General features: G+C 35.4%; 2 protein-coding genes across 3 annotated transcripts; one reads left to right on the top strand and one right to left on the bottom strand.

Moving 5' to 3' along the window:
- The first annotated feature begins 12,252 nt into the window (after window positions 1-12,252).
- On the top strand, window positions 12,253-97,175 carry LOC131146006 (tripeptidyl-peptidase 2). Of its 2 annotated transcripts, none has more exons than XM_058095250.1 (34): window positions 12,253-12,619; window positions 13,037-13,115; window positions 13,217-13,290; window positions 16,697-16,806; window positions 16,928-17,008; window positions 17,521-17,607; window positions 17,684-17,826; window positions 21,951-22,104; window positions 22,203-22,325; window positions 34,810-34,893; window positions 35,037-35,224; window positions 35,376-35,550; window positions 35,678-35,799; window positions 35,885-35,964; window positions 44,174-44,232; window positions 44,970-45,124; window positions 46,200-46,378; window positions 50,773-50,885; window positions 50,954-51,124; window positions 57,340-57,468; window positions 57,595-57,695; window positions 57,785-57,902; window positions 59,566-59,645; window positions 60,048-60,117; window positions 61,634-61,719; window positions 61,823-61,874; window positions 66,316-66,450; window positions 66,577-66,648; window positions 79,957-80,049; window positions 80,561-80,656; window positions 88,729-88,827; window positions 89,189-89,281; window positions 89,858-90,067; window positions 96,798-97,175. In XM_058095250.1, exons 1-34 carry the CDS (start codon window positions 12,268-12,270, stop codon window positions 96,954-96,956), a joined length of 4,122 nt encoding a protein of 1,373 aa, XP_057951233.1. In that variant the 5' UTR covers window positions 12,253-12,267; the 3' UTR covers window positions 96,957-97,175. The 2 variants fall into 2 exon arrangements, with proteins under 2 accessions (XP_057951233.1, XP_057951236.1); XM_058095253.1 differs by having other exon boundaries at window positions 66,580-66,648.
- Window positions 97,176-101,625: 4,450 nt separating this feature from the next.
- LOC131146384 (cytokinin hydroxylase) lies at window positions 101,626-105,627 on the bottom strand. The gene is made up of 4 exons (XM_058095969.1): window positions 105,122-105,627; window positions 104,775-105,004; window positions 103,657-104,256; window positions 101,626-102,220 (listed from the first exon to the last, which is right to left on the bottom strand). Exons 1-4 carry the CDS (start codon window positions 105,489-105,491, stop codon window positions 101,789-101,791), a joined length of 1,632 nt encoding a protein of 543 aa, XP_057951952.1. The 5' UTR covers window positions 105,492-105,627; the 3' UTR covers window positions 101,626-101,788.
- Window positions 105,628-144,179: the final 38,552 nt, after the last annotated feature.

Raw genomic sequence — 144,179 nt, forward strand, 5'->3', positions numbered from 1 at the left:
GAAAGCAAAACAGATTTTTGAACTGGAAAGTAAATATGCAAAAATTGGGAACATCAGATGATTGAACTTTAAGTTCGGTTGACTAAAGAATTTCTCCATACGTCTGAAGAATAAGCTCAGTCGTCTGAAGATTTTTGGGTAAAAAACAAAAACTGGCAAAAGCACCTCAGATGACTGAACCTTGACCTCGGTCATCTAAACTTGACACTTCGGTCGTCTGACCCTTGACCTCGGTCGTCTGACCCTGTGTCCATGTAATTTTTTCGAATGATAAAAACAACTTTAGTCATCTAGGCCCTTGACCTTAGTCGTCTGAACTTGCGGGAAAGATTAAAAATGTAATTTTTATTGATCAAATGCGCAAGCTATCTTATGATCCAACGGTTGAAATCAATTCTAAGGGTAACACACTATTTAAACTTCATATCTAAATCCAAGTACGTGGAGAGGAAAAGAGAAACGTGAAAAGCTAACACACACAAGAAGAGAAGAACACATCTTGTTGAGAAACTTGAGCTGATTGTGTTACGATTACCTGCACTTCAACCGATATTCTTCTTCTTTGTGCTAATCAAATCAAAAAACCAAAAGGGATCTCACTCATACATCTTTCGTTCATCTTGGTATTGAGGTTTGGTTGATTCATTTAGTTATTTCCAAGAGATTCTCATATTAACATCTGCTATTGAATACTTTTATAGAAGTTTGATATTGAGTCTTTTCATATTCATATAAAGATTGTTTTTGACAAGAGAAAGTTTTTATTTGGCCATTGTTTAAAGAGTAATCATTCAAGTGTGTTGAAAGTTAAAACGTGATAGTTTGGTTACTTCTAAACTAGTTGATTAGATATCCTAAGAAGAGCATAACTATATTTATACATATTGAAGGATATTTTCTGAAAATCATATATTAAGTATTTGATGCATGGTATTCTCATCATATACACACACACACACACACACATTAGGGCAAATACTACCAAGATCATATTGAGATTGACATCTTGAGAGAAATATTGTTTTCGACAAAATGTGTGTCAAATCTTTGCAATCTTCAAAGCTATTTTTGTACTCAAAGATTTAACCTAAATTTCTCCAAAGTATTGATTCATACAAACATTTTGGGAGATTTGATAAAAAGAGAATTGTGTGTTGAAGCATATCATACATAAACGATTATATCGTTTCATACATTTTGAACTTCAAGTTATATCATATGTTAATGTGTTAGAAATTTGAATTGTACTCACAAGTTTTTGTTTGGAAGTATTTTTGAGTGTTTTTACATATTCTATTGTAAGTAGCGAAGTAGGAGGGATCTGTACCTTTTGTAAGCAGCGGATTGTAAGGGAAGTCCGTCCCAATTTAAGGAGCAGGGATTTTAGTTAAATCCTTAAATGGTTGCTCAAGGCAAGGACGTAGGCCTAGTTAGCCGAACCTCGTAAAAACTGTGTTTGTCTTCTCTCTTCCCTTTACTCTTTACTTTCAGCACTACATTTAAATTGTTCGTATTGAATGTGTAGGTTGAATAACATTGCACACAAGCAATTGGGTAATAAGAACTCATTGGTAGATTGAATATGTAGGGATTAAATATACAAGTAGAGATTAAGTGGTAAATAGATTTAAAGATTTTTAAAATACCCAATTCACCTCCCCTCTAGGGATTACACCTAATTCAACAATAAAGTTACACAATGGTACTTTATTACAAATTGCTAAAGCTTTATATTCTAGCATATTTAGAAAAAATCTGTGAAATTTTAAAGATTTAAGACTCAATGGATATCACATTGAAACTACAAATGAATGCAATAAAGAATTCCTTTATATTACTTTTATTGTAACTAGCAACTTTATCTTCTAGATTGCACTATGCAGAGATTAAAACAGTTGAATCATATTGTAACAACCCAAAAAATTTTAACTATTTAAAATAATAAGAAGGATAATAAGGAAAAAGGGAAAATAGAAGGAAGAGGGGAAAATAAATTTTAAGGGGTAATTGGCAAGCGCTTGTTGATGAGCTTGATTTTCTCAACGACGAGGAAATTATAGAGTCTCGTCATCGAGTATGCTTGTCTCGTCAATGAAGGTTTACCGAGAGAGGATTTTCGAATACCTGAATTTCGTTGACGAGCTCACGGTCTCGTCCACAAGTGGTGTTCTTGGACTCGTCGACGAGGCCACATGACAAGTTGCTTATAAATAAGGAGAAATCAGTTTTCAGCAGAGGAAATTAACTTTTCTTCACTTTCTCTCCTTAAACCACAGTTTCTCTACCTTCTCTCCTTGATTACGGGTCGGATTTAGCTCGGTTCGACGATCAGAAGCTACCATGAGACTCCTGAGAAGATTCTCTACAATATAGGCAGAGCGGATTTTCGATTCGAGAAGTTTGAGAAACATCCCAAAATCAGGGTAAGTGAAATAATTTAAGGTTTTATTATTATTTTGAGGTATTTGAAGCCTAAGAAGTATTATAAGGGTATTTTTCTGAGATTTGAGAAGTTGGGATTTTTGGAATATAGGGTCTCGTTTTGTTTGGATTTTGAGTAGGAATCATAAGGAGCAGGTAAGGGAAAATATTTTATAATATCTTTTTAATAATTTTAAAATGACTAATTTGGGGTATAATTTCTATATATTCAGGTAAAATTTTTCTGAACCATGCTAGTATTGAAAATATTGTTTTTTTCAAATATAGATATATTATATTGGGAAAAATCGTGTGGTTGAAACCATCTTTGTTAATTAAATGATTGTGAGCATTGTGGATTGAAGAATCATTGAGACTACTAATATTGTTTGGTTGTAATCTCTGTCTGGTTGAATATACTGGTTGATTGCGGATACTGATATTGTATATACTGTGGTGGAACTGTGGATGTGTTGAATGATTGGTGTATTGTTGACTTGTGTTGTGGTTCATGTAAATTGCGATATAACGATGGTAGTGGTATGAGGAGGTCATTATATTGTACCTGGTATAATCGTCATATAACGTTGGCAGTGGTATGAGGAGGTCGTTATGTGGGTGTTTATATTGGGAGGTAAACATTGGCAGTGATATGAGGAAGTTGTTTACCTATTTACCATGAACGGGGTGTTTGTTTTGTAACCTGTGTGGTTTGATTAGTCACATGTGGACCAGTCCTGTATGGATCATGTAATCTGTGTGATTGATTAGTCCTGTGTGGACCATGTAATCTACGTGATTGGTTAGTCCTGTGTGGACATGTATGCTGTAATTGACAGTCTTGTGTGGACATATATGATGTGTGTGTTAGAGTCCTGTGTGGATGAATATATATATTTTGTGTGAATGTAGACCCTGTGTGGGTATGATTGAAGACTGTATGATTATCTTGTGTAGATTGATTGTGATATGCATATATGTGTGGAGTTTTGTGAAACGAATATGGTTGGCTGCATGTGACTTTAATTAATTAAGTATTTATGGTAAAGTAGATTAGTCCACCCGAGGGCTTGTTGAGAAAGGCGAGTACTCTGGTAATTATTTGTGGATACCAAAGTAGAGGGAAGCCACTTGTATGGGCAGGTGACCTTCCCTATTCTTGGTGACTTTACCTAAATACATAATCCGAGGGCTTAATGAGAAAGGTGAGTGTCTTGATGTTAGCACTAGAGTAGAGGGAATCTACTTGTATAGGCGGGTAGACTTCCCTATTCCCAGGAAAATATCAATAAAATATTTATGTTTGTGGGCATGTGACTGGATGACAAAGATGTTGACCATGCTGTGATTATAAGCGTGTTATTTTAGCTACCAGTGGATTATGAACATGTTTGCATGGATATTTTAATTATATATTAAACACTTCAGCCACACGCTGTTATAAATTATTTCTTCCTTACTAAGAGGTGTCTCACCCCGTCATTGATTAAATCTTTTCAGGTTATTCAGGTAATTGAGCTTAGATAACTCTAGGGCTGGATAGTTTTGTGAGTGATACCAAAATGGTTATGTTTTAGTTTTTATGTTTAATATATTTTGTTCAGGTTATGTAATATGAAGAATGAGGTTGTAATTATTATGGATCTGCATGTTTAAATTTTAGAACTCTCGTATATTTTGTTGAGGTTATTTTGTTATTTCCGCTGCGTGAATGGTATTAGAGACGCGTGTTGGTCTCATAACACTTTGGGCCCCACGTTGCGGGTCCGGGGTGTTACACATATAATGTCTTGCACCAAAAGAGCAATGACCCAAAGTTATTTATATTTTGGCATGATCATTTTGGACATCCTGGAGATGTAATTATGAGAAAAATCATCGAGAATTCACATAGTCATCTACTAAAGAACTAGAAGATTCTTTTATCAAATGATTTCATATGTATTGATTGTTCACGAGGAAAATTAATTGTCAAACCATCTATTTCAAAAGTAAGTATTAAATCTCTCAATCATGGTGATATATGCAGACCAATACATCCACCATCTAGACCATTTACATATTTTATGGTCTTAATTGATGTATCTACTATATGGGTCGCATGTTTCTCTACTTTCTACTCGTAATATTGCATTTGCTAGACTTCTTTCTCAACTGATTAGATTATGAGCTCATTTTCCTAATTATCTAATTAAATTAATTCGTTTGGATAATGCTGGTGAATTTATATCCCAAACTTTTGATAACTATTGCATGTCACTTGGAATAGATGTTGAACATCTCGTTGCTCATACCCATATACAAAATGGTTTAGCTGAATCTTTTATTAAGAGACTTCAACTGATGGCTAGACCTATGATTAGGAGAACCAAATTACATTTATCTATTTGAGGACATGCTATTCTTCATATTGCATGTTTAGTTCTTATAAGGGCAATTGCTTACAATAATCTTTCACATATGCAATTAGTTTTTGAGCAACAACCTGATATTTCTAATTTAAGAACTTTTGATTGTGCAGTATGTGTTCTTATTACCCCTCCTGAAAGAACTAAAATGGATCCACAACGTAAGCTTGGTATCTATGTTGATTTTGATTCCCCTTCTAGTATTATATATCTTGAACCTTTAATAGGTGATTTGTTTAAAACTTGATTTCAAGATTGTCATTTTGATGAAACAGTATTCCCTACATCAAGGGGAGCAAAATCAGTGCTTGAAGCATAATATGAAATCACATGGAATGCTATAAGTTTATCTCATTTAGATTCTCGCACAAATCAAAGTGAACTTGAAGTTCAAAAGATTATATATTTATAAGGGATTGGAAATCAATTATTAGATTCTTTTGCAAATGCCAAGGCCATATTAAAATCTCATATACCTAATGCAAATATTTCAGCACGTATTGATGTCCCTAAAGGACAACAGCCGACTAATGAACCTAAACTGCAAGTTAAGTGTTAGCTTTACCGTAATCCCAAGAGGGGGGGTGAATTGGTATTTTTAAAATTTATCTCCTAGATATTCCTCCTAACAGCAGTATGTTCACAAGCCTATGGTCAATCTAGTGCAAATAATGTAAATATACCAGAATTAAATAAAGCAGTTTAAACAATCACACAAGTACCAGAAAGCAGTAAAGAAAGGATGACAAGCAGATATGTTATCGAGGTTCGGCCAACTGCCTACATCCCCGCCTTGGCTAGCCAGTATAAGGATTATCACAATAACTTGCTCACTTAAACGGGTGGAACGGCACCTATACAGACCAGGTTAAATTACCACAGGGCTGACCTCAACCTTTACCAATCCTTACCAGGCTGGATTACCGCCCTCTCAGGCCACGCCTGGAATCTCTCAGATATACAATCACAAGGTACAATACAGGAGTGCTTTAACGTAAAGCAGATTTGTACCACAAATGCGCACAAACACATACACCACAGATGATTTAATAATGTAAGCTCAGTGTGGTCTTAGTAGTTCAACTCTCAAACAATTTTTCTATCAGTGTAGTACGCACGTGAGAGTGTTAATAATAATCTGTGTATTTCAGAGTATTCAATCAAACGTGTTCACACAGAGTATCAAACAAGCCTTAATAATATCAACCAATAGAATGTGTCAATCTCGTGAATATATATATATATATATATGCTTGGACTGCAAGATATAAGTAATCTTTGTGTTTCAACAAATGAAATAGATTTGAATGGATATTGCTACAAAGATTAATATAACATACACAAATATCTTTTCACAAGAATATCAATATGAATACTACAAGATATTTGAATATGTTTGAAAATAGTTTTGCAAGCCAAATACAAACTTCCTAAGTTATTGCAATGAGAATGCAACACTTGGAAGTTTAACAAGTCTTCTTAGGATAGGCTTATTAGAAAAGCCTCCTAAGAATACTTAGGTTATGCTCTCGTTACAAAAATCGATTCAAGGCACTTCAAACAATGAGAGCAAACCTTTTAGAATATACACTCAAAGCACTTACAAATGATTTTGAACTTTTAGAAGGAAGGCTAGAGTGTTTGTAAGGAGGTATGAGCACTAGGAATCAAAAGAGTGTATTTTTGCTCTAGAGAGAAAATTCTTAATCCTTTTTGCTAATCAATGATTAATCCACCAAATGAAAGAGTATATATAGACATACTAAAAATTTTGACCGTTGGGGACCTATTAGGGATTATTGAAAAAGTTTAATGACATTTAAATCAGTTTAACCCTGTTTAAAATTATTAACCGCAGTAAAAAATAGGAGCAACCCGAGAGGTCCGGTCGACTAGAAATGGTTCGGTCGACTAGGACTTAAATGGCTCGGTCGACCCGGGGACTTTTGAACTGAAAGGCTCGGTCGACCGGAGAGGGAGATTTCCCAAACTTCCGAGGTTCGGTCGATTGAGCCTTTTTGAACTACATGGTTCGGTCGATCAGACCGCTGGGAATTCTCCCGAGAACCTTTCGGTTGACCAGGTAGTTGGAGAACAAATGTTCTCGGTCGACCAGATGGTCAACTGTTGACCTAGGAGGGTTTCGGTCGACCAGAGCGTTTTGAACTAACCTTGCTGGTCGACTGAGTGGTCAAATTTTGACCCCAGGGAGTTTCGGTCAACCAGGGCCTTTTGAATTACCTTCGCTGGTTGACCGGGTGGTCAAACTTTGACCCAGGATGTCTCAGTCGACCAGGCCAAAATGAACTGGCTTGGCTGGTCGACCGAAAGTGCATCGTGTGTGCATTTCGGTCCCATATTGAAGCAAAAAAACCCTATTCAAGTGCCTAACAAATATATGTGAAAGTGTGAGTGTCCTAGGGGCACTTGGGGTCCAATTTGAAGACACTGAAAAAGTCCGGTGTCGATCGACCAAAGGAAAACCCTAAGGTCTTTCTATGGTTATTTTTGGTTTGTATTTGGTTTGAGCTTACAAAATAAATCATGCATGTGATGTGTGTGCTTATTACAAACCAAATACCCTAATTACTATTATAGACAAATTTCACTAAAAAATATTACAATTTAGAGCATAAGTTTGTCTTCAAGTTTTGAGCTTTCACGTGCCCTTGATGATATGCTAATATGAATCTGCACATGAATTAGAAATTTATTAAATACAAGAGTATTTGTCATTATCAAAACCAGGGCGTGACCTATAAAGTCAACATTAAGCATGTAAGGCCCATTGGTGCAAAAGAGAAAACTCCAAGAATGATAAAATTGAAATCTGTAAACACTCCAAAAGAGGTTATAGAGGTGGATAATCTATTTGATATTCACAAACACGTTTCTCTTATGAAAGTGAAATCCCTATTATGAAACCTCTTGAAGAGGAACCTCCTAAAGAGGAATCTCGCGAACAGAAAACTCCTGAAGAGACATCCCTTAAAATGGGGCAGGTTTCTAAAAATAATAATGAGATTTCAATTCATTACTTAGGATAAATGTGGGATAGAAATAAAATTGTTGTCAACAACATATTTTCATATGTAGTAGCTACTGACATTACTAAAAGCAATAAGGATTTTGAACCTAAATTTGATAATGAATGTTAATTTAAAAGTGATTGACCAAAGTGGAAAGATGCTATCACATAAGAGTTAAACTCTTTATCAAAAATAGAAGTTTTTGGGGCTATAGTCCATACACCAGAAGATGTCCAACTCGTTGGATACAAATGGGTACTTGTGTGCAAACGGAATGAAAATAATGAAATTACTTGATATAAAGCAAGACTTGTGGCACAAGGTTTCTTGTAGAAACTCGAAATTGATTATAAGAAGACATATTCTCCCATAATAAAAGAAATCAATTTCAGATTCTTAATTGGGCTCGCAGTCACTGAATGAATAAGCATACGTCTTATGGACGTAGTAACATCATACTTATATGGATTGTTGGATTATGAAATTTATATGAAAATCCCCGAAAGATTTAAATTGCCAGAAGTAAAACCCATAAATTTATATTCAATTAAACTCCAACGTTCTTTATATGGATTAAAGCAATTTGGATGCATGTGATACAATCGATTAAGTGAGTAGTGAAAGAAGGATTCATAAATGATCAAATTTGTCAATGCGTTTTTATTAAAAGATGATAATTCAAATTTTTTATAATTGTTGTTTATGTTGATGATTTGAATTTAGTTGAGACTCATAAAGAGCTCACTAAAGCTGCTAATTATTTAATGGCAAAATTTGAGATGAAAACTTTATGAAAGGCAAGATATTGTCTTGGCCTACAGATTGAATATGTAAATGACGAAATTCTTGTTCATCAATCTAAATATACCAAAAAGATATTAAGACAATTCTACAATGACAAAGTTCATCCTTTGAGATCTTCAATGATGGTGCAATCACTTGATGTTAAGAAGGATCCATTTTGACCTCATGACGAGGGGAAGAAATTACTTGGTCATAAAATACCATATTTAAGTACTATCAACTCTTTGATGTATCTAACCAATTGTACAAAACCTGACATTGTATTTCCTATAAATCTACTAGCAAGATATAACTTTGCTTCTACTTGATAGTACTGGAATGGAATTAAACACATTCTACACTATTTGAGAGCTACGCCTGATTTAAGTCTATTCTTCACATTTGATTTCGAGTGTCAATTAGTAAGATATGCAGATGCTGGATATATATTTGATCTTAATTGTAATGACCCGAAGAATAATGGTATTTAAATAATAATTAAGAGAGTGGAAAAATGGAAACAGAAAAAGAAAAGGGGACAGCAGGTTTCGCGTTCGTCGACGACGTTGTATATTGGGCTCGTCAATGAAGGTGCACTTCGTTAACGAGAAGATACCGAGAGGGGATTTTAGGTAACTCTGAATTTTGTTGACGAAGGGGAGAGTTTGTCGACAAATTTCCTTTTGACCTCGTCGACGAGGTGACGTGGCTCGTCGACGAAGCCCCTAGTATAATAGCCTAAAACTCAATTTTTACACAAAAAAATCGGCAGAAACGCTCTCTCTCTCTCTTCTCCCTACAGTTTCTCTCTCCTCTCTCCTCGATTTTGGCTTCGTCCTTCACCGAATCGACGATCTGAGGCCACCACGACGCTCTTGGGGAAGTTCTCTCCAAGTCAGCAGGAGCGGATCATCGGTGGAACAGAGTTGAAATTCATCCCTGATTTAAGGTAAGACTTTTTATGTCAAATTTGGTCTTACCATAGTTATAGGAAATGTTATTTACATCAAAATACCGAAGTTCAATTATGGGAATTGTTGGATTCAGGGTGTTGAACGGGGAACCCTGCGAGTGCAGGACGACCGTATTTAGGGGGGTTTCTTTTTGGTATTAGGTGAAGGAATAAACTAAAGTAATTATTTTTCATATAAATTATTATTATTTATCAGAAAATTAATTTTCAGGAAAGCATGTATTATATTTGAGTATTGTTGAAAAAATGCATATTTGGAAAAATACTGCTATTATATAGGAAATATGATTTTAGAATAAAATATATGATTTTACCTAGCATTATTTGGCATGAATATGGTTTTACATGATAAGTATTATATTATGACAAATTTTATAAGTAAAACATGTTTTCAGGAATTATGAAATAATATAGTACATTATGATTTTGAAATACATGATAATTGATCTATTTATTCATAATGATATGTATGAGATATTCGGCGCAAGACCGTGATTGATAGCCGACATAAGGCCATGTTTTTCGTATGATTTCGGAGCAATACCGTATTTTATGAAATGTTCGGCGCAAGGCCGTATCTATGACTTTTAGTGTAGAGTTGATGTGACTTTCAGTGTAGAGTTGTAGACGTCCACCTGGTAGTTCGGACTAGGGTGTAGCGGACCCATCATACTTACAGACATTTTTGACTCGACAGTAGTTGACCAATCATTGCGGGGTCTCGCCTTCAGGCTGCACAACTCGTCATGGGGGATAATACATGACAACAACTAGTTATACATCCTGGGTGAATTTTCAGTATTATTAGTTATATCAGACATTTTATGAACTGTATGATTTATTAGAAAATACGAAAGTATATGAATATTCAGTATGATATGATGAATGTTTTCAGGTATACGAAATGTATTAAATATGCATAATTGTATCAAATATTCATGTTGCCACACGGTTATATTTAGTTTATTTTCCCTTATTGAGAAGTGTCTCACCCCGAACTTAAATAATTTTTAGGAAACCCAGAAAGACTGGCGGATCGAGGCCGCCGTTGAGATAGTGTGGTACTACCCTATTAGGAGGGTAAGTTTGATTTAGGATTAGGAAATTTTTCTATGGGATCTTAGAGATATTTTTGTATTTTTGGGAGATTGTATATGAACACCGTGTTTTTGGATTATAGTTGACTCTGATATTATATATTTTGTGGTTATGAGAATAATGATTTATATTTACTGCTGCCTAAGTTCTGCTGTGTATGATAGATGTTCCCGTTACCCAAGGATTTAGGTTGACTTTATTATTAAATATGTTTTATATTATGATAAATTAAGCAGGTTGTTACACTCACAATGCTAAATCTCAAATTGGATATGTATTTCTTTATGAAAAGACTACTATATTTTGAAAATTAGTAAAGTAGATGACTACAACAACATCCTCCAATCATTCTGAAATACCAACTATCCATGAAGTTAGTAGCAGAATGCGTGTGAATCAGATTAATGAGTTTTCATATCCAAACAAATTGTAGTCTTTAATCAATCAAAGATATTCCAACAGTTTTATATGAAAACAATACTGCATATATATGTCAACTAAGAGGGGGATATATAAAGGGTGATCGAATAAAGTATATCTCTTCAAAGTTATTCTATACACATAAACTTTAGAAGAATGATTATATAAATGTTCAACAGATCCGATCAGGTGATAATCTACCAGATTTGTTCACCATAATTTTGCCTATTACAACATTTAAGAAATTGGTTTATCTCATCAGAATAAGTCATCTTAAAGATTTTAGTAAAATAAGTTAATATATGAGTGACATCTAAGGGAAAATGTTATAAAAAATATGAATGTCGTCACCCCATCTTCCACCCCTTCATTTTTCACCAAAATAAATGTTTAACTATCCTTATTGCCCTATATAAGGGCACCCTCCCCTTCTCATTTGGAACACACATATTTGCATGCTTGTATACACCTTTGCACGTTTGTATATGCATTTACATGCTTGAAATAAGTAGACATATAGAAAGAAGAGAAGACATAAAAAGAAGAGAGATAGTGAAAGTGGACTCGTTCAATTACATTTGCATGTTTGTATAAGACTGATTTCGATATCTTGTATGAGATCGATTCCAAATTATCTTATAATTTCACCCCAAATTGTGAAGTTTTGGATCTAATTCGCCCGTAAAATAGGTATATCCGAACCACATAAAATTTATGTCTCATATTTATTTATTTATTTATTTATTTTATATCTTTTATAACAAAAAAGATATTGTAGAATGACAAATTAATAGTTTTGGGCGTCTCTCATGGATCCAAACCGAAAGGGATTTTGAATCGTGATTGGAGTACCTCACAACTATTTATTTGGCGAGGCAAAATGCCCTAACAAATACAAAACCAAAAGAGCAGGCCAGCTGGCCAGTTGCTATAATCCAAAGAGTTACAGGGCAATAGATTCCATATAGGGACAAATTCAGTCATTTGCCACTCCAACCAATCAAACAAGCTAAGTCCAATTCGCCGACGGCGAACCGAAAACCACTGCAATCAACAACTCTCGCTTGGAATTCCGGCGGGTGGCGGCGATAGCCCCCTGTCGAAATTACCAAAAACACCCTTGCAAAACTCCAAAATGTCAAACCCATTATTTAACTGCCCCTGCTTGGCCAAGTCACCGACCCCACCAGCAATATCGTCGTCGTTGTCTCCTCCATTTCTCTCCTTTAGAATCAACAAAAAGCTCAGCAGCTGCTGGAGCAGAGAGAGAGCGAGGAGACGTAGGGTTAGGGTTAGGGCAATGCCTTGCTCCTCTTTCGTTGCTACTGGCACTGCGTCTGGTGGAGACAATGGAGCTCTTATGAATTTCAAGCTGAACGAGTCCACCTTCTTAGCCTCTCTGATGCCGAAGAAGGAGATTGGGGCTGATCGGTTCATCGAGAATCATCCGCACTACGATGGTCGCGGCGTCGTGATCGCTATCTTTGGTATGTGACTGATCGATTTGGCCTCTTTTCGTTGTCCGAAAATAGTTTCATATCAACTGAGCTGGTTGCGATCAGTTCACTTCTTTTGTTTCTCGACTTCTCGGGTTTGTGTCATTTGTTTTATTTTCTCGGTGGTCAAAAGGAAGTATACGTGCTACTGTATTTTTGAGATTTAGCTTCTTGTTTTGTGCTCAAATGAGTGTGGCACTGTGGCTTCTGGGTTTTATATGATTTGTTTAATTTTAGTTCATCTTCTCTGTGGCTAATTCGAAGCACTGAACGTTACTGCACTCTAGCTTCATTTAATTTCATATTCCTTATTTTTTTTGTTATTTAAACGGAAATGTGCAGGCCTTATTTTGAACTTTATTTTCTTCATTTGGGCTCCTTAAAAGTGTTCCGTTTTATTGGGTGTAGATTCTGGTATAGACCCTGCTGCTGCTGGATTACAGGTTACCTCAGACGGGAAGCCGAAAGTTTTAGATGTCATTGATTGGTACCTATTACATTCTATGAGCTCAGAAAGTGTAGAAAAAATAATCGTATTTAATATTCATAATCCGTTTGTTGAAATGAGGCTATCATTTTATGTTCCAGCACTGGGAGTGGAGACATTGATATCTCAAAAGTGGTGAAGGCTGATGCAGATGGTTGTATTCGTGGTGCTTCAGGTTGGTGACTTGAAATAGTGACCAGCTATAGCTTTAAACTGGATTGTTGAATACATGGTTTTAGCTAGCAGTAGCGGGTAGGATAACATAACAGTAACAAGTATAGCGGGTAGCAGGGGTAGCAAATGTTACATAACATGAAGAGGGTCTAGCAGCTTCCATTTTTTTTTTTTCCTGGCTTCCTCTTTATAGGTCTAAATCATGGGCAAGATGTAAATTATGGATCTTAATTGCTTTTCTAAAAACTAATGGATGATCAAGACTGATTTAGTTGCATATATGAAGTACCCTAATTTTAATTTTGTTAGAGGCATGAACATGGGTGGGAAAATAATATATGAGATATACAAATTCTCATATATTTTAATTGTCATCGTACGGGGAGTTTAATTCTTGGCTGCTAAATGTAATCAAGGCACTCTCTGCTTCTCCTTTAATTTTTAATTCTGTTTGAAGATGCACTGATTGCATCTTTTTGCTTAAATCATGGCAGAAATTATAGAAGGTTTCCTGTACTTCATACCATGCTGCCAATTTATTTTTTTCCACATATCTCATTTAACGTGCGATTCTTTTAACTAGTTTTCAATATGTTGAAGGAGAAATGCTGTATTCTTTAATAATGTATGTGCAAATGTGGCCCAAACATGCTTACTTTGAGGTCCCAGTCAGTATGAAACTAATCTTGGCTGCTAATTGATCCTTTCTTTTGTCCTTTTTTATGCCCTCACACACAAACGTGTGCACGCACACAAGTAAATTTGTTAGTTGTGTTGCATGCAATTGCGAGCAAATGATATTGAGTAAATAAATTTGATTTCTATATTATTCAATTTTATACATATGGATATATATTTATTTGTATATCAAGTAGTAAGAGGTGAAAGTCATATTAAATAATTTCAAGTTGATTTATATGTTTTTTGTTGAAGAAACTGCTAACATGTTATCATGATAAGCTTATTAAAAAGCCCTCTGGTATCAACGTCAAAAATTATGAAAATGGAAACTAGAAACAAAAATTAAAATACAGAAACAAAAGCTAAAAACCAAAACCAGAAAACAAAAGAAAAAATTAAAAACTTGATTAAAATAATAAAATAAAGAATACAAATTTAAAAGTATTATGATAAGCATAGAAATTATTATATTTCAAAACTACTTTTAGTGGTACTAGAATAATCTTAATTGTACATTTGTACATGACAATAGAAAAATACAATATATATATATATATATATATATTCAAATTTCTTAAAATTTTATGAATATTTTGGTTTTAAATATATTTTTAATTCACAGTCATTTAATTATAATTTAATTAAAATTATGTCTAAAATGAATGATTTAATCTACAAAAGTTATTTTGGATATTAATACATGTGATAATTTCTTATCTTACTGTTATTAAGCACATGATAAGAAAACATAAGCATATGATGTTCAATGTGATCAATGGGCAGCAAAGCAAGTAATAGTGGGCAGGCATGAAGAGCTTGAGCCCATAGGTGCTTTGGAAGAGCATCTTATTATTTTTTGGAGAGAAAGATTAGATAAGGAGAAGCATATAACAGCGGGCATTGTCGTCGGAAGACTTCAAGTTACAATTTCCCATTGAAAACTTCAAAGGGACATAACTCTGGCTATTCATTGTTTGTTGGAACTTAAAATTTTATTTATTTATTTATTTTATAGAAGAAGATATTTCATTAAAGAATAAAAAATGTACAAAAGGGTGAATAAGGAATCCTGTAAGAAGGTAAAGAACAAAAAGGAAAGATTACACTTAGAATAACGCAGCCGAAAATTCTGCTGAAAATCCGCAAAGCACATCCCCATAAAACAATCTACTGCAAATTCCCATAGGAAGTCATATATTGATGCTGTCCCAGAGTGTATCTTCTTCCCCGTAAAAAAAGTGAGCATTCCTTTTGAACCACATACCCCGGAAAACAGCAAATAACTCACACTTTCTCAAGGCTGACCCATCTTTACTCTTACCAAATCCTGTAAAAGAAATAGCCAGTAGATCCTGCACTGAGTCTGGCAATCCTAGTTTTCTCCATAATTACCAAATGAGAGGCAGATTCAGAACTATCAAGCAAAGACTGCACACTTCTGGAGATAAAACTTTATAAGCCCTCTTATTCTGCAACAGATGGTGTTAAAACACAATCAACCAATTAAAAGCCTTAATTTTAGTGGAAACTTTAGCCTTCAAAATACGGTGATGAATTGGAAAGGTCATCTGACAAATCAAATACTAAAAAGAAATATTTATGGGAATAATCCCCTGAGGAATCTAGAACCCCTATATGCACCTCCTTCCTAGTGGATGTTCTCAAATTTTATTATATGTGGGGCTTTGATTTTTGATAAACCTGTGCACTCAGGGCCTGCTTGGTATCATTTCTATTTTCTGTTTCTCCATAGTGAAGAAACAAATTATAAAAATGTGTTTCCGGTTTTCAGCTGTTTGCCAAAAAATTTAATATCTGGAAATAGTTTTTTTAATTAAATTATTCATTTTACACACTTTTAAATTAAAAGCAAAATGAAATCACATGAATTTAAATACAATTAAAAGAAAAACATACATAAATTTAAAAAAATAATAATAAAGGCAATTACAAAATACGTTTACTATTTTTCAATTGTCATGTCCAATAATATTTTTATTGTAGAGTAAAATTTGAAAATAGAACAATTAAGTAAAATAATTAGAATAAATTTATTTTTATTGTAGTAGTTTTTTTAATATGTATTATTTGTAATTTTATTATTTTAATCATATTTTTATAATATTATTTGATTTAAAGATGAAAATGAGTATTCTTTAATTAAAATTTTAATTTGTATTAGTTTTGTAAATGTTAACTAAACAAATTGCTGGTTTCTAGTTTTTAGTTTCTGTTTCCGATTTTCGGTTTTCGTTTCTAGTTTCCATTTCTCTAGTTTTTGACAATGATACCAAATGGCCCCTAACATACATGTGTTTGTTCCTTTAATTTTAGAGACCCAAACGATTGGATGTGGTTCTACCTGTTATGAAGCTTTGCATAAGCACTCTGACAAAACAATAATAGTGCTTTAGGAAGGTCCATTATCCTAGATCACATAGGGTTATTTTTGAATAACCAAAAATTTAAATTTGGGGTATTTTAGTGATGAAAAAAAAATAGTACTCGAGGTTAGACGGTTTGTGTAAGACTATATGAGGATATTTTAGGGTAAACAATTTATAAAGCATGGGTATTTGATGAAACAGAATGTTTTGCACAGTTAAGACCTTTGTATTTTTATATATACATATATAGTGTGTGTGTGTGTGTGTATAGCGCGCGTATGTGTGTATTATTTGTTACTGCTAAATGTTATTTGGTTCTAATAAAAGATATTAATATAGGTGCAACTCTGGTTGTAAATTCTTCATGGAAGAACCCTTCTGGCAAATGGCATGTGGGTTATAAATTGGTGTATGAGCTTTTTACCGAGACTTTGACTTCTCGTTTGAAGGTAACCCTGTAACAATAATCATATGATTTGATGATTGGACTGCATTTCCTTTGGATCCTCATTAGTAATTGTCCTTAGATGAGTTCTCCATTTAATTTTCATCTTATGTGATACTGAACAGGAGGAAAGGAAGAAAAAATGGGATGAAAGAAACCAGGGAGCGATTGCTAAAGCTGTAAAGGATCTCGACGAATTTGACCAGGTTGTGAATGGTGAATGATGCCTTGATAGCATGTGTTTTGACCTTTCAAGCATAAATATTTGTTCATGCTAATGTTTACTTTTAATACGTTAGAAGCATTTTTTTGTTTTGTAAACTAGAACTTTGACTTTATATTTCATAAGAGCAATGATTTAAGTGAATCTTCCTATAAAATAATATATATTCACCCTCCTTTTTTTTAGCATCGTATTTTGTGATGTTTTGTCCATATATAACTGTTTCCATCTTTACATTGTGCCTCAAAATGCATTCAAGCTGGTTGGTGCACTATTTTCTAGCCAATTCAGACAATAGGAAGAGACCATAAATTTGAGTGACCCCGGTTGCTTTTATTTTGTTAATCACTTTGAAACAACATAGTATTGTTGGTGTTGCTGGTTTTCTGTTAGCTGATAATAGTTTGTAGTATGTGTGCGCATACGGTTTTATTCTGGTTGCATGTCACTTATTTTCTGTTAATATATAATTTGTTCTAATTTGTTTGTTTCCAGAAACACACTGAAGTGGAGGATAAAAATTTGAAAAGGGCTCGTGAAGACCTTCAAAACAGAATCGATTTTTTGCAGAAGCAAGCAGATGTGAGTGCAGAGAACTTATACTTTTCTCCAAAATTTCTATTGTTTCCTTGGGTGTGATCCTGTCTCTGTGTTTTAGGGCTACGATGACAAGGGGCCTGTTATAGATGCTGTGGTGTGGCATGATGGAGAACTATGGAGGGTTGCTTTTGACATGCAGGGTCTTGAGTATGACCCAGAATGTGGGAAACTTGCTGACTTTTCACCCCTAACTAATTATAGGTATGCATGATTTTTGCCACCTGTTGGAGCTTTTCTTTCAAAGTTCTACTTCTGTATGATGAAGTTTAACGACTAAATTATGTTTCTGTGATGTGATTTTTGTGTTGATGCTGTGGCTATTTGGTGTGTATGGTCATTGGTTGGAATGGCTGCTAGTAATTAGGTATGACTTCTGGATATATTTTTTCTGATTTGTCGGCAAATCTTTTAGTGTCAGGGTGTTAGTGACCCATTAGATTGAAAGCAAAGATGATTAAAGTGCATATAAATTAATTCCATAAACAGTGTCTTAATTTTAATAAATTTGAAATTAAAGCAACCTTTTTGTAAAATAGTTTATCTTGTCCTTTTGAAGGAGAAAATGTAATACGAGCAAGAAATTCATTTCAAAATACCAACCTACTGGTATGCTATTTAATTACTCCTTTGCCCAATAAGGATCAAGCTATTGGGGCTTGGGATTTTTGGCCCATTAATTTGGTGATGAGTCTCCAAACAATTTTGACAAAAAGTTGTAGCAAATAGATTGGCTGATGTGTTGGCTCTATTTCACAAACTTAGAATATCTTTTAGTTTTATTTGAGCTGTTAGATTTCAGATGCAGCTGTGGAAGATGCTAATAGAAGAGGGAGTAAAGGTACTGTTTTGAAATAAGAATTTTGAGGAGGCATATTGATATAGCATGGACGAGGGAATGCAGGAGAGAGAGGACAAACAGGAGGAGAAAGAAGAAGAGTGATGGGGGAAAAATCACACATTAACTTCCAAAATTTAAAATTCACCGTCGGGATTAATGTAGCATGGAGGAGGGAAGGTAGGAAAGGGTGAAGTGCAAGAAGAAGAAGATAAATGGGGGGGGGGGGGATCACACGTTAACTTCCAAAATTTTAAGCCTTTTAGGAGTTTTTGAGATGCGAGGTCTAGGGAGTGGGTGGTTTTTCCTTCTTTTGGGGCCTCAAGGGGTCAATTAGTGGCCTGGGACATTAGAGTGTTAAAGGACTATATACTTGGTTCTTTTCCCCTGTTTGTTTTGTTAGATATTAAAGGAGTTATGGTGTGATGGTTTACTTTTGTGTATGGCTCTATTATTTATTCTCAGTGGAGTAATTTTTATGAAGAGTTGGTTAGCTTGTTTGGCCTTTGTAACCGTGGTGGGTGGTGGGGGTGATATTAATGTTGTTCGTAGTATAAGGAGAGGTCAAGGGTAGGGTGAATAGTGGGATGCAAAGATTCGATAATTTTATTTGTGATTGTGGCCTTAGAGATGTTCCTTTAAATAATGGAAGTTTTACTTGGGTGGACTTGGGGAATAGAGCTTGCTCTCGCGTTCAGAGATTCCTCTTTACAATGTTTGGGAAGAATTGTTTCCGAACATTGTGCAAGAGGTGCTAGTAAGACCTAACTCTGATAATAGCCCTACTCTCCTAGATTGTATTGCCATTCAATGGGGACCCTTTCTCTTTTGATTTGAGAAAATGTGATTGGCTCATTCATGTTTTCAAGAAAGAATTCGGAATGGTGGAAGGAGTTCTAAGTTCACGGTTAGGCAGGTTTTAGGTTGATGAGGAAGTTGAATTTTGTTAAGGATAGGCTTAAGGTGTGGAACAAAGACGTGTTTGGGGATATTGGGGATCAGAAGGATAACATTTTGGATACTTTGATTAGAAGAGTGTGGTTTATTGGGAGAGGAAGAGAGGAAAAGGAGGGCTCATCTTGGTAATGAGTTGGTATTGCTTTTTTTTAAAGAATAAAGAATTTTGCTTAAGAAATCTAGGATTCGTTGGGTTAAGGATGGGGACTGTAGTACTAGATTGTCCCATAGGACTGCTAATTTGAGGAGAAGGAAGTGTTTGATTAAAGAATTGGAATTTTATTTGAGTATGATGGTGAGGGATCAGTTGCATATTGAGGAAGGGATTACTGATTTTTTTTGAATCCCTTTACTTTGAGGATTGTGAGAATAGGTTGGTGGTGGAGGGGCTTGATTGTAAACCCATTAGGGAGAAGTCGGCTAAGTAGCTTGTGGCTATTTGAAATGGAAGACATAAGGAAGGTAGTGATGGAGATGGATAGGGATAAAGCTTCAGTTCTGGGTGGTTTTACTTTGGCTTTTTTCGAGGATAGTTGGGATGTTTTGAAGGATGATGTAGTGAGTTTTTCAGGGAATTTAATAATAATGGTGTAGTGTGTAAGAGCATTAATCCTCTTTTATTGCCTTAATTCCAAAACAAGAGAGGTTGAGGAAGATGAGAGATTTCAAACCGATTAGCATAGCCACTAATGTCTATAAGATTCTTACTGAAGTCTTGACAAGGAGACTTAGGGAGGTGTTGGGAGATACCGTTTCATTAGCCCAGTTTGCTTTCCTTTTTTTTGGAATTTAGATAAATGACAATTATACTAAAGCTATAAACAAAGCACAAAATAGAGAACAAGGAGTCCTCCCTGGATAACAAAAGGTACATAAAAACTATAGGCTACTAAAGGAACCATGAACAACAATACAAGTATTAATTATGAGAATGCTGCCCTCCAATCTCTTGTGTGGTTGGATAGTTAATAATCCCCCAAAAAAACCAAGAGAGTGCACCCAAAGAGTTCAAGCAAAGTCGTTCTATCCCAAATTAACTGTGAACAGGTTGAATGACCTTTAAAAATCCTAGCTTTCCTCTCAATCCACAAGGTCCAAAGGTTGGTGGAAACAGCCGCAAACTAGAGATCTCTTCTGTTTCTATTCTTTCCAAATCCCATAAGTTGACCAATAACAAGAATATGGTTCCAAGGAAAAAGGTTGGGCGACTAAGGTTTTAAAAGGTGGGATAGAAAGGATTAGAAGTGAATGGACTTGAGGGGTCACCCTCCCACGCTCTTCTGTCCCCATCAATGGTGGGAACATGATGGTCCAATGAAAAAAGAAGGCTAGTGAGCTCTTCGACCTCTCATTCATTAAGATTCCTAAAGAAATGGAAATCCTAAGAAGAAGGAAAACCACCCCACACCCTCCCCCCCTCCCAAAAAAAAGAACTGAAGGAGCTGATGGGAGCATTATGAAGTAAATAAAACTTGAATAATGAGTAAATTTCAACTCCAGTGAAGACTCCCCCACCCACGCATCCTCCCCAAAGCAAACTTTTTTGCTATTACCCAGTTTATACTAAATAAAAGGAAAGTAAAGACATGTTACTTGGACACGAATTTCCATTGACACATGTAAGAGGTAATGCCACCGCCTCTCGTCTATCACCCATTTTGTTTAATCCCATACTTGCTCTTAACCACCTTCTGCCAGTGGGAGTCAACTTCCAGAGGGAACCTCTGAAGCCATTTTTCTATAGGGGAGATGTTTTTGGATACCACATTCTCGAATGTCGATGCAAAACCCCCCTTAGACTTAGGTTTGTTAACCACATCCTAGCTAATTAATTGGTCTTTCCTACCCTCCGCAAAATTTGACTAAAGGAAATCATGCATCAACGTCTCTAGCAATGTGGCAACTTTAGAGGTAATACTAAATAGGGAGAGATAATTAATAGGAATGTTAGACAGTGAGGCATTAATTAAAGTGGCTCAACCCCCAAAGAGAGAAATAAGCCGTCCTCCAATCCACCAATCTCTTAGCCACCTTATTTGCCACATGCTCCCAGAATTTAAGCTGGGGAAGCATGCATCTTTACTGTGAAATCCATATTGCCATGTAAAATTGAAAATTGGATTGTCCTAAAATATGTTTTGGCTAATGCCTATGAGAAAACAGTTTATTTCCAAATTACCTGAATGTAGGCAGTCCTAATGTGGTTTTGAGGCTATCTGCCATTGGTTGGTCAAAAATTTCAAATTATTTCTAGTGGAAACCCATAATATTCTTTTTTTAGGAGGAGGAGGGTGCGCACATTGCAGTTATTTCCAAAAAAATTCTTATTTTAGGATTTGGGAGCTGACTTATATGTTTGAGTTGCTATTTTATTTCAATTGACCAATTAATTTTGTTGTAATTGTATTGCTAGTTGTATTGCGATCCTTGTCTTGTGTTTTATTTTGCTTATATTTAGAAACTTATGTTTAGATTGTCTGAGCTTTTTATAAACTTGTAGATATAACTGAATTGATTGACTAATTTTATACAGGATTGAACGAAAGTTTGGTGTGTTCAACAAATTAGATGCTGCTTGTACATTTGTTGTTAACGTATATGATGAAGGGAATGTATTAAGTATAGTAACAGATAGCTCCCCGCATGGCACTCATGTTGCTGGTATTGCTTCTGCTTTCCACCCAAAGGTAATATATAGTATTTTGAGATACTAAAAGAAAGTTAAATTATGTCTATGTTCTTATCACTTGAAAAAAATACCTTTTGAAATTAATTTTGTTTATAGGAGCCACTGTTGAACGGAATAGCCCCGGGAGCACAGATAATCTCCTGTAAAATTGGTGACTCTCGCCTAGGATCAATGGAAACAGGAACAGGCTTGACTCGAGCATTGATAGCTGTTGTGGAGGTTGGTCTTATTCTATTTGTTCAGCTAATATGTTCATCTAAGCAAAGTAAAATTAGAAATTCTTCCATTTTGATATCACATTTTTATGATATTATGTTTGCCCAGTTCCCCTTTAATTGCCACATACATGCAAATAAAAATGGAAATGTTATGTTGATTAGAAATTTCCTTATTTTTTTGGCACTTATCTCTCTCCTTCTTATGGGATAAAAAATGCAGGTGATGCATATAAATTATGGCTTCTAGTTGGGATAAGTAAATTAAAATAAAGGCACAGTTGGTTTTAAATCAAATAAAAAATTAATCTTGATTTGTTAGAGAAAAATTCCATGAACCCAGTAATTGGCTGCATATTTTCTTTGGTGCTATGCCATTTCTTCCATGGGGCATTGTTGCAGCTCATAAAGGTCATGGAGTAATTATACATAATTGTTGAACATCTAATCCATGCTCTTTATAGCCCTTTGGTTTCTATTAATGGTTATATTGGTTATATTACTCTTTTAGTATTATTAATGTGGTAGTGTTATGTTAATAAGTGAGAGCTAGTAAGGTTATTATGGTCATTAGAATGTATTTGATATGTATTATAAATAGAGTGAGAGACCTATTGGTGTGTTAAATCATTCGTTTAATAAAAAATCTCAACATGGTATGAGAGCAAGATCCAACCTATGCCCTACCACCACCAAACCATACTCAGTTGTTGCCAGAAAACACCCCCCGTCGTTGCCCTTCTTAGAACCACTACAACCCTTCAATATTTCACAAAACCAACCACATAAAAACAAAACCAAAACCCTCTGAACTATAACCCTGCAAAAATTCCATAGCTGGATACCTCCTCATGTGCTCCCCATGAGCTGGCAAGCCTGGCTGACTGCCGGAAGTCCCAGCCCCACGCGCCAGTTTGTCAGGGAGTTTTTAGCCACTTTTTTTGATTTTTTCCTCCAGCATGTTCTGATTCCTTCCTAGGGCATAATATCAAGTTGTTGGGCATATGTTTTTCTCCAAGATCCAAATTTTTCGACCATGCACTTGTGGTAATCTGTTAGTTGTTGTTTGGTGTTAGTAAAGGTCATTGGTGAGTCTCTTTGTGCATTGGCAGACTGGCAGTGTCCATAAGTTGATGTTGTGAGGCTGTGGCAGTGTTATATCAGTTTGTTGGTGACTTGTCTGTGATTGTTTTGATGGTTCACCTTGTTTGTGGTTGTCCCAGTTAGTTTGATAACTTTTTGAGTGTTCCTTTCATTTGACAGTGGTCTGGTTTGTGAGTGTTGGGATGAGTCTATGAATCCCAAAAACATGTTTCCTTCATCCTTGCCACTGATAACAACTAAAAAGTTGGATGGGAAGAATTATGTTAACTGGTCCAAGGTTGTTAAGGTTTATTGAATAGGATTAGATAATCTGACCTCTTGTTTCAATGTGGTCCTTCTGATGAGAAGAGAAAATAAGTATGGATTTAGGAAGATGCCTTGATTGTTTCCCTCTTGCGGAGCTTGATGGAACCCTAGATTACACAGATGTGCATGCATCTAGACACATGCAAGGAAATTTGGGATTATGCCAAATTTCTGTACTTTAGTAACATTACACATATGTATGATTTATCCCAGGAGTACTTTGGAGTATTTTGAAGAGATGAAACAGATTCATGAGGAGCTTAACTTCGTGCAACCTATAATTGTCAATGTTCGTGAGATGCAAAAGCAGAGGGAGCAAATGAAAGTTTCTTCTGGTTCTAACGGGTTTGCAACTCGAGTTTGAGGTAGTCCGATTCTAAATACTTAATAGTGGAGAGTTGGCATCATTTGCCGATATTTGTTCTTGTGGCTTACATGTTTCTTTTAGCATATATTCTTTTGCTCTTGCATCTAGCTCTGAGAGGACAACCTTTGCCATGCATGGTGATTTTATTTTTCAACCAAGCATCCATAGAAGTTATCAAGGTGGTTTGAGCGGTCATGGTGGAAGATATGGATGAGGTAGAGGCACTCCTTGCTAGTGTGCTCATTGTGGGTGAGGTGGTCACACTGAGTAGTGTTGGGATCTTCATGGTAAACTAGCACGTGTTGCCAAATGTAGCCACCACTAACTTCGCACCTTTGGGCCAAGTGGAGAGCAACTTACTATATCTATATTAGAGGAAGAATATTCCAAGTTCTAGTAGGATCAAGCGTCATAGCTAGCTTGCACCCCTTGCCCAAACAGGTAACCCCATAGCTTGCCCATAATCAGTACTTCTCCTCCTAGTCCTTGGGTATAGACTCTGCTGCCACTGATCATATCACATGTATACCTAATTTCTTCTCTACTTTCCAGTATACTGAAAAATTATCTTGTGTTATTCTTGGTGATGGATTCATCACTGCCGTTAAGGGAATCGGTACTGTAAATCCCACTTCCTCTATTTCTCTTCCTTTGGTTTTGTATATTCCCAAGTTTCCTTTCAATCTTATGTCATTTAGCAAGATTACCAAATCCATGAATTGTTTAGTGACATTCTTCCTTGATTTTGTGGTCATTTAGGATTTGAAGATGAGGAAGACGATTGGCGGAGGGCGTGAAGTTGGTGGACTTTATCACTTTGAGCTGCTATCTCCTTTTACCGCCTGCATTGCTACTGCCACACCTCTACAAATTCGTTGCTCCTGATTTGAGTTCTGTGTCAAGTCTTGATTGTGAATCTTGTCAGTTTCATCATTGTGCCCCTTTTGCTTCTCGAATCAATAAACGGGTAGCAAGCCCTTGATGTTTATGATGTTTGGGGTCCTAGTTGAGTTGTGTCCAAGTTGGGATTCCGATACTTTTTAACTTTTGTGGATGAATATTCAAGGATGACTTGGCCATATTTAGTAAAAAGATAGTTCTGAGTTATTTCATATATTTTGTGCCTTTTGTTCTGAAATAAAGACTCAATTTGGTTTGCCAGTTTGAATCATGGTTTTAAATCGCGGTAGCGGGTAGCGTAACGTAACGGTAACGGATGTAACAGGAAGCAGGAGTAGCAGATGTTACATAACGGGAAGTGGGTGTAACAGCCGTGAATTTTTTTGAAGCACGCACAACCTTGTGCATATTAGCGTACTTGGATGTTTTAAACTTTTAGCCATTCTTAGAAAGGGTTTTAGTGTATTTTGGACCTTTTAGTTTGAGTAACTAAGTTATTTGGTAAGGGCAACAAATTTACATTTATTTTAAACCATCATTGATAGAAAATTATGTGTGTGTGCATATTTATACTTCTCATTGTTCTTATGTGTGATAAATTCTTATGTGTGCTAAATGAATTAATAAAATAAAATACATTACACACTTCATTAATCTATTAGACACATAAGACATACGAATAATATAAATATAAAATAGCTAGAAAAGAAAGAAGGTTGAAGTTGAAAAATAAAGAACATAAATATCACATTACTAATATTATTAAAAAAAAAAAAATTCCTAACAAGTTAGTATTTTGAAATTGTTAATTAATGCATCTATTGTGAGTATTTAAAGAAATAGTGAATTTTGCATCATTGTTATCCTCATTATAATCTTTTCCCCCTCTTGCGACTTGGTATATTGAGAATGATATAAGAAAGAGAGAGAAAAAGTGAGAAGAAAAAGTAAAAATGAAATATTTTTTTGGTGTAACAGTCCTGTAGCGGTTACGTAATGGCCGTAGCGGCCTTTACGTAATGGTCGCAGTCCGTAACGGCCTCTACGGCTGTGATTTTTCTTCCCACCGATTTCGCGGTGTGTAACGGTATCGGTAACCCAAAAAACCTTTACGTAACAGCGTTACGTAATGGTCGCGGCCTTTATTTAAAACCATGGTTTGAATACTTTGGAGTGATAAGGCTAAAGAGTATTTCAGTACTCAATTCACTACTTATATGACTCAATTTGTTATTATTCATCAATCATCCTATGCCCACACTCAACAAAATGGGGATGCAGAGAGGAGAGATTGTCTATCCTTGAAATCACTTGCACCTTACTTTATCAAATGCATGTACCTAAATTGTTCTAGGGTGATGCTGTACTTGTTGCTTGCTGTCTTATTAACAAGTGTCATCTTTTGTTCTTAGTGGTGAAATTCATACTCCGTTCTCTTTCCTAATTCACTTCTATTCTCTTTGCCTCGTTGTATAATCGAGTTTGTGTCCTTTGTTCATTAGTTAACTCTCAGGGTGGATAAGTTGGATCCTTGTGCTATTGAATGTGCCTTCCTGGGCTGCTCATGCACTCAAAAGGAATATCATTATTATAGTCCTACTCTGCATGGCTTTTTTGTTTTTGCTGATGCTACCTTCTTCGAGTCAACATCTGTTGGAAAGTTTCAAAATTTATCCAGTCAACTCTCCTTGATTATAGGAGAAATTTCTGTAATTATGTAAATCTACTCTCCTTGATTATAGGAGAAATTTCTGTAAATATGTAAATAATCTTAGGAGATATTCTAGGATACATTCTTAGGAGATATTCTAGGAGATTTGTTAGCAATTGCCATTCCTTCCTTTTTTTCTATTCTTTCCTTTATTTTTCTTTCCTTTTAGATTATCCTTGTAGTCTATAAGACATTCAGATTATACCTAATTTTACAATAATAAGAAATACTATTTCAATTCTTCTCCACTTCTAGATGGTTTCAGAGCCTGGTTTTCTTTTCCTTTCGGTAGTTATAGCCTCTAAAACCTAGGCCTCACTGCCTTAACTCTGTTCAGCCTCCATTATGTCTGAAATTTCTGAAACTTCCACCATGGCCAGACCTGAACCTGTGGTCAACACCAAAACTGAAACCAAGGTAGCCCATACCAAACCCCATTCAGTCCAAATCACAAATATCTGTCTCAATGAAGCCAACTTCTTGAGATGGTCTCAGTCAGTTCAAATGTATATTCGCGGGAGAGGTAAGATTGGGTACTTTACTAGTGAAACCAAGGCCCCTGACAGAGCAGACCCATCACATACTATATAGGATGCTGAAAATTCCATGATTATGGCTCGACTTATGAATGCAATGGATGAATATATTAGTGCTAATTACATGTGCTATCCTACTGCAAAAGAACTCTGGGATAATGTTAGTCAGATGTATTCTGAACTTGGAAATTATTCCCAGATTTATGAATTGCAGAAAATGGCAAGACCCAACAAGGGGGAGATAGTGTGACTAAGTATTTCAATGTCCTTAAGGAATTGTGGCAGGACATTCAATGATTATTAATGGAAGAGCCCTGATGATTGCAACTACAACAAGAAGATGGTGGAAAATGCAAGAATTTTTAAATTCTTGGCTGGACTCAATGATGAGTTTGATGAGGTCAAGGGGAGGATTCTTGGTAGACAGCCTCTGCCTCCAATCGGAGAGGTATTTTCTGAAGTGAGACGTGAAGATTGTCACCGGAATGTTATGCTAAAGAAAAAGGGGGCTGATGGAACAGTTGAGAACTCGGCTTCGCGCTGCTAATCCTACTGTTTTGGCTGCTGCTAATGCCCCTGTACAGCGGTCATATCCCAATCAAAAATCTCGAGTATGGTGTGACTATTGTAATAAGCCACGCCATACCCTAGAAACCTGCTGGAAACTGCATGGAAAACCAGCAAATTGGAAGAGCAGCAAACCTAGACCTGGAAACAACCAAGTGATTCATTGAGCAAATGAAGCCCAGACCTATGTTGTAAGTTCAGAGCAGATGGATCAGCTTCTTCAACTGCTGAAATCCAGTACTTCTATTGGTTCCTTGGCCCAAACAGGTAATATGTCAAGTGCCTATTCTAGCTCTTTAGCCTTTGGACCATGGATTATTGATTTAGGTGCATCCGACCATATGACTAGTATATCTCAATTGTTTCAATCTTCTTATCCTTGTCCAGGTAATAAAAAGGTTAGGATTGCAGATGGGAGTCTTTCATCCATTGCAAGAGCAGGTTCAATTAGAATTTCCGGGAAAATAGAACTAAAATCTGTCCTTCATGTTCCTAAACTTACTTGCAATCTTCTATCTATTAGTAGATTATCCCGTGATTCTAACTGTTGTATCATATTCTTTGATTCTCACTATGAATTTCAGGACCAGAACTCGGGGGCGATGATTGGCAGTGCTAGGATGATCGATGGCCTTTATTTTGATGATATCCTATTTAGCAATAAACAAGCTTAGGGCTTGAGTGGCTGTACTAGTTCAATCCCTGTGCGTGATCAAATAATGCTTTGGCATCTTAGATTAGGGCATCATAGTTTTTCTTATGTAAAATATTTGTTGCCTAATCTGTTTAAAAATTTGAATTGTACTTCTCTTCATTGTGGCGTGTGTCATTTGTAAAAAAATCATCGAGTTCCTTATATTTCAAAAGGCTACCGTGCATCAAAACCTTTTTATTTGATTCATAGTGATGTTTGGGGTCCCTCTAAGATTACTACCTTATCTGGGAAAAATGGTTTGTGACTTTTATAGATGATCATACTTGGATTTGTTGGGTATATGTGATGAATGGAAAATCTGAAGTTGAGATATTATTCAAGAATTTTTATAGAATGATCGAAAACCAATTTCACACAAAAATAAGCATACTTTGTAAGGATAATGGTACAAAATATTTCAACCAAGTTTTGGGAAATTTTTTGAAAGAAAGAGGGATTCAACATCAATCCACTTGTCTTGACATCCCACAACGAAATGGCATCGCTAAAAGAAAAAATCGTCATTTACTTGAGGTTGCACGGGCTATATTGTTTTCAATGCATATTCCAAAATATTTGTGGGGCGATGCTATTCTAACTGCTTGTTACCTTATAATAGAATGCCTACTCGTGTGCTGCAGTATATCACTCCTTTGGCATGCCTAAAAAAATCCTTTCTTGATAATAGGAAAATTTCTGATCTGCCTCTAAAAGTATTTGGATGCACTGTTTTTGTTCATATTCCAGTTCATCTTAGATCTAAACTTGATCCTCGGGCTGAAAAATGTGTGTTTCTTGGATATGCTCCCAATAAGAGAGGGTATAAATGTTTGAGTCCAAAAACAAAAAAAATTCACATCAGTATGGATGTCGTTTTTGTTGAAAATTAGTCTTACTTTAACCAAACTTATCTTCAGGGGGAGAAAGAGAGTAGTGAAGATCAGTTTTGGAAAACTTCTATATCAATGCCTAATGTTTTCCTTGACATTGACATTCCTATACAAAACATTCAAGGAACTGAAATTTTAAGTAGTGAAAAAAATGGAAATCCCAATCTGCCTGTACAAAGCATAAGGGAATCACAAATAGGGGGATAATTGCTACAGAATAATCCCTCTTCTGAGCTTCGTGTTTATACTAGACTCAGGTATCGTTCTAATACTAAGGATCATCCCACAATTTCAGAGCAGAATTAGTCATCACCTCCAAAAACTAGTCATTTGGAAATCCCAGGTAATCCTTCTACTACACTTCCAGTTGATCAATCTACTGACCTTGATGTACCTATAGCCATTAAGAAAGGATTTAGAACCTGTACCACACACCCCATTGCCAAATATTTATTATACCATATACTCTCTCATAATCATAAGGCCTTTACATCCAATATTTCTCACCTATTTGTTCCAAGGGCCATTCAGGAAGCTATGGATCATCCGGATTGGAAGTTAGTAGTTCTTGAAGAGATGAATGCACTACGGAACAACGGTACTTGGGAAATTGTTGATTTGCCTAAGGAAAAGAAAACTGTAGGTTGCAAGTGGGTGCTTACAATTAAATGCAAGGCTGACGGCAATATAGAGGGATATAAGGCAAGACTCGTTGCAAAAGGGTTTACACAAACATACGGAATTGACTATCAAGAAACTTTTGCTCCAATGGTCAAGATACACTCAATCCGAGTGTTACTCTCCTTAGATGTACATTCTAACTGGTCCTTACACCAGTTGGATGTAAAGAATGCCTTTTTAAATGGAGATTTAGAGGATGAAGTGTTTATGGAATTACCACCAAGTTTTGAAGGTAATCTTGGCAGAGATAAGGTTTGTAAATTGAAAAAATCATTGTATGGGCTCAAGTAATCTCCGAGAGCTTGGTTTGAACGCTTTGGGAAGGCTGTAAAGGGTCATGGTTACAGCCAAGGTCAAGTTGATCACATCATGTTCTATAAGCGCTCAAGTGAAGGGAAGGTTGCTATTCTAATTGTCTATGTTGACGATATTATTTTGACAGGTAATGATAGCAAGGAAGTTGAGAAATTAAAACAGATGCTTGCTAATGAATTTGAGATTGAAGACTTGGGTGACTTGAAGTATTTTCTCGGTATGGAATTTGCAAGGTCAAGAAAAGGTATTTTTGTTTCACAAAGAAAATATGTGCTTGACTTGCTTATAGAAATAGGTTTACTAGGGTGTAAAGCAGCTGAGACACCTATAGAGCCTAATCTTAAACTACAACCTGCCAAACCTGAGGAAGTAACCAATAAAGACCATACCAAAGATTGGTTGGAAGGCTACTTTATCTATCACATACATGTATTGACATAGCCTTTGTTGTCAGTATGGTAAGCCAATTCATGCACTCACCAGAGCCTGACTACTTTGATGCAGCTTATAGAATCTTGAGATATTTAAAGGGAACTCCAGAAAAAGGTCTATTGTTTGAAGACCCTAGACATCTACAAGTTGAGGTATACACTGATGCAAATTGGGCTGGGAGTATAACCGAACGAAGATCAACTTCTGGTTATTGTGTCTTTGTTGGTGGAAATTTGGTTACATGGTAAAGCAAAAAACAAAATGTGGTAGCTAGGAGTAGTGCAGAGGTAGAATTTAGAGCAGTTGCTCATGGAGTTTGAAGTGTTGTGGATTAAGAAATTATTGTAAGAATTGAAAGTCACCAATCTGCTACCTATGAGACTGTATTGCGATAACAAATCAGCCATAGCCATTGCTCACAATCCAGTGCTTCATGATAGAACAAAACATGTTGAGGTCGACAAGCATTTTATGAAGGAGAAGTTGGACAGTGGACTGATTTGTTTACCCTATATCTCTACTACTGAACAAGTAGCAAATATACTTACAAAAGGACTACCAAAGAAGCAATTTAAAAATTTGATCGGCAAGCTGGCTATGGAAGACATCTTCAAACCAGCTTGAGGGGGAGTGTTGGAAAATTTCAAAATTTTCCCAGTCAACTCTCCTTGATTATAGGAGAAATTTTTGTAATTATGTAAATCTACTCTCCTTGATTATAGTAGAAATTTCTGTAATTATGTAAATAATCTTAGGAGATGTTCTAGGATATATTCTTAGGAAATATTCTAGGAGATTTGTTAGCAATTGTCATTCCTTCCTTTTTTTTTTTCTATTCTTTCCTTTATTTTTATTTCCTTTTAGATTATCCTTGTAGTCTATAGGACATTCACATTGTACCTAATTTTACAATAATAAGAAATACTATTTCAATTCTTCTCCACTTCTAGAACATATACTGCACTCAGCCTCCAGAACACTTTTGATCTTAGCGAGTCTCTTCTTTTGCCTAAGCTTCCATGTTCTAGTTTTCTATACTTACCAAATCAACCACCTATGTCTCCATGTAGTTTGAGTCCTTCTCATAGTCTTGATCGTTCTAATTTGCAGGTGTATTCACGACAACAACTCTAAGGAAGAGAGCTTCTAATACCATACCTTTGGTTTCCTCATCTAATGATCATATTTCCCATGATGTTGATCGCAATTACTGTCTGGGAAGGTAAATGCATTTGTACAAAATATCCCATCTCCAAATTTGTTTGCCGTGACTTCTTATCATCCTCCTATTATTGTTTTGTTACTATTCTTTTCATTTGTTGTCCTTCCTAAATCTGTTTCTGAAGCCTTAGCCTACCTTGAGTGGAGGAATGCAATGGTTAAAGAGTTGATTGCTCTATAGGACAATAATACTTGTGATATCTCTTTCTCTTGACAAATTGTGGTTGGTTGTTGCTGGGTATATACTATGAAAGTCAACTTTGATGGTTTTGTAGCTCGTTTGTAGGCACACCTTGTTGCTAAGGGGTACACTCAGGTGTATGGTCGGATTATTTCGTTGCTTTTTCACTGGTTGCCAAACTTGCATTTGTACGCTTGTTCATCTCCTTGGCCACCACTTGTTATTGGCCTCTGCATTAGTTATATGTGAAGAATGCCTTCTAGCATGGTGATCTTGAGGAGGAGGTCTATATGGAGCAACCACCTGTTTGTTGCTCAGGCGAAGTTGTGCTTAGTTTGTCAGCTCAAGAAGGCAATATGCGGTTTAAAATAGTCTCCTAGAGCATGTTTTGGTCGATTTAGTGCTGTAGTCTTTGAGTTTGCTCTTCAACGATGTGCAATGGATCACTCTGTGTTTTATCGTTCATCCGGTAGGATCCTTTTTATTGTGTATTGTATGATATTATAAGTACATGTGGTGATGATCAAGGTATTCAAAGCCTAAAAAATTTTCTTCGGACAGAGTTTCAAACCAAAGATTTGGGACCATTTAAATACTTCTAGGTATAGAAGTGTCCAGATCTTGTATGGGATCTTTTAGATGAAACTGGGCTATTGGGATCTAAATCGGTCAATACGCTCATGGATCCTAATGGAAATTTAGTGTCAGATATTGGTGATTTGTTGCCTAATCCTGGATGATATTGGAGAATTTGTTGGAAACTTTAATTATCTTATAGTTACTCGGACAGGGATATGTTTCGCAATAAGTGTTGTGAGATAATTTTTGGATTCTTCAAGGACAATTCATTGAAACACAGTAATTCTCATCTTAAGATATCACAAAGGTGCATCTAGAGGAGTCTCTTATATTGAGTTCAGGGTCACACTTATATTTGGGGAAATACTGATGCAGATTGGGTTGGATCACCTTCAGATAGAAGATCCACAAAGAATTGGGTTTCCTACATTCTCAGCTTATGGAGTTGATGTGTAATAATCAAGCTGCTCTTCATATTGCCTCCAACTTCATCCCTTCATGAGCAAACATGAAAGTTGATTGACACTTTGTTTGGGAGAAACTTGTGTAGAAGCTCATTACCACCACTCATGTGTAGTCGATATGCAGCTCGCTGATTTGTTTACCAAAGCTTTGGGGGATGCTTGTGTTAAATTCATTTGTGACAAGCTAAGAGCATATGATATCCATGCTCCAACTTGAGGGGGAGTATTAATGGTTATTTTAGCTTTTAGTATTATTAGTGTGTTAATATTATTTTAACAAGTGAGAGTTAATGAGGTTATTATGGTCATTAGAATGTGTTTGATATCTATTATAAATAGAGGGAGAAACCTATCACTCTATTAGGTCATTCATTTAATCATAAATCTCAAGAGTTTCCCTCTTGTAGTGGAAAATAAATTTGTTTGTGATTTCAGTAGCTTGTCTATGCATTATACCTTGGAATGTCTTTTCGAAGATGAGCTTGCCATGTAGGACAGGAAGCTGGAAAAAAAGACCAGATTGATTTGACCTTCTTTGGAGGAAGAATAGGGTCAAGGATTTGATGATTTCTAAGCTAATAGAGTTAGTTTATTCATTAGTAAAAAATATTCTGATCTGGGGGTTCAATTTTAACTAGGGAATCCTAGGGTTTTTATATGATTAGCAAGGAATCTGGATGTAATTTTCTAATTTTTGTTTTCCTATAATTAGTTCGGTTGTTTTCATTGAATTATTTGGACTTGAATTGAGTTAATGTTGTGTTTTCCTCCATGTTTCCTCCTTTTTCTTGGTCCCACAATGTCCCTCTCTCTCTCTCTCTCTGTGCACATTGCATCTATGTGTTGATGCAAATCTCCATGCTTGCATTTAATCAATTATTTACGTTTTTAGGTGGCTAGTTTCTTGTGGATGTAAATTACGATGCTTTGAGAGACATTGTACATTTTGCTTGCATGCTCAAGCTTTAATCTACCATGCTTAGATGAATTACTTTAACACCATAAAGAAAAAAAGAAAGGGATTACTGAAGTAGAAATGGCTTATGATTTTACTGTAATTGTGGAGAGTGAGGGCACTCATGTTTCTTCCTATACATTGCATTTGGAAATTGTTCAGTTAGTCATGCTGATATAAACCACTTCTGTCAAAACAAGTTATGATTTTTCTATAATGGAGTGCTTGGACAGCGTGTTATTCTTTATATGTATACATGTTTGCTAACTGCTACGTTCAACTTGTTATTTCCCCTGCTTTCTTGTTGAGAGAATTTATTTTATCGCGTGTGGTACTTTGGCTGTGTGATGCACTTAAATTATTGATAGGCTAATCTTCACTTTCTACGTATAATCCTTGCATGTTTTCTATGTTTGCTTTTCTGCATTTCTCAAGATGATTTTAATGGTTTGGGGGTGAGCTAACCTTTGTTATGTAGCTCACTACCTTTGAACAAAATTTGAAAGAGAAAATGGAAGGATGTTCTGTTTCTGGTGTGCTAGAGGATGGTCTTTAATGATGGCTTTTGGACATGTAATTTTGCAGCACAAATGTGATCTTATCAACATGAGTTACGGTGAAGCCTCGTTGCTGCCAGACTATGGGCGTTTTGTTGATCTTGTTAATGAAGTATCCATTCAAACCTTGCAATTAGATTTCTAGTGTATTCACATGCGCATACACAAACACACACATACATATACAACACATACATACATGTATTTATCTAATGTTCTTGGATGACATTCATTCTTTATAAGTTATAACTTTAGGTGGTTGATAAACATCGTGTGATATTCGTCAGTAGTGCTGGCAACAGTGGTCCAGCACTGAGCACTGTGGGCGCACCTGGTGGAACAACTTCAAGCATAATAGGGGTTGGCGCATATGTTTCTCCTGCAATGGCTGCTGGAGCTCATTCTGTAGTTGAACCACCTATTGAAGGGCTTGAGTACACTTGGTATGCTTTCTTCTGCTATTTGAATCTTGAGTTATTGAGGAGCATTTAGTAAATTATTTTCTTATATATTTTGAAGCATGCTTCTTTTTTATGCCTCAGCATGATCTTGGTTTGCTTCTGAAATATATATGATTGGATGAAATGGATGCAGGTCTAGTCGAGGACCATCTGTTGATGGCGATCTTGGTGTCTCTATTAGTGCTCCTGGTGGGGCAGTGGCTCCTGTTCCTACATGGACTCTTCAACGACGCATGCTTATGAATGGAACGTCAATGGCGTCTCCCTCCGCCTGTGGGGGAGTCGCATTATTAATCAGTGCAATGAAGGTTCATGTGATTTACCATATCTATATATATATATATATATATATATATATATATTTTCCCTTTTCAACATGATATTACAATCTTTGTATGTGTGACTGAAATGCTTAAGCATATGGTTTCTCTGCAGGCTGAGGGTATTCCTGTGAGTCCATATATTGTACGGAGGGCTCTTGAAAATACGTGTGTTTCTGTGGGTGGATTACCAGAAGATAAGCTGTCAACTGGACAAGGGCTTATGCAAGTTGACAAGTGAGATGTGCATCATGTGCTGTAGTTCTTTCTTAAGTTCTTATCTGTAAGTGTGAACAATCTTCGATAATTAATTGCATGACAGGGCATATGAATATATTCAACAGTCCAGGAATTTTCCATGTGTTTGGTATCAAGTAAAGATCAATCAAGCTGGAAAATCAAGTAAGTCTAGTTTCTGTGTGCGTGTGCATGTGAACAACCTGGAAAATGATTGTTGTGTCTCGTTATTTTGATGAGTGCATAAGGTATTTTTGTCATGTATTAATATTTATTATTTTTGAGTAGCAAAAATTTTTGTTGAAGTATTATTCCATATTTTTATGTGTTTCTTAGAGTAATAACCTGAAATCAACTAGCATGCTCAACTTCTCTTTAAAAAATCTTAAAAAGGAATAGTCTGTAAAATTTTAAAATGATGAAAATCATGTTTATTCTAATTAACAGTCATTTGAAATTTCTCACATTGCAGTTTGATTATTCTAAAGAAAACAATAATGATATATTTTAAATTAACAGCCATGAAATTGCCATGGTCATGCAAAGAGGGCCCTAGGAGGTGGGAGCTGGGAGCTGGATGGGGTCTTAGCCTCACAACATATGTGGAATCTTGCTGCTTTTATTACTTTAAACTCATTCATTTGGGCTTGAAAGTCAAAAATTATTTTTTGAGCTTTCATTCTTTTTTATTTTTTCTTTCTATCTTCATTTTTATTTTATTTTATTTAATTTTGTATTTTTGGGATGGACTTCTTGTCCTCTTTCGTGGTAACTTCTCTTTATCTAATATACCTTCTTTTATTATACAAAAAAAAAAAAATTTTTTTTTTGAGAGTGTGGGGTTTACATAGGAGGGCAGCGGCGCAAACTAAACTAAAGCAATTTTTTAAGATAAAATGTCTAGAATATCCATTGAGGAAATTGTTAACAGTATTGTGTGAATTGGAAGACTTTGTCACAGCTGTAGGTCTAGGTCTTCTCCTCAATTTATTATATATGCCAAACACATCACAAGGACCATAATACTCTCACTAACTCTTAGTTACTGACAAACGTAATAATACTAACCAACAACCAATAACACTCCCCCTCAAGCTGGAGCATAGGTGTCATATGCTCCTAGCTCTTTACAAATTGATTTAACTTGAGCAACCCCTAAAGCTGTTGTGAATGGATGAGCAAGTTGGTATCGGACTTCACGAGTGGTTTCAATGAGCTCCAATACAAGTTTCTCCCGAACAAAATGACAGCAACTTTGATATGCATTGTTGTCTCTTGAAAGACCTGATTTTTTTGTTGGGGGGGTCAATGTGAAAATGGCAACATGGTTATCACACATCAACTCCATAGTATTAGATTATGGAAAATGAAGGGCCTGTTTAAGTTTTGGAAAGCAATTTTCATTTTCCATCTTAGTTTTCAGCAAGTTGCAAAAACGCTCGCTAAATTTTTGTTTTTGCAATGTTTTTGTGAAATAAATGAATAACAATAACAAGTTTTGGCACTATTTGCCTGTGAAAATAATTTTATTTTTCATTTCTAATTTTTTATATAATTACAAAAATGGCACCTTATTTTCTAATTTTTTCCAAATTTATATAGAAAAGTTGGAAAACATCTTTTCATTATTATTCTAGGTTTGCAACTCTTACTTTGCATATGAGAGCATGAGATTTGAATCTTAGACTTTAATTTGTGTAGATTGTGTATATATAGAATTTCTTCTAAATCCATACAAATCCAAATTCAAGCCCCAAAATCCATGATTGGAGATATTACCTTATATAAAATTTGGAAAAGGATTATTTTAAAATATGAAAATAAAAAATGAAAAATTATTTTGCACATTTAGACAAACTCTTCATTTTCTACTTTTTTAACACGAGTATTGGAAAATTAAAAAATAAGCTAAAATTTTTATAATTCTTTGAAAACTGAAAATTAAAAAATAAATTTTTTTTTTCAAAACTAAACAGGCTCTAAGTTCTTCCATCATGTTCTTAAGCCAACTAGTTCACATGTAATGTGTGCCTTGGGCCATGGTCCTATAGTCATACTCTGAACAACTTGCTTCTTACTCTTTGGATACTAGGTTACTGCCCATAAAGACATAGTTGTGGATCTCTTGTGAGAGGATGATAGCCAACCTGCATGATTTTGATCATGATACAAGAGTCTTTTTCCTGGTGCACCTTTGGGGTTGCAAGATTTGAATGACAACATCCTAGTGGCTCGTGGAGTCGAGGAAGTGGTTCTCAACACTTGTTGCGAAGGATATGTCCTGTCGTGTGATTGTGAGGTAGTTTAACTTTCCAACAAGTCAATGTAGTTGAGGATCATTAAGTAAATCACCAACATTTGTTAATAATTTACTATAAGGATGCATAGGTTTATGTGCTTGATTCGACCCCAACAATCTGGTCTCACCTAAAAGATTTAGAACATACTTCCTTTGTGAAAGATATTGTATGTTGTTCGCCAATGGCTGAACTAGTCGGGGTGGAATGTGTGATGATTGATAAAGGGAACATACTTTTTAGGTTTAGGTAGTCCATCAGATTTAACAACATCCACTAAGAAAACCAATCAATGAGCAATATAAACAATTGGAACAAATCCATGATCAACAATGTTATATCATGCTTTATAAAGGGATTTAGGACAAGTGAGAACCAAACAAATATGAAAACTAGGCCTCACAAAGCCTCGTGTGCCAGTGTGTGTAACTAGGAATGTCAGCCTCTTGCCAGCATGTGGTTGGGTGTGATGAGCCAAGTTGGTCATGGTAGTATGCTTGCTTGATCATTTGCCTTGTGTACATTGGATAGATAACCATGATGTAAGTACTAGTATAGTGTTTATTCATTGGGTACAGTAATGCCTTAGGGAAAATAGGGAGTATGACTCTTCGATCATTCCTTGTGCTAGAGTAGGAATTGTATGGAAAGCTCCTTTGGGGAGGGTGAGTGTTCATTAATCATTGTAAAACTCACTAACTATTGTAAATGTGTCTTGTGGTCTTGCCTGCTTCCTTCCCTCACTAAACACATGTTGCCTATGGAGGTTTGATAATATGAATTGCATTGCTTTACTATATATACTGCTTGACTCTTGCTTACTTCAATGATTGCTTTCTGCTTTTGCTTAATTTGTATTTGATGTTTGTGAATTAAGCTTGTGTGCTACAACTAGTTTTGCACAACCTTCACACATGTGGAGTGTTTAGCCTGTGATAGTTGGTATTGGGGATTGGTTAATTGCTTTGTGATTCTGTTGCTTTTAGATTGTGGGATTGTGTGCAGTATTGGTGGGAGAACCATCTTACACACTAATATAGAGGAAATTGATGCGCAAAGGTGTAGGTTGGGATCGTCAATCATGTCGCCATAGAGGTGGCCCAATTCATAGATCACGTTGATTTATTGGAGGGATCCTAAATACAATAACAAGGTTCTATTCATGAATTTTCGTAAGATTTCCTTAGTACGGTGGAAGCACTACAACACTAGTTGGGATGAATGAGCTTACTTGTGAATGTGATGCTTTGTGCTTTTGGGAATTCCTATTCTATATGGATAGAATATAGGAGAGCAAGGATATTGGGGAAGAGTAGTGGTGCCCATGATGCGAAGGAGTTGTAGTACTTCTTATTTGACATGGAATAGTACTTTCGTGAGGTGAGAGTGAGGAGGTGGAAGTATGCATGGCTACAATGTTCTTGAGATGGGATGCAAAGTGTGATGATGTACAAAATACGATAAGATTTAGAAGAATCAGTATATATTTGATGCTTGGGCACACTTGAAGAAATAGCTCAAAACCTAATTCTTTTTTGAGAATGTTGAGTAAAATGCTCAATGCAAATTGTGAGATCTAAAGTACACTAGCATAGTTTTATTTTTTTAATTTTATTTATTTATTTTTTATTTTTTTAATGTAACAAAAGAAATACATTGATAGAGCAGGGATGTACAAACGGGAGAATAAGACATCTCCTTTCAAAACTCTAGGTTACCCCAGGAAAAGTCAAAAGGGAAAATAAAGAAAAACACTAAACAACCCAAATTAATCAGCATGCCTTATTAATTTAACGAGGAAAGCCAATCATGCTGAATATTCGAAAAACACACCCCCCCCCCCCCTGAAGTTTCCATTATCCACACACCAAAGAGAAGCCAAATAGTGAATCTTTTCCCAAACCAACAAAAATGACAACTTCTTCCCTGAAAAAATACAGCAAATAGGGCCCAAATCCATAACTCCTCTCCTTCCTTTTTTCTGTCAAAATCGACAAAATGAATTGCCAAAAACTCCTCAATTGTCTTTAGACAAACCCAACATTTTCCAAAATAATTAAATAGCTTGTTCCAAATCCTTTAGCTGAAGTCACAATGTAAGAAAAGATGATGAGCAATTTCAGAGCAATTAAAACAAAGCACACGTACATTTGGAGAGAGAGACTAATGATCTTCTAATTTGTGACAAGTTATTGGTATTGAGCCTATTAAGTGCAGCCATCTAGAGAAAAGCTTTGATTTTAGGGGGACTTTGGCCTTCCAAATTGTTCTAAGATCCAAATTAGTATCCCACTCGTTCCCATCTAGTCCAAATTTGCTTTTTATAGCTTTTTACCACAGGGAAGAAACCTCTAAAACGAACCGCTTAGGCCATTTGGCCAAGAGAGCTGTGTTTTTAGACACCAAATTGCCTAGGACCAAGCCCTTTCATTTAGACCTAGAAACCACTTCCCACCTTGCCAAGTGATCCCGAACAACCCCCACTTGTAGGCCTTTCACTAAACCTCTAACCACAACTCTTTCAACCATCCTACTTTTAAGGAATTTGCCACTAAAACGAACAAATTAGGGGAAAGAGGGTCTCTTTATCTAATCCCGTTGTAGCCTTAAACCAAGATTTAGACTCCCGTTCACTGACACCGGGTAAAACACATTCCATATACAACCTTTCATCCAATTTCACCATCTCTCTCCAAGACCCTTCATAAAAATCTTTTCCAAGAAGTTCCAATTCACCCTATCATAGGCTTTCCAAAATCCAACTTTAAATTAAGCCCACTCTTCTTCCTTCTCCTAATATCCTCAATGACTTCATTTGTAATCAGAATCACATCCACTATTCTTCCCCCCCCCCCCCCCCCCTTTTACTTGGAGAAGGTTTTGAAGTGGATTAAGAAGTTTTTGATCGAATGAGATTGTTTCATTTCAATGCTGTTGACTTAGTCTCTGTTAAGTTCTATGCAGAACTAATCAAGTCACTATGTGGTCAAGATAGGAGTCTACTTTGCAAATACGAAGCATCGACCCCAATCTTGGCCAAAGTCAGGAAGGCCTCTTTCAAGGTTGATCCTTTGGCTTGGATGAAGGTGCACCTACTCTCACGCTATTCATTGTTGACACAGAGGAAGAACACTATGACCAGAGCATCACTGAAGACTTTGCAGCATGGCATACAATATGTTGAAGAGATCCTTGTAGATATAGAGTTTTTAGTGAAGTGGAAGGGTCTGGAAGACGTGTAACCATTCGTGGAGAAAGTTGAAGACTACTCAACATCAAAGTTTACGAGGACGTTCACAAGCCAAGTTTGCTTAGGGCACTAGGGTTGCATGTGACTAATTGCCTTGTGCACATCGGGTGGGTAACCATCATGTAAATATTAGTATAGGCTTATTCAATGTGTACACTAATGCCTTAGGGAAAATGGGGAGTATGATTCTTCAATCATATTGATGTTTACTTGTGCTAGAGTAGGAATTTCATAAAAAACCCTTTAAGGATCTGTTAATATTCATCAATCATTTTAAACTCACTAGCTATTGTAAACGTGTTTAGCTTGCTTCCCTCCTAGCTAAATTTTGCCTATAGATGTGTGATTATATGAATTTTTTTGCTTGACTCTTGTTTATTTTCATGATGACCGCTTCCTTTTAATTTGTATTGGATGCTTTTGAACTTGTTGATGTGGTGAATCCACGTATTACTTATAGTGGACTAGTTAAGTTTGTGTGCTACAAGTAGTGCCATGTGGCCGTTTGCATGATGTGAATTATTTGGCCGATGACATTGGGGTTTGAGTAGGATTTCAAGATGCTTGATGCTTGTGGGCAATGATGATGTTGGTTTTTCAAAATTTCTAGGGATTGTATGGTCCTGAAGTGGTTGTGTCGTTGTGGGTTTTCTGGGGAATGCAATGCTTTCTGGCTATTGCTGGAGCTGTTTCAGTTGTGGTGGAAATATGGAATGGATGACCTTCCTTCACTGGCAAACATGCATAGGTTTATGAGCTTTAGGGCTTGGTTTGGCAGTGGCCATACCAATCACTGCCATAAGTCTCCCCTTCTGCTTATGTTTTATAATTTATGTCAAGTACATCACAATGACCATACTACCCTCACTAAATCTTAGTTATTGAAATAGGTAAAATACTAAATACCAATGACCAGTGATTTGAGGCGCGCCTTGAGGCAATTTTGGCCTAAAACGCGCCAAGGAGTAAGTGAAAAAGCGTAAGTCCAAAAAGGCGTACGCCTTAGGTGAGAAGGCGTACACCTCAGTCAAAAAAGCTCGCCTTTTTACTCCTCAGATGCAAGGCGTACACCTTTTGGGATTCATGGTTTAAAACATATATTTTAAAAGCCAGAACCCAGAACGCACCTGAAACCCTATCCTCCCTCTCTCTCGTGTGAAGCTTCTTCTCCTCCGCTCTCTCGACGAAGCCTCTGTTCTCTTTTCGAAGCCTCTAGTCTTCTCCTTTCTCGATAAATCCTCTCGATGAAGCCTCCAGTTTTCTCCTCTCTCGACGATTCCTCTGGACGAACCTTCAAATCTCTCGACGAAGCCTCTTGTCTTCACCGACGAGTCGACGAAGCTTCCGTAGCTTTCTTCCAGCGCTTTCTCCCTCTCTGACCATTCCTCCAAGCTTCTCGTCTCTCTCCAACGAGTCGTGGACCTTTCCAATTTAATCTTTCTCTATTCATTTAGTTTTATATTCTTAGGAATTAGTGAATGACTTTAATTTGGCTTTTTCTAATAATTTGGCCTTTTTCTATTCTTTTGATAATGTGGCTCATTTTTATTTTTTAATATGTATTATTTGTGTTTGCTATCTAAAATTGACTTATATGATATTTAAAAATTATGTTTTTATTTTTTTCTTCATTATTCTAAAATTTTTCTCATTATTTTACTATATATAAATTGATTTTATTTATTAATTATTTAAAAAAATGCCGTCCCAAAATGCTTACGCCTCAACGCCTTGAGGCTTACACCTTGCCTCAGGGAGGGTAAAACGCCTCGGCTTTTAAAACACTGTCGATGACCAACAATAGAGACTAATATCTTTGGGAGAAGGGCAAGTAAATGCATACCTAGGCAACTTTTTAGCACTGATAACTGAGCCAGCACAAAGATTATCTTTTCTATAGAAAAGCTGCATGCCATCTTTCCAATGTTAGGCAATTATCTTTTTTGCATCCAAAGTCAAGGGTAGGAAATAAGGCCTCCCCCCTTTCACAAAACAATCACTATAGACAATAGCTTCTATCTTAAAGTTTTACAAACTGAACTTGAGGATTCAATTTTATATCTCAATAGAAGTGAACTGGAATGTAAATGCAGGTATTCTTGTTTTGTTTATTTAACTAGGGACAGACCGTTAGAACACTCAAAGTGTGGAGAAAAATGGATGTAAGTGAAATGTTGTTTTATTATGAGTGAGTCAATCTTCATATAGTCTAATATCACACTTACCTGATTGGTCTATTCTAATCACTGACCAAAGCATTGGTCTTATTTTGGGAATAAATGCAGAAGAAATTAAACTGCTCTCTATGAGCTTGAAACTTTTTGAGTAACCAGTCGTTCAACTAGGTATCAGAGCAGGAGGTCGTGTGTTTGAAGTTTGAACCACCACACACCCAAAACTGTTAAAAGCATCCCTGTATTTGGTGAACAAAGATGGGTCATGTGCAAGGGGGAGTATGTGTGTGTATATCTTCTATCGGCGACGAGGTTGAACTTTTAGAGTAACTAGCTGTTCCTCAATTCATTACCTAGTAATAAATAGACAAATTACAACATATTGGCATAGAGTCTTGGTTCCCTGATTAAATATTAGATGTAGAGGCTGTTAATTTAGGAGTGTTGAGTGCTCTCTGTGCCGGTGGAGGGTGGTGGTTGATGCTCACAGCATGTTTGCCTACAAATAAGCCGGTAACTGTTTATTTGTGTTCTGTTTGTCCATAAAGGTTGCTTCAAATGGTTTATTACTTTCTAATGAGCAGGGTATATTGCACTCTTGTCAAAACTCTTAGAACCCAATTGGTTTTTAAAATAATGTAGTTTTATGGCAGGTCCTACATTCCGAGGTATCTATCTGAGGGAGGCTAGTGCTTCCAAACAGTCAACTGAGGTGAGGACTTGAGCAAACTTTATGGACATTGTAGGCATATGTATAAACATTTTAAATGAGTTCCTGCATAATTTTATTTTTCAGGTTGCTTTTTCATTATTTTACTTTTTGCTGCGTTCCAGTTCTCATCTGGTGTGATGATTATCTTGACAACTCTCTTATTGGGAAAATTACGATGCTTTAGACTGACAACACTTTCTAAAAATCTTTGACATATCTTAATAAGTTTTGTGAGGGCAAGCCTTGACCCATTGGTATCGGTGTACATTCAAACCAGAAGGTCATGGGTTTGAAGTCAGAGGAATAGTCTCTTGAATTGTGGTGATAAAGCTGCGTACATTGTGCCCTCTTAGACCCCGATACTGTGTGGGAACTTTGTGCACTGGGTGTTGAGTTATCTTAGTGGGTTTTGTAAAAAATATATAAAATTCAATAAGCTCTGATTATTTTAAATTTTTTTGTTGGGGAGTTTTGACATGATGTAATTTGTAAAATGTTGTTTGTCACCATTCTTGTTTCTTATCACCAGCAGCTGCTTATATGCGTTCGTAGTTCTGATATATCCATACTTCAGAAAGTCTTTCTTTTTGTTGTATATGTAAGGAGTTTTCATGAAGGAATATCACTTTAGTTTAGCCATTAGGTGTATAAATTTGTTGCAAGGTTTATTCCATAAATATTCATTTTCTTCGTTGTCTTTGTACATTTCTTGATGGCTAACACACCATGTTCATCAGTGGACTGTGCAAGTTGAACCAAAGTTTCATGAAGATGCGAGTAAATTGGACCAATTGGTTCCCTTTGAGGAGTGCATTGAGCTACATTGTATTGAAAAGACTGTCGTGAAGGCTCCTCAGTATCTCCTTCTCACCCATAATGGGCGTAGCTTCAAGTGAGCATCACATCGCTGTTCTTTTACCTCCTAATTCTCCATGTATTTTTATTAATTTATACTTGTTTGGTTTATTCAGTTTTCCTTTCTTTCATTATTTTTTGAAACTTTTTTTTGAAGAAGTTAGCAATACCGGGAATGGATCTTCATGTTGCGTTATTAAGGTTGTTGAGATGAAATTAATGAACAACTTAACATTGATGTGGCAAAGCATTCCTATATGTATGTGCTCTTACAAGAGTATCTTGAAAATTATGAAGGGATATACTTGGAAGTATGTATTCGTGTGTGCATGCATCTTTGTGTTAACTGAGGAAATTGGTGCTATATTGTCTTATGTTCATTCTTTGTGAATTGTGACACCAATTTTGGTGAATATAAATAGTTTGAAATGGTCATTGCAAAGCATCATGCATTTAAGCATCACATAAATCTTGCTTAAAGTATGTTAGGTTGTATATTGAGGTATACTATAGTTTTTTCTTTTAACTGAATCAAGAAAATTTTACTTCTCTGGTACAGTCCTCTTGCAACTTCAGTGTACAGTGTTCATTTGATTTGTGCTTAAATCAGGTGGGTTTTAATGTATATAAGAACAAAAAAAGTTTTACTTTTCTGGATATGGTCCATTTGCAAACTTTTGTATGCTGCTTTCATTTATTTTCTCCTCAGAGCAGGTGGACTTTGATTTATCTTGGAATTATTTTAACAGTGGTGCATGCAGTGTGGGTTGGTTTTGAGCTGAGGATCTTGTTTCTTGAATTTAGATGCAAAGTACAAACAGACAGTAACCGGTAGCTTGAAATATCAGTTTGTAGATGACTGACAAAAGTATAAGGATCAGTCTGACTTCGTATTTAAATAATTAGTTCACACATATGAATACATGAAAATTGCACGTTGCTGTGTTCAGAATATTTTTTGGTTTAATCAACATAGCTACATTCATAATTGCCAATCTGCATTATATTTATATTTTATAGCTATTGCCAATGAACATATGATGTTAGTTTCTGCTGTTGAAATTTGTTTGTTTCGTGACAATGGACATGTTTATTTACCTCTTCTTTTCCAGTATTGTCGTGGATCCTACCAATCTCAGTGATGGTCTACACTATTATGATCTCTATGGGATAGACTGCAAAGCACCATGGCGTGGTCCCCTTTTCAGAATTCCGATTACCATAACAAAGCCTATGGCTGTTAGCAATAAACCTCCGCTAGTTTCATTTTTGGGGATGCATTTTTCGCCAGGTGATTATCGTCTGGTTCAGAGAATAAATTGTTTTAACCTTAGCCATGTTAGTTAACATATCAAAAGGTGTCCATGCATTGGTTCACTTACATTGCATATGCCTTCTAGCCTCTATATTTTTTGTTTTCCTATGTTGATTCTGTGAACTTTTTAGAATGACGTACTTGGAGTTTTGGACTATATTGTAGTTTTCCTTATTTCTTAATTTCTACTGAAGTCTTGACCAATGACCCTTCCATAATTTGAATTCTGTACATGTTTAATCTTTGGGATGTAGATCATGCCTTCTAAATGTGGAGGTGGGGCTGTGTGCATCATGCTCCCCAAACACTTGGATAGCATGGGAGCCATCTGCAGTTGGTGTTGCATTTGTGTTTGGTTGAAGCTTTGTTACTCTTGAAGCTCTGGTTTGGACTGGAGTAGAATTTTCATTCTTGTCTTCTTGTTGCTTCACAAATGTTCTTTCTTTGTGTTTTTATGTAGTGTGGTTTTTATTACTTATTTTTAAAGAGATTGGAGAGCTTTGCTTTATTAATCTTGTGATCTTCGTAAGTTATCCTTTTTGTTTTGTCTTAATTTCCTTGTTAGCTTGGAGGATGCATTGTGCCCCTTGTAACTACTTTCTTTCTCGTCTCAATACATTTCTTTGTTTATAAAAATGGAGCTATGTTTTTTTTATTTTTATTTTTATTTTTGACTGTCTTTTGTGACAATAAATTTTTTTTGAATGTCATTAAGGATATGTACGATGGAGTAATGACTAGTGTAAGGACTATAGATGGAAAAACTAGAGGATTTCCAATCACCATAGGTGTACATCAAGGATCTGCTTTGTGCCCTTGTCTTTTTTCTTTAATGATGGACCAACTAACTAAGAGTATTCAAAAGGAGGTTCCATGGTGTATGTTGTTTGCAGATGATATTGTATTAATTGACGAAACTAGGGATGGAGTAGAGGCTGAGTTAGAATTATGAAGAGAAGTTTTGGAATCTAGAGGCTTTAGGATAAGTAGAAATAAGACAGAATACCTGAAATGTAATTTTGGTAATGATAAGAGGAATATTGGAGACAAAGTTAAACTTGATGATGAAGAAATAAATAGCACTTGTAGATTTCGATACCTTGGATCTATTATGCAAGATGAAGGAGAAATTGAAGATGATGTAATACATAGAGTTAAACCAAGTTGGGTAAAATGGAGAAGTGCTTCAAGTGTGCTTTGTGATCGTGGAATACCCTTAAAATTAGAAGTGAAGTTTTATAGGACATCTATAAGACCAACTATGTTATATGAATTAGAATGTTGGGCGAGAAGGAAACAAAATATCCAAACAGTAAAAATTGCGAAAATGAGAATGCTTAGATGGATGAGTGGTATAACACTAAAAGATAAATTAAGGGATGACCATATTCGTTGTAAGTTGGGTGTAGCTCCTATAGAAGATTAGATAAAGGAGGGAGGACTTAGATGGTATGGATACTTGCAACGTAGGCCACATAGTGCGCTAGTGAGGAAGAGTGAGTTAGTTACTGTGCGGGACAGTAGAAGGGGTAGGGGTAGACCTAAAATAATTTGGAAAAAGATAGTAAGGATTTAATATCCCTAAATCTGTCAAAAGAAATAATCCATGATCGCATAAATTGGCGGAAAAGGACTCATATTGCTAATCCCACCTAGTGGGACTTAAGGCTTGGTTTTGTTGTTGTTGTAATGTCAATTTTTTAATTTATATTTTTCTTATAATTGATCCTTTAAAGTGTTAGACAGCGACTAACTACAGCTTTTTAATGATGACTTTGAAAATGACTTGGTGGAAATATAAATGCATGAAAGGGAAGGTGGTTTTAGCAACACCCCAGAAAGGAGTTTTTTTTTTTTCCCTTTTTAAATTGATTTTTGTAATTTAATTGAGTGGAAAAATTTTTGAACTATAGATTTTCAAAGGCTTTGAAAACGTGTTGATGAAAATGCAAAAGCGTGACTGGAGAAACGTGGTTTTAACAGCACTTTGAAAGGGAGTATTTTGAGACGTAGTGTTTTTTTTTTTCCCTAAAATTATTGTGCCAGAATACATTCAAGTAAATTTTCCATTATCCCTCATCTATCTTACATATCTATTTATAGGGCATTAAGTTGTTTTTCTCTAGTGCTAGAAAAAAAAGGGTATTTTACTTTTCTTCTTTTTTTTCCCCTTCTCGAACACTGGCTGGGGCGCTACTCAGGTTATCCTGCGGATTCTTGGGAAGTGGGAACTTGGTGCCTGGAATGTGGGATGCCCACGATTGAGTAGTCATGAGAATCCTTTGTGGTAGACATCTTTGAATCCCCAGGGATCCCCTAAAACAAGGATATTCAATAGCCTCCTTTCTTGTAGGTAATTTTGGAATCCCAGAATCTCACTTGATGGGACAATATCCCTACCATTCATTTCTATTATTAATATTATTTTCATTACTATGATTATTATTGTAAAATATGTTATTTAAATTATTATTTACTTAAAATAATCATAAATTGTATAATAATAATGATAATTGTTAATCTTTTCACTACTCTAATTATTATTATTTGCAATAATAGGAATAATAACAATTATTACTGTTCAATATTCTGATTATTATTATTTAATATTAATCATTTTTGAATAATTATTGTTACTATTTGTTTTGTTTTCATTATCATGGCTATTGTCCTAATAATATTATTATCATAATTTTTTTGGTTTTCTATATTCTCAATTCTCATTATTACTCATAATAATTATTTTATAAATTTCTTGTTATTTTTTTTCTTCTTTTAATTATTACAATGAAATAATTATTTTTTTTGTGGATATTATTATTGTTATTTATTTTCTTCATTATTATTGTTTTTAAAAATACTATTAAAAATTATTATAATTTAAATGTATATGCATTGCCAGAATTTTTTTTTTTTTTGGTTAAAAAAGGAAAATATATTAGATAGAAAGAAGAGAAGGTACAATGAGCAAGGAAAAGAAGTCTACCAATTTAAAAAGAAAAAAACACACCGAAGTATGAACTAAGGAAACCCCTTTTCAAACCGTACCCATCATAATTTACCGAGCTCTTCAAAATCGCTACTTCTCTTTGACCCTTCATCTTTCAACTTGCCACCATCCCACTCGCATTATCAAAATGTTTGTAATATTATTGTCATTATAGTATAAGTGTATTATGTTAATCGTATTCAAATAGCATTACAATACCCATGTTATCTCAGACTTAATAATCTTATATTCCTAGGAATCCTTCAAAAAAAGAGAGAGAGAGAGAGCCTGTGAGATGGTAATCCTATTCCTAGGGATCATTTACGATAATCCAAGCTAGATGCCCTTTAAAGCAAATGACATCTCGATGCTTGATTTTTTGGTTATATATTTTTGGGTGGCAAGCTGTCGTATTCTGTTTGTTAAACTTTTATGGTTTCCTCTATTGTACTGGTAGGTTTTAATATTTAAGGCCCATTCAGAAAGTCAGACTTCCAGGTAGTAACTTTTTTTCCTTTAGAATACCTAACCACTGAAGCAAATATAGTTATGCTCAATGATGTCTTACACTGTGAGGGTAATAGATGCAGATTTTTCTTTTGGCTCATGATTAATAGTTTTACACTCTTTAATTCAGCTTTGGATTTGAAATGCATTTGAGCTCTGTTACTGCCCATAAATCACTTTGCCATTCATATAGTGGACTTTAGGGATCAATTTTGGAACCACTTAAAGTACTTTCTGGAGAAGTACTTATCTGAAAAGGTACTTATCTAAGCCCCTGTTTGGAACGTCTTAAAAAGTGAGTGCTTTTTCAGAAAAGACTTTTATAAGTACTTGTGTTAATAAGTAGTGTTTGGTTAACACTTAAATTCGTACTTATACTAAAAAGTACTTTTCCAAACTACTTTTATTTTTAGGAAAATAAATATTTTCTAAAAAAAACAATTTTCTGAAAAAAGTACTTGTTTGAAAAGTACTTATAATAAGTAATCTCAGACTACTTTTGGGCAAGTATTTTTTGTATAAGTAATTTTTCTGGAAATTAGTTTTCTATTAGTGGTTCTAAATGATCCCTAAAGTAGTCTGAGATTACTTACTATCAATACTTTTTCAGATAATTTCTTTTTTCGGAAAAATAATTTTTCAGAAATAATTTTTTTTCCTAATAAAAAGTAGTTTGGAAAAGTACTTTTTGAAATAAGTACTTATTTAGTTGTAAACAAAACAATATAATTGACAAAAATACTTAATTTAAATATTTTTCATAATAAGTACTTATTTTTTAAGATGTTCCAAGTGGAGACTTTGGATGAGCTGTCACTGCTGTGTGATAAGAAAATGATTTTTCTTCTATTTGCTGGATCTTTTGTTTGAGTAGGGCACATAGAACGGAGGTATATTGAGGTACCACTTGGTGCTAGCTGGGTTGAAGCAACCATGCAGACATCAGGGTTTGATACTGCCCGAAAATATTTTGTTGATGCTGTTCAGGTATATCATGTACTTTAAAATTTATTAAACACTTTTTAGAGCAGCTTTAACATGCATACAATGTGCAGATATGTCCATTGCAAAGACCTGTTAAGTGGGAGAGTGTTGTGACATTTTCATCTCCTACTGCCGAAAGCTTCACCTTTCCTGTGGTGGGTGGTCACACAGTGGAATTAGCCATAGCTCAGTTTTGGTCAAGTGGCATAGGAAGTCATGAAACCACTACTGTAGATTTTCAGGTAACATTTTATCTGTTAGAAAACTGAAGTCACCATTTATTAGATTTGTATGTTGCTTTTTTGTTTTTAATTTTTTTTAATCAGAAAAGATTGTGCAAATTATTAAAGGTAAGATTCTGAGACAAGCATTTTGAAGTACAAAAGGTAGAGCTACCAAAAAACAAGATGACCTGTACCAGATATAAGTGCAAAATATAAACAAAATTTACAATATATATTGCATTAGAAGTAAAGATCCTTTTTCCCAAAATGAAGAGTTTTGACTCCTCACCTTCAGAGCTGGGAGAGAGAGTTCTGCAGCATCCAAAGCTGTCCAATTCGTTTCTTTCTAAAGCATATGGAACTTAGCAAAGAGGACATGTGTTGGTGTCCTATTTGCAGGAAAAAACATACAAAATATAGCAAAGAGGACATCTGTTGGTTTCCTTCTATTTGCTTTTCTACCAAATAGAACTTGCCAAGGGGGAAATTCCTCTCTAATGGACTCATATAGAAACCCAACTAAATTCTCTACATGCCATTGTTTATCTTCTAAAGCTTTCTAGTCAAATTATTATGAAGAAATCATTGACATATTTCTCTTCTTCATAAAAGAAACTATGGTGCGACCACAAAAATAAAACAAACCATGGTTCAATTCAATGAAGCCCTGTCTTTGCAAGTTGTTGATCATCAATATGTCCCAAGTATATACTTCGTGAAAAGGGTACCCTATCTTTGCAAATTGCTGGTCGGCTTGCAGGCGGCCCGTCAACTGTTAGGATTCCCAATCAATTGGGATTTCTAATTAATCTCTTATGATTCCCAAATCAATTGGGATTCTATTTAATGTTAGGATTAATCTCTTATGATTCCCAAATCAATTGGGAACGCATGCAGGGAGTAGGCTAAATGTGGGAGAGAGAAATAGCTTTTTGGTAAAAAAAAAAGTTGTATATCCCATCCTTTTCTGCGAATCAGTATAACTTTTGTTGGCTGATTTCTGCAGTCATTAAGATATTATGGGGGAGGGAGGAATGTGCGCTTATTGGTTCTCTGGCATTGTGTTGGTATGAGATTTCTGTAGAAGTGTAATAAACTTGGCACTATTCTGTATTTTTCAGTCTTAACGATGGATCTAGGAATCATCTTTTTTTTTTTTTTTTTTTCTGTGTGTTCCAGAGGAGAGGGGACCGGGGGGGGGGGGGGGGTTTGTCTTTTTTCAGCCCTAGAACCTCTCCCTGGTCTTGGTGTTAGTATTAGTGGTTTCATGCGCAGGTCAGTTGAACTAGCTTGGTTAAGGCGCTACCTCCCATGACCAAATCACTTAATGCCTGCTTACTTTAGTCCTTCAATGGCATTGGTTGGCAGAATCATTTCAGAGTTTGGAGATTCAGAATTTCGGAAATGTAATTGGAGATTCATGAAGGAGAACAATAATTTCTGGAGGGAAGTTATCACCTCTAAACATGGTCTTCGGCATAATGGCTGGGTATCTAAAGAGGTGAGCAGAACTTATGGTGTTGGTGTTTGGAAATTCATCAGGAGAGGATGTGATGTTTTTTCCTTTTTCATTTATTTTCGAGTGGGGAATGTGGAGGATGTTTTTTTTTTTGTACGATACTTAGTGTGGCAAGTCTCCATTTAGCACAAAATAACCCTTCCATCTTCGGGCTGGCCTGCGAAAAAGGATCCCTTATTAGCAAGCAACTTGGGCTCACAGAACTTGGGACTACCTGGAAAATTCTGCTGGTTAGGAATGTCTTTGATTGGAAAATTGACTCTCTTTCAGAATTTTACAGTAACCTTCATATATTTTTGATAGAAAAAGAGAATTTTTTCATTAGTAGGAGAAGAATTTACAAGAGGGAGAATGAGACGTCTAATGAAAAAGATTTGGAACAAACCAGAAATCTTTGAGCACATTCTTCCAATCTCTTTGAATCTCCTGAAACTATTTTGTCTGAAAAATCCGAAACTAACTCACCACAATGATGCCGAATGCTGAATTTTATCCTAGACCAGCAACCAATTTAATTTCTTCCTAGAGAATATCCCTGCATTACGCTCCATCCGTATCCTCCATACCACTCCTCCATAAGGCTGCCCTATACTTCCTTCTATCAAAACCTGCGATAGAAATGGCTAATTAGTTTTCAACCAATGCAGGACATACCCCATTCTCTCCCACAATACCAAAAAACTTATTCCAAATCTTCCAAGCAAAATCAGTGCAAAAGGAGATGGGTTGGAGTTCTTGAAACAGAGCACACATACATCGGGAGAGGGAGCCTTCGAAGGTCTTCTGATTTGCTGCAAGGTACTAGTATTTATTTTATTAAGCACAACCAACCAAGTGAAAGCCTTGTTTTGGGGAATGCATTGCCCTTCAAAATAAGCGAATAGAAGGGATATGAAGAATCAGAACGAATCAAGAAGTAAAGAAAAAAAAATAATAAAATGCAAGAATACACTCCCTATTGATCCAAGGACGAAGTACGAACATCCCTTCCCGAGGAATGGTTACATCCATTCAATAAAGATAACAAAGAAGACAACTCCACCATCTCCCTTTTGTTAAGCTGTCTCCTAAAATGGAGATTCTAGGAAGCCAAAGGACTAATCAGAACGCCAACAAAGAATGATATGGCTCTATTTTTCTCAGCACTAACAAAAGAGACAAGTGACAGAAGTGTAAAAATCTGCATTCCCCAGCCAAGGATCTTTCCAGAAACAGATACATGAATCAGTAGCCTATCTAAAACTAAACTCAGTCCCGGAGCACTACCAATCAGCCCAAGTGGACCTTGGACAAAAATGGGAGTTTAATGGGATCCGATTATAATTTTTTCACTTTTTAGTCAGAAACCAGCAGCAATTTCCACTGGAAGTCCATATGGAGAACTGCAGGCCCCACAAAGGTTGCTTTCTTCACGCGGGAGGCAAATCTTGGAAGTATTCTTACCATTGACAACCTCCAAGAGAGGGGCCTGTCTCTAGTTAATAGGTGCTTATTTATGTCTGGAATCTTCTGAGTTTGTTGGGCATCATCCTCTTGCATTGCTCCTGGACTATAATTTTTTGGAAGCTGGCTTCAATTTCTGTAATCAGGCAGTGGTGAGTTACTACCAGAAAAATGGAAGGTGAACTATGAGCTTGGAAAGGGTATCCACGCTAGCAAGGAGAGGAAACCTCTTTCTCTCATTCCCCTTTGCCATCTTTTGGTTCGTATGGAGGGGAAGTAATGTGAGAGCTTTCAAAGGAGCACGTATGCCTCTTCATGTTGTCAAAGATTGATGAATTGCTATTGTTTCTAACTGGCATAGTGGATTGTTTCTGAATGACAGTCATGTAATCCTTGAATTTTTTGACACCCTGTAGTGAGGGTGATGTCCTTTTGTTGTTGTACTTGGCTGGCATCCCCTTGATCCTCTTTTAAATGAATTTTCTTTTGCTGATAAAGAAAGGGTGGTGATAGGCAGTCAGCACCCAGTTAGAAAGAATAGTAGTGCTAGGCTTGTTACAGGATCCTGCTGTACTAGGTGATGTTCCCATTTCGAAATATCAATTTTGTGTTTCGCAAAACCTTGACTGAACCTTGATCTAGTCATGATTCCCGTTCATGCCATAATAGAAGCTCTTTCTCATCATTAGAAGCTTCAAAATAATCTTGGATTTAGGTTTAAAAGTTTATTATTTTGGATTTAACAGAAACAGAATTTCGATGTAATTTTTTGTGACTTCTTAGGCATTGTTAAAAATGTGGAAATGTAATGACCAGTACAAGGCTCCACACCATATTGAGGGTTTGAAGAAGGTATGATGTGCACAGCCTTATCTCCACGTTATGAGAGGCTGTTTTTGTCACTTGAACCTATGGCCATCGTATTTGGGTATAACAGCATAAAGAACTTGGAACTCACCATCAGGTTAAGGCTCACCTATTTCTTGAGAATTTCTATGTGAAAAGATTGTTTTAAGTAATTGTGTTGCTTATATGTTAGAATTAACCCCTTTGGGAGACGTGTGACGGTGTGAGTGTGTGCCTTTAGGTTGTACTCATATTTATTTTCAAGAAAAAAAGTGTCACACATATTCATTTGAAGATATTGTTTGTAGGTCTGTATTTTATGGTTATACACATTCTTGTCCGTATTATATGTTACTTACACATCTCTCTGCTTCCACATAAATTGACACCCCACTCTATGCTTGCTTTGTGCCGCTACAGTGTTGGAATTTGGGTATTTGCTTATTATTTATGTTGGCCCTAGAGTCGAGTCTAGAGGGGGGATGAGTGGACTCTTTTGCGTATTTTGGCTTTCCTCTACAAAATTACAAATCTTGGCAAGATGCTAGCAATTATATCACAATATAAATAATATAAACCATGCACAAGATATAAATAAGAGTATAGGGAAGAGAAGCTTGACAAACGATATTAATGTGGTTCAGCCTCTTGCCTATGTCCTCACCTTGAGACACACTCAAGGTTTCTCAATCTACTATCAACCTTCTTCACCGGCGGAGAAGCCTTTACACAACAAGGGAACAAATTCTTAACGCTCACCAAGAGCCTTCACACGGGAACAAATCCCTTTACGCTCATCAAGAGCATTTCCAAGGGAACCAATCCCTTAACGCTCACCAAGAGCCTTTCCAAGGGATCAAATCCCTTAATGCTCACCAAGAGCCTTCACAAGGTTCACCAAGAACCCTTCGTAACTCAGTTCACCAAGAACCCTTTGCAACAAAAAGATGAATTACAAAGACAATGCTCCTTGAATGACCTGATATCTAATACAATACAAACCTTACACTAATCTCTCAAGTAATGAATCATACAAGATTAGAGAGCAAGAGAGATTTTGAGCACTTGAGATGATGAACTAAATGCAAAGTGCTTGTGAATGATATTCAAAAGATGTTAATTTCTAAAATCAATCTTTAAACAAGTCTTTGGACTTGTATTTATAGGCAAATTGGGCTACTAAAACAATTTAATACTTTGGGAACTAGCTGTTTTATGGCTGTTGGGGTTCAGAACCCGACGCAAACTGTCGACAGTTTTCCCCAAACCATCGATGGTTTCCTCAGGCAAAAAAGCATTTTAGCTCTCTGTCTGAAACTGTCGATGCACCTGAGCTAAACCATCAACGGTTTGCCCTTTTTCTTAACAAACTTGATTTTTTTGTTTACTTGGGTGCATAAAAATGGTTTTAACCCAACTGGGATCAAGTATATAAAAGATTTATGATGCTAGGATGATTTAAAACTTGTCCCTTACGAAAACGTAGTAAGTATAGGATATTTATGTAAAACTCTTTATTTTGTTCTTTGAAAACTCATTAAGTTTTGTTCTAAGAGTTTGGTGATATCCTATATACTTTATAACCTAATATGAAATGCATTTGCTCAACTTTTGCTCAATGATCTTGCGTGAAATAATACCACAAGAGTTACAATAGTTCCTGCCTCAAACACTCCCTATTACACTATGACTTTGTTGGATGTGCTTGAGTTCTTCCGAGTGAGTGTCCACTTTGATCTTTCCTACTCGAATGTCCTTTCGATCTGATCTTTGCATTTGATCCAGTACCTTCATGTATTTGTCACTTGTACCTGTACTAACTTCTACAAAGATAGGTTAAACTTGGAACTACAAATATGTTAATATCATCAAAATACATTAAATATGATTATGTAGCCACTAAGGCTAACAATATTCCTCTTTTTGATGATGTCTAACTTGTTAAGAGTTTACTTGATCTTTGCATTTGAGTTTGTACCTGTCATAGCTTGATGTGCAAAGATTAGTTTACTTTAAACCACTAATTTGTTGTTTTCATCAAAATATGACAATGAGGATTATGTAGCCACCAAGGCTAACAATTTATTTAAATGACTCTGTAATAATTCTCGTTAGAATGGCAATGTGGATGGCTAGCGCCTAATTTTAGAAACTAGTGCACTAGCATTCTGTGTTTATCTAAGGTATTAAATGTTCTTTTTACTTTTACTATTTTGTTTTTGTTTGTGGCATATATGCACATTAAAATAGAGTGGTTTTGTTAAATGTAAAATGCTTTCTGTGAAGGTTTTTTTATAAATATTTTGATGAATGCTGAGGTGTTCATTAAGGTGAATGTAGAGTCTCAGTATCATGTTCCCATAAAGAGAACAGAAGGAAATATGTTTTTATCATAGAGCCTTTTCCTGTGGGTGTGTTATTTTAGGTCAGGTTTCATGGGATTATTGTCAACAAAGAGGATGTCATACTTGATGGCAGTGAAGCACCCGTTAGAATTGATGCCAAAGCTCTGTTGTCATCTGAGACACTTGCCCCTGCTGCTGTTCTGGACAAGGTGCACTAGGTCTTCTTATTCAGATGCCAGAATTGATGTTTTCTTCTTTACCATGTAAATTCATTTTGTAATTTATAATAATGTATTTTTTTTTTCTTGTGCTTTCTCTTTGATTTTTTTTTTCAGATAAGGATCCCTTATCGTCCTATTGATTCCAAGCTAACTACTCTTCCAATGAATCGTGATAAACTACCATCAGGCAAACAGATTCTTGCATTGACATTAACGTGGGTCTGGCGTTACTTTGTTGTGCTTTTTCTTCTTCATTTGACTGCATGCATTATACCAATGCTCTATTGTCTGTCTTGATCTGCAGATACAAGTTTAAATTGGAAGAAGCAGCTGAAATACAACCTCATATTCCCTTACTTAACAATCGCATTTATGATACTAAATTTGAATCTCAGTTTTATATGATAACAGATACAAACAAGGTACCTTGTTGTTCAGTTGCTTAGATATTTTGTTCTTTAAAATTTATCATTTTTTTATTTGTTTTTATTTTTTACAAAATTTTCAGCTAGATACGTTAATTCATTTTTAAAGTAAAATTTTAGGTCATTTCTAATGTTTGGGTTGTCTTCTAAATTTGATTCTTCTATCAAAATTTTTTTTTTGGGGGTGTTCAAGACAAGACACATGAACTTGGAATTTTTTTCTTACTTTTCAAATTATGGAGTTTGTATTGTGTATTAATGTGCAGCAACATATAATTTATTTTTGACTTCTGGAAACCAAATATATTAATGTGCTTGTGTGTGAGTGAGTACAGAAATATAATGTCTTCTTCTCTAGGCAGCTCTGATAACATATTTGACTGGAACATGTGTCCTTATGTTTTTCTAATATGTTTGAGTCATACAAACGTATGTCAATTGCTGTTCTCATGTTTTGTATTTTAGGGAATGGATCTGTAGTAAGCTAGGCATAGCATGTGTAGACGATGATACAAGGTAAGGTCAGTTAAGATGGTTATGTCTATCCCATGTGGCTGTGAGGGATAGACGTTGGATGACAGCGCTTAAACTTTCGTAGGATTTAGCCCTAGGTTTGTGCAGGGAAGATGATTTACGTAGCCAGCCACTTACTGGGGCTTATGGCTTGGTTGTTGTTGTACCTAGAGGCTGGAGAGAAGCGCGATTTGTTTAAAATACACTAATTGGACACTGCACATTGTTTTGTGAATTATATGGTAAATAAAATTTTAAGAAATTGGCTTAAATATCAAATCAAATTTTAATTTCAGTAGATATATAATAACATTTGAAGCAAATTTAAATTTGAATATTTGTAAATGAACCTGAACAATAAATTGTTAAATGCTGATAAGCATATGCCTTTTTTGCTGCCTTAGATCTTGTTTTGGCTTGCATTTTTCTTTCCTGTTCTCTCTCTCTCTCTCTCTCTCTCTCTCTCTCTCTCTCTCTCATTTTTCCCCCAAAATACCCATTTTCCTCAACTATCTTCTTCTGTGACAATACTTATGAAAGTGGACCTGAAAAGGATGTCATTGGTAAATTTCTGGTTAGGCTGTGTGTTACAAACTTACAATGAAGATTCTCATGTTCTGTCTGCACTTACTTAAATTAGTAGCTCAATCATTGTGATTATTCACACCTTTGACTTGGATATACTGTTTTTGGATATAGATATAATGTTGTTAGTTGAATTAAGTGTGAAATTGAAATAAGGAAACACTCTTCTTTCTTTTATGTAATAATTTAATTTTACAAGGATAGAATAAAAAATAATGTGTGGTGTGTATGATTGAATTTCCTGAAGTGTAAAATTGGAAGAGGATGGCATTACAGACAAAAAATTGCTCTCTCTCTCTCTCTTTCTGTGCATGTGTGATTATATATAGAGACAAATAGTTTTGGTTTCAAATTCTTCTTATTGAAATGATATAATGCACTGTGCATGGCTGCAGACCCCCCCCCCTTCTTTTTATTATCCTCCCAGTATATGTGTTGCTGTTATTACTTTATTCTACTCAATATCTTGTAGATTTTTTTCCCCAGTTAACAATGCTTTAGTGTTTTCTTAATAATATTTCCATCTTGATTGTGTTCCTTTGATCTGTTTATCGTACTATAGCGTGTATATGGAATGGGCGATGTCTACCCAAATTCCACAAAACTTCCCAAGGGTGAATATACTTTACAGCTATATCTAAGGTATGCGCCACATTACTAAGCTACCCAGACATGCATAGTGTCCATAGCTGGTTGATGTCTGTCTTTGTAAATTTTCAGCCCAGATTTTTTTACCAGGATTTGGTGTTACTTTTTTCTCTCCCTCAATTTTAATATCAGGCAACATTTTTTAAAATCAGAAACCATGTATCACTGATAGAAGGAAATGTTTGATGACCTAGGCTCAAGCAATAGGAATGTTTTTTCCCCCCTTGAGCTGAGTTATTGTGGTGTTAATTGAGAACATGAAAGTAGCTTTAATTATGAGGAAACTTGTGCGAATAGGGAAGCTGGGTTTTTTGTTTCAATGAGGAACGTCTTAGACAATCTTAAATGTTGACTTGAAGTTGAAGTTTCCTTTGCTTATGGTGTTTCATGTTTCAGGCATGACGATGTGCATTCCTTGGAGAAAATGAAGCAATTGGTGGTGTTCATTGAAAGAAAATTGGAAAAGGTATGGTGCTGTGTGCTCTATGGATGAGCTCAAGAATTTTCTAAATGCTATCAATGAGTGTCATGGTCAAGAAGTGCATTGTTACCATGGTCTGTACCCCTTTATATACTTGTTTGGAAATTTGCACATTTTGCTTTATTTGATAATTTTTGTGTTTGTTCTTGGTTGAAATGGCATGCAATGTGAGTTGGGCCTAAAAATGTACTTGTTCATGCATCATGAAAGAGAGATTATTGTTGCCCTGTGTCTACCTATTCTACTGCTCTTACAGTTGTAATTTTGGAGGGAGAATGTTAACTGTTTAAATCCCACTTCTGTATTAAGCACTCCATTTGGATTTTTATTGTTTACTTTGCTTCAATTTGGCTCTATTATATGTACAAATTAGCTGAATGATCTGCACGACTCTGAATAGTTCAAATTTAGGCTCTGTCACGTTAGCGAAGCCAATTTTGTAGGGTAATGGGCATATTTTTGAATCCTATTTGCTATGCTATTATGGCCTTTCAGGGTTAACAAAGATGAAATCTTAACACGGGAACTGCAAGTGCATCAACAATAAAACTATGCTGGGTTCAATAAGCTTCTTTTGTAGAATGCAAATATATGAGGTGGCCATGGTAAAAAAACTTATTGAGAATGTTTGTGAAGTCTGGCCTGTCCAGGTCTAAGCTAACGTCAGTCAAAAATATTAATAAAACATCTATAGAAATGGTTTGCCAGGGTAACCATTTAACGATAGTCACCTCATCACTTTGTATAGTATTTAATTAATACAAAATTGCATTTTTTCCTTTATAGTTTAGGCACGTGCATACATCAATTAGATAGACTTATCAGATCTTATTAAGTAATTCACAATGATGATGAGTGGGTTCTGCTAATGGTTTCTTCAGAGGACTTGCATTGACTGATCTGCATAGGGACTGAATATTTCTGTACTATTTTTTTTCATCTTTCTTTTCTTCTTCTTTTAATGCTTGTTTTTGTAGAGTATAGTAAGATACTAAATCCTCCTTTTCTTTACTCACTCTCTCTCTCTCTCTCTCTCTCTCTCTCTCTCTCTTAATATGACTCTTTTGTTTATCCAAAAGGATCAAAACTGGAAATTGTTGATACCACTAATACAAAAATATTTTTTAGCAATGAGGCAGTGATAAATTTAGTATGGCTTTTGTATGAAGACTGGCGATTGCCATATTGTAAAAGCCAAACTTGATATTCTATTTTTGTGCTAACTACTCTAGGCTATTGCTTAGGGACTTGGGGCCTATTGTGTATGGTGTTCAAAATAATTATTGCTTACTTCTTCAAGACTAATTGCTTGGGGACTCAAGTTCAGCTGATTATTGTGTTCAAAGACAATAAACCGGAAGAATGTATGTGCAAGTAGAATCATGCTTATGGGGACTGAATTTCTTGTATTTTTGGAGGCTATGTTTGTCATTAAATGGTGTTCTTAATATTTGTTTTAGGAGCCATTCAAATTCTCTAATGAATTTTTTTTCCAATCCAGGAGGCTATCCGATTAAGCTTTTTCTCTGAACCAGATGGTCCCGTGATGGAAAATGGTAGCTTTAAATCCTCAGTAATAGTTCCTGGGTATGTTTACTTCTGAAACAATTTGTTATTATGAATTTTTTTTTTATGTCAACCTCTTCGTATCATATTCTCTTAGTAACTTAAATGTGTTTTCTTTTGGAAGTATAAAAGAAGCTTTTTTTGTGGGTCCACCAACTAAAGACAAGCTCCCAAAGGTAAACTTGTAAAAACTTTGAGGAGTAAATTACATTATCATTATGGGAATTCAGGAAATTTCCTGCGCATGTTTGTGAACTTAGGCATTGGTACTATGGCCTCATTTTAAACTTGACTGGAAATCTAACAGATGTACATGTGATCTGCACAAGATTGTTTTAATACTTCTAAACATCTATTTTTATTCCAACTTGCTTTTGCAATATTTTCAATGCTATTTTGCCTTTTCGTTCCTCTTCTTTCCCCCACCTGCTCATTTTATTCTTCTTCTCTCATTTAAACTATCTTCAGCAACATGGGCTGCAATATCTGCTGTATAATCCTCATCTGGATGTTGAGTTACAAGCATGAGTAGTGCTGCTTGATCCACCTTCACTATTGTAGGTGGTGGTCTGGTGTGAGGTGGGGCAGTCACAATGGAGTTTTGGTGGTTTTGTCCATAGCCAAAGACCACATAGTGGAGTTTTGCCTTTTTATTTTTTGCACGGTTGTATCATGCGCGAGTGCGAAGGAGGGGACCGCATTACAGGGTTCAATGAAGAAACCAATTTTGTTGCTGGGGTGGGCTTAAATTCGAAAAACCTTTCTTTGGGAAATGGTTTTGGGTATTCATGAAGGAAAAAGAGTACCATTGGAGGGGGATCATTGCTTGAAAGCATGTTCTTTGGCATAAAAGGTTGGACCACTGGGGTTGGGAGAGGAGCTTACAGTGTTGGAATTTGAAAATTCATCAATGAAGGTTGGGTATGCTTTTCCTCTCTTATTCGTTTTCAAATGGGGAATGGGGATAACGTATTATTTTGGCATAATATTTGGTGTGGCCAATCTCCCCTCATTTCAAAATTCCCTTCTGTTGTCAGTTTGGCTTGTGATAAGGTTGCTCTAATGGGTAAGCACCTTCAGATTACTCAAGGGATCTTTTGCTACATTTCCTTGTTTAGAAATGTTTCAGATTGGGCAATTGACCACCTACTGATTTTTATGGCGGCTTGTGCAAATTTCAATATCAGAAAGCTGCTAATGACCCCAAGTGAGGCCTTAATGAAAATGGGTATAATTACTGTGAGATCTTATTACCGGAATCTCACCCCCTCAGTCCTTAGTGGCAACCAGCAACAACTTCCCCCTGGAAATCCATCTGGAGAACAGCAGTCTTCACAGAGGTTGCCTTCTTTGCATGGGAGGCAACTCTTGTGAAGTTTCTTTCCCCTGACAACCTGCAGAAAAGGGAGATGCCCCTTGTTAATACGTGCTTCTTGTGTTTGGATAATGCTGAATCTGCTTATCACATACTCTTGCACTGCTCCCCGACCATGAACTTTTGGAACTTGGCTTCTTTTATTACAGGAAGCAATGGGTTACCGCCACAACAATGAAAAAAGAGTTATGGGGTGAAAGGCATCTGTTCTGATAAGAGGAAAGCTTCATCCCCCATGAGGAAAGCTTCATCCCATTTGAATATTTTCCTCATTCCACTTGCCAATTTTTTGTTTGTGTGGAATGAAAGAAATAAAAGAGCTTTTGAAGTATTGGTTACACAATTACATGTTAGTAAAGACTCGTGGATCGCTACTGTAACAAGCTGGAACTATTTTTTGGATACCCTTGCAGTGTGAGTGCTTTCCTTTTAATGCATGTAATTGGGTGGCATCCCTTTGATGCCCTTTAATGAATAAAGAAAAATTTATAAAGGCGCATTAAGGGATGCTTCCCAAGTACAATAAAAAACAAAAGGATCACCCCCACTGCAGGGTGTGAAAGAAGTCAAGAATTACAGGGGAATCATTCAAGAACCACCCACCATATATATGGTGAAGAAAAGGAGAAGCCCGTGCTTCGAATATGAGATGTATAGAGGAAACCAGGAAAGGTGGTGGAGATAAACTATTATGACTAGGAGATTGTCTATTCTTTTGATAAACAAGTAAATCGAATCTCATTATAGGCACCCAGACGTTTGTAAAATTGGAGAGAAAGGAAGTGCTGTCCCATCACAATAGAATGAGAGCAAATGTGAGTTCTCATTGAATGAACATGCTCAAGTAGTCTAGTTTATAAGATTGAATCATCAACTTTGTTGACAACTGGCTTAAGCTAGAGCACCTTTGAATATGAAACAACTGTTTCAATTGTGATACCCCGTGGAAGAAAGACTTAAAAAGGATTTGATGTTACTACCTATATCAACAAGGTGCACATTTCTTTTCGGGAGCCTTCCCATAAGAACTCCATGATTAAGCATGCTTGACTTGAAGTAATCTTGGGATGAGTAACCTTTTGGGAAGTTTTCTCAGGAAGTGTGTGAGTGAGGACAAAACACACTGAAAAGGACATGTGTTGGTCTGTGGGGCCAATCATTAATCCGATAAGGCCCGCTCCCCTGTTGTCTAGTCTAGGTGAAGGAGGAGAGGCGCAATGCTCCCTAGCAGACTCAGGTTGGGGTTTTACAAAATGGTATTAGAGCAATTACCCAACCGGATGTGTAATGAGATTCACATCGCCTGAGTTTGAAAATGTGGGTTCGCAACGAGAATGTTGCGTTCTGTAAATGGGGGAGAATGTGATACCCCGTGGAAGAAAGACTTAAAAAGGATTTGATGTTACTATCCAACTATCCATATCCACAAGGTGCACCTTTCTTTTCGGGAGCCTTCCCATAAGAACTCCACGGTTAAGCGTGCTTGACTTGGAGTAATTTTGGGATGGGTGACCTTCTGAGAAGTTTTTTAAGGAAGCATGTGAGTGAAGACAAAACACACTGAAAAGGACATGTGTTGGTCTGTGGGGGCAGTCATTAGTTCGATAAGGCCCGCCCCCCCTGCTGTCTGGTCTAGGTGGAGGAGGAGAGACGTAGTGCTCCCTGACAGACCCAGGTTGGGGTGTTACATAAATGGTGTGTGGGATGATATCTTAAATTCTTCCATGTATGAGTAGTTCTATAGAGCTGCGGGTATTTTTAGTTTTTATACATTCAAATTTTATATACAAATTTTGCATGTGTGACATCGAGGAGTGGATGCAATTGAACAAATTCAGCATCTACGGATGAGCTTAATAGAAGCTGAAAAATGATAGAATTACAATGAAAAAAAAATGTACTTAAGGATGTGCATGAGGGGGGAAGGGAACTAAGGGGTAGAATAAGAAAGGCCATGGTAGAGCTTTAAGGTAATATCTAGGGTGATATTTTTAGGAAAATATAAAATTGCAGAAAAAAGTAAATAAAATTCATGGCAAGTTATTGTATTTTATTGAACGAGAGTCCAAGGAGAGTTGCTTACACACAAATAAACTATAATCCATAAAAAATCAAAATAAAAACCTATCAACAAGTTGAACAACAGACAACTGTTTCAAGCCAACTCTCCTATGGAAAAGAGAGAGAGAGAGAGAGAGAGAGAAATGCAGTGTGTAGCAGTTTTCCTTTCACTTTATCGAATGATGTTTCCACTCTTCCAGAAGCTGTAGCTTCCCTGTCATTCCAGGTTATCCAAATCAAAGCGAGAGGGATTGCATCCCATAGTTTCTTGTCAAAATACCTGTCTTGTTGCTCTAAGCTGCCAGCCTCATCTGCAGCCTATTTGCCCCTGCCCACTGAATTCCAAAGAAAGTGTAAACCAAACTCCAAAGATTTCTCATCAATGTACAAACTAAGGAGTAAGTCGATTAACCAGTTCCACTAAACTCAAGCAACAGAAGCTCCCATTGAACACACCCAACCATGGGGATTCCTCTTTTCATAAAACTGTCATTGGCAAGGATTTTCTCCATTGTAGCTTCTCAATGCTTCCCAAGCAAAGAAAGCCACTTTAGAGGGACTCTTTGTCTTCAACATTGCCCTCGAAGTGAAGTGCATACTGCTGTGGCCGAGATCTCTTCTTGACAAGTGTGGAAAGCTTTTGCATTCAAAACTCCATTGCTTGAAATATTCTGTCTCACTTTCTGCCCCTCAAGTGATCCGAGCTTCATTATATCCCCGAATTCCATGTCGAAAGGCTCTCTTCTAAAAACCAGGCCCACATTTGCTTTTGAATGATCTCCTGGCACCTTCTAACCTGAGTTTCAGCATTTGAAGCCATCCAAAAGAGAGAAGGAAATGGCTTGAAGGGTGTTATTAGGAAAAGCCATCTGAAATTTTCTGGTTTTTTTAGATAGGTAAATACTTAATTTGGAATTTAGTTATGTTTTTTCTCCCCTTTCATAAAAACTGATGAGAGTTCTTTTTTATTGCTGAAAAGGCTTGAAGGTCTATGGGGTATTTTTTCATGATTTAACAATATTATTTTGTTGTATTTCATGAACCTCTTTAAATTTTAGATTTGATCTAGTAAAGTTCTCATATTCGTGTCTGAAGTTAGCCTTGCTTAAGGTGGTTTATACCATAATTTTCTCTATTCTTGAATTTTATGTACGCTTCATAATACTTGTTAGTTTCTGCAGCACTCTCTCCAAGGATCTATATTACTTGGAGCAATTTCATATGGGAAGCCTTCGTTTGGAGATGAGGATTCATGGAAAAATCCCCATAATAGACCTGTAAATTATGAGATATCTTATGTCATGCCACCGAATAAGGTTCTAATATTTCATATGTTTTTCCTGCATCCTGTTTAATTCATTTTGTTGAGAGTATGGTATCATTTTCATACTAATGTTTATATGCAAGCTTGTTTAAATTATCTCCTTTATGCCCCTTGTCAGCAGGATGAGAACAAGGGAAAAGGTTCTTCTCCAGCACACCCTAAAAGTGTGTCTGAACGCTTAGAAGAAGAGGTACATTTATTTGCGCTGGTGTAAGATATGTATTTTTCCTGTAATTTATCAGTCTCTCATATTCTTTTTGTGGGTTAATGAGTTTTCGTTTTTAGATTGTTAGATTACCACGTTAACCAAAAGCTTGGCCCCTGTTTGGAAGTGGGCCAACAATGTATATCAAGCTTTAACACCCCCCCACACATGCAGCTAGATAGCACATGAAGAGATAAACACATGATTATCACCATTACATGGAATACAATAATTTTTTAAACATCATGCAGTAAAACCCACGTTATGAGACTAGTACCATGACCTCCTGGTAATCCACTCTGATACTATGTTAGATTACTACTTTACCTAAAAGTTAAGTTGTTGGGTTGTGGGCCAAAAATGCAGATCATGCTTTGACAAGATTCTGTTTGATAAGCATTTGCTTTTGCATTTTTCTAATCTACGTATGCTTTGCTGTTTGCTGCTTTCAATCAAGATAGATCAGACAGATGTTGCACTCTATGAACAACCATGGTTTTAAATTGTGGTAGTGGGTTGCGTAATTTAACAGTAATGGATGTAATGGGAGTGGGAGTAGTAGATGTTACATTACAGGAAGCGGGTGTAATGGTTGTGAATTTTTTTCAAGCATGCACAACCTTGTGCATATTAGTGTATTTGCATGTTTTAAGCTTTTAAGCTTCTTAGAAAGAGTTTTAGCGTATTTTGGATCCTTTAGTTCGATGAAGTTGTTTGCAAAATACATTATACACTCCATTATTCTATTAGACACACAAGACATACCAATGATACAAATATACAATAACTAGAAAAGAAAAGAAAAGAAGGTTGTAGTTGAAAGAACATAAATTTCAAATTGCTAATATTATCAAAATAAAATATGTTCCTAAAAGTTAGTATTTTGTGTTAATTAATGCATCTATTGTGAGTATTTACAAAAATAAATAGAAAATTTTGTATCATTATCATCCTCATTATAATCTTTTTCTCCTATTTGTGACATAGTATATTGAAAATTATTTATATAAAGGGGGGGCGGGGGGAACAAAAGTGAGAAGAAAAGGTAAAAAATAAAATAAATTTTTTGGGTGTAACAGTCCTCTAGCGGTTACATAATGACTGTAGCAGTCTTTACATAATGGTCGCGGTCCGTCATGGCCGCTATGGCCGTGATTTTTCTTCCCACTGATTTCGCAGTGTGTAATGGTATCGGGAACCCAAAAAACCGTTAAGTAAATGCGTTACGCAACGATCATGGCTGTTATTTAAAACCATGGAACAAACAATAGAAGAAAGTTCATTTTTTTAATCATACACTGATCAAAGGGCTCAGAAAAAAAAGCAAACAAATTAAATGAGTGAAAAATGTATGAGGCATGCCTCAAACAACCCCATGCCTGGTGGTCAGGGTGAGCACCTCATTGCACCTTTGCTAGGTTGTGGCCTTGACCAGGAGTCCACCAAACAAAAGAAGAATAAAAAAAGAAAATAATAAACACTAGCACCCAGAAAAAGAACTAAACGAAATTAACCGGGAAACTTATTTTCAAAACCTTTCCATCATATTTTACTGAACTTTTTTAATTTGCTAGCTTCCTTTTGACCCTTCACCTTTCGAATTTTGCCATCATCCAAATGCACTACATTTCCTCCAATATCACTCAGCTTTAAATCCATCTTTTCCAAAAGAATTTGAGCTTCTATTTCTACTTTTGAACTCTCCTCCACTGGTGTGGGCGAAATTCCATCCCTATGCTGAAACTGATTTGCCAACCCATCATTACCCAAAATAGAAACACCTTCTAGACCTTCCAAGGGAGGTGGATAAATATAAGATAAATCCCCTAACTCATCGCAGCAGTCAGAAACGTAACCATATTGTTCCCAAGTCTCATCCAATGGCAACCCCTAACACAATCAAAATCGTTATTATCATCATTTTCTGAATCTGAAAAATCCCCCAATTCTTCACTTCCTTACCTTTTCTAATCTCATTAGAACCTCCGACATTCTTCTCAACTTGAGGTTTTTCCACAATACCGAACTCACCCTTAGGGTCTCTTCTTAGTACCTTGGTAGTTGATTCACTAGAATTTTCTTTCTCATCGTCAAATATCTTCTTCATTTGAGGACTCCAACAAGCTGTCTTTCGACGAGCATAAACCTTTTTACCTTCAAATTTATCAGTATATGGATGACAATCATTAGATTTCTCCCCCAACCCCACTTTGTCCCCACATTCTTGAACAAATGTAGTCTTTTAACATTCTGAAACTCTTGGACAACACGATTCACATCCTTAGTAACTGGAGGCTAAATAATATTTTTATTAATTAGAGGTTGAAACATATTCCTGTTATCGGAAGATGACTCATTCTCTTTTCCAGTTCTTGTCTTCTGGGAAGTTGGAGCACACATTTGGGTCTGTCTGTTATCTGAACCCAACAGTACAGAACTTGGGCCCTTAATCTGAAGTATGGGTCTGTTTATCACTGAGACCCTTTTGTAGGAAGTCCATAATAGGAGAGCCTTCCTTAGGACCCAAACTGCAGCCCTAATCATCCTTTCCTAAACTATGCCCCCCTCAAATAATTTGCCCAGTTTAGTTAAAAATGGGATACAGCCTTTTCAATTACCTAGGCGGGTCCAAAATGAGAAGCATGCAATTCGACTCAAATCTCTTCACTGCCTTCTCCCCAAATGCAACCCCAGCCGCTCTCTTATCATCGAAGCTTTAGCAGAAGTCCTAGCCGCCTCTGTGATCATATCTGCCACATCAAAAACCCTTCCTTCCTTCTTGCACCTGTCGATTGAAACCTACTGATCTGTGATGGTCCTTGATTCATTCAGATGCAACACGTCTCCACACCAATGACACAACTCTTGCTTCCGAACCTTTATATCCTGATTCACAGAACAGACATGGCTGCCACAACCCTCACCTACATGATTTTTTCCTTTCAGCACCACTTGACTCCATGATTTGTGTTGTGAAGAGTTATTGGCTTGTAAAATCTCAGCTTTCTCATGAAAAATCCTTTGCTAAGTTGCAGAAGATGCTCGTGAAACTTCGCCAACTATCGCCTTTTTCACCCTGAGTAATAAAGACTGAAAACCTCTTCCTTTTCCATCCCAACCCTAACTCTAGATACTTTCCTACCTTCGTCCGTTTAATCGACATCCAAATCTTCACAATACCCAACCGAACAGAAGTTGTGCCTTGGTTTGCTGATGGCATACGTACGTTCAGTTGATTGCAAAGACTGAATTACCTTGTAGCGGCACTGCAGGAGGTGTTAGAGGTGGACTGAATTCATTGTCTTAAATACTAAAAAACTGAAAATAAACTTAGTAAATAATTTAGTTTAAAAACCAGTTATTGCTGCAAATTAAAACTGTAACATCTAGCTATTATATAAACTCAGAAACTGCCAGCCATTACTGCACTTGAAGACTAAACAATCAATTAGACAAAGCTGTAAAGCCAAGAGACAGCTCTCAAAATTGAAGTTTGAGAACACAGCTAAGCCTAGATATTTAAGATCATAAAACTGAAGAGTTATTGCTAAAAAACTAAAGCAATTACTTCACAATTACACTCCAAATATATTTTTTCAAATCGAAATGTAAACATTGCTGTTTAGTATAAAAACCCTTTCATATTAGCTTAAAAGAAACAGAATTTAAGGAAAATAAGTTGTGTTTTACAATGGTAGTCATGATCCACATAGGAGAGAATTTGCTTTAACAACCAATGTAGGAATAGAACTTCTATTCAAGTTGAAGCACACCTACATATCCAACAAATCATTCCATAAGTAAGGAAAACAATCAAAGCATGAGATATGTAAACATCCCTTGAACTAAGAAACAATTCTTGCATGATTTTCCATCCTAATCATGGGGTACAAAGTGCCTAGCTAATTAAAATTGAAAGCTAAACTCCATCTCACTGTCACCAAACACTTAATTTTGGATCATAGTTTAATATCTAAGCTTATGTGGAAGTATCAAGTTAAACAAACTATGGGAATCAACTCATTTATAATTAATTAATTTAAAAATTTACAACAACATAGAAAAGGGACTTGGTTGTTGGGTTTGACTCATGATGAGGTTCAACTCGCGATAAAGTTGCAAGTTTCCTTCGTATTTGAATTAGAACACTGGTATTTTGAAGCCTCTATGAAGAGCAAGCCAAATCTCCCAAGGAAATCATGCATCCTCAACATTCATTATTTTTTACCAAGTCATGCATAAAAAAAAATTCTCAAAATAATTATTTTATAATCAAAATTTTGAAAGTAATAAATCATAGTGTTGACCATGGTCTTAAATTTCCACATGTCAAAATTTTTGTCAAAATTTATGCTTTTCCTCACCCTCGAAATTGAAATGGCAATTGATTTTTGTCTTACATAATTCCCATCAAAACTTCAACAAATCATTTGAAATTTATCAAAATTGCGAAATTTTAGTGGAACTTATCAAAAGTTTAATTACAGAATGAACTTCCTTGGAATTCAAATGCGAGATTTGAACACAGAGAAATTTCTTTCTTATTTTATCTTCTTTTTTATTTTTTATTGAAACAAAAGATTATTACAAGGGCTTTTTTGAATTTATATGAAAAATTAAACTTACACAACATTTCATTTGATCAGATGATTTTTTGAAGTTTGGAAATGTTTAGGAGATAAAGAAAGTATAGAGTTAACTAATCTATTCAAAATTATTCTAAAAATCAAGGAAATGCTGGAGGAATGAAGTAAAAGCACATTAATACCTTTATATTGAAACGAAGGTGATATTCAAAATTGTAATAACTATCACAGAATTCAAATTATGAGTCTTGCAATGAAACTTTGGGAAAGGGTAATAAAGAATAAGATTAGAAACCAATGTTTCAGAGAATCAATTTGGTTATCGACAATAGAAGCTATTTATCTTTTAAGAAGAATAATGGAAAAGTTTTGGGAAAAGAAGAGGGACTTTAACATGGTTTTTATTGACCTATAGAAAGCGTATGATAGGGAAGGTCTTTGGTGGATCTTAGGAAATAAGGGGGTAAGTAGCAGATATCATGATGTCATTAAGACTATAGGAGGGGAATCTAGATATTTTCTAATCACAATAGGTGTACATCAAGGTTCTACTTTGAGTCCTTATCTTTTTATTTTAGTGATTGATGAACTTAGTAGGAGTGTTTAAAACGAGATCCCTTGGTGTATGTTGTTTGCAAATGATATTGTTTTGATTGATGAAAGTAGGGGTGGAGTGGAATCTAAGTTAGAACTTTGGAGAACTGCTTTAGAGTCTAAAGGTTTTAGGATAAGTAGGATAAAACATAATATGAAATGTAATTTCAGTAACACCGGGAGTAAGTGGAAAGAAGATTAAACTTGGTAATCAAGAAATTAGAAGCACTTGTAGATTTCAATATCTTAGATCTATTATGTAAGCGGAAGGGGAAATTGAAGAGGGTGTAATGCATAGAATTAAAGTAGGTGAGGTAAAATGGAGTACATCAGGCATGTTGTGTAATCGTAGAATACCCTTAAAATTGAAAAGAAAGTTTTATAACACGACTATAAGGTCAGCTATGCTTAATGGTTTAGAATGTTGGGCACCTAAGAAGCATGTACAAAAACTAAAAGTTGCCGAAATGAGAATGTTAAGATGGATGAATGTTATAACAGTTAAAGATAAATTAAGGAACGAGCATATAATCTAGGTTACAACACCGGTCTAAGATAAGGTAAGGGAGGCTTAGATGGTTGGGCATTTGAAATGGAGGCCTAGTAGCGCAGCCGTGAAGAGGAGTGAGTTAGTTATTGTTTCTGACATGAAAAGAGGTAGGGGTAGGCCTAAAATAACTTGGAATGAGGTACGGAGGAAGAATTTAATAGCTCTTAACCTAGTAGAGGAAAACACTCTTGATCGAGTGAATTGGCGGAAAAAGATTTATGTGGCCAACACCATCTAGTGGGACTTAAGGTTTTTTGTTGTTGTATGAATTTGTTTTATAGCAACCGAATATGTTTAGTGCACATTGTTTTTGAATATGGTTAATACACATATTATGTGTTTTTGAATATGGTTAATACACATATTATGTTATAACTATTGCACCTCGACACCTCATACACAACATAGATGTATTTATTTTGTAAACTATAATATTATGTCTGTTAACTATTTATAAAGTTTTGTAAAAGCCATGCTTTACTACTAATTTCTATCTTTTTTTTTTTTTCAAATTGAAATTGAAATTGACATCGAAACTAAAATTTCCATACTTTTGGAGCTTTGAAATTTTAATAGAAACCAAAATTTAAGGTCTTCACGCTGACACATAAAGATATGGACTGATAATGGGATTGCAGTAGGAATAGTAATCCTAGTTATCTTCCTAAAAAAGTGCAACTTCAGGTGTGCAGGAGGCGTTGATGTGATATTGAGGATTTGGGGAGGGCATGTTGTATACCTTGTGCATGTTAGGACAGGCTGTTTTCTATGACTTGAACTTGGGACCTGAAGGTTTGAGTATAAATTCTAGTTTCTTAACTACTCCATATCAAATAGGGATCTGATGCATGGTACTTCATTATTACTATGGATGAAGAATCACCAATGTTCAAAATAAAAATGCAATTTCCCACACCTTGCGAGATGAATTAAGAATTAGTGAATATAAGGAAAACTGATACAAATGCTTGAACAATGCACAAGCCTCCTCTCTCAAATATCAAATGCCATGTGAGATGAATTAAGCTAAACTTGAACAAAGCCTTGCTCTTCTGGTATTCGGAGCTTAGGCTTGGATCTCCTTCATAGCTGTAAAGTGGATTCACTAAAGGTGCTCAATATCAAATAGGGGATCAAATCCATGTTAGTTTGTAATTACTATGAAGGAAAGAATCAACGATTAATTGCTCAAATGCAAGGCAATTAGTAGAACAATTTCTAGCGTGGACTCCTACCCTTAATTGACAAAATAAAAGCCAATTTCCTATACATTAATTATGCATTGGTGAATCTGAAAAAAATGAAATAAATGTAACACCCAGTGCACAGGCCTCCCGTCTCAGAACAATAAATCCCTTCATAAATGAATTAAGCTTTGGGAACTTGTAGGAATTATTTTGTTCCTTCACAATAATAGTTGTGACACTTAGGAATAGCTTTGTCTTTCAATGCTAGGGAGCTTGGGCTTGGACCACCTTTGTAGTGGTTGTAAGTTGGATTCTGTGAAGAGACACCCTAATCTTTATATTTGTAGATGTAACAAGAGAGCAGTAGGGCTAAGGTTTCTCCTTGGTGCTCAGTAGATCCTATTGAATGATTGCGTCGAATGGAATACCTAATCACAATGATAGGTTTGTTCCTCTATTTATAATATATGTCAAAATACATGCCAATTACCATAATACCCTCACTAACTCTCACTTGTTACGAAAAAACTAGCACACTAATGATGTTAAAATACTAAGATAACCATCAACACTCCCCATCAAGATGGACCATATATATCATATGCTCCTAGCTTGTTGCAAATGAATTTAATATCATCACCTCCAAGGCTTTAGTAAATAAATCAGCAAGTTGCAAATCGAACTTCACATGAGTTTTGGTAATGAGCTTCTGCACAATTTTCTCTTGAACAAAGGGCCAATCAACTTTAATGTGTTTTGTCTACTCATGGAAGATCGTGTTGGAGGCAATATGAATGGTAACTTGATTATCACACATCAACTCCATAGATTTAGAATGAGGAAAACCAAATTTTCCAGCATAGTCTTCAGCCAAACAAGTTCATATTGTGAGCGATGGCCCTATACGCCCCTATACGCTGCCTCAGCACTTGTCATGCGTACCACAGTTTGTTTCTTACTTCAAAAAACCAAATTTCCACCAGCAAAGATGGAGTACACAGTTGTGGATCTTCTGATTGAAGGTGTCATGGCCTAATTTGCATCAATATATCCCTGAATATGTGTGTGACCTCGATCCTAATATAAGAGACCTCTCCCCCAAGTGTACCTTTGAGATATCTCAAGATGCAGATTGCTGCATCCTATTCTCTTGTTTTCAGAGTATCTTGAAAGTGACTCACAACACTTGTTGCGGAAGATATCCAACCGGGTGATCGTGAGATAATTCATCGTTCCAACAAGTCTCCTGTATCATCCTTGGTTGGCAACAAATCACCCATATTTGGCACTAGCTTACTATTAGGATCCGTAGGTGTCTCGATGGGTTTGAATCCCAACATTCTTCACTAATACTTCTAGACCCATGAAGTACTTCAATGGTCCCAAATTGTTTGTTTGAAACTTAGTTTACAAGAAATGCTTTAGACTCTGTGCAGGAAATACTTTAAGCCATTATGGCTTCGACCCAACCATGTATATAAGCACCCATCATCTAGTATATTTTTTCAATGTGGGAGTGTGGGACAAACTCACAAGTGAAATTCGTGCGAGTCCCGATCACTAACCTATCATTGGAAGTCATTACTTGTCATGCAACCAACTAGGAGCGATTACACAACCATGGAAAAGGCCATGAAACCATGGGAGTCCACACATCTGTGGAATTAGCATCCGTAGGATCCACAACTCCCTTCCATGGGGTCAACATTTGCAGGAACAAAAGCTTGAGCACTTGAACCATCAGATCTAATACTAGGTTGAATAATTGGGTAAAATGGAAGACCTAATCACAATGATAGGTCTCTTCCTCTGTTAATAATATATGTTAAAGGTCATTCCAATGACAATAATACCCTTACTAACTTATTAACATAACCGACTGAGTGTTTGACGCAAAAAATTGGTTAATTCGATGCAATTAATTATGCGCGAACGTGGGATCACAAGGATCCTCGGTTTTTGGTTCTGCAAAAATTGGGTAGGGACGTGAAGTTGGTGGCACAAAATGGGATCTAAAACAGTAAAATGTTTTTTTTATAAATGTAATAGTGTGTTCTCCCAAATTATTAACTCTTGCAATAAAACAAAGTAGGATTCACATTTTAGGGTGCAAATAACACTTTCTATCCAAAAAAAAATGTGTAGTAATTTTCATTTCTCAGAAGCAATTGTAGGATGAAGCTTTCCAATCATGCTGGAAATTTCTACGACACAGGAATCATGCAGCCTACAAGGAAGCTAGGAAAACTATATTTCTGCCTAGGCATGCACAAAGTCAAACATTGACAACTAAAGATTTTGGCATTCTTCTCCAACACAAGCACACCAAATTACTGCAAGCACAATTTGCACCAATTCTTTGCATCCTTTTTCCTCCCAAAACACTTGAAGTAAGCACTAAGCAGGAAACATCCAACGAATCTGGGCACTCACTGCTCTTCGAACACACAAAAGCTTATTCCGCACTCCCAAGCTGTAGAAAGAATGCAATGTAAGGTGAGATTGATATTCATTGCTACTAAGACACATTGAATAGACCTCAGGGGACAGTGCCTTATTTTGCTTTTTAATCTTCAGCAGATTGTTGGTTTTATCAACAACTAGACCACTGCCCTAACATAGCTTTTGTCAAAATATAATTTGCAAAAAAGTAGGTTGTAGACACCCCATTTTTACCCAGGCTCAATATATTTATTATCATTATTATTATTATTTTATTAGTATTTTTATTATTTTATTTATTCTTATTATTATTATTATTAGTATTATTATTATTACTTTTATCTTTATTTCTATTTATATTATTTATTATTATTATTATTATTTATTATTTTCATTATTATTAATATTATTTTTAACTTTTATTATTATTGGTATTTTTATCTTTATTATTATTATTATTATTATTATTTTTATTATTTTTATTTATTTATTTATTTTTGTTATTACTATTATTATTATTTTGCTATTATCATTATTTTTACCTTATTATTATTATTATTATTATTATTATTATTATTATTATTATTATTACCATATTAATAATTATTCTCATATATATTATTTCCAAAAAGAAAAATACCATAAACCAAAAAGGAAAGAGGGAGTTAGGGTTTCAAAATAATTTTTATAAAAAGGCCCTTTGCTTCTCTTCTAATGGGGGCGCAGTACACACTCCAGCTAAGGGCAGCCACAGCGCACGAGCAGGCCAGCCACCATCACATCTCCCACTCCGACCACCACCCAGCCGGCTGTAGTCCATCCCTCTGCAACCTCCTTGGCTACTCCTGCAACTTCAGCATATCAGCCGTCTCAGCCAAAGCCGCCAGCAACACTTCACTGCCGTGAGCAACCCCCACACCAAAAGAACCATCATCCTCAGCTCCACAACTCACCCGCACCTCCAGCCATCATCCTCGCAGCCTCCGGCCACCGCTGCAACGCCGGCCACCCTTGCTCCCGGAAAGACCCCCAGCAGCAGCGACTCCACTGCTACAACACCAGCAACCCTCCGGATTTTTGTTCACATTCAAAATTTAATTATTTTTGTTTATGCATGGAAAATACTAATTAATCTTATTCTTCTTATTGCAGGATTTTTGTTCATATTCAGATTTTAATTATTTTTGTTTATGCATGGAAAATGCTAATTGAGTCTATTCTTTTTATTGCGGGGCTTTTCTTCTTTTTATGATAATATTTATATAGGTATATCTGACATCAATTTTTTTCAGGATTTTCTTCCCTTGTGTAAGAATTTTTATTCAGGTTTTACATACACATATCTAATGTTATTATTTTGGTTGTTATTGGTAGTGTTTTAATATTTAAAATTTGGGTTTAAAGTTTCATTGCCTTTATTGTGTATATTACTTAATATTATTGTCGTAGGTTTTGGATTATATCATTTAATTTTTATTTTTTTATTTTTTCATAGCTATTGTTGTATATTTGTTTAAAGTGCTTATATTATCGTTGTATTTTTTTTTTTTGTAATCATTGTAATATACTTATTTTTATTGTTACATATTATTTAGGGTGTTTGTTTTATTGTGAAGACATTATTTAGGCTTTTTGATGTATTTAGGATATTTATCATATTTATTGTTTATATGATATTTAGGGATTTTGTGTATTATTGTTAGGATTGTAGCATTTACGCATGTTCATGATTCTTGATTATTTACATTATTTTCATGATATTATCTTTTAAGGTTTTGGTTATTGTTTTAGTTTAGGGTTTTGACTATTTTACGTTATTAGGGTGTTGAATAGTGTTTTATTTAATCTGTCTCTATATTGTTATTGTGTACTAATTTTAGGGATTCCATACCATTGAATATTGATCTTAAGGGTTTCCATAAAATGTATATTACTTCTTTGGCTTTTATATGGCTTGGAAGAATTTGATTTATTTTCCATATTTATGTACAGCATTTCCATATTAAGGTACATTAATATTTTAGAGCTTGTGTATATTTTATAATAGATCCATGATGTGAATTATTGTCCATAATCTCATTCTATCTCCTTACATGTTTATAAAAAGTACATAATTTTTAGGGTTTGATTATTTCCATTCTAGAGTATATCATTAGGGTTTGATTATTAATACTTGGGGCTTTATCATTGAAAATTTGACTATTATGATATATAATATTTACGTGTTATGATTTATATTTTAAGTAGTATATTATTTTTTGTTATTAGCTATTTGAAATTTTTGTAAAATACAGAAAATAATAAAAAAAAGAAAATTAGGAGAAAATTCTAAAAAATATTTTTGATTTATTATTTCAAAATACAGTAAAAATATGAAAAAAATAAAAAAATCAGAAAAATAGAAGAAGGTAAGGAAAATACTTTGAAACTTAAAAATATTTTTTTAGTTCCAAAAACCTTCCAACTAGTATTTTAATACTTAGAAAAAAACCTAGAAAATTTTCAAAATTTGGAAGTGTATTTTGTAAATTATTTTCGATTTTATCCCTATGATTTTATTGCGGGGTTATGAGCCTTCGGGCATCACGTGCCCTAAGCTCTAAGGGAATATATATATGTATATATTTATTTATTTATTTATTTTTTACATGTATTTATAAATTCATAAAAAGGAGTAATTTAAAGAATTATTAGATTAACTTAGGGATAATTTCAAATTAATTAGGTACCGTTCGTAAGAACAGGCGCGTAGGGGGTGCTCGTACCTTCCCCTCGCGTAACCGAACTCCCGGCCCCAACTCTGGTAATGTAGACCGATTCTACCCCTAACGGGGTAGTAATCATGTGTTCTAACCGCACTAAAGGTTAGTGGCGACTCCGATATCCATGTTTTTTCATGAAAATATTAAAATGATTTTTGATTTCGCTGCTCGGGGCACACGCGCTACCGGGACGCCGCGACATAGGTCAATGGATTAAGATTGAGGTGAAAAAGAAGTATGAAAATATGAACCTTTTAGGAGGTTCCCCTCATGCTCATGACAATAATTCCTAGACAGTACACACATTGAGCTGCAGTTATAGTTTATTTTGCTCAATTCATCTCGTACCGCATGCTTAAAAAAACTATTCAGAATCTTCCTTAACTGATGATTTTTTCCTTGGGTTTGGGGTGATAACCATGCATTATCTGAGCTTTAATTCCCAATGCACAGTTCACTTGTATGGCATTGGTGCATTTTTTATCTGTGTGCTTTTAGTGCTAAGTATGACCAGTATGCAGCTGTTCATGGTTTCATCATTGGAAGATGATCAGTTGATAGGGGAGCTCTTGTCATGTTCCTGAAAAAGCACTAGAAACCTATTCTGCTAATCTCACCACCCCTTGTGTACCAACTACCAACTAGGTGGTCATAAACCAAGAACATTTTCATTCAATGAAGTAAACAAAGTGTGGAATTCTTTCGTAGATAGTCCTTTTTTGACCAATTCCTTGAAATTTCTGTATATTCCTAATGTCTTGCTTGTACGGGAATTAGGTCATTTGGGTTTTGGTCTAGAGGTACTACACTATGAGTGAAGTGGTAGTGCTGTGTGGAAGAAGATATACTACGCAAACCTTGAAGGAGTTCCTGCATTGTTTGGTATAAATCATTCCTATTGTTTAATGTGCGTTTTGAAAGCTCCACTAGTCCAGTGTACTTAATTTGTGCTGCCAGTAGCACTGATACAATGTATATGCATGACACTAACCTGTGCCATGCATCTCTAAAAATAGTCTCATACTTTCATGATGATTTCTTGCTTGTATACATTCAAAAATGTTGTTTTCTGAGGAAATCCTTGTCTCTTGCTGTTATAATGCTGTGGATTTCAGTTGTTGGCACTTCTAACTTCCACAGCCACCTAATTGTAATGCTATCTGGTCAATCAGGTTCGGGATGCAAAGATAAAGGTATTGGCCAGCCTAAATCAAGGCACTGATGAAGAACGCTCAGAATGGAAAAAGTTATCGACCTCTCTCAAAGTAAATGGTTAATTCTTATTCATTTTTTAGAAACACTATAGTATAATGCTCTTCGTTGACCTTTTTTTTTTAAATGTACTTGGGTTTCAAAATTTGGTTTTGAGGGTATATCTCTACTAATAGACAAGCTAATATTCCACTTTGTCTAGTGTGCATTAGCTGAAAGCCTCGAATATTTTCATTTGTCTTTAAAATTCATGATATAATGTTTCTTGGACATGATTCTATCTACTCTGCCTCTTTTTATATTTATTTATTTTAAACCTGTACTTCTTTTTACTTTTTATGCTTCCCAAGATGTTAATTCTGTATCTTTCATCACGGGGAACTTCTTATTGTGGTATAAAGTTCTAGCATTCTGTGAAGGCTAAATGATTTAAAGCTGTTTAATTTCAATTCTACTGGATCTACTTGTCTTGGATGCATTTAACTGTGGTAGGTTGTAGATGTTTTTTCAGCCTCTTCATCCGCTAAATCCTGTATGCATCATCCTTCTTTTCTTCTCTGGCAGTCTGAGTACCCAAAATACACACCATTGCTTGCTAAAATTTTGGAGGGCTTGCTTTCCCAGAGTGATGTTGAAGACAAGATTTGCCACAACGAAGAGGTAAGAGTTATGGCAAGCATGTAGTCAATATTAATATTCATGGTGTGATTAGCTTCATTTATTCTTTGAAATTAATTTTATTATAGTACATCCATTGGGATGTGTCCAAATAGTTGGGAAAATGGTGCTAAGTTGTTGTATTTTGTAATATAATGATTTCTTAGTTAGATTCCCAACCATTGGCCTTGTGCTCGAGTGGTATTCAATTTCAAACTGCACCGCAAGGCATGGAGAATCAACAATAGGTGTCTGTGTAGTAAATGTTCACTCTTCCTTACATCTAACTCTTAAGCACCATGCGATGAATAGAAATTAGTAATAAATATTTTAGTAAAAATATTTGTTGCTTCTTTGCAGTGGATCCCCAAAATGGTGGATATTATCATGGGTAATGTAGATTGTTTCATAGAGTTGCTAGTGGTGGAAAGCTTAAGAGTTTTATTGAGGAATTGGAGAGTGAAGGGGCGAGGTGATGAGAAATCCTGATTTAATTGTAGATTAGATCACCCATTTTTCTTAAGCTGTATTTTGGAGAAGGGTGCTGGTAGAGTTATGCTAGAGATTTTGGCGTTGATCCCCTATTTTGGTGGGGAAGGTGGAGTGGTCTATTAGACTTTTAGGAAGCGGACCTGAGGAGAGCAGTTTCTTGAGTTGGAGAAGTAGAAGTTCAGGGTCCTGATAGGTTTACTTTGGGTTTTTTTAAAGGTTTGTCAAGGTATTATTATGGATGATTTATTAAGGGTTTTTAACATCCTATAGGAGGTTGCATAGTCCATTGCTCTTTTTGAGGTTTTTTTTTGGGAGGGGGGGGGGGGGAGGGATTTGAGTTGTTTTGGATTCTTTTTGTTGAGGAGGTGTATTTGGAGATTGAATGCATGGAGGGTTTTTTTATTTTTTTTTTCAAACATCAGTGGCATATTCTTTGATTCAGCTTGTGTTGTCTTCTATTTCTCTTTGTTTTTGTCCCTTTTACAATCCTGTGAGCATTGCTTAGAGGTAGGAAAAATTTATGAGAGATTTTTTTTAGTCAAGGGTGGGCACAATAAGAGGGATCACTTGGTTAAATGAGTTGGGATTTATAAACCAAATCAAAGTGTGAGGGTGCTTTGGGTTTGAGAAACCTTGATAGAAATTTCTTTGACTTGTAAATGGATATGGATTTTCCCTTTGAAGCTTGATCCTTTTTGCATAAAGTCAGAAAATTTGGGTTCCAATGGAATGGTTGCAATGCCAAGTTGGTTTCAATGACACTCATGCGAGCTCTTGGAAGTTCATTTCTCAGATATTCTTCCATCTCTTTCTTCTTTGGACCAGATTTTGTGTTGGTAACTGGGAAAGAGTTAATTTTTGGATATTGCTTTCGATTGGCAGTGCTTGTTTCTTCATTCCTGTTGGATTACTACTTAACTAAAAGCTTACATAGCTTTCGATTGGCAGTGTTTGTTTCTTCATTCCTGTTGGATTATTACTTTACCTAAAAGCTTAAGCTGTTAGGTTGTGGGCCAACAATGTATATCAAGCCTTAACACTCCCCTGCACATGCAGCTCGATTGCATGTGGAGAGATAAAGACATGATGAATAACACACATGTTGGGAATATATAATCTTTTATTCGAACTTACATTAAATGCAGGCAACAACTAACGAGACTAGAACCTAGGACCTCCTGGCAATGGCACTTGTGATACCATGTTAGGTTACCACTTTACCTAAAAGCTTAAGTTTTTAGGTTGTGGGCCAACAATTTATATCAATTATCAAGTTTTAACAATTCCTAACCCCAAGTTGTTTCATCTTTCAGTTTGTCATAATGCTCCTACATCTAATTTTTTGATTTCTGATGGGTATGGTTTCTTGGAACTTTTATTTCCAAATAAATTTGAATGACAGGAAAGGCTGATCTAGCACATTTTCATCCTTCTTTGAGGTATGATTGTAGGATTCAGTTTTGGATCCCTCTGGGGTTTTTTCCTGTAGATATTTTTTGAGCACCTCTCCCATGATTCTATGGGTTACAAATTTCCTTCGCAGCATGATTTGGAAATCTAAAAAGCTTATCCAAATTCATTCTGAACATGATTATTGACGATTTGCTTCTGGTTAGAAAACCCTTTCAACAATATATGCTTTTGCTATGTGTTATTAAAGCAGTGAAATGAATGCCACTTGTTTTTGCAGTGTCTTTTGGGCATGTGGGGCATGCTTGTTGCATGTGTCCTACTTTAGAACTTTGCCATGGTGTGGTGTTTTTGGATGGAACACAAATCTAGAATTTTTAAGGGAAGGGTGATGGCTCATGTTTTGAGGTGGAGGTGGAGCAAGGTTCTATTTCTTTTGGCATCTTTCTGGTTCTCAGCATTTGGTTTGTTTTCTGGAATGTGGCAGGTTTTTGTGCCGTGGGTCTGCAGGGCTTTGGTTTTCTAATTTTATTTCGTTCTCTCCTTTTCTTTTTCCCCATATCTTGTTGGATGATTTCTTGTCTTGCACTCTCTATAATATCTCCTCTCTCAATAATATTTCTTCTATATAAAAAATAATTCACAGGTAACTAAATCCAACCTAGATTGGTGAAATGTACATATTTTTGATGTTGTTTCTATATATAACTGTTTGAATGTACATACAGTAAATTTCACTGCACTGGATATATCCATTATCACTATGATTTTTACCCCCCCTTTTTTTTTGGTTGAGGGAACATTTTATTAAACAATAAAAGTAGTACATCTAGGCAGAGCCATCGGACTACTAAATCCCCGTATTTGGTGGTGGAAAAACTGAATTCCAAAATTTATAATTCGTGATATTTCTATCCATACTTGCAAGTTAGTTAGCTATTTAATTGGCTTCTCTTTCAACTTGAATACTACATATATACGTTAGCTGAGATAACAAACTCCTAATATCCCTAAGCAGAGAGCACATTGTCCAAGGTGCTCTATATTTACCTAACAAACAACCACTGACTAATTTTGAGTCCCCCTCAATCCGAATATCTGAAATCTGTTTTCACCTTGTTGCGATAAGCCTAGATCTGTGTGCTTTATGTTACATAATTGAAACTAAAAGAGGTAGCTTCCTTTCCTGCACCCACACAAATTGTGGTACCTTTGTGGTTGCAAACAACGCCAACAGGCAGTGGGGGCAGAAGGCTAAAGTACAAGGCTGTCAAAATTAAGTTTAGCTGCACCATGTTTAGGCATAGTCCAAATGGTACAAGTCAGACTATGTTTACTACCTTATATTACTGTTTTAATTAGGTATAAATTTGAAATCCTTGTACATGACAAATCTATTGATATGTTAAGAACTGAATTGAAATGTCTCTCTTGCTCTCCCTCTCTCCCGTGTTCTTCCCCCTCTTTTTAATCTAGGGATCTGACTGAAGGAGGGTATGGAGGAGTATCTCCTCAAATTGGTGCAGATTGAAAGAAAGACTTTGAATCTATGTCTGGGAATGGTTGGGGAAAGAGGTTTTGTTCATTTGGAGGAGAGATGAAGATTTAGGTGGCAAGGAGTCTTTTTTGGCCGCAAGATGGGTGTGCAGTTTGTCTTACATTTTCTACAGTTCAGTTCACTCATCACAAAACATTTGGCAGACTGCTTTTTTGGGTGGTGAGTAGATCATATCACAAAGGAAGTTTTGGAATGGGAGTGCGATTGAACTATGACAGGTGCTCTATTATCATTCCTGGGAGTTTGAAAGGGGAAAATTGGTTTGGTTTTGTTGCAGCTTTGGAGTTGATGGAAGGCATGCAGAGGGCTCCTAACATCAAGAGTAAGGTTGGGAATAGATCTGTACAACCAAATGCTCAGCAGATTTGGAAAGATACTTCCATGGGAGATTCGGTGAGGATCTAGCAGGGCTGGTGGTGCTGCAGAACTTGTAGAGGTATGGTGCAATTTCTGGTATATGTAATGGCAGCTGCTCGTCTGAAGGACTTCGATGTAGCTAGGGTTTGTGACAAGAGTAATGAAGTGGGCGTGGAGTTGTGTGGACCAGGTATTATCTCCATTACTTTGCATTTGGTCAGATTTTGGGTAATATTGGGCTAGATCCAACTAAATTTAATGGGCAGCCTATAGATTCAGGTAAATTTCCTAGCAAAAAGGCCCAAAGCCCATTTAATAATTTGAATGGGCAGTCCATGGATTTACTCAATTTTTTCCATTCTCTGAAGCTGGCATGGCCTCCTTACCTGACCGTGCAATGCTTTGGGAGCAAAATTGGCTCTGTTTTAGCAGTTGGATAAAGAGCAATTGGTTAATTCCTCTTCAAAGGATAGAGATATCAATTCAGTCCATCCTGCCCAATCTAAGGATCAAGGCCATTCCTCAAGTGCTGCAGTCAAAGCCCAAGAGCCAGGTATTAAAACACCAGGATCTGATTTACTTTCTAATAAAGGAATAAAGGATCTGATTATTATATAATAAAAGCCAGGCAGTAGTAAGGCCCAAGAATGTTCTTACAGCAAGAACCAAGAATTAAGAGGAAAGAGTGAGCAGAATCTTTGGGGAGGGGATAATGGCTTGAGAAGGGTGTTTTTAGCCTAGGACACAAAAGAGGGGACCTCTCAGGTGGACCAAAAAATTCAATCACTTGGAGGAGATGATGCTTAGAGTTTTCACAATTGTTTGTGTCAAGAGGAAAGTTGTTACGGGAATTTATAGAATGGAAATAAATGTATGAAAGCAGTGGTTACGAAGGCATATGAATGGCGATCATCAAAAAAGGGGGAAGGTAAGGAAAATATGCTTGTAAACAATGAATTCAACAATGCCTGGAGCCAAAATTTTCAAAGTAGTTGATGCTGGTAATTTTTTTTGTTGAAGTGTTAGAATACATCTTTTCTTAAAAGCGTAAGCTGTTAGGTCGTGGGCAAACAACGTATATCAAGCCGTAACACTCCCCTGTGCGGGCAGCCCAACAGCATGTGGAGAGATAACTAAATGGGAAAGAACACCCATTACAGGGAATACAATAATTTTTAAACACCACATTATAGACGTGGTCAACGAGATTAGTACCCAGGAGCTCCTGCTAAATAGCTCTGATACCATGTTAGAATGCCATTTTACCTAAAAGCTTAAGTTGTTAGGTTGTGGGCCAACAATGTGTATCAAGCCTTAAAAAGGAGTCTCAAAATTGCTCAAAATCTGACATATATGAAGGAGGTAATTAGAAGGAGAAAAACCGGGGAGATATCTCAGAATTGGATGGTGAATTTGATGGTAACTTTGCTTGTGATAGTGATGTGGTCAATGAGATTAGTACCCAGGACCTCCTGCTAAATAGCTCTGATACCATGTTAGAATGCCATTTTACCTAAAAGCTTAAGCTGTTAGGTTGTGGGCCAACAATGTATATCAAGCCTTAAAAAGGAGTCTCAAAATTGCTCAAAATCTGACATATATAAAGGAGGTAATTAGAAGGAGAAAAACCGGGGAGATATCTCAAGAATTGGATGGTGAATTTGATGGTAACTTTGCTTGTGATAGTGACCTATTGTTGGATGAGATTCATGAAGATTGGGATTATTTTTTTGATCTTTTGGATGCTCAGGGAGATATTTCTTATGCCCTCGCTTCTCTTGAAGGTTTGGAGAATTTAACTATTGATTATTGATAAATAGGGGGTTTGGGTGAGGATTTGTCAAGGAGTAATAAGTGTAGGCATGGGATTCTTCCAACCCATCTAGAGAAGATTAGTGAGCAGGATGTTGCTTTTCCAAAGGTCTGACAAAAAAAAACACCATATATTCTTTTATGAGTCCTTATTTCAGCCAACTGATAATAACATTATTACCCCATGGTTATTAGCCTTTGCCACACATGGACAAGGGTTAAAGCTCATTTTTCATAAAGAAAAAGTGGGGCCCTATTTGGAACTTGGAAAACATTGGGGAAAGGAAAGCAAAATTTGAAAGAACCCCCTTTTTTCATATTTGGTTATCAAGGAAAGCAAGGAAGAAAATAAAATATGCATACCAAATCAATCAGCAAAAAAATTGATTTTACACATCAGCAACATTTGATTATTTGTAATTTTTAATCATATTATAATAAATTGTCATTTTTAATAGTATTTGATATAGAGAGAAAATATAATGGAAAATGAGTTTCCTTATTATTATTTTTTCTTTCTCCAAATAAAATCCTTAATCCAAATAGACCCTTAATGTCTTGTGCTCTTTGGACTAGATATTAAGGATTTAGTAGCCTGAATTTGTCGAATGAAATTGGCCATGATCACATAAATTGGTGGAAAAGGATTCATGTAGCTGACCACACCTAGTGGGACTTAAGGCTTGGTTTGTTGTTGTTGTTGTTTTTGGTAGTTTACACATGCAAAATGTTGTAGCCTTTGCTGGCTACTGGATGAGGGCCAGCCTTTTTTAGCCCATGTACTTAAAATGAGGACTTCCCTTCAACCTGTAAAATCCCTCCATTAGCTTGTGAATTACCACTATGTTAAAGTTTATCTTAGTGGCCACAGAAAGGGACTGGAAATGGTTATATGCATCTGAGACTAACCCTGGTTGACCTTTTGGACACTAATCTTAAGCTGGTTGCAGATCGGTTCCAAATGGGCCTAGCAATAGTAATTCTAACTTGGGTTAGGATGCTAAAGAAATGGAGTGACAGTTTGATCCTTGCCTGGCAGAGCACATCTGCACGCAGGTGCAAACATAGAACAGAGAGCCCTTGGTAATCTCAGTTGGTTCAATTATAATGAGCATTTATCTCTTCCATAAGTTTGAGCTAACTTAGTTCCAAAAAAAAAACACACTTCAACTGCAATACTTGGTTTCAATGAGTTATAAAATAGTGGGGCTACTTTCCTTTGATCTCTTGGGGAGTGGTCCTTGCATTTGTCTAATGAACCATGTGGACTTGCATCATTGGGTCATAAGTATGTCTGTGGACTCATTTCAATTGGTTCAATTAGAATGAGCATTTATCTCTTCCATATGCTTGAGCTAACTTAATCAGAAAAAAAAAAAAAAAATCACTTCAACTGCAATACTTGGTTTCAATGAGTTAAAAATAGTGGCGAAACTTTCCTTTGATCTGTTGGGGAGGGTCCTTACATTTCTCTAATGAACCACGTGGACTTGCATCATTGGGTCATAAATTGGTTGGCGGACTCATTTCAGTAGCTTGTTGGAGACAAGTAGTTATTGGAGAAATTTTCTGTTGGCCTAAGCTAGTTTATTCTCAGGTCCACTCTTGTTGCTTGAAGTAGTGTGGTCCTACACAATCTTCTTTGTTTCAAATTTTCAACAAACAAATATGAATGAGGAAAAGAAAGGATTGCATTGACAATTGGATCGCATAGCCATCTTTGAAAATGAACAATTAAAGGCAGATTATACTAAAGGAAATGGAGTGCAGTGGCATGGATTTGATTTATAGAACCTTTATTCATCTTGAATTACATTCACAGGCAATGTTCTTGGCTTAGATATGAAAGTTTTGCAGTTTGAAGAATGCAATCTGCTCTACATCTTGTATGAGCAATCAAGGGCAAACAAATCTCATAATGGCATCTTCTCACAGTTTCAAGTGATTCCTGTCATATTTAAGCTGGAGAAAAACCATTAAAGTTTCATTTGTTCAATGATGTAGTGACCTGATTTTCATTCTTTTTCCCTTTCAGATGAAATTTATGCATTTTTCTTTCTCAAATTATATGGCATAATTTCATATTGATTGCAGTTATATTGTTGAAGAAAAATATGCTGTCTATGCGCTTGACTGCACAGTAACTGCCACTTTTACCTGTTAATTATTTCCATTATCAAAGATGAGGGTGCCTTACATTTCTGTTAATATTTGATGCAATGGAAAATTGTTATACATTGATAGTTTCATTTAGATAATAAAAAGCCCCTTGTAAGAGATCTTTGCTTGATTTAACATAAAAGGAGGGAGTACCAAAATCATTTTGTGGAATGAGAGATTTTTTAAGAAGGTTTTCAAATGCTTTTTTAAAAAAAAAATTGTTTCAAACTTTTAATTTGTTTATCTTTTATATTTTAGATTTCAATTAAGTAGTGACACATTGCAGGTTATAGATGCCGCAGATGAGGTAGTTGGCAGTATCAACAGAGATGAATTAGCGAAATACTTTTCTTCCAAAAGTGACCCAGATGATGAGGAGGCAGAGGTGTGCATATCTGTTGCTTTTTTTTTTTTTAATTTTTATTTTTCAAAGAACTTTTTAGCTTTTGCTCCCTCTTAACAAGGATCTGGACCCCTGCAAAAGTCCATTGACATTCAGCAGTTGAGGCCTTAGTGTTTTATTTTTCCAAATAATGGAAGTTGTGACTCCTTTATTCTCTGAATTTGTGAGTTTTGAATTTTCATGATTTATAACTAAAAAGCTTGTTAAGTGGCATGGACTAAAGCTTTGGCAGGAATTCCTCCATTCACGGTCTTTAGAGATGATTTTCCTTTTGCTGCATATGAAATGTTCACATGTTTCTGTGCTTATTTCTTACCATTCATCATTTGCTGATTTGTCACAGAAAATCAAGAAGAAGATGGAGACAACCCGTGATCAGTTAGCGGAAGCACTGTATCAAAAAGGGCTGGCTCTAGCAGAGATTGAATCTTTGAAGGTGGGAACTGCTTTACTTTGTGCAATGTTATGTTTATATCTTATTGATTTTGTTTCATGAGTTTCCCTCTCATGCCCTTTTTAGTTCTTGATTTTCCATTGAAGTGTCCATGAGTTTGTAGGATTTATAACAATTGCTTGTTACATACCATCCTCATGAGTGCAACTTAATTCAACTATATTGCTGGGATTAGTGCAATTTGTTTAGTTTGGGAAGTTCTTTTCTGAATAAGAAAGCTTTTGAGCTTGCAATGCAACTGGGTGTATTTTGTAGCTGTTTTTGTCATAATATAATCCCAAGGCAGGGCACTGGCCCTTTGAGTTTTGTATGTCAGAGTGAGAGCAGATTCAGCATGTCCTTATTTCCGCACAACTCCATATTGTATCTTTAGTGGGATAGTTATCCATGTTGCCAACTTTGAGCTGAATGAGAGAACGAGAGGTGAATTTATTATAAACTACCTCCGTATCCTGTGATTTAGTATGCCCCTTTGTTTCCCATTGTCTGCAATCATGTGTGTTTTTGCTGTATTGGGATGGAGTGAGAAGCTAATTATATCCTTCTTCTATGTTGCAGAAGGCTGCAGCTGTTGGTGCAACCGAAGGTGCAAAAGAATTTGGATCCACTGTTGATCTGTCTGCATCAGACTCTGATGTCCAGCGCCCAGATGCATTTGAAGAGAACTTCAAAGAATTAAATAAATGGGTTGAAGTGAAGTCCCCCAGTTATGGTACTCTCTTTGTCATCCGTGAAAGACGAGTTGGAAGGCTTGGAACAGCACTAAAGGTAGATTGTTTACCACTTTTGTCTATTAATGTTGGTCCATCGTTTGTTATTTGTTGCTGAAATATTGCTTAAAGTTGATACATTTCTCGTTTCTTTGTGCTCTTGGTGTTTTTTTATCCTGATTCCTGAGTGGAGACTAAATTGATAATTGTTAGATTTAAACTTATTTGGTTTCCACATTAAACATTTTAGAGTTGCTTTATAGGTTGCCAGAACATGAATTACCTCATGACAAGGGATTTGGGGGTTTTATGTTGTATGGAATAAAAAAAGTGCTAAATTGAATAAGTATTTGAGATGTAGGACAAGAAGCCAAACCATGGGTTGACCCTTGTTGAAGATTGATGGAGAAGAATTGGACAAGGGTTGATTAATTAATTAGTTTATCATGTTTGTTTTATTTAATTAGTATAAGATTATATGTTTTTTTTGGGGGGGGGGGGGGGTTGTTTATAATATTTGTGTATTTTAGGGATATATGTGTAATTTCACATGTTAGAGGCTTTCTTATAAATAGTGTATGAAAGCCAAGTAGAAGTTGGTTGTTGAATTTGAATTTGAAGGTGAACGTGAACATGTGATTCTTCCTTGTTTCTCCTCTCGTCTCTTCCCTGTTCCTTCTTCCCTTTTCTTCTCCTCTATCTCCCTTACATTCTTTTATGGCTGCAGATCATTGTCCCTGTCCCACATCAATTTGTTACCTAGCAATGCTTAAGTTAAAAGTGGTGTTTGGCTAGAACAATGAGTATGGATTTGGACATCATTACTCTCTTAATAATAATAATAGTAGTAGTTGTGGCAGCAGCAGCAGTAGCAACAACAATAATAATAGTATATTTTTTATATAATAATATATTATTATATAACATATTATAAAATATTATGTATAATTGTCATAATATATTATTATAGTAGTCTAAAATCTAATACAATAATATATTAAAATTATTTTTTAATATTATAGCATTATGTTATTATGTTATAATATGATTATAGTACCATAATATTATAATTTAATGCAATAGTACTTATATTACATTAATGTACAGTATAACATATTATAAAATATTATGTATAATTGTCATAATATATTATTATAGTAGTCTAAAATATAATACAATAATATATTAAAATATTTTTTAATATTATAGCATTATGTTATTATGTTATAATATTATTATAGTACCATAATATTATATGATATTGTAATCAACAATGTTTTCATAATTTAATGCAATAGTACTTATATTTCATTAATGTACAGTATTAAATAGTTATTGTGTTATTAAAACATAATACCATATTTCTTTATATTTTTAGTATTATAACAATTTATCAGTATAAATAATTAAATATCATAATATTGTGTGATAAATATATACTTCTATTTTTTAGCAAAACAATGATAAATGTATACTGTACTGTAAAACATATTATTGTATTGTTTTATAACACAACAAAAACTACTTCATACATGTACTAGTAAATACTAGGACTTATTTGCAAGTGTTGGGAGACTGTCCTAGGCCAAGCCCACTAGCCCAAGTAGTTTTTAACTGGCCAACTAGCCCAAAATGATTAATCCAGGTCGTTGGATAGTAAGCTTGCTCAGGTGCATAATCTATAAATATTACATCGACAGTTGATGGGGATGTGTGTTTGGGGATCGAGTATTAGAATCTCTCCCGGTCAAATATGTGATTACCACAACTTATGATGTTGAATTTAAGAGGTTTTTTGTGCGGATCGTAGATTTGGCTCCCAATGCTGAGTCTAGCACATAGCTGCACACAACATTTTTTGCTCCAACAATATAAGCTCTGAAACCATTGTAACTGCTATGGTGGCTTAGTTTGCTAGAACCAAATGATCTTTTTTGTACGTAGTTGACAAATTCTTGACACAATAGAAGGCCCTTTTTGATTTGAGAACATGTGGTTTAAACATGAAGAGTTTGATGAACAAGTCAAGAAAGGTGGCTTGAGCATGCAAGTTGAATGGAAGGCCAGTTCTGTGGCTGCCTCAAAGCTGAAATTGCTAAAAAAGAAAATTGAAATGGTGGAACAAAAATATTTTTGGCAACATTGCTATGAAAGAAAAGGAGGTTCTTGACAACATTAAGGAGCTGTATGATAATGAAATCAGCGAGGGTCTTAATGCCGAAAACAGGACTAAAAGATTAGGGGCTGTTTGGTATCACTGTCAAAAATTAGAGAAATGTAAACCAAATCCCATAAAGAAAAACTAAAAAACAACCTGTTTGGTTAACTTTTATAAAACTAATAAAAATTAAAAACTTAATTAAAAAAATGCTCATTTTCATCTTTAAATCAAATAATATTATAAAAATATGATTAAAATAATAAAATTACAAACAATGCGCATTAAAAAATTACTATAAGAAAAATAAAATTTATTATAATTATTTTACTTTATTGTTTTACTTTATAAAAATTTTATTATACATGACAATTGAAAAGAAGTGAAAGTATTTTGTAATTGGCTTTATTATTATTTTTTGAAATTTATGTATATATATTTTTAATTATATTTAAATTCATATGACCATTTAATTTTGATTTTAATTTAAAAGTGTATAAAATGAATAATTAATTAAAAAAACTATTTTCTGGATATTAAGATTTCCGACAATAGGATACAAAAACAACTAAAAACCATAAAATTTGGTTTTCAGTAGCTGAAAACCGGCAATAGAAATAGAAAACAGACAATTTGATATAAACAAACGTGTTTTTATAATCTATTTTTTCATTGTGGAGAAACAAAAACAGAAAATGGAAAACAACAAAGATACCAAATAGGCCCTTAGCTCTCAAAAGGGATCTTGCCCTTATCATCTCATCAGAAGAAGTGGCTTGGAGACAAAAATCTAGGTTCTTTGGTTCAAGGAGGGGAATAAAAATACCAGTTTCTTCCATCATGCAGCTTCTGTGCACTGTAGATTTAATATGATAACATGAGTCAAAGTGGAGGAAGAGATGTTGGTGGATGAAGGGGAGATCAAGAGTCGCATTTGCAACTTCTCTAAAACCTTGTACGTGGAACTGGAGTCTTGGAGACCAACAGTTGATAATATTCTGTTTAGAAACAGAAGCTTCTCCATAGCCCGGTGGCTTGAGAGGTCTTTTGAGGAAGAGGAAATTATTCAAGCCCTTAAAAGAGTTGCAATGGGGATAAAGTGCCCAGTCCGAATGGCTTTAATATGCCTTCCTTCCAAAGGTATTGGGATTTTCTCAAGCAAGCATCATTGGGGTTTTCGAAGACTTCCATAGAGCCAACAATTTTGTGTCTAATATCAACTCTATTATCACCTTGATTCCTAAGAAGCCGGGGGCTTGCAATATAAGAAGTTTTCACCCGATTAGCTTGATTGGAAGCTTATACAAAATCCTATCCAAAGTCCTGGCAACTAGGCTCAAACATGCAATCTCAGAAGTTGTCACTAAGCACCACGCCTTCATTGCAAGTAGGAAAATCATGGATGCTGCTCCGATAGCCAATAGAGTTGTTGATGCCTCCAATAAGGATGGGAAAAGAGGAGCAGTGTGCAAACTGGATATGGAGAAGGCTTTGACTATGTTAAGTGGAGTTTTCTGCCATATGTTTTCATAAGAATGGGTTTTGGGGAATTTTGGTGTAAATGGATCCGTTAGTGTATATCAACACCATCTTTTCCGGTTCTGGTTAATGGCTGCCCTATTGATTTCTTCAGACCGTCTTGCAGTCTAAGGCAAGGTGACCTCCTTTTCCCCCTTCTATTTATCATGGTCAAGGAAGTGCTGAGTCTTATGATAACGAGTGCAAATGAAGGCAGCCTTTTGTAATGAACAATGTTTCTATGGAAACCATCACCTCTTTTTTGCAGATGGCACTATCATATTTGTGAGAATAAGCCGGAGCAAATTCTTAATCTTAGGTGCATCTTCCTCGGTTTCGAAGCATTTCAGACTTAAAATTGAATCTGCGCAAAAGTGAAATCATTCCTTTGGGGACTGGTGATCGTGGCCAAAGTGTAGACTTGGTGCCTTTCTAGTCACCTATCTCGGCCTCCCTTTGGGAACAAAGTTTAAGGACGAAGGCATTTGGGATTCCATTGTTGACAGGTTCGAAAAGAAACTTGCTGATTGGAAAGGGAACTTTTTGTCAAGAGGTGGCAGACTCACTCTCATGAAAAGTACCCTGTTCAATCTGCCGGTTTCCTTTGTCCCTTTTCCCTATCCCTAGTGCAGTGGCTGAGAGATTAGAGGGTATCAAAGGAGATTTATTTGGGGGCAAACGGGTGTGGTTTTCAAATATCATCTTGTTAAATGGGGAGCAAAGCTGATGTTTTCTTCTGGCATGATATTTGGTGTGGTAATTCACAACTCAGCTCCTCTTTCCCTTCCATTTTTGGACTTGCAAGCAACAAAGATGCCCTTATTAGCCAACACTCAGCGTTTACCAATCAAGGGATTGTTTGGGATATTCCTTTGTATAGAAATGCTTTTGATTGGGAACTTGATATTCTTACAATTTTTTTCAGGAGTCTATAACTCTCATTGTCAGGCTGGTTCCAATTAGCCCAAATGGGAGGAAAGATGGGAGCTTCACTATTAGGTCTTTCTATAAACACCTCAGTTCCCTAGCTGGAAGCAGCACTAAGTTTGGAAGCTGATTTGGAAAATGGTAGCCCCCTTTAAAGGTTGCCTTTCCATTGTAAATCAGAAATGGGTCACTACAGCTACAGTGGGAGGTGAACTGTGGGCTTAGAAAGGGTTCATCTCTAATGAGGAAGGGAAAAGATCTCTCTCCTTCATCCCCTTGCTATTTTCTGGGCTGCGTGGAGGGAAAGGAATGGAAGAACCTTTCAAGGAATTCTCTCTCCTATTCAGGTTGTCATGGACCATTGGATTGCTATGGTCTCTTGCTGGCATTCTAGCTAGTTGAAAAGGACTCCTTTGTAATCCTTGGTTTTCTTGATACTTTTCATTAAGGGGTGTTTCTTTCTTATTGTTTCTTTGTACCTGGGTGATATCCCCTTGATGCCTTGTTTTATATAATTTTTTTTTTGCTGATGTTATAGAATTGTTTGCTTTCTGTTTGTTTCGAAAAATTTATTTCCCATGATATGGGCAATTGATTATTGAGAAAAGCTGTGTTGAATTTCTTATTATAGTTGTTCATTTTGTGATAGTTAGATGGTGTCTTGGGAGCTTTTGGGAACTTTTTGGCAGTGTTTAAGGAAATCATTTATTGAGAGTTCTTTTTCTGAGTTATGGGTGTCATTGGGTCCTTAAAACATGAGTTTTACATAATTTGGTCATCTTTCTATTCTTCTTGATCACAGTGGATTAGTACCTATTGTGGTGCCTGTGGATATTAGTTTTAGAGCTGAACCATGTAAAATTTGTGCCTAGGGGTATAATTGGTCATATTTGGTTTGATTTTGGCAAAACCGATAACCAAAAACTATCTAAATGGTTTTTAAATTCTCAAACTGAAACCAAACCATAAAATGATGGTTCGATCCAGCCATAAATCAAAAAGTTCCTGTTCAGTTTGGTTTTAATCAGTGACTAATACATAATTTTAAAAACACTAAGCCCAGGCAAGGTGCTGAGGGCCTTAAAAAATTTATAAACCCCAAAATGTATGAGCTTTGGTGCCCTGCTGTTGTCAACAGCCTTGGGCAATGGGCTGTGTGGCCTTTCATAGCCCATCCAATAAATTCGACAGGGACCTTTGAGGCAAGATGTTAGTACATGCAAGAATGCTTAGAGTGAGGGGTGGGATTCATATTTGTAGGAGGGGAAAAGGTCTTCCCTTCTTCGTGGACAATTAGTTCCTGACAGCTACACTCAGCGCCTTGGCAGCTTTTCACTCTCAATCTCTTGCCGCATTGAAAAGAAGGAACTTGGGGCCGGGGGTTCTGTTTCTGCTTAAAAGCCCTCCTTCAACCAAGAATCTGAAGTTGGCTCAATACATTATTTAATTAAACTAACATAATGCTTATATGTGCATGTATATTTAAAATATGTGTTTCCATATTAATTGGTTTTTCGATTTTTGCAGTTTGGGTCTGTGTAACCGAAACCAAAAATCGGTTTTCATAAAATTTAAATCCAAAATCAAAACACTGAACCGAAATGTCAAATGGTTTGGTTTCGGTCTGGTTTTCGGTTTTCTAGTAAATTTTGTGCACCCCTATTTGTGCCCCATTATGTTTTACTTCCCCATGTTATTTTATTGCTTTTGAAACCAATTACATTGTCTCAATCCTTTGTGTTACTCTGAATAAAAAACGTCCTGGGCTAGATTTACAAGCCCATGTAGTTTTGGACAAGGGAACTAGATCTGCTTTAAGTCGAGTTGCTTGGTAGTAACTAAATTGTATTGTTAGTTGCAAAGCTCATAGTCCATCCACTACTGAAATGTCTGGGATTGTTATATCACGACGGCTTGGCCGTAAATTTCTAGTTGCTTCTTTTATTCCTAGAAATAAAAAGGTTCTCCCTCACATGTTGAAAGTTTGACACTGGAACAGCATTACGCTCCATCCTCCAGTTCAGTTCATTGTGATAGTGTTTGTTTTATTGAGGCCATGCTCTGCCTAATTTCTTGTGGAAGATATCCTTAATGTTGGAAGAAGCATTTGTTGTAAAGTAGTTATTCACACAAAAAATCCCGACTTCTCTAGTAGACATTGAGGTTGAGTTGCATACTGTTTCAGGTATTAAATGATATAATTCAGGATGATAGGGAGCCTCCAAAGAAGAAGCTGTATGAACTAAAGTTGTCTTTGCTTGATGAAATTCAATGGTGCCATCTTGCGTCATATGAAAGACGATGGATGCACGTGCGCTTTCCAGTGAGCTTGCCTCTTTTCTGAAGCCTCTCTGCATTGCAAGGTCTGTTGTACCATATTGCTCTTCTGATAATTGCCCTCTCAAATAAAATTTCACTCTTCATGTTACTTCGCCACCATTATCGAATTCATCTGTTTGTGGGATTTGAACATCAAACTGTTGTGCAAGTAATAATTGTGAACAGTGCAAAATAGAATAACTGAAGTTATATTATCCACAGTTAATTGTTTATCGATGAGCAACAAGATCCCCTTAGATGCCACTTCAATGTTGAACCCATACTGCTTACCTCTCCAATTTATAGTGCGAAAAACCAAATGCTAATCAATTCATTCTCTCGATAACCTTGTTCGATTTGTCATAGATGCAATTAAAGGATAAAGGAAGCACAAGCATGTAAGAGGGGGTTACTCATCTGAAGTTTCTAAAGTTATTAAGATTTATGTTTAAAATATAGAAAATAAAGAGTTTGTGATACGTGCAAAATAATTCTTTATTTTTAAATTTCAAAATAATAAAAAAATATATTTTTCTAATTTTTTTAAAAAAATTTATACAAAATAATGCTTATAATTATGAATTTTAGAACTTAAATTTAGATATATGTGAATTTAGGAAGAATTATATACATCATTCATGGAAATTAAAGTCTACATTTGAATTACATGTTCTTATAAGAAAATTAAGAGTTAGAAATTTAGAAATATTATGAAAAGATGTTTTCCAACTTATTTTATTTGAATTTGAAAAATTAGAAAATAGGGTGACATTTTTATAATTATATGAAAAATTAAAAGTGAAAAATAAAATTATTTTCACAAATAGTGGCGAAATTGCTTATTATGTTTTTTATTTTTATACAAATTTATAAAAATAAAAAATACTTTTCAAAATTAAGGGGTCATTTGGTATCATTGTCAAAAATTATGAAAACAAAAGTCAAAAATAAAAAATAAAAAATAGAAACTAAAAACCATAAACCAACACAATCTATTTGGTTAGTATTTGTACAGGTAAAACAAATTAAAAACTCGATTAAAAATGCCCATTTTCATCTTTGAGTCAACAAAAAATGACTAAAATAATAAAAACAAAAAATGATACAAATTAAAAATAAAACTTACTATAAATATTTTATTTAGTTATTGTATTTTTTAAATTTCCTTTACAATAACAATTTTATCATGCATGACATTGAAAAATAGTATAAATACTATGTAATTCATTTGTATTACATTTAATTTTTTTGAAATTTATGTATATTTTTATATTAATTAAATTTAAATTCATATGATAAATTTATTTTAATTTGAATAAAAAATATGCATAAGATAAATTATTTAATAAAAAATTTATTTATGAATATTAATTTTTTTATCAAAACAACTAAAAATCATATAAATATAGTTTTCAATTTTTTTTTCAAATAGTTCAAAATTGGTAATAAAAAAAATATAACATAAATAAATATATTTTTATAATCTATTTTTAAATTATGCAATAATAAAAATAAAAAATAGTAAAAATGTCATACATTCCTCAAACGAGTCCTTGACTTTGACAATTGCTGAGTCCAAACTGAAGGAGAGAAAACTAAAGTAGAATTGGCATACCAATCAACACTCGAAAAAAAACAAAATATGCTATGGACTAAGTCAGAGAAAGGGCTTGGCCGGCCGGCCGGTGATCAGCTGCCGCCGTCGAAGGACAGCCACCATCTCCTCCACCAGTCCCCACTGAAAACTGGAAATTATCAGTCCATTGCGTGAAGCAATGCAATGTCCGTGTTTTGTCTGTGATGCTGATGTTTAATGCGTTATGCGAGCGAGTCAACGCGTCAGAAAAAATGCCATAGCCTCTAGAGTTCTTCCAAGTGTCTTTCCGCTGGGGAGTCGTTTCATGCATGGGTCGGTGTCGTTCTGTCGTCTGCCATTACATATTTACATGGTAATCCCTTTGACCATTGACCCCACTGGGCTATTCTATTGTTTGACTTTGACCATCTAATGAAGGCATTCTCAATTTCTCACCAGTCAACATAAAATTTAGGGGCTTATGAAAAATAATTTTTTTAAAAAGATTTAAAATGCTATCTTTTTTTTTAAAATTTTTTTTTATATTTATATGAAAATTAAAATTTAACTATACAGTTGTTGAAGAAATAAAATCTAAGGAACGTTTTTGTAAATCTTTAATAATTGAAAAAAAAAATTTTACAACTATGTAGACTCTCATTTTAGTGCCTTATGTAGTTAGCCTTCTATTTTGTTTTCTTCAAATGCAAAAAGTAAGTACAACTATTAACATGCTTAGTTTGTTGTGTCAAGAAGTCCCAATAAGAATGATTTTTCTTTTGCTTTCATATATAAGAGGACAAAAATTACTTATATTCTAACTTTTGGAAGGTTTTGGATTTAGAGCTATATTGAATTCAGATTAAATGTAATATAAAATTATATTAAATTTTTATTTCAACATTAATTAGTCCTCCAAGGGTGGCTCAAGTGGTAAACTCAATGTTCTCTTAGTTAAATTATGAGGGTTCGAGTCTTGAAGGGTTATGGCTTTCCACTTGAGATAATACCTTGGTGTTTAAGTGGAGAAGGGTAGAAGAGCGGACCCATTATCCCGATAGATTAGCCAAGTGTCACGCGGGTAAACTCTCAAAGGGAAATCGAACCTGTGACCTTGGGATCACCAAAGTTACAAGTCGTCCTCATCACTTGAGTCAACCAAAAATATTTAACTAGCTCCATAAATTAGTGAAATATTTAAAAGATCTCTAACATATATTAGAAAAAGAAAACGAAAGGAAAAAAATAAATAAAAATGAAGAGGTGGGTGAGAGCTAACTGGTAATGGTCATAGTCATGCAGGCGCGAGGCTCGTTTAGTAGGAAGGTCATGTTGGAGTTCTTCATTTTCTTGGACGTGTTGAATTAATTTAAATGGGGGTATACATTTTTGAACAGTCATGTTCAAAATATGGAATGCCATTAATTATGCCAATGGGAACAGGTTGACACAAAATTTAAATCCTAATCTTAGGTAAACTCAGAAATTTTTCTTAGTTGAGGTAAAAAATATATGAATAAAAAATAGACAATTTTTAAAAAATATTTTCTTACACAAATAATTAAAAAGCATATACATTCACATCTAACAGTATTAATAATGGTTTCAATTAAAATTGTTTATCAAAAAGTTTATGTCTTTCATGCTCGTTGTCTTTAAAAATCGGGGCAAATGAGTACTTTAAATGGGGATATCTCTTTAATTTATTCAAAAATAATAATAATTTTATTTTAAATCGTTAGGACACCTATCCCCACTCACGTCTATGTAGGTTTGCTACTGATCATGTAGGAGTATTTCTAGCTATTACTTGTCCCTCCCTATTCCTAGAAATATGACGAAATACAATGGAAATATAATAATTAAAAAAAACTTATGAAGATGTAATAAATTTAAAAAAGAAAACGTTCATTTAAAAATTTGCGTTATTGCGTTCAATATAAAAATAGATAAGAATAGAGATTCTCATCTTGAATTTTGAGAATAGTGATTCTTTTAGCTATTCTATCATGTTATTGATTACTAAAGTCTTTTTATAATATTATTACTGTCATCGATTTTGTGATGAGAACGTTTTCTTTTTTTAAGCTATCAAATTAATCTTCCATTAAAACTTAATTATTTTATTTCAAGAAAAATTATGTTGTGAATAAAATATAAACTAAGTTTTGTAGATGCTGGTGTCAAAATAGTTTATTGAAAGACCTCCATAGGCACAGTACTATCACCTAAGAAATTTAAATTATGTTTTATACTAGACAAATATTCAAAATAATTTAATTTTTTTTTAAATGATGATTTTCAAGGCCCTTTAAACATTTGAGTAATCTAGTGATGGGATAATGAATCTGCCCCTCTATCTTTCTCTATTTGAATGTCAAGATATTATTTCAAATGAAAAGTCGTGCCATCCAAAACTCTAATTTTAATCATTTAACTAGAGGAGCCTTGAATTTACCACTTGAGTGATGACACTTTAATTTTAACATCTTGATATAGGATAAAATTCAAAGATCATTATGCATGGACCATCATTTTCAATGACTGCATAGATGATGACATCATTAATTTGAATATTTTGAAAAGAGTATCCCTAAATTTCATACTTAAATATTCCTAGGATCCGTTTCACATTTATTTTGTAGCTATTGTAGACTTACTAGCCTGTCAAAAACGAATCGCTTGCTTTAAGTGTAAAAAAAGTATGCTAAATCTCAATATTTGACAATTCTTGGACAAATAACCCTTTTAAAAAAGTGATTGACCACACATGGTGTAACATTAGTATGAGTAAAATTCTGAATAAATTCGTAATTCTTTATTTTTTGACATAGTAAAATAAATTCTTCAAATCCAGTTTTTTTTTTTTTTTAAGACTTCAAAATTAGAGTTTGCTAGACTTTCCAAGAATGACATCCCGACAATTTCACGAGAAGAAACAAGGATTGGATTCACTCAAATGTAAAGTCTACACATGTGAAATCCACCTTTTCAAGAGATTAATGCGAGGATACGAACTCTTGAAAGGTTTATCATTTTCATGTGCGCGTATTTCTTAACAAGCAATAAAAACAATTATTTGAAAAAAAAAAACTAGTTTGTTGATAACAACGAGGGGGACGAAAGTAATAAAATTCTACTATATATATCGATTTATTGCTGCATCTTTATATTACAATAAAAGGGCTGGGGGAAAGTGGTGATGCAAACTTATGTATGCAGAAATGTACCCACTAAACACGACGCAACATTAAGATACATTTAGCTGGGCGACTATGAGTCTATGACTCCAAAGGCTGAAGGACCAAAGGCAGTCCATAGGCAGGTTTGAGAGACAACAAGTAGGAAGGAGAGTGAGTGTAGGTTGGGGAGAGGGAGAAGGAAAACCTAGTGAGAATTGAACTTAACATAATCTTATACTCCATTATGCTCAAATTCCTACCGACACACATTCTCCCTCCAAACCCAAAGGGCAAAAACCCCATCTTGTGCTTGCATCCTCCGTGCAAATCATCCTCGAACCTCTCTGGTCTAAACTCGTTCACTGCATCACCCCAGAGAGTTGGGTCGTGGTGCATGGCTACGAGGTCAATCCATATGTTGGTTCCATTGGGAATTGTCGAGTCGTTAACTCGAATGTCTTCTCTTGCTTGCCTTTGTGCGTTGGGGGCCGACGAGTATAGGCGTAAGGTCTCATTCATCACCCATCCCATCTGCAAAATTAAGGGTTTTGCCATCAATACAAACTATTTTATTCATAATGGGTATTAGAAGTCATTATAAAAAAAAATTAAACTATCAGTGACCAAAAATATTTGTTGCTAATAATCAAGATTATGTCATCATTAATAATTTGTTACTAATAGTTCAGAATCAATTCTTCTAAATAAAAATTATATATGGTTTACCAAAATTAATAAGTCGATCAACTTTATGACAGCGTGATTTAAAGTTTTAATTTGTTCTCTGACAAATACTTACAATTTAGGTACGAATTATAAAATATTATATTAAGTATAGTAGTTGTTAAAATATTAGTATTCGTAAGATACATTGTAGCTTCTATAGAAGATAAGATAAGGGAGGTACGACTCATGCAGATAGTTTGGGTACTTGCAACGTAAACCACATAATGCGCCAGTGAGGAAGAGCAAGTTAGTTACTGTTGGGGGATAGTAGAAATGATAGGGGTAAACTTAAAATAACTTGAAATGAGATAGCGAATAAGGATTTAATAGTCCTAAATTTGTCAAAAGAAATGGTCCATAATTGCATAAATTAGCGAAAAAAGATTTATATAATCGACCCCACCTAGTGAGACTTAAGACTTGATTTTGCTGTTGTTGTTGTTGTAAGATTCCTGGTATTTCGAAAAACATTCTAGCTGGACACAAGATCAAATGTGGATCCTATACTAACATAGAACCCATTCATGAGTGTGTTTTTCGGTATTACAAACCCTAGGAAAACTAGTATTTCCATTTGACATCCACATAATTAGATACAAAGTCTAATTTGGTCTAGGTCTCAAATTAATTGAGAAAATATTAAGTAGGTCATGTGTATATATCAAAACCAATATGATTTCATCACGTGTATATATTTTAATTAAATTAGCTAATTATAATTATTTTTTGTACTCATGATAAAATTAATTCTTTTTTTTTAATATATACACCCGTATATTTAATAATTTCTCCACAAATTTAGGTCTAGCGGTCTAAATACATATTTTAAAAAAAAATAATAATGTTGTCTAGGACTCTTTGGATATTCGACTAATCCAGCGGAAGCATCTTCTCCACTTAAATACATTAAAACGAAAAGTAATATCTCGCAAGACCTCAAACCCTAACCATTTAAATATCTCAATTAAAAATCTTAAGTTTACCAATTAAGTCACCCTCCTTAGTCTACGTCCTAATATATTGATAATCTTAGAGGCTGTTCTTTGAAAATTGGCCCTCACCTTTTACTTCTGGAAAGTAATTTCTACTTGTGGCATCAAAGACACCAGATTTCACAGTAAAACCATCCAAATACCATGCAAAACCCAAACAACACAACGCGCATGCATGCATGCATAGTATATGTCTCCATGATCTATATATATGCTTGTACTATGTATAGCATCGTAATTAATCATTACCTTCTTGAGGCAATTAAGCTTGGTGGGATCAATCTCTCCGTCGCCGACCACCTCCCTGATCTCCTGTCTGAGCTGGGATTGCCACTGGGGATGCATGGCCAGAAGCAGCAACGTCCACGTGACCGTCATCGCCGACGTCTCGTGACCCCCGTAGAAGAGAGTCTTGCACTCGTCCACCAGTTCTCGTGGCGTCAACGCCTTCCCCTCCGCCGCCAGCATCTGCCCCAGCAAGTCCGTCTGGCCGCCCTTTGGTGACGGCGACGCCTTTCGCCGGGCGGAGATGATCGAAAGAAGAAGGCCGTCGATCTCGTCGCCCAGCCTCTTAGCTACCAGGGTTTGTTTAAGGTTCATGATGAACTGGCTCAGTGGGACGCCCAGGTAGCGGTTGGGCTGGAAGAGGGTGGCTTGTATTTCTCTCAGCTTCTCGAAAACTTCCCGGCCGTTCTCGTAGTTTATGCCGAAGCTCGTCTTTCCGAGGATCTCCGCCGCCGTGCGTAGGATTTCCTTCTCCACGTCTATTTCCGACCGCCCCGAGCTGATGAGGCCAGACCACCGGTCTAGCATCTTCATGGTCGACTCCACCATTAAGCTTACCATACCCTACACATATATTTGAGAAAAGCATGAGAGAGAGAGAAAGAGAGAAGGTCAAGCTGTTTTGGAAGTTGTCAGAATTATAAGGAAGACATATAATATATTTTTTGTTAAAACTCGGATTAAATTGAACATCCCATATTCCAGAGCATTAAAATTAAATATGATAATGTTAATAAGTGATGATAAGTGATCACCGGCCATATTTAGAATTCAGTCCTACACACTGATCTCATAAGTTTGTTTCATGGAAGGGACTTCGTATAATTTGAACCAAATCATTTTTCTAAGTTTTGAATATTTTTTTCAGTATGCATCCAATGTGGGATTGAAAAAAACACTTCAATAAATTCGATGGTGTAAAGTATATTTACATCCTTTATTTATTTTGTGTATTCATGCAATTGTTTTGTCAGGAGAGAGCGAGAATAGATTAGAGAAAAAGTAAAATTAATAAATAGTAATAATGAAGTGTGTGTATGTGTGCGCGCGCGCGTATGTTTGAATAGAATAGAATTAGGCACCTTTAAGTAGTGGGGAGAGAAGGCAGGGGAGATGAGATGCCTGTGACGAACCCAGTCATCGCCTTCAACCATGTTCAAGCCATTGCCGAACATGGGCTTTCTATCGCGTTTGAACAGAGCGGGCTTTCCCCAGTTCTTCCCCAACACTCCTTCTGACATCTGCCTTATGAACTCTGGCTCTGCCACGTACAAAAATGGCTCTGTTCCCTGCCAATACGTGAACACCTTCCCTGCAAGTGCAAAATTAATTTGTTAACTTATTACCCAAATTAATTAATACATTTCAATTAACTAAGACAATCGATTGAGAACGGTACGTTTAAGTGATTTATTAATTGATTAATTACCGTGGGATTTTTGCCAGCGGGCAAAATGAGGAAACACAGTGGAGTGTAAATCGTGCGAGATCATGGTGGTCGGAGATCCAAATATTGAAGAATATTCTGTCGATGCAGAGGGAGTAGTAATATTACTGTTCTTCTTCTTCTTATTCTTCTTGGTGTTCATCATGTCTGGAATATTTCCCAGGGGGAAACATGGAGGAGGACCTCCAAACCCATTCCTCTGAAGCTTACGGTGTGCCCGAGTAGGCCCAATCCAGAAGTACCAGAACATCAATCCCCACAAAATCACGAACAACCCCAATACCCCCATCCCCACGCACCTCGTCATCACAGTACCATCCCAAAACTTATCAGTACTGTTGACAAATCCCATCTCTCTCTCTCCCTCTTTCCGTCGAGCTGATCGATTCTGTGTGTGGGGGTTCGTATCACTGGAAAACGGGAATGGTGTATTTATAGGAGGGGAGGTGGGGTTTTCAAGAATATGCGGATTTTGACTAGGGAACAATCTTATTAATTAATTATCTATATACAAAGTCTCTATATGTATATGTTAATTCAAGAATAGTGTTTGAACGTTTGTCAAGTCTCTAACGTTGATCTTTCTGGGTCACCATACCGACACATGTTTTTTTTTTTTTTCCTTTTTTTTTTTTTTTTGAACGAAAAAATTATAAGGATATTTAATTACTTAGTTATGCTGCTTTTCGATCTCTGTCTTGCTGGGCAACTAGCTTTTCCCTCCGTCGTGTTGACTCCACCGGCATATGTTCTTAATTAAATTCATCCCTGTTCTTCGGCTATTAAGTCAAAAGACGACCACAGTCTACAAGTCTTTCTCATATTTAATTACTACATACATATCACGAAACTCTCTCTCTCCAGTGGCAAAAAATAAATTCAGTTTTTCTTAAGGAAATATTTAGAAAAAAAGAAAAAAACATAAATATAAGTGAGTGGGGGGAATTATTACAATTTTGAACTCAATTGACTTTTCGAAAATTGGTTGAGTATTTAAAAAAACAAAGAAAGTAAAAAGTAACAAGAATTGACTTCCCAAAAGTCGGTTCTACTTGGTTCTTGCTTACACGTATGTCCCGTACAAAATAATATAAAAATAAAAATAATAAAAAATAACCAGAACCAATGAAATAAAGTCTCCATGCTCCTTGAGGCAATTGTGCGAATTTTTTTTTTTTTAAATACAAGTCAAAACTAACTTTTCAAAAGTCAGTTTTGACATGCACGTATGACTAGTAGGTAGACCCATGCATGTATTCCCTAAACCCTCCACCTAGCCACCCGCATGCCCCATCTCCACCGACCCGTCCTATTTATTCTCCTTCATCCTCTCACTTCCCATTCATCATTTCACCTTACTTCTTTATTTTTTTTCTTCTTCCTTTCTCCTCTAACCGCCTCCCTCACCACCTTCAAGTATTGCGTGAACTTGTTGCAAAGTTACTATTGCAACTGCTCTCTTTCTTAATTTGTGTTAAAAATGTTTAATGGCGTCAAGTTCATCAGCTAACAAAGTTATAGTTTTATTATATGTCAACAGTGAGATTATACATGGGTCGATCGATATTGAGTACAGCACAGGGCCAACAAAGATGCTTTGAGTTAGAAGGATGATGAAGTTAGAAAGTTTCAAACAGAAAATATATGAATGATTAGATATTGATCTGAATAAGTACATGATAGAATTGAATTCGAGATACTCGTAACGAGGGGGTGGTGGAAATTTATTGTATATTGACGTCCTAATAAAAGATGATGCAAATATCATAATTGCGTTGGACCCACAATGTTCTTGTTCTGAGATGTATATAATTGCGTTTTTTGTGAAATGCATTCCTCAAAGGGGTATGGGTGGAGCTCCAACTGTGCAAGGGGAAGCATTTCTCCATCCTCAATCATATAATGAATAAGATACTGTTGAGACAAGCAAACTATTTAATCACTTTTCACAGGTAATGATAGCTTTAGATTTGAATGATGTCCTTAGTGCATCATTTCAATCATAATTCTTGTTAATGGAGTTTCGACATGAGGAGCCTAATTTGTAGAGATTCAATGTGGGACACACTTTTCATCATGAATCACAACAATCAACTGAATATAGGCATGACAAAAGTTCAATTGGAGTTGTGTCTATCCATTGTTATGAACGATAGGGGGATGTACATGATCCACCCAATGCAACCTGATATAGGGTGTGACCGTGAATTAGAGGAAGAAGTTGATTTAGAAGATGATTTTGAAAAGACGAACGTAGAGTTAAATGAGGTCAGTCGACTGAATGATTATGGGGTTCGATTAGCATGAAGAAGTTGTCATGTTTCCTGTATGAACAGTTGTGTGTCAGGGACGGGTATGTGACATGCTACCATTAGAGTACATGATTGATGTCGAAGCCGATCATATCATAACTCAATTTGAAGACTCGAGCACTAAAAGAAAAATTGATTTTTAGTGACGAAATTATTAGTAACGAAATTAAAATCGTCACTAATAATGAGTCATTAGTGACGAAATCAAATTCGTCACTAATAGTGACGATTTTTAAAAACCGTCACTAATAATACTCTTTTAATGATGAAATTGAAAGCATTACTAATACTTTTGTTACTAAAAATTCAATTTTTCGTTCAAACTATCACAGAAAATATTAACGACGATTTTTCAAGTATTAATAGACTATTAATGATGATTTATAAAAAGCATCACTAATATTTTAATCTTTTTTGCCGCCAAAAAGTGTCTCTATATATATAGAGTTTTTTCCCGTTTTAACTTTTTTTTAAAAGAATATATTAAATAATACCTCATTCTGGCAAGTATTTCCCAGAATAACTCTGATGTAATCTCGCTACTCCAAGTAGCGATATTTAACCAAATCTCACTACTTGGAGTAGCAAGATTTAATTTTGCTTGAAGGGCTCGTGCTAACGCGTGACAAATCTCGCTACTCCAAGTAGCTAGATTTAATTGGGAGAAATAATGCTCTGCCAACCCACTTTCGACGCGTGGTAAATCTCTGCCAACCACCATTTGACGCGTGGTAAATCTCGCTACTCCAAGTAGCGAGATTTTGTTGGGATCATTATTGCTCTGCCAACCGCCTTTTGAATTACCTCCACCCGGCTCTTGACGCGTGGCAAATCTGGCTACTTGGAGTAGCGAGATTTGCTTCAGAATAATCTCGCCCGTTCTTCCTCTTTTCTTCGCGAACAGAGTACCTGTTGCAGAGCCGAGCAGGTGACCGTTGAAGGAAGACTCCGGAGCAGGTGACCGTTGCGGGCTTCATCAAATCGAAGGTTATATAAGGAGATAGGGTAAGTTATGTTTTCCATGTTCAGTGCCTAGATTTTTACATTATTTTTATTTCATCGAAAGCTTTGATAATCCGATAGAGAGTTTGTGATTTGTGTTAAAAGATTCGTGGACAAACATTACTCTTAAGGTTTGTATTTCATTGTTTTGGTATTTAAATTTATTTTTTTGCTGATAATATTTTATTTGTATTTCATTGTTTGGGTATTTGAATTTAATTTTTTGATGATAATATTTTATTTTTTCCATTCAAACTGTTATTCAATATTTATTTATTTTTTTTGGATTGTTGTTTCATTGTAAAATGCATTATCTTTCCTGCCCTAGAAATTGTTGAAGTTTCCTTCACTCACTAAATTTGTTGAATTTCCTTCTACTCTTTTGAATATAATTGTGCAATTATAATTAGATCATATGGTTTACTTTCAAAATGAGAAATTTTGTTATTCAATTCTTGAATTTTCTTGTACTGTTTTTAATATAATTGGGCACATCCACTAAAGTTGTGAACATAACATGTAAATTGTATGGTTTTAATTGATGCTTTGAGTTAATGTGAGTGCACATTGTAATTATAAATTGTATTGTCATATGTATAAGATCCTAGGATCTTATACCTTATTTTCCGGGTTATTAATAATTACGTTGAAAATTTTAAAATAAAAAATTATGACTCTTATATTAATGCTAAAGAACTAAAAAAAAAAAAAAAAGTGATATTTTTATAATCTACAAAAGAAGAATCTAAAAATTGAGAATTATTTTCTAAACATTGAACACATTCTTAGGCTTTTCTCTTCCCTTTATTCTTTTCTTTTCTCCAGTTAATTTAGGGCTATTTGAAAAATTAAAATTTGACAATATGTTTGGTTAATATTTATGAAAATTAATATAACTTAAATTTTTTAATTAAAAAATATTTATGTATTATTTTTAAATCAATTGATATTTTAAATATATAATTAAAAAATAAATTTACAAATAATATATAATAAAAATATTATAAAAATAAAAATACAATTTATTATAATTATTTTAATTAATTGTTGTACTATCCAAATTTATTTTATAATAAAATATTTTTTTTACATGACAATTGAAAAATTGTGAAAAATATTATATTATTGCTTTTATAATTATATATATATATATATATATATATATCTTAATTTGAATTCTATTTCAATTTTTTTCATAAACTGTTAAAAATTGAAAATAAAAACTGAAAAATGACCACATAAAGAAACATATTTATATAATATGTTTTCTTTTTCACTTTTCTAATCTTTAACTAAATAGTTTTATTTTATTTTTAGATTTATGAATTGGTTCTTCAAAAAACTAAAAAAAAAAAAAAATTAGGGCCAGCACAGCAGAATATTCATATATATATATATATATATATATATATATATATATATATATATATATTGTTGGATGCTACGCCTTCTCAATTTCAAAAGCTAACTCATAGGATAAATCTTGCCAAATACTTAATAATTGATTATTAGTACCTTTCACAATAATTCCAATAATCTCTCTCTCATACATGAGACTCCAATTTTAACCCATGTCGAGAAGAATGTTAAAACATGTTTTTGACACTAGTATTTGGGGTGGGATTTTTTCCATACTTATCTATATATATGTATGTATGTATGTGTGTGTGTAGGCTATGAAAAAAATGTTGCTTTGGGAATGTGTGTGTGTAGGCTATGAAAATAAAATAAAATTTATTACCTCTTTGTTTGCCTACTCAAGAATCCAGCTATAATGTGACTTGTTGTCTGGATATCAATGAGTTCTCCCTCTCCTAGACTCAGATGATCATGTGGGCAAGGTTTGACAAGTTCTCTTTGAGTGAAGAGTTTTCTTAGTTCTCCAAGCTCATAGCCTAAATTTCTTTTGTATTTTGTTCACCAATACTCACAAGCCTACTACTTGGTTTCCAACAATCTACTCAATTCTAACTCACCCAAAATCACATACATAGAGGCAATGTTCACAGAATCACAGCTCTAGTTATGAAAGGTTATCTCACTCATCCTCTGTCATTAGTCCATCATATGTAATAGAACAATGGCTTTAACCAATATATAAATAGAGGCAACTGCTACACTGCACAGAAACTCCCAAAAAAGAAAGGTGCTTGAACAGCTGACCATCATTAGAATCCTAAAGTAGCAGAAGACAATTAGTTGGATTACCCGAGTTATTTGGTAGGTGCAGCAGTTCTAAAAAATGCGGTTCCTTAGGGATCAAATTAAAATAAAAAATTCTATGAAAAAAGCCCCATATGTATAAGATCCTAGGGTGGGGGGTGCCTGAGGAGGCCACAGTCGACAGAGAACCATTAAAGATCCAATGGTACGAGGGCGAAGCCGGCCTCGACTAGTCACTGTCGATGAGGCTAACTAGGAACAATGTAAAGATGATAGCTAAAAGGTCACATTATTAGAGGAGAGTAGTAATGAGTTTTTTCCTCCTCGAATTTATGTATTTTTCACCAATATATCGATATAAATGTAGTGTTCACATTTTAAAGCACTTGCCATTAGATAATCCCATTCCCATTTCATGAATCGGGATGTTATGCATCCTAAGTAACATTTTTCCAAAAGATCCCTTCAACTCCTTTGAGTATGGCTGTTTGGATTAGCAATGAATCCTCAAAAGGCTATTTAACAAAATTGAACTTCAAATTAAGTGGCAACCCAACCCATAATGAGACAGAGTACGAAGTACCATTTTGGAAAAATTACTCTTAAGAGCACCATTTCATAGTTCTTTGGATTCTAAATTGAATTACAATTTTGAGAAAATCCGAAGTATATGTCATATGGGGAAAATCAATACATATTCATGTTGTTTATTCATAGACACTGAATTCATCTATTTATTTTCTTGGTGGGAAAGTTAGGTCCAAACTCTAAGTTCATTCATTCATTAGAATTTGTATACATCTATTTGGTTTATAGTTATTAGTTATTTCGTCTCATTTACACATCACTTATACATACAATTTTGTCTTGCGTAGGTTTTTTTTATTTCCCGATCGCCGATCTAAATGGCAGGAAGCTCAAGCAGTGATCCAGTCACGGTATTTTTATATATAGGGGGGAACATAATAACCGCATTAGATGGTGTTAGGTATAGTAGTCGGCCAGTTCGACTTATTTGAATTGGCCGTAGGTGTAAATTAAGTAAATTATATACGAAGATATATAAATATTTGCATATTAATCTAGATTAATATGCATTGCGGGTGACCGCAAGATACCCTGCGCGAGAGTTAAATAATACATCGTTCTACGAGGCTGTTCCGATATCAGATGATTATGGGTTGCGTATTATATTGGATGCACACTGTGTCGGTGAGACATATTTAATGATGCAATTGTATGTCGAGACTATTCCTCAAGTGGGTGTAATTGCAGTAGGCAACCAGATGAGCCCGTGGAGCAATTGGGTGAAGTCGGTAAAGACACCGAACAAACACATCAGGTCGATGTTGGTGGGGAGGTTCGTGCTATGTCCACGGTCGATTTTAATGAATATCCGGGATCGTCATTCCAGCCGTCGGAGTACGAAGCACCTGTTCCTCACACCTTTCCGCAGGGAGGTTACGAAGATGTCCCGAGTGCGGTACCAGCATCGTTGTTTGCCATTGCGAACGACGCATTGGACAGGGGCATGAACATTATGAATGATGTTCATATTGAAGACGAACACATGCAAGACTAGGAAATGGGTGAAGGGTTAAATGATGTCCCCGATGATGTGAACTTACCTCACCATGACACGGATGACGCAACGTTTGACGCGCAATTCATCGGCAAGCTTCCGATGTACGATCATATTGACCTAGCTGCTGCAGATTTAACTGCGGTCGATGAGCTTCCCATACGCGTTACTCGTTGGGAAGAATCCTCTGAGTTGAGTAAGGGGATGCTCTTCGGTTCGAAGGATCAGCTGATCGCCGCAGTGCGAATATATCACGCTCACACCCACCATGACTTCCATGTGGTGCGATCTACTCCTGAGTTGTGGGTTGCTAGGTGTAAGGACCACGATTGCGCGTGGAGATTGCGTGCCATGTATCGGATGATACACCATTTTTTCAAAATCACCCAATATAGTGGTCCGCATACATGTCTGAATGAACTTATATCGCAGGACCATAACCAAATCACGTCGTCCCTCATTGCTAGGGAGATAGTGAATATGATCATGGGAGATGCGTCAACGTCGATCGCTACATTGAAGGAGTTCATTGATCGTCGATTCGGGTATTCAATATCTTATAAGAAGGTTTGGTTGGGCAAACAGAAGGCAATAGCCCAAGTCTTCGGTGATTGGGAGAAATTGTATGAAACGTTACCGAAGTGGATGGAAGCGATGCGGGCGTACAATCCTGGGACTACAGTCAGGTGGAGGTCAACTCCGGTTCCAGGTAGCACTAACAACGCAACCTTCGTATCTGTATTTTGGTCATTTGCAGCATCTATTCAGGGTTTTCGTCACTGCCCTCCTGTTATATGTGTGGACGGGACACACTTGTACGGTAAGTACAATGGCAAACTCCTTATTGCGACGTGCCTCGATGCAAATAGGCAAATATTTCCCCTTGCATTCGCTATTGTGCAAGAGGAAAGCCTCGAAACATGGAATTGGTTTCTGTGTTCTCTGCGTTTGATTACTGACAGGGACGACATTTGCCTCATATCAGATCGACATCCAGGGATTATCGCTGCGGTGCAGGACAATCCTGATTGGCAACCACCACGTGCGCACCACCGATTTTGCCTTCGACATGTCGTTAGCAACTTTAATATGAAAGTGCGGAGTGTCAATATGAAGCGAATGGCTGAGCGAGCCGGAAGGGAGCATCAGGTGAGAAAATTTGACACCTGGATGGAGAGGATATTCGACGAGGGTGGAGAGCCAGCCAAGTCGTTCTTCGATCAGATCCCTCCTCATATGTGGACTTAGTGCCATGACGGTGGAAAGAGGTATGGAAACATGACCACCAACCTGGTCGAATGTTTCAACGCCGTCCTAAAAGGCGCACGTAGCCTTCCCATAATGGCTCTCGTGCAACTAACATTTTATCGTGTTGCACATTACTTTAATAGTCTACGGGAGTCTGCTCGTAACGCAATATTTGGAGGAAATACATTAACTCCGCATATATTGCTAACGATGGAAAGAAGGAAGCTGAAGGCGACCGGACAACGAGTCATGACGTTCAACCGGTCTAGGGGTACTTTTAGCATCACGACCGCGCAGCGAGGACCCCATAAAGGAAACAATGTCCAAACTTTAAGCATCCAGAGGCGCGAATGCTCCTGCGGGAAGTGGCAATCTTTACACTATCCCTGCTTGCACCTTCTTGCAGCCTGTGCCGAGACACGGCTAAATGCGAGCCAGTTTGTTGAGCCATATTGGAGCACTGTCGAGCACTATGCAACATATGCTACAGAATTTTATCCAATCATGCATGAGGCATATTGGCCAACTTGCTCGTTGCCAAACTTGCAGGCAAATCCTGCATACGCTAGACATAAAGGTCGGCCTAGGAGCTCACGTATACATAACAAGATGGATGCTCGGGAAGGTCGGAAACATATCACGTGTAGCATATGGCGTCAAGAAGGACATAACCGCACAAGATGTCAAAGAAGGACCCAACCTGGGGATGCAGCTGGACCTTCGCACTAACCTATAACTTATTGGTTACCCGGGATTTGCGTACTCTTCCTCCTCGCGTCACGACAAGTTTTCAGCTGCCATTCTACTCATTCCTTCTAAAAAATTTGTTTCCAAATGTTAAATCCTTAGACCACTTTCATTTTTCGGTGAACACGCGAATGCTCCATGCTCAATTTGTCTCTAAGCAATTGAGTCACTGTGTCCATCAATCGAGAATAGTGTATGTTCAGATGAAAACTTGGTGAGACATTTTCATTTGTACACATATAGGATAAACCTTGAGATTTTTGTTCGGTTCCACCATACAAAGCACCGGGGACAGATACTCAATTCTTATGATTTCTATGTTAATGCTTTCAATATTCTGGCTTGTTTGCAAGATCGATCCAGGGCCGTCCGATACTACTGTGCTGTGTATGGGAGATCGGCACCGATCCAGTCGGGCATGGAGCGATTCGCATGTTGACGTGTTATATTACCGAGGGGGCAGTCAGAGCGTACAGGATAGGATAGGCGCAGACCCTCGCATTATTGATTGGATACGTGATGCAGGTTTTTATGGGATATATCAGATTGGCCATATCCAGTTGGATTGGCATCTTGTGACCGCGTTGGTCGAGCGATGGAGGCCAGAGACACACACTTTCCACTTGCCGCACGGGGAGGCGACTATCACATTACAGGATGTCGCGGTGTTGTTCAGGCTACCGATTGATGGGTTGCCCATCACTAGTCGTACAGCTGGACCAATACAGGATGGAGGCGTCGGTCAAGGGGAAGGACTTCGCCGCATGTGCAAGAGATTGTTAGGAGTGGTGCCCCCAGATGGTGAGCTTGTTGGTGCCCGCATTCGCATGCAATTTCTGGAGGGGGAGATGTTTCGCCAGCTTCTGGCTGATGCTGATGATCAGACTATAGCATGTCACGCACGTGCCCACATGCTGCGATTGATATGTGGGACGCTGTTCTGCGACCTATTGGGGAGTTACGCATATTTGATGTTCCTTCCACTGCTCGCGGAGTGAGGAGAGATACGCCATTATAGTTGGGGTGTTGTGACGTTAGCCTGGCTGTACCGGGAGATGTGCCGCGCCGCTAACGTGTCACACTCACAGATCGGAGGAGCACTCCGCTTATTACAGGTTTGGGAGTGGGAGAGATTCACGTCGTTAGCTCCTACACGCCACGGTGTCCGACATCTTATTCAGAGGGATGAGGACGGATGACCGATTGACCCAGCTCCACTCGCATGGAGGTTAGTAACTCAATTGAAAATCATTTGCTTCAGTTGTAGTATGTAGTAGTGGTTACACCTTGCTAACTTACGTTTTATTGTGTACAGGTGGAGGGATTAGTTGTTGGCGCCTAATGTTGCGCAACACACGTTGCCCTGGTACAAATTCGAGCTGGACATGCACCGAGAGCACGAGGTAGTCTCGGTTATGTGTATTGATAGTATTTTTCAAGATTTGCATATATTCCCGTCCCACCTCTGACATTTACTATATGTCTATGCGCAGTTCGTATGGGCGCCCTACACTGATGACATTGTTGCCGACCTACCACCTGGTTATGCAGTTGGGTTGGACCTCTGGGTTGCCCGAGTGCCACTCATATGTTTTCATATTGTCAAGTGGCATCTCCCAGACCGAGTGATGCGCCAGTTTGGCTTTCGACAGGGCATTCCTGGTCGCTTCTGTACTTCGGGGGTCGATGTACGTGGGGAGGACTTGCGTGAGATTGATGGTCGCGGTCGGGGGAACACAGATTAGGCTGCGGAGCACGCCATGTACGTGAGTATGTGGGTACATAGGCATGACTACATTGTCGAGGGAGTGCGGGCAGATGGCCCGATGCGTCCGGAGGATCCGTATTATGCGTGGTACAGGTCGGTCACACGTCGCTTCGTAGATAGGACTTCGGCGATCTATATGAGCCTCGTACGCTTACTCAAACGTATACCTAATTTGTTACTGTGATGATTAGTAGTTCAATGTTTTAAAGACTATTTTCGTATGCTACAGGCTGACGTATTACACCAGGTCGACTCGCTATCATCAGACCCCGCTGTGAGCGATTTAGCAAGAGTTGGTTTGGACATTGTCTACGAGGAAGAGCGACGAATCCCTACCCCACACCGGACCCCGGCCCCACGAGGTGGTCGAGCAGCTCCAGTACGAGGGGGTCGAGCAGCTACCTCCAGCCGTCCATCGAGTCCGGCCTTCTCACCGCCCATTGTACATGAGGAGTATGTGTTTGGGCCATCTGCTGCTGATTTTGCGGGACCCTCCAGTAAACCGGCGGATTATCGATATAACTCTGCCGCGACGCCGCCGATGTCGTACTTACTAGACGACCCTCTCGATGCGGAGGAGGTGGACGCACCCGGCTTGCCAGCTCGGACTTGTCCAGAGACTACATACGACATAGCTCCCCGTCCACTTCACCTAGAGAGGGATTATCTAGTACGTATGGGCGGAGACGACAGACATGTAGCCCCTTGACGTGACCAGACGCCAGACGCGGAGGAGCAGCCAAGTGAGGGCAGATGCAGACGGCAGCCACCCCGACACCAGAGACGACCTCCATGCGGTACCGAGTAGCCGATATATGTATTTGTTAATTAGTTCATACTTTCATTTGTACATCAGATATATGTTTACAGCTTCATTTGTACATAATGTATTTATTCATTATTCATTTGGGCATAATGTATTTATTAATGACTTCATTTGTACAGCATCTATTTGTATAGAATATATCATTTGTCCTTTATTTCTACTTGTTTGGAGTATCATTTGTACATAATGTAATTGTTTGGAGTATCATTTGTACATAATGTAATTTTCTTAATTCTGAATCTATAGAGCAGCAATAGGTAAAGTGACAAGCAGGTATCATTTAGTGTACTAATTTGATATGTTGAATGTATACGAATCTAATGAATGTAACGTTGTGAACATACTGGTATCAACTGTATTTGAAGAATGTTTTATTTGCACAGGTGCATGGATGGATATGCTCAATTTGTAAACAGGACTCTGCCGAAATTAGTATAGTATATTGATAGGTTCAATGTATATGATTTTCGTGAATGTAACGTTGTGAACATACTGGTATCAACTGTATTTGAATAATGTTTTATTTGCATAGGTGCGTGGATGGATATGCTCAATTTGTAAACAAGACTCTGCCGAAATTAGTATAGTATATTGATAGGTTCAATGTATACGATTCTCGTGAATGTAACGTTGTGAACATACTGGTATCAACTGTATTTGAATAATGTTTTATTTGCACAAGTGCGTGGATGGATATGCTCAATTTTTAAACTAGACTTTGCCGAAATTAGTATAGTATTTTGATAGGTTCAATGTATACGATTCTCGTGAATGTAATGTTGTGAACATATTGGTATCAACTGTATTTGAATAATGTTTTATTTGCACAGGTGCATGGATGGATATGCTCAATTTTTAAACAGGACTCTGCCGAAATTAGTATACTATTTTGATAGGTTCAATGTATACGATTCTCGTGAATGTAACGTTGTGAAATATAATTTAGTCTCTCTATGCATGTTTCTTAGGTTTTATTTCTACTTTTAATTTCACAATATTGAAAGTAACACCAAACGGGCCCCCGAGGAAAAAGGAAAGCATTCAATTAGGTGCAATTCAACTTGAATAGGATTGAAATGTATACTCAGTAAAAGAGCTGTATGATATGATGATTTATCTTTAGAACTACCAAAAAAAATATAATCCTAAAAAGTGTATACCGAGCCATTTGTATTTCTACAACAGTTGGTTCGTGGCATCATTGTATCCTTCGACTTTTGGATGCTTCAGAATTGTGTTACTAAAGATACAAAATTTTTATGAACATAAGAATTTTAATGTTTTGACCACAAACATATTGCTAATAGATCCCTTTGCATGGAGCATTAATCTTTTATTCATAATAAGATTGATATGGAAAGGAGGGTATGTCTTCTTATTTTACATATAAAGTAAGATTTTTTGTTAATTAATACCAAGTTGCGAATTTAGATATGAATGAACAACTTCGAAGAAATGGAATTCGAACTAAACGAGGGAAAACATTGGAATACTTTGGAATCATTGAATGCACAAACCAAATGCTAAGCAAAGGCACAATAGAACCAATCATTAAATCAGAAATGTAATGACAATCCAAAATGTAGAGAGTTAAACATAAGCCAGACGAAAATAATAACCTATGATCTATAAAGGAGGAAGTTCTATTAACTCCTATCGATAATGGATACATATATGATGAAGAAGTAAAAGTTAAAAAACATTAAATGTAGGACAGTGTTGTCCCAACTCTATATGTTAGAACATGTTAATAACATAGAAGAAGAAAATAATTTACAAATTTTAGATCATTTTGTATGATTCTTGAAGGGTTAAACCGTTTAACATTTGAAAATGTGAAGACAATCCGAAGGGGGATTGTCGTCTGAAGGAGAAGCAGAATCAGAATTCACCTTCTCTCAGCTCCTCGCTCCCTTCTCTTCATTACCACCTACCCTGCAGGACACTAAACTGCTCTTCTTCTCTGGTGAAATACATGGATTCTCTGCAGGTATCAAAATGTTCGTCAGCAGCTTCTAGCCTACTAGCTGAGGCTGTTGCTTATTATCTTGTCCTCTTTTTTTTCATGCAGCTGTTGCTGTCGATTTAGCATTTGTTGCTACTTGTTTTCATCTACCCCCGTTCTTTCCATATTCTGGGCGACCAGCTACCACATCCACCTTAAAATCTTTATCGCTAAAATCATCGTTTTCATCTTCCCCATCAGATATCTCTGTAACAGTTAACGATTTTTCTGTGTTGCAGCCTTTGATACTTTCTTCCTCGCAGACACTTAGGGAATTTCATGTTAATTCCGAACATAAAGAACAATAAGTTTTGAAATGCGCAAAAGACTCTATAAGTATAATTGTAGTAGTCATTGGAGGAGTAATGACTAGTCTATCTGATCTGAGATCATTAGGGTGTTCCCTTAGTTGGACAAATGATACGGTTTGGAGCAAATTGGCCAGGGTGATTGCTAATCAGAGATGGATTCTGGGGGATCTGAGGGCCTAAAAAAAACCTATCAAGGCTCTTAATGCATCCCACTTCTCCTAACAAAAACTGCACGACATTCCCTCGGATGGTGACCTGCAACTACTACTGAATAAAAGGAGAGGGACTGTGAAATTATAGATGGGAAAGGAGAGGGAATGTGAAATGATAGGTGGTCTGGGTGTGTTGGATGTGAAAGCCTGGCATTTTTCCTTGCTCACAAAAACACTCTGCAATATCCACTCTAAAAAGGCTTTGTCTGGTCCAAATGCGTCAATCAAATCTACCTGAAAGGTTCAAGTCTGTGGGAGGCCAGGATATCAAATGATGAATTCTCACTATACAAAAAGCTCAATAGAATTAAGAATCAGATTATGTGAAGATGTGCAAACCACCTGGATCCATTGTTTCAGCTTTTTGAGGAATGGGACCTCGATCATTCTAGCTCTTTCATTTGCTATAACTTCTGGATAAGTAAAGGAACTACGGGACCAGTTCCTTGGTCCATGGTGGTTTGGAAGAGTGGAAGTACCCCTATACATGCTTTCACTCTTTCGCTGGGAATTATAAATAAACTACCTACTTGTGATAGGCGTATTGGCTTTGAAGGAAACCTGTATTGTTCCTTTTGGTTGGTAAGAGACTTGGTTTGGCCTATACTGTTTATCTCATATGGAATGCCAGAAATAGGAAAAGGTTTGAAGAAAAATTCATATCTCCAATGGAGTTGATTGTGACCATTTAGAAACATATATACACAGTACTAGGCCAAAAGGTCCCTACATTTGCTCAAGCTATCTTAAGATCCTGAGTGTTAACTTTATTGCTTGTAATTTTGATGGAGTTCATTTCCCCCCTATATCTGCCCAGTGTTTCATGTAAATACTCATTTTGATCAATATATTTATTTTCGATCAAAATAACAATATGATAAATTGATGGATCATCGACTCTCTTTGTGCTACAGATAGCGGTAATAAATGGAACATAACATTTAAATATATATTTGTTTAAATTTCTTCTCAAGCTCTTGTTGGTTTCTACATCCAAACGGTGCTTGATTAGTTTGCCTCTGTTAATGTTTGATATGCATTGTTGGCCCACAACCTAACAGCTTAAGCATTTAGGTAAAGTGGTATTCTAACTTGGTACTGGAGCTGGGTACCAAAAGGTCCTGGGTTCTAGTCTTAATGCCTGCCGTGGTGGTGTTTAAAAGATTATTGTATTCCCTATAATGAGGGTTATTTATCAAGTGTCCATCTCTTCACGTGCTGTTAGGCTGCATGTGCGGGGTAGTGCCAAAGCTTGCAATACATTGTTAGCCCACAACCTAACAGCTTAAGCTTTTAGGTAAAGTGGTATTTTTACAACCAATATGGAATGTCTAGTTTGCAATTTCAATTTGTGATATTGTGTATTTTTTTTTTTATGGAAATCAACTCAATATGGTCCTTGATGTTCAGATATTTGCATCTGATAGCTTTCTTGAATTAACGGAGTTTACGCGCGAAGAAATTTTGGGGAAGAACTGTCGGTAAGATATATTATATTTTGCATTTTTTTTTCTGAAATATTGTTTATATTATTAAGCTAGAGTGCCTTGACCCAAGTTGCTGGTTGGAGAACACAATCCCATTCTATCTTAAACCGGGTAAGAGCCAAGTTCTTGTAAATACATGGTGCCTTAGAGACATCCTTTTCCCCACTCACCTCTTGCTTTTAGATCATTCATGTTTTATTTTACAACTTCTCTTCGTGTTTTCATCTCATTGTATTTTGAAGCCTCTCAATTAGTCATTCACAAATATTTACAGGCATACAACCATAAGTTACATATGGAATGTTATATTCATTTATGTCTCCTTTATATTGAGGGATATGGATGTTAAAGCTTGATATACATTGTTGTCCCAAAACTTAATAGCTTAAACTTTTAGGTAAAGTGATAATGTAACATGGTATTGGAGCTGGTTACGAGGAGGTCTTGGGGTCTAGTCTTGTTGCTTGCGTTTATTGTGTGGTTTTTAAAACTATTGTATTTCCTATAAGTGGTAATCTAACAATGGATATATTATCTTTTCACTGGGGGTTTGGGGAGCTTCTTGGTTCTCTTTTGTTGGGGAAATTTCCTCCATTTTGAAATTATAATTGAAGTTTAGAACATTTGTTGGTAAATTTAAATGTGGAAGGTAAGAGCAGATCAATCTCAACAATTTAGCGCCATTAATCATCATGCATGGGACTGGTGCTTAGAAGCTCAAAGTCTTGGGGATTATAGGTTGCAGGCTTATTCTTGATTTTATCATGATATGTGATGGGGCTATCTCTGAAAGGCATGCATGCAAGACTTCATGCCATTTATCCTTTTTATTATGTCATTGGTCTAGTCTAAAGTCTGAACTCTTAAAGATTTCAGGTTGACACTGAATGGTCTTGAATTCAACATTCTATATAATTTAATATGTCCATGAACTCAAGTCTAACTTCATGCTTGTAAAGTAAAAGATAACTTCATGCTTGTAAAGTAAAAGATAACTTCGTGCTTGTACTATGGGAGGGGATATCATACAAATTTGATATGAAAAATTTAAATTCAAAATTCTGAATAATATATGAAACAATTTTGAAATGAGGATACACTTCTTAATTTTGTTGTTTTGCCTGATCTTAATAAACATTTAAATGAATCCAAAAACATAAGGGGGCAGCAATACAATATTAATGAATTTTTTGTAAAATTATAATTGCATTATTATTATTATTATTATTATTATTATTATTATTATTATTATTATCCCCAAGATCCAGCACTATCTATGATAAGTATTTTTGTCATTTGACTTAATAAATGAAACTGTCGAATCCTTCTAATTTAAATATTAATATGAGTAAATATATTTTTAAAAAATAGGCTAAAATCAATAAAATTAGATTTAATTTTTTTATTTTTATTTTTAAAAGTAACTAAGACTTAAAATTGGGACTAAGGAATTGTATTACAGATGACCTCCTCTTCCTCTTTCTTAATTATTCTCAAGCGATAACCACCCTTAGGCCTCCCTATTAAAGAAACCTTTTTTTTTTAAGAAATGAATTACTAAAAAGGTGAATTACATTTTTATTGTGCATGTCAGTATAATGGATGTGATCTACAGTTCAGAATTCTGAACAGTTGCTGCAGAGCATGCACAGTAGCCTGCATATAGCCATTATTTCCTACCATCCTATTTTTGCTAGCATCCATCAACTACGAATACTAATAAGCAATAAAAATAATATAATGTATATAAACATATTTAGTAATTATTTCTATAAAAAATTTTAAATTCCATCTTGAGATGTGCTGCCGTCCAAAGAGACTAAGCTCTCTGTCAACCATTTGATATTGTCTAATCAGATACTGACAAATCTGGGCTGACGTGGGCCATCCAACTCTACACATTTTGGGGCTGTCCACCTGAGACGATCCATCCAACGAACCAAAAAACACCACAGCACAAGGAACCGAATTTTTTCCTTATTTATCATTTTTAAAATATAGATTTTAAATAATATTTTTTTACAAAATTAATTCTTAAATTGACACGTGGAAAATCTCGCTACTCTAAGTAGCGAGATTTGTTTTTAGAAAAATAATTCTCCAATTGATACGTGGTAAATCTCGCTACTTGGAGTAGCGAGATTTGGTTAAATATCGCTACTTGGAGTAGCGAGATATTTTTCAGAATGAGGTATTATTTAATATATTTTTTTTAAAAAAAGTTAAAATGGGAAAAAACTCTATATATATATATATATATATATATATAAAAGAGATGGGATGAGAATCACGTTGGGAACGTGGAGGACGGAGAATTGGGTAAGTTTCCAATTAAACAAGTGAATAGGACAGATTGCAATATTCATATTCAGACACTGAAAAGTGGAAAACTATTAAAGAGCCGCAAACACGAAACAGATAAATGAGAGGACAAAAACAGGGACAGGTGAACCTAAAACGCGTAGCTCCTTTCTGAAAAAATATTTGGTAAACCACCCACTCCCCTGCGCCCGCAGCTTGAGGTCAACTGCAATATTATCATATGTTAGACCAAAACCTCCTTAATTGGAAGCTCCTGCACTTCTAGGTTTGTTTAATTAATTAATAATTAATAAAATTACATTATCATACACTTGTTAATACTAATTAAACCATCCTTCACTTTTTCAATACCTCCGAAAAAGCAAATGAGGACAGATAATCGATGATGAATTAGACAAATTATCATATAAGAAAATTATAATTCACATCTAATTCAATTAAGTGACAGATTTATAACGGTATAGATTGAAAAATTCATGATAAATGTTGAATAAACCGTCATCATCCCTAGTATAATTTTCATAACCTAATAACTGAAGTCATTTTTAAAATTATAATGTAATAAATTATTAAAATTTTAATAACTAACCAAAAATTATAAAAATGTTTATTTTTCAAATCATGAATTTGAGATTTTTGTTTTGATCATGAAAATTAAGTATTTGAATTTGAATTTGAATGTGAACAGACCCAAAAGCACATAAAATAGTGTAAAAGTTAGGAGTGTGGGATTGATCTCAACCAATTAAACTTATGTTGGTTGACTAATGTCTTATAAGTATAAGCATATGAATAATTGCCCAAGGCTTGGCTATATAGTGCGGGCGTAAGAAATTGTTGACTTTTCTTCTCACCGGTCCAAAATTCATAAAAAAAAAAAAAAAAAATGTCCAAATAAAACATGTGAATATTTACAAATTATAATTAATAATCAATAATCATACATGCTTGTCAAGGGGGAAACATATTTTTTATTCGTGGGTCTATAAATAAAAATTAGGATGAGTATAGACAATTATTAGTGCTTTCATAATCACGGGCACTTCTAATAAAAAATATTTGTCTTTTTTTAATTTTTTATATGAAAAATATAAAAATTTAATGTCAATATTTCTTTTTGGCAATTTTATTTTGGTAATAATGATTTGGCGTTGGTGATGTTGACTGACTGTGAAGCTGATAGGTGAATGTCTATTAAAAGAGGCCATCTGGATTTATAGGGATAGGTGAATCCAGCTGAAAAGATCCCCAGGTTTTATCCGTTAGATCCAATAAAGTAGGTGGGCCCATTTGCACGTTTTATAGGCCCATCGTACCCTGTCTTATCTTTTTTATTTTTTCTTTTTAAATTTTTTTCCCTCTATAATTCTACTCTTCCAATTTCCAACTATCTTTACTTTTTAGGGCTCAAATTAATAATAATTAGTTTTAGACGCTGTGATGAAAATAAATGTTGAAAAATTAACCTGTAAAAAGGGTTATAAATGTTAATGATGTGTAAGGTATTAAGAAATTACATATATTTTTTTTCTTAGAAGTATTTTATTTGCTTACTTTCTTTTTCTCTTAAGATTATTTTGGAGCAAGGATTTTGTTTAGGAAAAGAAAATATGAAAAAAATATATGTTTAATTACTTTTTCTCTAATTATTAAAAGTAAAATTTTTTTATATTATTAAAATTTAAGAAAGATAAAATGTTAATGATGCATAAAAATTTAAAAAATTATTGTCATTTGTTTGGTTAGTTATTTTATTTTCATTTTCACTTTCCTTAATAACTAAATATAAAAAAAATAGAATTTTTTATACTTTTATTTCATTTTTTCAATATTTTTTAAATTTCAAATGAGACCTTAACATTTCCTAATTTCAACAGCTCTTAGCAATATACAAAATAAAAAAAAATTATGACTCTTTTGTCAAAAAGTGACATATATGTCAATATAATTTTCCTTATCATAAATTAACAAGTACACTTTAATAATAATAATAATAATAATAATAATAACCTCGTTACAATTAAAAATTTTGTTAGTTCCCATTAAAACAATAATAACAACAATAATAATAATTAATTCAACGTTAAATAAAGTAACATTATTTTTAATTTGAGAGAGAGAGAGGAGGAGGAGGAAGAGGATTTTGCTAAGAGATAGAGAGAGAGGTGGAGTGAGATTGAGACATAAAAGAATTATGCTCGTTGGCTAGTGCATATGAATAATTCATGAATTTGAACATTAGTTATCAACAGATAGGTTGATATCTATCGATAAAATCTGAAATCCATCAATAAACTTGTTTAGATGCAGATTAAAAAAAAAAATTGTAATGTGCTAGAAAATAATATGCATAGAAGTGATCTTAAAAAATTAATTAATTAATTAATAATTATTAATTAATCAATTGAAATCCTAAGGACCCCCCTCTCTGCGCTCAACTCTCTCTCATGCCTCTCTCTCTCTCTCTCTCTCTCTTCAACTCTTTCTCTCTCCTTAATTTCTCGGCAAAACGTGTGCCGATTGAAAAACGGAAAATATCCTTGGGTTTCAATTTCTGCCACAAACATTTTAACCGATGTGGATTCGTCGTTGGGACATCATAGGCACCACTCCAGGGTTAAGGTAAGGAGAATAAATTACGTCAATTGTTTTTAAAGATTAACTTATTAAATTGGAAAATAAGAATATATATGGATATCAGGTTGGTTGTTATTTCAAAATCTAACCGATTAAACGAGAGTATGTGAGCCTAAGGATATTATAATAGTTTTTATTCCAAAGTTGAACCAATTAAACTAAAGTATATGAATATAAGGTTTTGTGCTCCAAACGTTGTAGGCATCGTTTCGGGATCCCTGCAGGCATATCTTTGGTAAATAGGTAAGGGAAATAAATTATGTCAGGCATTTTGAAAATTAACTGATAAATTTAAAGCATGAGAATATGAAAATATTGTATTTGATTTTCTGACTTACCAGACATATGAAAATAGTGGTTTTGGATTATTATATTTTTTTGTGGAATTATTATATTATGAAATATTACTTAAAATTTGTGCGGTATGAGAAATGATTTTGTTACTGTAAAATAAACATGTGAGAACATTTTATGATGAAGTGTGATTTTACTGGTTTATGGGAGATATTGAAAATATAACAGATATTGTGAAATGATGAAATATGATTTTATATTAGAATATGTGATGATGGTTTTATAATTTGAAATACAGACATGATATTTTTGATACTGAGCTATGTGATGATGGTATTATACCGAAAAATGAAATGACAAAAATGATAGTTTTTATACTAAGATGTGGAAATGAGAACCCTGATGGACCGGTGATATATATGAGAACACGATACCATTGTTAGTGAATGAGTTAGTGCAACCACACTACTCGGGGAGAGTGTTGGTATTGGAAGTCGATTGGGCCTGTGGAGAGATGTTGACTGCCCCTGGGTTCGGACCAGGCTGCAATAGGCCAATCGTACTACAAACACGTACAATTTGATTTAGCTTGGTAGACCAGCCATGGTTAAGTCCTGCCTTCAGGTTGCACAACTCAATCATGTGGGGTTATTACATGACGGTGATATAAGAATGTCCACTCAGGTTGGTTTCTCATTACAGACATGATAATTCTATATTAACAAACATGTTCTGTTTCGTACAAAGAGAAACTTATTTAGTACGAACATTTTTTTGAGAATTCCACTTGTGAGCTTGTCCCGCAATGAAAAATTAGAGTGGATGATGAGTGCTTATATACATGGTTGGGCCCAAGACCCAATAGCTAGGCTTAAGCTTTTTGGTCAAGTTGGTGTTCACTCATGTGTATTAAGCTCATCCATGAGCTCCTCTGGTCCTAACAAGTGGTATTAGAGCCGACGGTTTGTAACTCTGGGTGAGCGAAATTATAACCATTTGAGACATGAAGCTAATTCTCTTGACATGCTAACAGTTGGAGGCCCAAGTGTGTGGCTGAGGCCAATAAGGATCATCTAAGCTACGGATGAATTCGAATAGGGTCAAGACATGAGAGGTAGGATTGGTTCGAAGGCACATGGAATGCAATCCGACGCACGTAAGGCGCCAGTGGTAAGGTCCACTTGAACAACTGTTGGAGAATTGAGCTTACTTCTCGAAAGAAGACGATTTCTGTTCAAGGGGGAGCAGTTGAAACTCACAAGTGAGGGGGAGATTGTTGAAAATTCCACTTGTGAGCTTGTCCCACATTGAAAATTTAGAGTGGATGATGAGTGCTTATATATATGATTTGACCCAAGACCCGATATGTTTAAGCTTTTGGGTCAAGTTGGTGTTCACCCATGTGTATCAAGCCCATCCATGGGCTCCTCCGGTCCTAACACATTTTTTTTTAGAAAAATATATGATTGCAAATGTGTATATATATGTTTATGAATACAATTTTCATGATTTTTTAGTTAAATTAATTATTAAATGAATGTGTTATGATACATTAAAACTCATGTTACCACACACTGACAATAAATTATTCTTTTTTACTGAGAGGTGTCTCACCTCATCATGATCAATTATTTTTCAGATGTCATGAAGATTTCAACAGTAATTAGAGTGCGCAGTTGAAGCATTGGTGGGGTAGAAGGTCCTTGATTAGAATTGCTATTATTTTATTTATATTTTTAATGAGTTCAGAATTTTACTGTGATATTGAGATTTTTATTGCAATAAAGGATGATTTTGAGTACTCCGGTAATTGTTATGAAGATCTTTCGCTGTATATTTATTGGTATCTAAGTAGTAGAATTTTTGAGTCGTCACAAAAACTATATTCGACTCATTTTATATGTGGATTGATTAGGTTTAATCGAGTTAGTTTCAATTCGAATTAACGAATTTTCATTCATTTTACCAAATTTATGCCAAACCATAAAAATTCATTATGTTTTCCTTCTTTTTTGATTTTTTTAATTTTATTTTTGTATGCTTGTGTATATAATCTCAGATAATAATTTCACAAGAAGTTCCTTACAATTTATCAAATATTATTTTAGTCCCCAACTTAGAATGTTACAAAAAGTACTCATATTAAGTATCAAACTTATATGTATTTAAAATATTCTTCCTCATCATCATAGCATCTATAGATAAATTAGACCCAAACATTACAATTATTAGTGCTTTCATAGTCACGGGCACTTCTAATTAAATTTTTTTTTTATTAAATTACCCATGTGTCTGAAATATTTAAAGATAAAAACTATTTTAAAGATATTATGAGTAAAAAATTAAAAAATGCCGCATTTTCATTTAATTAATGGCAAAGCTATAATAGGATAGCACCCTAAAAAAAGCACTTTATATATATTTTTTTCTCACGCAATGAAATGTCAAATTTTGTCTTTTTATAATTTTTTTATATTTTTAATATTAGAGTAAGGATTTTATTTAGGAAAAGAAAATAAAAAGATAAATTTATTTTTAATTACTTTTATCTCTTTATTAAATATTATTAAAAGTAATTTTTTTTATGTTATTAAAATTTAAGAAAGATAAAATGTTAATGATGTATAAAAAAAATTTTCATTTGTTTGGTCAATTATTTCATTTTCATTTTCACTTTCCTTGATAACTAAATATAAAAAAATAGAATTCTTTATATTTTTCTTTCCTTTTTTCAATATTTTTCAAGTTTCAAATGAGATATTAACATTTTCTAGTTTCAAACCGCTCTTAGCAATATACAAAATCAAAAAAAATTATGACTCTTTTGTCAAAAGGTGACATATATGTCAATATAATTTTCCTTATCATAAATTAACAAGTACACTTTAATAATAATAATAATAACTTCATTACAATTAAAAATTTTGTTAGTTCCTATTAAAACAATAATAACAACAATAATAATAATAATAATTAATTCAACGTTAAATAAATTAATACGTGTCAATTTGGTCCAAGACGTATAATTCCAATATATATATACATTATACAAGTACATATTGTGTAATACCTCAAATCCTCAATCTACTTAAGATTAGTTGCGGAAAGAAATGATTTGAATAAATTTGTTATAAGGTAATGTAACTTAAAAATTTTTATTTAAATTATTAGTACTGCAAAAGTTTAAGTATGACAAAGTGGCACCCATGTCAAAGTTTACACAAACCAAAGTGTGAGCTCAAGCAAAAGCTCGCCCACGCAATGTTCTTAATTAGGAGTTATGATTTAGTAAGAGGTGGAAGGTAATTAAGTTCTTATAATATATAATCATTATTATCATAATTATTTTAATAATATATGTGTATATATATCTTTTAAAAATACAATGCTCAATCTTTTGTCCTTTGCATCCTTTTATCTATCTTCCTATCGCGCGCAAATACAATATCTCATAAATAATATCTATTTAAATTGGAAAATGTTGAGTGATAGGGCACCGGTGGGTGCATCATAGTGCATGGTTGATTTAGATTAGTAATGTCTAGTCCATGTTTAACAACTTTCGAGAAACCATGTAATGATCAGTTCCTCGAGAGAAATAAGAAACCGACATCAACAAAAGAATATATATATTATCTTCATTCTGCATAGACTATATTTCTACAATTCAAATAGGAACCTCTTATGGTCTCAGAATCAAGTTTACGAATGGGATACGTTGTACAACTTTCCCAGTACATGGCCAAACTACAAGTCTTTACTATTAAAACACCTTTGTGAGATGAACGATCTCCAGTTCTGTTCTGAACTCGTCTAAGTCGTTCCAGACGACATTCCAACTCCTAAGCCACCTGATAAGGACTGCCCTGATCATGATCCTATGGACACCAATGAAGATTATCCTTGGGATCCGCCAACTTACCACCATCCAATCTATGGAGAGATCACGGATGAGGATTACATCAACCTCAACCTCTCGCCGTCTCATCGCATCTAGCCCTACATATTGTTTACTTTATGTATTATTGTCACCAAAGTCCACAATGGTGGGTCACTTTATGTTTGTGTATGTAATAAGTTTGCATGTAAGTCAAAAGTTGTTGACGTGGTTAAAGGTGGTGGGTCACTCCCGCACAAATGCAGCTGCCCATGTATTGTCACCTTTGTCGTGTCAGTTGTTAGGTCGTCTTTGTCAGTAGTCAGTTGTCGCCATAAAAGTTTTCACCCACTTTAACTTTATGTCGTCGTCTACTTTATGTCCTTATCAATTGTTTGCAAAATGCTTGCTTCTCGTATAAGTCTTGGGGATCTCAGACCTCTATATAAAAGATTGTCTTCCCGTTTGCAAGGCAGAGTAAAGTTAGAACATGATCATCTCATAAAAATAAAGAGTAAGTGACAACAATCATAAAACAAAAATTAAAAATAATAAAAATAATTTCTTAATGTTGAAACCTCATGATTAATTAATATGAGATTTCAAAGATAGTCTGATCATGATGAAGATCATGTGGAACATGCTATGCTGTCTGTCTCGACACTCAACACAACCAAGCCTGCCGCCCACCTCCCTCCAAGGACAATATTGAAAAGGAACTAGCCAGCTAGCTTAGGTCATATACATGGAAAAAAACATTTGGGACGAATATATGCATGCATGCATACATGCAGAAGTCTCATATATGTGCGTAGAAGGTGGGCGGGCAAATAGAACATAGTGGCATTAAACCACATTTTAAATTCCACAGACCAATTCAATTCACCGCTCATTAAACATGGCACGCAGAAGAAAAAGACGAAAATAGAGGAGGATCTGTTCACATGGGCACAGCACTCTCCTTTGATTCTCTTAGTGGGATACTCAATTATCTACTCTTCTTCTTTAATTTAATTAATAGTATTGTCAAACAAATTGTTTCTTTCCCTTCTCTCTCTCTCTCTCTCTCTCTCTCTCTCTCTCTCTCTCTCTCTCTCTCAATTAAAAATATATATCTTTTACATTTTATAAGCACATAAATCCAATGGAGAGTGGATTTGATGTTTGGGGAAGGATGCCATGGTTAATTAATATATATATATATATATATATATATATATATATATATATATATATATCTTAAGATTGTTCATATGATAGATTCACTTTTTCGGCCGATTAAATGGTTAAGATCGAATCTTAGGAGTTTTAAATTTTCATTTGAGATCATCTTAATTTTGTGTATTCATAATAGCAACTTTGACAAATTGTTGAAGTGTCCAACAATGTCATGATAAATAAGATAAATATGATCTAATATTATAGGGATCACATGGGGTCAATATGTTTGGGTTCGAAGGCTTTGGCCATTTGGCTTTATGCATGTCTTCATATCTATTCATTCAAAAGAAGAATACTTATAGACATCTTTGTCCATAATTGGGGAAAAAAAGGATTAGCTAAATCACTTGCAGATCCATTCAAGGCTCGAATATTTTAGAAAAAGAAGAGTGATATTTTCATGTTTTTTTTTCTTTTCTATTATGTACGCTTGTATGTCTTCTCTTCTTACTTTCTAAATAATAATAAATAATAATAATTAGAGCCAACTTAGAGAGTGACACTATGATATTTAAATTTTAAATGAAAGCTATTGAAAAATTTTTACAAAGAAATTGTCTCTTATACCTGATTCAAGATCCTATATTTTTATGTTCACACATCAACGACATGTAAGCAAACACGCCCATTTGACTTTGAGAATGGAGTGAATACAAAGTTGATTCCTTCATCACAATAATATGATGCAGTTCCAAGTACTTCATTGAAAAAAAATCGTCCCTTGTATTATGAATCACCATAAAAGAATAAGATAACTTATCAAAAACTCAATTTCAAGTATGAATTATTAATATGTGTGAGATGGCTAAAACCAGGGCAAGCGAGATTGAAACTAAATTTGGACGGAAGCAGTTTAGGGAACCCAGGGCCAGCGGAGGGTGGTGGCATCCTTAGAGACCATACAGGTACTTTTGTGTTTGGTTTTTCAAAATATTTTGGTTCTTGTTCAAATAATAAAGCTGAATTGAGAGCTGTATTAGAGGGAATAAAGATTTGCAAACATTTGGGCCATACTAGTATGAATATTGAATGTGATTCGAAGATTGTTGTAAATTGGATAAGAACAAGGAGGTGCTCCTTGTGGTATTTATGGGATTTTTGGGAGCAGCTGATTGGTTTATTGGAGGGAGTAAACTTTTCGATTAAACATTGGTATAGAGAAGAAAATAAAGTGGCAGATGCCTTGGCTCGTCAAGGTGCTAGGGGGAGGAATAGGTTGTTTACAAATAGTAGTCATCTCCCTAGAGTTACCAAGGGGTTATATAAATTGGAGAAGATGGGTACGACTTATTTAAGATATGTTTAGCTGATTTCCTGTTGGTTTTGGTATATACTTTATATTATTTATCTTTTGTTTGTTTTGTTGCGTGATATTTGGCTTGTAAGTCCTTGTTTTGTTTTTATTTTGTAATCTTTTTTTTTGGCTAGATGTTGATGTTGTTTTTGGGAGGCCTTTAAAGGTTTGTCTTTTGTCCCTCCCTTTAAATATCTTATAACAACGGTATTCCTCCGCCAAAAGTGAGGGTTTATCAATAAATAAATGGAGGTCTAGCCCTTCTTTAAAAATAAAAATAAAAATAAAGTATGAATTATCAATAAGGCTTACTCCAACCAACTTAGGCTTCATGCTCAAATGTTCCCAACATGAAATCTCGTGATTCTCGCCCGGGGGGAGGGGGGAGAACTCACCTTAAGTTGCATCAAATTAAGTAGGCACTATATATGAGAAAGAAAACACTTTTGTCCAATCTAATTTATTTTTTAAAAAAAATAATAAAAAACAATACAGACTGTAACTTATTTCTCTTTAGTTGAGGTTTTGTTTAATATATATATATATATATATATATATATATATATATATATATATATTATCTCAAATCTCATCTATCACTTTTTCCATTTTAGCATGTATAGTGCTATTTTCTTCTAAATTTTCATTACTAGTCTGTCACCTTTGACATGTTTAATTCAAGTTATCGCCTTTTCAATTATAGAACATAGAGCATTAAACATGCTAAAAGTGAAAAAAAATTATAGATGATGATTTGAGATCAAGAATATACAAAATGAAACCTCAACTAAAGTGAAATAAATTACGGTTTGTATCGTTTTTCCTTTAAAAAGAAAAACTAAAGAAATTGGATAAAAGTGCTTTCTTGCTCATACATAGTGCTTATTAAATTTGCTGCAAGTTGAAAATTACAAATTGTTTTTAATTTAGGCATCAACATTTTACTTAGTAGGTAAATCACTTTTTGTGAAGACAAAACTTAATTTTCAACTTAAAATAACTTTTTTAAAAAAATGATAAAAAGTTTCACTAAACTAGTTTAAGTTTAAAAATTGCATTCAAACATTCAAATTAAATGATTATTTTATAACTTACAACAAGTTTTAAACTCACTTTTTGTTGGGCCACACATGTGGTTGCACAAAATAATAAGAAAAAAAAAAACGTGAAGAACATGTTTGGAGGGGGTGAACACATGTGATAGCAATAAATGGTAAGAGAAGAAAAAAAAAACGTGAAGAAATAATAAATGGTAAGAGAAGGAGAAATAATACACTCAAACATTATAGGGATCTCACCTTAGGTTACATCAAATTAACTAGGCACTATAAATGAAAAAGAAAGCACTTTTGTCCAATCTCATTTATTTTTTTAAAAAAATAATGAAAAGCAATACAGACCATAATTTATTTCTCTTTAGTTGAGGTTTCATTTTTCTTTTTTTTCTTTTTTTTTATCTCATATCTAATCTATCACCTTTTCCGTTTTGACATGTTTAGTGCTATTTTTTCTAAATTTTCATCATATGTCTGTCACTTTTGACACGTTTAATTCAAGTTATCGGTTTTCAATTATAGAACATGGAGCATTAAACATGCCAAAAGTGAAAAAATTATAGATGATGATTTGAGATCAAGAATATCAAAAATGAAACATCTGTTGTGATAAAAGCCCTCAAACATGCACAACGAAATAACAATTTGTGTGAAGGATCAATAATGCACCTGCAACAATATAAATGGTGATAAATATAATATATCCACAACCATAGCAGTATAAAGAAAACAATAATAGAGGCAACGAAACTAGGAATAACGTGGTTTGACAAAAACTACATCCACAAGAGCAATCGGCTAGAGATTTCACTATGAAGATCAAAGATACACAATGCAATTACATACAATGATCTTCTCTCCTTCTCTTGCCCTCTCACTTGCTACAACATATTCTATGTATATATAAGCCCTCTCGAAAGTTACCCCCAGAAACTCAACCAAAATAATGTTCAAACAATTCAAAATTAAAAATCTACGCAGTCTGTACCGAGCCAAACCGTCAACGATTCTCCTGAAATCGTCGACGGTTTCAAATATCGAGAGTAAACTTTCTGAAAACTCAGCCAAACCGTTGACAGTTTCCCTCTGCTCTACTACACCTTGATTTCTTTCATGTTTTTCCTTAGTATGTGAGACATAATTCGCAACAAACTCCACCTTGGCGAACATACACCCCTTAAAAGAAACTGAAAACATGAACCTGCTTCTTCATCTTGAACTTGGGACATTAGGTTGGGACCGTCTCCCTTCTAGCACTTAGAGACAAATACCAAGTCTAAGCATCACCGCTTGAACTTGCTGATTATAGCTTCAGCTTCTACCATCAACCCCAATACAATTGTAGATACAACACCCAAAGACTTCACCCTAGGCTTCCAATAAAACCTTTTCACAACAGTAAACACAAACACTGCTGTAAGTATTCTATCACCAAAGTCCTCTGCATAGTCTTCAACAAAACTAACAATTGAGGGTTCACTATGTTACCTGCTGAAACACCCCATTACATAATCATGGGGGACCTTTGACATATTCCAGATATCACAACCCGTCCTTGGGTATCAAGCGGTAGACATTCCATATTGATTCTCCACAGATCCCCTCCTGAGACGACAAATGAAGTCTTCTTACGATTCCGTCCACAAAGCCACCCTGAGATAACACCAATCTCCCTACAGCTCTGTCCATGCGAATCAGCAAACCAAGACCCATCTTGGTTATACCAAACACATTCATGTCAAAACCTTTCAATAGAGTTCCCAACTGATTAGCCTCAATTAAAGTATTTCCATCCAATAACATGTTAATTCACACACAACAGATACATCACTCCACAACATCTTATCAACTTATTCCATACTGGAAGCCTCACCAACTCACACATCTGGTACGTATGCAATACCTTCATTTCCTCTGCCATAGCATTCATCCAACTTTTTTTTTTTGGCCATGCATTGCAACTTTAAAAATAGTAGAAATCTTGCAACTAGTAGTAATGAATGCATAAAACTCCAAAATGCCAAATTTATACTTGAGTGGTGGTCTAATAATGCACATGGGCCCACCATGATTCTACTGGTCTACCGAGCTGAAACTCCCTACAGTTTGAACTATATCATCTCTGCCCTGAATATGTTGTTCCACCTGCATCACATGCCCATTCATACCATGATACTGTTGACCCAAGATAGAACTCCCCGAATTTCTGCCTTGAGTCCCTAACTCCACATAAATAACATGATTGTTGCTGCCGTAGTTTTCTGGCATTTGTTTTTCTTCCTTTACCTGAGTACACTACCTCATGACTTTAGTATAAAAAATCATGTCCTCGATCACCCCTTTGTTTACAATAGGATTACCTAACTTGCACCCACTTTTCTAATACCCCAGAAAAGTGTACTGTCTAGACATAACACCAAGCCTAAATCATCCATCACTAGAATATTGCATCAGTGGGCATCCACTCACAACCGAGTAGTTTATCGCAATACCTACCCACAATTCACCTGCAACTTTCCCATCTAGTGATACCTTTGGTGATCAATCACACGAGAAACGCACCATACTCACGGACTTCACCAAGAAGTATCCTACAAGCCCTACATATAACTTGCCCTACTCACAAAACTTCTTGAACGAAACCAGCCTACTTAGCCCCAATATTTGACTTGAGAATCTCTCTATTTGTCTGGTTCTCCACCTCAACCATTGCATGAAGTACACCAAGACTTTTTGTAATAAATCCATGAAATACATATATCTATCCCCTAATGCTATCATCATTGGTTCTGAAACATCTGAATACATGTAGTCACCCAAATGCTTTAATCATATATGCCACCGAATATATATGACTCTGATTCAATAGTTGCAGCTCCACCTACAACTGTAACATCCTGCAGTGCATAGATATTTTCCACTACTTTTTCTCCTTTCATTATTATCGAGTCGCTTTCACTATAACGCCCTATTTTGGATCTGTCAAGGAGCACCGCGTCCCTCCTCCTCTACCTGGACCAGACAACAGGGGGTGAGCCTTATTAGACTAATGACTAGTCCCACAGACCAACACATGTCATTTTCAGTGTGTTTTGTCCTCACTCACACACTTCTTGAGAAAAATTCCTAGAAGGTCACCCATCCCAAGATTACTCCAAGCCAAGCACGCTTAACCATGGAGTTCTTATGGGAAGGCTCTTGAAAAGAAAGTTGCACCTTGTTGATATGGGTAGTAACATCTAATCCTTTTGAGCCTATCTTCCACGGGGTATCACATTTTCCCCCACTTACAGAACGCAACGTCCTCATTGCAAATCCACATTTTCAAACCCAGGCAATGTGAATCTCATCACACTTCCGATCGAGTAATAACTCTGATACCATTTTGTAATGCCCCAACCTGGGTCTTCTAGGGAGCATTGCGTCTTTCTTCCTCCACCTAGACCAAACAACAGGGGGCGGGTCTTATCGGACTAATGGCTGGCCCTATAAACCAACATGTGTCCTTTTCAGTGTGTTTTGTACTCACTCACACACTTCTTGAGAAAACTTCCCAGAAGGTCACCCATCCCAAGATTACTTCAAGTCAAGCATGCTTAACCATAGAATTCTTATAGGAAGACTCCCGAAAAGAAATGTGCACCTTGTTGACATGGATAGTAACATCTAATCCTTTTAAACTTTTCTTCCACGGGGTATCACATTCACACACTTGCATTTCTCCACTTTCAGATTTATAACAACCATTACAGTCTAAAATACTCAATGAAATCTTCCTTAGACTCGTTAATGCTTTATATCGCATATGATTTTTACAATACTATCATATATTCTGATTTTGACATTTCCAATAATAAACATTTTGCATGAAATATCACTTTCCATCAAAATACAACCACCATTAACTAACCTGTAGGAGTCAAACCATTTTCTAAGATAAAAGCTTCCGGTATCCAAAATCCAAGAATTGCCTATGAGGCATTCCAAAACCCGATGAAACACATAGCATATCTTTATCACTACATTCTAAATCTTTCACCACTACACTTGCAGATTTTGACGAATCCTTAAACATATATCGGCATTCACGTTTTTTCCAAACTAATGCCAGTGTATTCTCATCCATGATGTGATACAACACGTCATTAGCCAAAAAAAGACAAATGATTGCTTCCAATTCATTCCAAGTCGCTGCAACCATGCTATCCGGTTGAATTTTGTATAAACCTTTCACCATGCCTTGCTACACCACGAGATCCTTTAATTCAGAGGTCATACAACACGCTCTAATACCAATTGCTGTGATAAAAGCCCTCAAACATGCACAACGAAATAACAATTTGTATTGAGGATCAAATATGCACTTGCAACAATCTAAATGGTGATAAACATAATATATTCACAACCACGGTAGTATAAAGAAATCAATTATAAAGGCAACGACACCAGGAATTACGTGGTTTGGCAAAGCCTACATCCACGAGAACAATCGGCAAGAGATTTCACTATGAAGATCAAAGATACACAATACAGTTACATACAATGATCTTCTCTCCTTCTCTTGCCCTCTCACTTGCTATATACAACATATTCTATGTATATATAGGCCCTCTCAGAAGTTTCCCCCCAAAACCCAACCAAAATAAAGTCCAAATAATTCAAATTCTGCGCAGCCTGTACCGAGCCAAACCGTCAACGGTTTCCCTTTGCTTTGTCGCACCATGATTTTTTTCATGTTTTCCCTTAGTATGTGAGACATAATTCACAACATCCGCAACTAAAGTGAACTAAATTATGGTTTTTATTTTTTTTTTCCTTTAAAATGAAAAACAAAATAAATTGGATAAACGTGCTTTCTTGCTCATACATAGTGCTTAGTAAATTTGTTGCAAGTTGCAAATTACAAATTGTTTTTAATTTAGGCATCAACAATTTACTTAGTAGGTAAATCACTTTTTTTGAAGACAAAACTTAATTTTCAACTTAAAATCACTTTTTTTAAAAATGATAAAATGTTTCACTAAATTAGTTTAAGTTTAAAAATTACATTCAAACATTCAAATTAAATGATTATATCATAACTTACAACAAGTTTTAAACTCACTTTTTTTTGGGCCACATATGTGGTTGCAATAAATGATAAGAAAAAAAAAAGGTGAAGAACATGTTTGTAGGGGGTGAACACATGCGATTGCAATAAATGGTAATAGAAGGAAAAAATGTGAATAAATTCCATGTGAATCACATTTTTTTTTCCGTAACCAAATCCTCCATAAATAAAGATTTGCAGCTTGCAAAATAAATGCTACGCTCTTCTCCCCCTATAAAAAGGGTTGTGTATTGTAGAGGAAAGAAGTACAAGTGTAGTGGTGTGGGCAAGTGAGCTGTGTGTTGTGATTGAGAGGTAGAGAGATTGAGCTGTGAGTTGAGTTTGAGTAGAGTAATGTATTACTCCTCCACTGCATAAAAGAATAACATGATGGTTTGAGAAGATACAGAGCAGGACTTGTGGTCAAAGGCTTCCAACATATAGAAGGCATTAACTACTCGGAAATCTTCTTACCAGTTATGAAACACACGACCATTCGGTCAGTTTTGAGCATTGTTACAATAGAGGATCTACACCTCGAATAGTTAGATGTAAAAACTGCTTTCCTCCATGGTGATCTAGAGGAGAAGAAATATATGCACCAACCTGAAGGTTTTGCAGAGAAAGGCAAAAAAAACTTGTTTGTAGGTTTAAAAAGAGCTTGTATGGTTTGAAACAAACTCCAAGGCAGTGGCATAAGAAATTTGACAGTTTTATGCAAAAGAATATTTCCAAGGGTATAAATCAAGTTACATAATTCTTTTACTTTATGTTGATGACATGCTAGTTGCAGGACCAGATATAGATGAGATCAGAAAATTAAAAAAAATAGTTATCCACTGAACTTGAGATTAAAGACTTGACTCCAACAAAGCAGATGTTTGGGATGAGAATCACTAGAGACAAAAAGGAGGGAACTTTGCAGTTGTCTCAAGCCGAGTACATTAGGCGGATTCTCAGAAGGTTCAACATGAGTGATGCTAGGGCAGTTAGCACACCATTAGATGGCCATTTCAAATTATCAAAGACTCAGTCTCCAGAGTCAAAGGAAGAGAATAAAGAAATGGACAATATCCCATACACTTCAGCTATTAGAAGTTTGATGTACGTCATGGTTTGTGCGAGACCAAATCTCGATCATGTAGTGGGAACCATTAGCAAATTGATGTCAAATTCAGGAGAAATCCTTTAGGAAGCGGTCAAATGGATATTAATATATCTCTGAGGTACAATTAACAAATGTTTATGCTTTGACAAAAGTGATCTAACATTACAAGGATATGTATATGTAGACTTTGCCAGATAGATAGATCACCAAAGAAGCACTGCTGGATATGTCTTCACAGTAGGTACTATTGCCATTAGTTGGGTATCACAGATACAAAAGATTGATGCACTATCCACTACAAAGGTAGAGTATGAAGTCATGACAGAAGCCAACAAAGAGAGGATTTGACTACAAGGTTTGTTGACAGAGTTGGGTTTCAAGTAGGTGAAGAGTGTTTTGCATAGTGACAGTCAGAGCACCATACACTTGGCAAAGAATTTAGCATTCCACTCAAAGACCAATTACATAGGACTCCGCTATCACTTCATCAGAACTCTTTTAGATGAAAGGGTGTTAACTATTGAGAAGATCCTTGGTAGCAAAAACCCGGCAGACATATTGACCAAGACAATGACTACAAAGAAATTGGAGTTATGCACAAATTCAGTGGGTCTCCTAGATCCACTAAAACTATCCATAAGATGATCATTACACGAGCACTCCAATAAGGGCGCAAGGGGATGTGGTCACCCAGAGACTAGGGCAAGGACATAGTGTTGCAACACCAGAGCAGTCGACACTTGGTTGCCCCCACATGTTCGAAGGGGGTGATTTGTTAGGCCACACATGTGGTTGCAACAAATGATAAGAAAAAAAAATGTGAAGAACATGTTTGGAGGGGGTGAATGCATGTGATTGCAATCAATGGTAAGAGAAGGAAAAAAAAATGTGAAGAAATAATAAATGGTAATAGAAGGAAAAAAAACATGAAGAAATTCCATATTAATCACTTTTTTTTCCCGGCACAAAATCCTCCATAAAAAAGGATTTGCAGCTTGCAAAATAAATGCATGCTACGCTCCTTTTCCCCTATAAAAGGGGTTGCATATTGTAGAGGAAATAGGAATAAGTGTAGTGGTGTAAGCAAGTGAGCTGTGTTGTAAGTACCCCAAAAATAATATACATGTATGTGTGTAACATAAATAAATAAATAAATATAATGTTATTATTATTATATTAAATTAAATTATTAAATAAATAAATAATATATAATATATTTACATATTAATAATGTATATATATATATAGGAAAGGATGATATAGGATCAGATTGATTGAAATTCAATCTAATCAAATTGATGACACACACACACATCACAAAACCCTCTCTCTCTCTCTCTCTCTCTCTCTCTCTCTCTCTCTCTCTCTCTCAATCTAATCAAATTGATGACACACACACACATCACAAAACCCTCTCTCTCTCTCTCTCTCTCTCTCTCTCTCTCTCTCTCTCCTTTATTATTTTTATTTTATTTTATTCCTTTTCTTAATCCTTAAGAAATCTATGAAATTACGAAAAATACCCTTCTTCCAATTCCCTATAAATAGGATCGGTTCCAAAATTCATTTTCATAAGAAATTTCAAAGAAAAATTGAATGAAAGGTAAGTGAGCTTGATTATGTCAGTTTTTTATGAAAATGTTTCCAAGTATTATTTATCTTGGGATAATTTACAGTATTATTATATTTTGTTAAAAATACATACTTTTAGCACGAAAATCGTGTAGCATGAGCTTATTTTTATTTAATTACATTGCATGTTAGATATAGTAAAATTATACGATGTTGTTTTAATTACATATATAAGGGATATGTTTGGTGATATCAAGGCTAAGTGGGACGGCGATATGTAACGCCCTAATTCTCGAGACTTTAGTTTAAGGGTTTGCTGAATTGGGGGGAGCTTGCTGAGTAGGCCTATCAAAAGGGGTAGGGTGGTAGATGAGACCTCAATCTCAGTGAGTGCTTTGATATGTACTAGATGTTACCACTAAAAGATAGATAGTTATATAGAAGTAAATATGACTCATAATTTTAAATGTTATTTATTATGATACTGTAAAACTCATCTTAACTGCACATTGATAATAATCTAATCTTTACTTACTGAGCGTCATCTCACCCTAACTATTATTTCACATTACAGATAGCTATGCAAGACATACTGGAAATCAGGCATAACAAGCATCTGGATGGGATTAGAGAATATAGTTTAAAATAAATGTTTGTATAATACTAGTTAAAAATGTTCTTATATTTCACATAATGCAATTATTATTATTGGAGATAACCATGTAAATACAGCTTTTAGTACTCTGGTATAAATATTTGAGGTTATATTTACTTCTGCTGTAAAATTATTTATAGGAACCCACATGGGTTCGGGTCACTACATTTGATATCAGAGTCCCAGGAGATAGATTTTGTAGACTTTAGGAATAATTTTTACCAGAGTATAGGTATAAATCATGATGAGGGTAGGAATTGGTAGGTTAGGATTTTTTTTAAACTTATTATTTTGTTACACTTTAAACAATATGATTTAATTAGAGTTATATTTAGCAAAATTTCGAGAATGAAATTTTTATAAGGAGAAAAGAATGTCACAACCCCAAAAATAATATACATGTATGTGTGTAAAAAAATAAAAAATAAATAAATAATATAATATAATATATTCAATAATATATATACATATTAATAATAATATAATATATATATAGGAAAGGATGATATAGGATTAGATTGAAATTCAATTCAATCTAATCAAATTGATGACACACACATCACAAAGCACCCTCTGTCCGTATCTCTCCCTTCGTCTTTATCTCTCTCTCTCTCTCTCTCTCTCTCTCTCTCTCTCTCTCTCTCTCTCTCTCTCTCTCTCTCTCCTATTCATTTTCTTAATCCTTAAGAAATCTATAAAATTATGAAAATACCCTTCCTCCAATTCCCTATAAATAGGATCAATTTCTTAATTCATTTTCATAAGAAATTTCAAAAAAGAGTTGAATGAAAGGTAAATGGACTTGATTATGTCAGTTTTTTATTAAAATATTTCCAAGTATTATTTTTCTTGAGATAATTTACAACATTATTATATTCTATAAAAAATACATCCTTTTAGCACAAAAATTGTGTGACATGAGCTTATTTTTATTTAATTACATTACATGTTAGATATGATAAAATTATACAATATTTTAATTACATATATAAGGGATATGTTTAATGATATCAAGGCAAAGGGAGATGGCGATACGTAACACCCCAATCCTCGAGACTTTAGTTCGAGGGCTTGCTGAATTGGGTGAAGCTTGCTGAGAAGACCTATCGAAAGGGGTAGGGTGCCACATGAGACCTCAATCTCATTGAGTGCTTTGAAATGTACAAGATGTTACCACTAAAATATAGATTGTTATATATAAGTAAATATGACTCACGGTATTAAATGTTATTTATTATGATACTGTAAAACTCATCTTAGTCACACATTGATAATAATTTAGTCTTTACTTACTACGTCGTCTCACCCCAACTATTATTTCATATTACAGATAGCTATGAATGACGTACTGGAAATTAGGCATAGCGAGCATCTGGGCGGGATTAGAGAATGTAGTTTAGAATAACTGTTTGTATAATACTAGTTAAAAATATTTTTATATTTCACATGATGTAAATATTGTTATTGGAGATACCCATGTAAATACTGTTTTTAGTACTCTGGTATAAATATTTGAGGATATACTTACTTCAGCTGTAAAATTATTTATAAAAACCCACACGGGTTCGGGTCACTACATGTGTGTTATGATTGTGAGGTAGAGAGGTTGAGCTGTGAGTTGAGTTTGAGTGTTTTACTCCTCATCCACTGTATTTTCTATTGATATAGTTAAACTCCCTCTCTCCCGAGGACATAGGCCGAGTTTGGCCGAACCACGTAACTCTCCAGTGTTCCTTGTGGTTGGTTGCTTGTGGTTGTGTCCTGGAACATCCTCAATCCCTAACACTTTTATTTAAATTTGATCTAAACAAGCACACATGCATGTTTATTGGTGAGTACAAACTAATCACAAGCCTTTATTACATTTTGTAGGGACATATATGTCAGTTGCGTAGCTCTTGAGATTGTTTTTCCTTCAGGTAAATTTAAAATAGGAGATTTAGTTAAAGTTTGAGAATTTTTATTATATATATACATTTCAAGTTCGAATTTTGAGAATAGTAAGAAGAAGCATGGGATCGTAGATGGGCACTGTTGTTTAATCAATTCAAGGTGAGTTCTCACTACAAGAAATATGCTTTTTGGTGACAAAGAAATTCATCCCTAGATGTTAGAAATTTGTTGCTAAAGACTTTCAAGGATGAAAGAAATCCGTTGCAGACTTGTCTTGAAAAGGGAGTCACAAAATGTTTTTGACAACGAATACAAAAATTTGTTGTACAAAAGTAGTCTTCAGGGACAAAATTATTTTGT

The sequence above is a fragment of the Malania oleifera genome, chromosome 13 (genome assembly GCF_029873635.1).
Source record: "Malania oleifera isolate guangnan ecotype guangnan chromosome 13, ASM2987363v1, whole genome shotgun sequence".
NCBI classification, from domain to species: domain Eukaryota; kingdom Viridiplantae; phylum Streptophyta; class Magnoliopsida; order Santalales; family Ximeniaceae; genus Malania; species Malania oleifera.

Excerpts from the sequence above, each read along its gene's own strand:
- LOC131146384 (XM_058095969.1), bottom strand. The coding sequence starts at position 105,491 with ATGGGATTTGTCAACAGTACTGATAAGTTTTGGGATGGTACTGTGATG. Across the intron at positions 104,257-104,774 it reads TCTCTCCCCACTACTTAAAG|GGTATGGTAAGCTTAATGGT; the intron begins GTGCCTAATTCT and ends ATATATGTGTAG. Across the intron at positions 102,221-103,656 it reads AGCTTAATTGCCTCAAGAAG|ATGGGATGGGTGATGAATGA; the intron begins GTAATGATTAAT and ends TTAATTTTGCAG.
- LOC131146006 (XM_058095250.1), top strand. The coding sequence starts at position 12,268 with ATGTCAAACCCATTATTTAACTGCCCCTGCTTGGCCAAGTCACCGACC. Across the intron at positions 35,551-35,677 it reads TATTAATCAGTGCAATGAAG|GCTGAGGGTATTCCTGTGAG; the intron begins GTTCATGTGATT and ends GTTTCTCTGCAG. Across the intron at positions 66,451-66,576 it reads ATGTCATGCCACCGAATAAG|CAGGATGAGAACAAGGGAAA; the intron begins GTTCTAATATTT and ends GCCCCTTGTCAG.